Source organism: Salvia splendens, chromosome 13 (genome assembly GCF_004379255.2).
Source record: "Salvia splendens isolate huo1 chromosome 13, SspV2, whole genome shotgun sequence".
Lineage (NCBI taxonomy): Eukaryota > Viridiplantae > Streptophyta > Magnoliopsida > Lamiales > Lamiaceae > Salvia > Salvia splendens.
The window spans coordinates 6,301,832-6,446,010 of NC_056044.1; the positions used below are offsets into that span (position 1 = coordinate 6,301,832).

The following is a 144,179-nucleotide window of genomic DNA, read 5'->3' on the forward strand; positions in this document are numbered from 1 at the left end:
TTAGGTATTTGCATATCTTTTCATATATTTGTTTCTTGTTCATTAAGTTAGGGTAGTAGTTCTAGTATTATAAATAGGATAGATTGTTATCTTTTTATTCATTCAACCAATTAATGAAATCAGTATATCGCCCAACTTGGCTTGAATCATAAAATTCTATTTCTCTAACGCTGCCGACGAGAACCTCTCTCGCGCCCAGCACCCCCTCTGCCGGACGTCTTCGCCGACCCAAACCTCTTGGGCGCTCGACTACTACGGTCTCTGTTTCTTAATTTTTTGTGGAATTCGACGTTAAGGATTTAGGTCCTTAACAACTGGTGCTCTCATTGAGAGCTGACCCTCCCACCATCTCGAACCGAAGCTACACCGCTGCCCGACGGAAAACATTCTGCGCACAGAACTGCTTTGGTTGTCGAGTCCCGCCTGTCCGCTGAGCTCTAGCCGCAGGACAACACTACTTCTGCAACGCCCGACGGGAAGGATTCCCACGTGCCGCGTCGAAGTCAGACGATCATCATCCACCACAGCCACGCCTCAGTCCGTCAACATGTCATACGACTACGCCGGCTATCGCCGTCGTCAATATGACTTCCCTCAGGCCACACAGTCATTTCGTCCCTACCATCCGGCCCAACCTCTCCGTGTAACCAGTTGGGACCCTCCGAGCATCCGGGTGGAAGTACTCCGCCCGCCGTCGTGGCCTGATCCAGAATCACCCTACGTCTCACACCATTTGGATCAACTTGATCGTCGCCCACGGCCGAGATACCAGCCCATCAGGTACCGCGATCGCGCGCAAGACGCTTGGCCCCAACACCGCGGCGGCTACGTCGAGAGGGGCGGCCACCTATCTGATCGCGGAGAGCATCAGACCCAATTAGGGTTTGATCGCTACCCGACAACCGCAACGCAGCGGCACCGCCCAACGTGCTGGGACCCACCGGCGCAACAGCAGGACCGCGGCTACCCAACCGTTGACCGGCCCCGACGCTTGGAGACGTGCTGGGACCAACCTTGTCCTCGGGAGGAGATGAGAGCGCGAGTCCAGCGCACCTCCCATCAGCCCCGCTACTCTACCGAAAAGCCAACGCGGGACCTGTACAGTCAGCCCGCACGTGTGACCAGTCAAACTCCGGAGCAGCCACGCCTGCCGCTAATACGGGTCTCCCTGGCGGAGAAATCAGAACGGTCCAGGTTGGGTCTCTGCTGGCACTGTCCCGAGAAATGGGTGATGGGACATGTGTGTAAACAACGCATTCTCTGTTATGCGGATGATAGGGAGGAGTTTGAGGAGAACATTCAAGATGAGAATTTAGCCGAAGAGAAAACTGATAATACTACCACGATAGTGTTCGGTGATGATGTTCCCAATGACATTACCGATGTTCACAATGATGGCGCTCCTCTTGATGTTCCAAACAACGAGTCCCCTGGAGAGTTCGTCAAGAACAAAGGGATTGTCAAGAACGACAATGAGTCACCGCAAGTGCTCGTTGGGGTATATGATGAGAAGATTGGTGAAAAGGAGGAGACATTGCTAGAAGATAAAGAGGATGATGGTTCTATTGGTGAAGTGGAGAAGATAATCGCATCGTTCAATGTTGCTCAAATGTCATCGACGGAGGTTACGAATTGTTGGTTTAAGAGAGGAAGTGTTTGCACTGGTGTAAGGATAACTGCCTATTTCCACGTGGATTTCTTTGATGGCAATGTCCCAAGTATTGTTCATCGTTCGGCATCACTCGACGTCGATACACGATTCATCCCTCCGTGCAATGACACGCCATATTTGAGCATTCTTGGAGGTGATAAAGGGAGACATTCAGCTGTTCGATATGTGTTTGATCCAGGAGGAGACGTCTAGCTAAAGCTTTTGCTTTCAACTCTCGTCCTTGGTTCGTGGTTCCCACCTTGAGGACAAGGTGGATTTTAACCGTGGGGGAGTTGATACGATTACTTCTAATATTATTATTTTGTTTAGATATATTAATATTATTATTTTGTTTAGATATATTAGGTATTTGCATATCTTTTCATATATTTGTTTCTTGTTCATTAAGTTAGGGTAGTAGTTCTAGTATTATAAATAGGATAGATTGTTATCTTTTTATTCATTCAACCAATTAATGAAATCAGTATTTCGCCCAACTTGGCTTGAATCACAAAATTCTATTTCTCTATCGTTGCCGACGAGAACCTCTCTCGCGCCCAGCACCCCCTCTGCCGGACGTCTTCGCCGACCCAAACCTCTTGGGCGCTCGACGACTACGGTCTCTGTTTCTTAATTTTGTGTGGAATTCGACGTTAAGGATTTAGGTCCTTAACATACTGCAAATTACTTTTTCAACATAGTGCAACAAAAAAAAAACTTGAAAACAGTTGGAAATTGATAATTCATGTTAGACTTTGAAACTGAATGAACCATCTTTACTTGAAAAGACTATTGACAAGATGTAAACTAATAGTGATGGAGATTACACCTCGAGATTTTTTCTCCCATTTACTACGCTTGCCTAATGAAAGCCCCAAATATACAACAGTGTAAGAAATCATCGTGGATGTAATTTGGTGATGGAAACATCATTGTTAGATGTATGATCTGACTGGTCAGCTACAGAAGCTCGGCTTTGCACTCCGTTGAACTGTAGTATTGTTGGTTTCTGGGATTACAAAGATAACTACCGGGCGTAATACAACCCAAAAGAAAGAAAAGGAAGAACTGAACTTAAAATTACAACGTATAATCGAAACTACTAAACCAGTGTGATTAGCCGAGTCGAGGAGGCCTCTTCCCGCAAGACGAGATACGCCCCGGTAGTGCTCTTCGGTTTGGCGTGTCGTCCCCAAAGGTAAAACGGCTACGTCTCTATTGATGCAGCACCGCAATCAGTAGAGCTCCGGCGAACTGGATGAAGGAGAGGGCAGAGCTTCGACAGAAAAACTATGCAGGGAGAGGGAGAGAGCTTATGATGCAGAATGCTTTTTGAATTGTGTAGTGATGCATGGAATGGCTGGCCTATTTATAGGCTCAGTCCACTGCAGGGGGTCAACAGCCATGATGGCTGTCATCATGGCAATTCGTAACCGACGTCGGTTACAGACGTGTGGCAGGAGTGTGCCATCCGTGTGTGGAGCGTGTGGATTTCTCACGTGGCACCCGTGACTGTGCCTCGCTTGACGACGTGTCAAGCCACTTGGATTGCTGACTCGGCGGTGGTCCAAAAAGAATAGTTTGGGCCAAGCACCAAGCCCAAAGACCACCCAAAGACCAATTGCCAAGATCCAAGTCCAAGTCCAAGATCGAGATCGAGATCGAGATCGGGATCGGGATCGGGCCCGCGGCCCGCGGCCCGCGAGCACGAGCACGTGCACGGGCACAGGCACGGGCTCGGGCTCGGGCGGGCGGGCGGCGGCGGCGGCGCGCGCGTGTGCGCGCGTGTGGGCTCTTTCACCCATCTTGATCCACTATAATTATTAAGTAACATAAAGTCACTTAATTTATACACATTAAAGATGTGTTAATCCTCCAATGTGGGATAATTAACACTTAGTTAATTATTCCCTAAGCTCCAACTCTAAGCTTTAATTAAAAGCTAATTATGCCCAACTTTAATCCACTATTTCTCACTCACCGGAAATCGGATTTGAGAAAGTGAATATACTACATTTACCTACGTAAAATGTAGAACGACGCTATGTCATTTAATTTCACAAAATTAAATGTCTCGTCACATTTATTATTTGGTCAAAATCCATTGACCGGGCATATTTAATCCATGATTTTTACAATCCCCCACATGAGTGGAAATAGCCAAATGCATATGCATGCAGACACAAGCTCAACCCTCGAGAGGTATATAAGCATAAGGATAGGTAGTTGTTGACTTTGAACCCTCCATAGTCGACACCATCGGATACACAGGCGGCTTAGTAGCGCGATGCTTTGAACTAATCCCCCACGGCGTGCACCGAGACAATGGTGTTAACACTTAAACACCTCAACCTCATCCGTTCTCACGTTTTGTGTCCATTGCGGTCTTGGACACCACTTTGGATTCATAAGTGCATTTTTTTTTATGAAGCGACCACACTTCGCACTTACATAGGTGATTCTTAGTCAAGTACCTTGCCATACTTGGTCTCTTTGAGAATTCCATCTCTTTGAGATCCTTAAGAACCATTAAAAGTCATAGACTTAGCCTTTACCACGAGGCAAGTTCTCCAACACTCTATTGCTCTCTAGGGAATAGATATAGTTTGAGTGTTTTTCCATGAACTCTCATAGCTTAGTTGTCCCTTTGAACCAAGTTCTTGGGATCTCCAGTCATCATGGTTGGGTTACCACTATGACAATTCTTTAGTTTGTGGATTTCAAACCCATTCCCTCTAGCAACTTATTCATTTGATCACGGTTTAACCCTTTGGTTAGCGGATCCGCTAGATTATCTATTGACTTCACATAGTCAATTGTAATCACCCCTGTTGTGATCAAATGTCTCACGGTGTTATGTCGTCGACGTATATGTCGAGACTTACCGTTATAGAAACCATTGTTTGCCCTTCCAATAGCCGCTTGGCTATCGCAGTGAATCAGCACCGGTGGCACTGGCTTAGACCAACATGGAATGTCTTCAAGGAAGTTCTTAAGCCACTCGGCTTCCACACCAGCCTTATCCAAGGCAATGAACTCCGATTCCATTGTTGATCGGGCTATACATGTCTGTTTTGTGGATTTCCACGATACAGCACCACCCCCAATAGTGAAGACATATCCACTTGTTGAAAGTGAGTCTCTATTATCGGATATCCAATTGGCATCACAGTACCCTTCAAGTACCGGGGGGTATCTCGAGAAGTGTAGCCCAAGATTTTGAGTGTGTTTTAAATATCTCAAAACCCTCACAAGAGCTCTCCAATGCTCTTTGCTTGGATTGCTCGTGTAACGACTTAACTTGTTTACGGCACAAGCAATGTCAGGTCGAGTGCAATTAGTCAAGTACATAATGCACCCGATGACCCGTGCATACTCTTCTTGTGCAACGGGCTCGCCTTTGTTTTTGCTCAAGTGAACGTCGAGTTCAATTGGAGTCTTAACCGGCGCGCCATCATAGGCTTTGAATTTATTCAATATCTTCTCAACATAATGTGATTGTGTTAAGATGATTCCATCATTCGTTCTTAGAATCTTCATTCCAAGAATTACACCGGCTAGACCCATGTCTTTCATGTCAAAGTTTCTCTTTAACATGGCCTTTGTATCGTTAATTACTTGAGTGTTGCTACCCAAGATTAACATATCATCAACGTAGAGACACACTATAACATGACCGTTATTAGTGCTCTTGATGTAGACACATTTGTCGCACTCGTTGATTTTAAACCCATTTGATAACATCACATTATCAAACTTCAAGTGCCATTGCAATGGCGCTTGTTTCAATCCATATAGGGATTTCACGAGCTTGCATACCTTTTTCTCTTGTCCAGGTACTACAAACCCTTCGGGTTGTTCCATATAGATTTCATCTTCTAGTTCACCATTTAGAAACGCGGTCTTTACATAGATTTGATGAATCTCAAGATTGAGCAATGCAGCAATAGCGAGAAGCACTCGTATAGATGTAATCCTTGTTACAGGTGAATAGGTATCGAAGAAGTCATGTCCTTCTTTTTGTTTAAAACCCTTTACTACTAATCGGGCTTTATACTTATCAACTGTTCCATCGGCCTTAAACTTTCTTTTAAGAACCCATTTGCATCCTAAAGGTTTAGCACCTTCGGGCAAATCAACCAACACCCATGTGTGGTTTAGCAAAATTGAATCAATTTCGCTTTGAACAGCTTCTCTCCAATGCAGCCCGTCTGGGTCAGCAAAGGCTACTTTTATCGATGTTGGTTCTTCATCCAACATGAAAGCAATGTAGTCAGGACCAAAAGTTTTTGGTGTTCTGACTCTATTACCACGTCTTAGTACTGTATCTTTTGGATCGGGCCTTGCACGCTTGCGCGATTCAGGTTCCGCATCTGTTGATTTAGAACTAGTGGCTTCTTCTTCCACTTGTTTAGAACTAGTGGCTTCTTCAATTCTTGTCTCAGAATTGGTTGATACTTTTTCCTTATCTTTGCAAGGAAAGGTATTTTCGAGAAATACAGCATTCCTCGACTCAATTGTTGTTCCTACTGTGATAGTCGATATTTCAGACTTGTGAACAACAAATCGATATGCACTACTGTTAAGTGCATATCCAATGAAGATGCAATCAACCGTCTTAGGTCCGATTGTAACTTCTTTGGGCGGAGGAACCATCACCTTTGCCAAACACCCACACACTTTGAGGTATTTGTAGGATGGCTTCCTTCCCTTCCACAACTCATAAGGAGTAACATCTTTTCCTTTGAGATGGATTTTATTCAAGATATAGTTTGTTGTCAAAACAGCTTCCCCCCACATGTTATGTGGTAATCCTGAACTGAGTAGCAGTGCATTCATCATCTCTTTTAGAGTTCGATTCTTGCGTTCTGCAACACCATTAGATTGTGGTGAATATGGAGCAGTTGTTTGATGAATTATACCACTTGCGTTGCATAACTCCTCAAACGGGGCTACATATTCGCCTCCTCTATCGCTTCGAATCATTTTGATTTTACAACCAAGTTGATTCTCAACTTCGTTCTTATAATTTTTGAACGCCTCTATTGCTTTATCTTTGCTTCTTAAAAGATAAATGTAGCAATATCTTGTGCAATCATCTATGAAAGTGATAAAGTACTTTTTACCACCTCTAGTTTGCACCATCTTTAAATCACATACGTCCGTGTGAATTAATTCAAGGGGTTTTGTGCTTCGTTCAACCGAGTGAAACGGCAACTTAGTCATTTTTGCTTCAAGACAAATTTCACATTTATCTTGGGTATCCAATTCATTAGCCTTTAGTAAATCTAAATTCACTAATCTTTTAATAGCTTTTGAATTCACATGTCCCAATCTACAATGCCACAAATTTGAAGACTCAATCAAATAAGAGGAAGTAGATGCTTTATTCTTATTAGCCCATCGGTTACATAACCTTTTCCGATGGATTTTCCAAACTTATACAGGACAAACCTATCGGACTCAAATACAAGTTTAAACCCTTTATTAACTAGTATTGATCCTGACACTAGGTTCTTGCGGATGTCCGGGACATGCAGCACATCCTTCAAAGTGATAGTTAGGCCAGACGTCATCATGAGAATCACGTTGCCAACGCCGAGGACTTCGGACGATGCTTGATTCCCCATGTTGATCTTCCTCCCTTCAACAGCAGTGTAGGAAGCAAACTTGCTCCTGTCGGAGCAAACATGAGCAGTAGCGCCGGTGTCGATGTACCAGCCTCCCTTGTTATCAACAAGGTTAACCTCTTCAGTAACCACTGCAATGAGGTCGTTCTCATCCCAGTCCTTGAACTCCTTCTCAACGACGTGGGCTGCCGGCTTCTTCTTCTTGCTGCGGCAGTCTTTGGCAAAGTGGCCCGGTTTGCCACATTTGTAGCAGTCGCCTTCAAACTTCCTTGAAGGCTGCTTTCCCTTTCCTTTGTCGTTTGGACGGTTTGGGCGAGGGCGTTTGTTAGAGGGACCGCCCCGCTCCAACAGATTGGCTTTGGCTTCATTTGGGGTGAAGCCTTTAGCCTTCTGATCACTTTTGCGCACGTCGGCCTCAATGCGCAACTTCACGATCAAGTCTTCAAGGGTCATCTGCTTTCGCTTGTGCTTGAGATAACTCTTGAAGTCCTTCCAACTTGGAGGGAGCTTGTCAATGATCGTGCACCTTAGGAATTTATCGGGCAAGGTCATCCCTTCAGCCACTAATGAGTGGATGATCATTTGGAGCTCTTGGACTTGCTCCATGACGGGTCGAGAGTCGACCATTTTGTAGTCCATAAACTTGGATGCTACAACTTGTTCCGTCCCTGCAGCATTATCTATGCTATATTTCTTTTCTAGGTTTTCCCACATTTGTTTAGATGTGGTTACATTGGAGTATACATTGTACAAACTATCATCTAAAGCACTTAGAATGAAATTTTTACAAAGATAATCTCCTTTCCTCCAAGCTTCATAATCTGCCATGACTTCGAGCCTAGTCTCTTGGTCGCTTGGCACGGGCGGCTCGTTCTCCGTGAGGAAGTTGGCGACGCCCAATGTTGTCAAGTAGAACAACATCTTCTGGTACCACCGCTTGAAGTCAGATCCTCCAAACTTTGGTGGCTTCTCGGCAGGTGGCATCATTCTTGGTGCCAAAGGTGCCGCGCTTGGTCCTTGGAAGGAACCAATTCCGTTGCCCCCGAAGGAGCCAACAACATGGTTGGGCATAGAGCCCCCACCATTCATGTTGGGCATAGAGCCCGCCATGGTCGTACCAGCCCCGAAGGGACTAGCACCCGCATGAGACCCGAAGGCCCCAGCATTCGTGTTGATCCCGAAAGATCCAACACTAGTATTGAGCCCGAAGGCACCAACACTCGATCCATTAAAGGATCCGAAGGAACCACTAAAAGTGGAACCAACCGAACCACCAAAGGTGGAACCAGTGGACGCCCCGAAGGGGTTGTCCCAAACCCAAGGGACGGTGGATGAGGCGGCTGGGAAGCCGGGGGTTGGCATCATCGAGGGAGCCGATGAAGTGTTGACCGGTCCAGAGGTCGCCATGGTGGAGGGAATGGCGGCGGTGGCGTTGGCAGCAGCAGTGTTGGATTCCGTCGACATCTCCAGCAAAAGGTGTTAATGTTTCGGAAGTTTTAGTTCAGTTTAGAAGTCCAAATTCCTTCAAAGGCAAGTTATCTCGTCTTGCGATTGTTGGTTTCTGGGATTACAAAGATAACTACCGGGCGTAATACAACCCAAAAGAAAGAAAAGGAAGAACTGAACTTAAAATTACAACGTATAATCGAAACTACTAAACCAGTGTGATTAGCCGAGTCGAGGAGGCCTCTTCCCGCAAGACGAGATACGCCCCGGTAGTGCTCTTCGGTTTGGCGTGTCGTCCCCAAAGGTAAAACGGCTACGTCTCTATTGATGCAGCACCGCAATCAGTAGAGCTCCGGCGAACTGGATGAAGGAGAGGGCAGAGCTTCGACAGAAAAACTATGCAGGGAGAGGGAGAGAGCTTATGATGCAGAATGCTTTTTGAATTGTGTAGTGATGCATGGAATGGCTGGCCTATTTATAGGCTCAGTCCACTGCAGGGGGTCAACAGCCATGATGGCTGTCATCATGGCAATTCGTAACCGACGTCGGTTACAGACGTGTGGCAGGAGTGTGGATTTCTCACGTGGCACCCGTGACTGTGCCTCGCTTGACGACGTGTCAAGCCACTTGGATTGCTGACTCAGCGGTGGTCCAAAAAGAATAGTTTGGGCCAAGCACCAAGCCCAAAGACCACCCAAAGACCAATTGCCAAGATCGGGATCGGGATCGGGATCGGGATCGGGCTCGGGCGGGCGGCGGCGGCGGCGCGCGCGTGTGCGCGCGTGTGGGCTCTTTCACCCATCTTGGTCCACTATAATTATTAAGTAACATAAAGTCACTTAATTTATACACATTAAAGATGTGTTAATCCTCCAATGTGGGATAATTAACACTTAGTTAATTATTCCCTAAGCTCCAACTCTAAGCTTTAATTAAAAGCTAATTATGCCCAACTTTAATCCACTATTTCTCACTCACCGGAAATCGGATTTGAGAAAGTGAATATACTACATTTACCTACGTAAAATGTAGAACGACGCTATGTCATTTAATTTCACAAAATTAAATGTCTCGTCACATTTATTATTTGGTCAAAATCCATTGACCGGGCATATTTAATCCATGATTTTTACAAGTATGAAGTAGGAACGAAAGTCGTGATGTATAGCCTCCCAAAGAAAAAAATGCAGGCTCGATAGACACAGCAATGCTTATGGAATCGGCCACTCTGCCTTATTTTACATGGGATTCAGCGCGGATGCAAGTCAGTAATGGAGGCATCATTTTGCGAGGAAGTCTTGTGGTGCGAATTTATGCAGTCGGAGTTGTGAATAATGAAATGAGCATGTACGTAGAATGCATGCATTGTTTTTAAGTTAATGTTTTCTTCAAGACTAATTAGAATGTTATTTATTTTATTGCAAAAGGGTTATCGCGAGCGAAGTAAGACCAAAAAGGAAAATCCAAGTAAAGGAACTAGCAAACGATGTGAGCTTTCTTTTTAAATATGTACAATGTCCTTACTATGTTTTGATGAGAAAAATGATGCTACGAATATTTGTCATGCATGTGTTTATCTCAACTTATCCTTTTCTTTTTTCCTTATTTGATCGAAATGATTTATCGACATGATTTTGAGCTGAAATTTTGACGATACGTTAGTTGAATCTCTAAATAATTTAAACTAAAAATTCCTTCGAAAACAATGTTGACATGATACGAAAACACAATACGAATACATAAAACTTTTTTGGGGCCGAATCAACACGGATATAAGTCGGCAATGGACATATCGTTTTGCGAGGAACGGTGAGACTGCTGAGTCTGTCGAGAAGAAGTATTGTGGTGAGAATATGAGGAGTCGGAATTGTGAATCAGTGATGCATCCGAACCATATCCAGTGGCCGCGTAAAATGCTGGCTCTGAAGGCACCACTGAGGCCATGGTTGGCCGATCCGCGGGATCTTCCTGAACACACAACAAACCAATATGGATGCATCTCATTAACTGAACCCGAACCACTCCTCAAAATTGGATCCACCACTTCTCCGCCTCTTCCTACTATCAATCTCCCATTTTCAGTGACTAACTATAATTAATGGGTAAAAGAAAGGTTACATGTTTAATACTACTTACGAAGGTTACATGTCACCCCCACTTCGAAAGCCATTATTTTTCCGGCCGCTGATGATTTCAAGGACTAATACTCCAAAGCTATAGACGTCAGACTTGATTGAGAACTGGCCGCGTCTAAGGTATTCTGGTGGCATGTATCCGCTGCAATTTATAAATTTTAGTATTCTTGTTACTCAGTTAAAACTGTTTAACATATAACTTACGATGTTCCCACAATTCGGCTTGTATTTCCATGCGTTTCATCTTGTCTAAACAATCTCGCCATACCAAAGTCGGCAATCTTGGGTCTCATCTCATTGTCTAGAAGTATATTACTAGCTTTTAAATCACGGTGAATGTTCCTGAGACGAGAATCTTCGTGCAAGTAGAGGATTCCCCTTGCAATACCCCCTATGATCTTGTATCGTTTCTCCCAATCCAAAACTAAATGCTTCACTGAGTTTACATGTTTAATTAATTGCAATGGAATTAGCATATTTGTTCTCATAGGAAACAATGAACAACTTCATTATAATATAACATTGGAGATCATTATAATGAACTAATAACACTTATAATAGAGTTCTGATTTTTAAATTATGCTTGATGATGTCATTGTTTTTAAATTTCTGAATTCTCTGTAATTAACTACAAATATTGAACTCTACATTATTTTATAATGATGTGTTTGGCGTTCATTTAAAACTAGTTTGGTATATAATACAAGCATGTTCTTATATCATTAACTAATATGTGAATTAAGGATGAATGTTACCGAATATGAAGTTATCCAAGCTTGCATTTTGAACAAATTCATAAACTAACACCTTCTCCATTCCTTCTAAGACGAAACCCAATAATCTAACCAAATACTTGTGTTGAAGCTTAGCCAATAACAGAACCTCATTCTTGAATTCCATATCGCCCTGTCCAGAATCTCTCGACAATCTTTTCACTGCAATTTCTAGACCATTTGGAAGTTTCCCCTGAAAATATCACATCAAACAATATTAATCTTTAGTTCTTTAATTCGTTACGCAGTCATCCTTAGTAGTATTGTTTATATATGTACCTTGTAAACAGTCCCAAATCCACCATGGCCTAATTTATTATTATTAGAGAAATTATTTGTTGCAGCTTTGATTGTGTTGAAAGCACACTGTAGATATTCTATTGTGCTAATTTCATCGACGGCTTCAAGAAATATATATATCCGGAAGGTAGAGTAAGCGTAAAAAAAGGGTATGGGTTAGTTCGTCGCACCCAATAGTCATAGTAAATTTTTCATGTGGAACTTTAACATCTCAACAGTTAGTATAAAATAATATATATGTCCCAAAAAGGAATGGACGTTCTCTCGTTGATGCGTAAGGAGCGTATAACAATATGTCATAGTTCATTTTTATTATTTCATAACTCATTAAAATTAGGGATTTACCCTAACTTACGTGTTTTCATTGATTTCATCGCCCTTGAAAGTGGTAACAGAATTGTCGTTCCACAAGTACTCGTTCATATGTGTCCCATCCTAATGTACTTCCTTAGGCGCTCTAGGTTCGCATACATAGTCTCACATATCATTCATAATTTTTCTTTCAAAATTTCCAAAAATCACGTAATTGATCATATACTATACATAACATCAAATATCACATTGCATCACCTAAAAATTCACAACACGTCTTAAATCCTCATAAGGGACCATGAAGAACACATCCCTTTTTTTATGTCCTTTCATAAAATACATTTCTCCTTTCATAAAAAGGAGACTTCGTCTTTTTCTTAAAATCCTTTTTGAAACGTGGCATCCATCTCCTTTGTTGCGGTTGAACATGACGAGTCGAGGTGTTGGGATCCTTGTAACTTAACATTTTATTCTTTTTCTAGCTTAGTATTACTCCCCCCGTCCCCGATTAAGAGTCACTCTTTTCCATTTCGGTCTGTCCCCGATTAAGAGTCATTCTTCCTACTTACTATATTTGGACATCAAAAATACCCTAAAAGTCAAAGAGGTCCCACATTCCACTACCTAAATTCATTTATTACACCACACATTCAAACACTTTCTTAAAACCCATGCCCGGTCAAAGAGTGACTCCTAATTGGAGACGGAGAGAGTATTATTCTAGACTGAGGCTTGAAGGAAGGTTCTTGGGTCCAGAGCGAAAGAACTTTTCTTATTTCGCCTTCACATGTAGCAAATATTAAGTCCTCTCTAGAGGCAATTTTCCTTACACTTATGAATACATGTGATGTTGCACGAACATGTGTCTCTCTGCTCGTTTTACCTATATACATATATATGAAAACAAAGGTGATGCATGAAATGAATCCCAAAGATGCACAGACGTGACGTGATGAAGAGTATGAATAATTTTCATTAACTTTATTTTGTAATCAGAATGCCACCCAGAAGACGCGCAGGACGACCGAGGAGGTACGCAGACATACCGGAGGATGTACCCCAGGAGAACAGAGCAGGGGGAGAAAGACCACAACAATCACCTCCTCCACCACAAGAGCGGCATGTTGAAGAACTGTTCCTAAAGCAGAACCCTCCTGTATTCAATGGCCTAGGGGACCCAACCACTGCTGAAAATTGGGTGCGCGCTACACAAGTTTTAAGAAATATAATAGAAAGTGTGTTGCAAAAGTTAATGGAATGTAGGGTCGACTACCAAAAATGATAAAAGTGAAAGGTGACAAATTTTAGGAACGAAAGAAAATGGAAATAAGTGACAAATTTTAGGGACGGAAGGAGTAACATTTCTCGTAATGTCAAATATCTCTATTACATTGTGTTTAGGGATAATAGCTACGTACTTCTAGACAGAGGCAATATCGTGAAAAATGATATTAGTACAAAGTCAACAAATGAACTTATACATTTTTATTTATGTTTAAATTTAGTGAAAATGAGACATAACTACAAGTTACAAGTTATATGTTTTATTTAAAAAACAAAAAGTTATAAGTATATTTTATTTTTGCATATAATATTTTTAGAATCTCTTTGATATATAAATAAATAAAAAATCAAACAAAGTTTGGCCCAGCCCACTTGACAACTCTAACTCCGTCCACCAAATGTTGTCCGCTTTGTCATTTCAGTTCGTCCAAAGATGTGAACAATAAATGGAAATATTAGAATTGAAGTTTCTTTAAAACAATTATCGTTGTACTCCTCCTACATTTATTTGATCTTTCACATACATAAGCAAAACGAGGCTCAATATTAGTACAAAGAAGTTCCTTGAGCTGACAAGATAGTCTACATACATAAATTTAAACATATTTAGTGTGCGACTTATTTGGAGGAAAACTGAAGTTGTAATTTCAGATGTACACACAGTCTAGAAAAATGATACACAATGTAGCACAGCATACCTGCCTTGATAGGTGATAAGGATACATCATCCGTAGCCATCAACAAGACTTGCTCACCATCGTCAACATCGTCCAAGCTCGTGGGATTGTGAAAGTGAGGACGTCATTCGGCATACATACTCCACCAAAAGAAAAACACGCAATTGGACAAACACTAACCTTGATCTCTTTCCAGTGCAGGTGCTGACTTGTACACCACAAGTCGGCTTATATGGTTGGAGAATTGAATTGGAATTGGAATTGGAATTGGAATTGTTTCAAGAGATTTAGAACATGGACTTGTTTGACATTGGCATTTCCATTTGTAAGAGTCAGTTTGCCATTATTTCCATGTGTGCGCCTTCGCCTTTTTAACCAAACAATGGTTTATATTTTTTCATTCCTAAAATAACATCTACCAAACACTCAAAAGATGGCAAAAACAAATTATCCATACAACTCTGAAAAGCCCCAATGCATGTTTACAGTTTTTCTGTTAACTGTCGGTTAGGTTCTAGTAGAAATTGTTGCAACAGACTCGGAACATTTCGAAAATGCTTTTGAAATGGCAAAACAGACCAAAACTAATGATTATGTAACAATCAACTCTTAAAAATAACCTCTTCATATAAATCATAAAAGATGAATGATAGGCAAATTACATCCAGTGTAGTTCCACTACAAATATCATGCACAACTAGCGTGGATATCAATAAAGTAGACTCCCAACTTTCAAAATATAAAAGATAAAGAGATAAAACAAAAAAGAAAATAGAGTGCACAGTGGTATATCGTTCAAGGAGAGTCCAGTATATCAGATGTCAAAAGTATCAACAAACCCAATATCAATCATGTTTTAAGTAATCCAACTTAGAAGGAGATTAGATCGTCTTTGGGTGGCTGTTGTTTCTTTGCATCTTGCGCCCCGGCCTCCGACGTGCCACCAGACTTCTTGCCGAAGATCATCTCATCTAGATCGTCCATCATATCGTCGTTGTTCCCTCCGTTGCTGCCCGAACGAGGCTTTCTGACGAGGGATTCTTCTTTGCCAGCTGCAGGTGAATCATCGGGCTCAGCAGCGACTGGGATCATGGCAGGCTCCGGCCCCTTTGGCGATCCTGACGGCGTCTTCATCTCTTCAAATTTGGATAGAACTTTTTGAATCTCGTCGTTAACATTCAGAGCTTCGAAGAGCACTGCCTCGTTGTCGCCACCTGTTTCGATGATTTTCTGAACGGTGTACCGGGACTCGCGGCATTGGTGTAAAAGGGTGGTGGTCAATTCATCCTACACAGAGTTTGTACATTTGAAAATGAAGTAGCCATTAAAACTCAACGATAGAAGAATATTAGAGACGAAATACAGCCAACCCCATCTTTCTATAAGCTCATGCGCCTCTTTCAGCATTGTGATCTACTCATTTTTGTATTTTATCAAGCAAATCATGCCGAAATTGCCAAAACTATGATATGATGCACTGATAAACAGCTTGAAGTTGGCTTTACGGATTAAACTAATCTTTGAACAAAATTGTAAGAAGATAATGCCATCACTAATTAAGTCTCCAAACAGTGAAATGATGTAAATTTAAGCCCCAAAACATTTTACAGATGGTCCAATAGAATGGAGAACGCGAGGAAGGCTATTAATAAATTCTGCACTTATATCCAAAAATTTCTAGAGAATCTATAGACATGATGATTATGACCCGAAAAAAGAATTAAGATAATGGTAATTGGAATGAATGGAAGCTAAAACAGAAGCAAATGCACTCCTGTACATGGCATCAAGAGTGAGGCACAATCGAAATGACAAATATGATATGCAAATATAAAAGAGGTATGATACCTCAAGAACATCTTGCTGTGGGGAAGAGGATAAAACGGTGCTTAGAAGCTCAATACTGTTTCGTGCAACATCAAATGCTTCCTTTATCTGTTCAGCAGAAAAGCTCTGCACAGGGATATCATAATGAGGTGCTGTTGCTTCCACAGATCTTGCAGGAGTAAATATTGGAGCCAGACTCTCTTCATCACGAGCAGGAAATCGAACTCCTCTTGATTTCAAACTCTAAAAGAGAGTACGAACACAAATAGGAGGTTGGTTAACGATTTAAAGGAGATAATAATAAAACACAAAAAGCTAATCCTGTTCGTAATTTCAACAACAACAAAAAGCTAATCCTGTTCGGACCTATTCAGAACAGCAATTGTACCTTGTATGTTTCTTCAAAAACAGGCAGGTAACGAAGTTCATTACTGGACTCTCCCCACGATTCAATCAATATAAGAGCCTTATTCCGATTGTTGACCACAGTCTGCGGGTCATCAATCAGCTTCACCATCTCATCCAGCACCCTCTCCGCCGCAATCTCCGAGAACGCCTTCTCACAATTCTTCGCAACAGTTTCAAGCAACACAAGGGCCAAATACTGAATCCTAGGGCTTTTCAGCACAATCCTTTTCTTTATTCCCCTGATCAACTCAACACTGCTGACCCTCTCATGATTGATCATATCACAAAGTTCGAGATTTGTCGCCCAATCAGGCTCATCAAGAGTTTCAGCAGTCGCTTCCTCGACAAGCTTATCAGCCTGATTCGGACCGTTGAAGAACTCCTTCATCTTGAAACTAACAGAGCTCACGCCAGCAGTAATCTTCTGCCCCACCTCAGATCCCCCAATTTTCAAGCGCTCACCAAAGGCGCTGACTTTCTCCATCAAATTGTCACTCATATTTTCACAGAATGATCTAGAAAACCCTGAAACGGTTTTGATATTCTCAAGCAATGGCAATTTGGATCTAAAATGAAGTCTAGTTTGCCAAATCTTTTCAATGAAATGCTCAAAAATATCAGATAAACCCAAACCCTAGTCAAACAAACTGTTTGATCGAATAATTCAGTTCAAATTCAAAATCCAATACTATCCAGCCACATACCACATAACAAAACCCAAATCCTTTACAGCTTAAAATTCAAACTCCAATATTCAAAAGAAAATAACACACGAACCCCAAATTCAACATGCCATAGAAATGATGCAAATTAACAGCAAAAAAGACGATACAAATTTCAACAGATCATGAATCAAAGCATAAGTGGTAGATCGAGAAAAAAGGGGCTAAACAGGATACCTTAGAATTGAAGGCGAAAAATCTTGGAGAAGAAGGCTTGGTTAAAGTGAAGGTTATTTCGTTTGAAGTGTGACGACTCTTTCGGTTTTAATATATAGACTTTCTTGGAGGCTTATTTCAACAGCGGAATCTTCTGAGCTGCAGGCTACCATCAAAGTTATATACTACTCTATAATCTATTTAATCAGAATTAATTAATAATTGTAAATTCATTAATATTAGTTTTATCAAAATAGATTAATATAGCTCAATAGCTCAGGTAGTTGAGTTTATCCTTATCTCAAGTTAATTGAAAATGGAAATTTTAGTATTATGTTGCACGTGTACCGACGCTCCAATCAGATAGTAAAAAGAATTATGTTTTCACAAAAACAAATTAGTCATCATTTTAATAAGTCTTTTAATTTCATTTTAACGCCCACATTTCAATATATTATTATCTAAAACTAAAACAGAAATTTTAAACTTTTTTGTTTTTATTCTAAAATAGAAGTTTAGTACTCATGATCCCCTAAAAATAATACTCTTTCACATTTTAATCCATATAATACATTATTCAAATAGTAATATAATTTATATTTACATTATTTAAGTTTATTTTTAACTAACCTATAATCATTTTATAATACTGATCTATAACATTAAACTTCCAATATCTAAAAAAGAATAGCAGTAATTTATTTTTCGTTTATGGATTTAAAGAAACTTTTTCATCACTTCTCATTCGTTCTTTAACTATATTATCATACTTCATCAATTGTGCATTAAAATGCACGAGATGCACAAATAAGACTATTTTTATTGGCGGAGTGAGTATTTGATAGCTTCAGATCCTAAGTACGAATTAATACCTTTTGTCTCTAAATTGATAGTGTCGTTAAATGCGTTAAAATTAGGTTTGTCAAAACGGATATCGGGTATCGAATACCCGATATTCACCCGAAAAATTAAGTAATTGGATACCCATAACTCGATTTTTCAGATTTCTAATCAGGATCGGGTAGTGAGATTTTTGGATTATTGGATATCGGCTATCGGGTTACCTGATACTTAATCGGGTATACCCGAATTATTTGATTTTTTTAAAATTAAATATAACCCGATACACAATCGGATATGCCTGAATTATCCAATTTTTTAAATTGAGAAATTATAACTATTTATTAAGATTTTTAAATTTTTAAGTACTTAAATAGTATAATTTCTTTCTTTATGAGACTAACTCAGTAAGTCACATTTAGTTGGGTAACCCCAGAAATCAAGCGCTCATGCGTAATTAAATGTAATTTCTTAATTGAAACTTATGAATTATGATGGTTATTGACTTATTTTGAATGGATGAAAAATGTTACTAATATTTTAGTACTATAACTTATACACTTTGTACTTCTAATTTCTCTTAAATTCGAACTACTTATTTTTAAAAGTTTGCAGTAATTTTCTCTTAAATACTACTCCCTCCGTCCCGGCTAAGATGACACATTTCTTAGCCGGCACGGGATTTTATGAGTTATTGGTTAAAGTATTTAATTGAATAGAGAAAAGGTGAATGTAAGTATTAAAATAGAGAAAAAAAGAAAGATAAATATTTTAATAGGAGTGAGAAAAAGTGGTTGAGTGTATTAATTGGAGTGAGAAAGTTTCCAAAAAAGGAAATGTGTCATCTTAGTTGAGACAAACTAAAAAGGAAAACGTGTCATCTTAAGTGGGACAGAGAGAGTAGTACTTCAAGTTTGTATTAAATTCAAATTACATGTTTGTATTTCTAAAAGTTTAAAGTTAATTTTCTATAAAAAAATAAAGAAATTAAAATCAAAATCGGGACTAGATACCCGATTTTTTGAGACAGGATACCCGAATTGGGTAATTGGGTACCCAAAATCAAATTCGGATCGGCTATCGGGTATTAGTTTTTGGGAAATTCAGAATTTGGTACCGGAAATTTTCTGATCGGGTATCCGCAGGTACCCAATTTCACAGGCCTAGTTAAAATGATTTTGACTCAATGAGTAATTTTTTTGTCATTTTGGTACATTCCATAAAATTAGTCCACTTATATTTTTTGACAAGTTTTGTCTACTTTACTAATTTCGCACACTAAGAGTGAAGTCTATTTTTGTTCCTAAACATAATACTTACTTCCTCCATCCGTCATTAGGAGTCCCGGTCATTCGTTTTATAAAAATGATAATAATAGTTAAAGTGGAGATATGGTAAAATAAGAGTGAGAATAATTTTGAGAAGAGTTTTCCTCTCACACATCGCGCACACACAATAGACGTCTAAGCGTATTCAAGTTCTAATGCAATGGCCATATAGTATTTCATCTGCATTTTTTTTGGTCTCTTCAAAAATTTCAGCAATTGAACTGAACACATGATGTTACCTCTTATATGTATTTACCCAACCCGACAAGCATTTTATCTCTCTGTCGACACAAGGCAAGAGTTGCAAAATACTACTCCTTCTATCCCATAAAAATATGGTCAAAGAAGTAAAGTAAGAGAGAGAAAAATAATGGTAAAGTAAAGTAAGAGAGAGGAAGAGAATGATAGCTAAAATAATATTACTGGATAATGTGACCTACATTATTAAATTGATACTATAACTTTTCAAAAATGAAATGCATATATTTTTGTAGGATGGACGAAAATGAAAAATGCACGTATTTTTATGGCATGAGAGCCAGAGGAGTATTAAGGGCACCCGCAATGGGGCGCCCTATGGCGTCCATCGTCCTCGGGCGCGGACGATGCCCCCATTGTGGGTGTCCGCCATCGTCCGTCCCTTTCGTCCGCGGTCGATCCATAGGGCGCGCCATATGGCGTGGACGATGGCCTATCATCCGCGCCATTGTGGGATCGTTGGACGATGGCGCGGACGATAGGCCATCATCCGCGCCATCGGGCAACCCATTGCGGGATCGGCGGACGATGGTCGGGGACGATGACACGCGTTTTTTATGGCTATTTAAACCTCGTTTCTCATTCACTTGTTCGTACGAACATCTCACCTCTCTCATTTCGCTCATCTCTCACATTTCTACCTCGCTCAAATACCAAAATGAACAACGACGATGACGCCACTAGTTCTAGCTCCTCGGAGTCGGGTAGTTCGACCTCGTCCACCTCGGAAGCCTTAGATGCAGCCGTTGAAGAGGCCATGGCGGAATGCTTAGCCCAAATGAAATTTTGTGTTATTTTGTGTGTTACTTAGATTTTCTATAAATGAAATGAAATGAAAATTCATAGGGCGCACCTTAGGGCGCCCCATTACAAGTGGAGGTAGGAGGATAAAACTGATGACGTGGCGCGCCATAGGGCGCGCCTTAGGGCCCCCATTGCTAATGGCCTAAGATTAAGCGAGAAATACACCATCGCAACAACTACTCCCAGTTTTCGGAGTGGAAGATTACAGCAAATTCAAAATACTGTACATAGCTAAATAGAAATACTATTTCTCATTTAGTTATGCGCCTGAGAATGTGCCACCTCAACTACTAATTTAAAAATATTACTCACTCCGTCCGCCATTAGGAATCTCATTCCTTGGCAGCACGGGTTTTAAGAAATGTTAAGAAAAGTGGATTAAAAAAAGTTAGTGGAATATGAGTCATACTTGTAGTATTAGTTTTAAATAAAATATAAGTGAAATGAGTTAGTGGAATGTGAAACCTATTATGGTAGAAGTGATCCGGGACTCCTATTCGCGGACACGGAACTCCTATTCACAACCAATTAAAAAAGCAAACTTCGAATGGAAGAATCTGCTGTAGTTTGGTAATTACAATTATAATTTAAAATATTCTTAAAATTTCTTGTCTTAGATGATGAGTGAAAATAAAATAAGGACTAAAACTTTTCTTATAATCGATACGTAAATCAGACTAGCAATACGTAATTAGAAATAAATACCTATATATGTTAATCCAACCACAAGTCCTTTAACTTTGCAAATCTATGGGGTATAAAAATGAGATTGGTCAAGTGCACCCTAAATACAAACATTACCATAGTATAAAGCTATAATGCTACATAAACGTATACTCTATTGATCTACTGTTAAGCAAAAGATGTTAAATGCACGTCAACGGCTCAATATATGAAAAATTTCGGAATATGGGTTTAAATTCGCTGACCTTTCGAGATAAGAGATTCAATTTGCTTACCTTTCGAAATATGGGTACGAGACATGCGAATTTTTCGGAATAAGGGTTTTACACCTTTTTTATATTTATTCTCTTCATTTTTCTTATTATTTCTCTTCCAATAATTATATATTTACTAAACTATCCTTTAACCCATCTCTCAAAAATTTCATTTTACCTCCCTCCAACTAGATTGATGTCAGATCATGTTAGTACTCTAAGATCAGGGACTCGTCAGTTATTGAAGGTTCTCAGTTACCACTTAAGTGGTCTGTTTGCATTACCACTTAAGTTTGCATTCTGCTGTATCATTACCACTTAAGTTTTACGGTAAATGATGAGGCTGATTGAGCTCTACTGCTCCTTTTTTTTCCGGACTGTTGATATTGCTAAAGTTTGATTTAAAGAAATTTTGTGCTATCTGCTTTGTTAAATATTTCAACTCCGTGACAGATGGAAGAAGGAAATGTATCGAGCAGTTTGACTTCTGCTGCAGCTTTTGTGGAAGGGGGAATTCAGGAAGCATGCGATGATGGTTGCAGTATATGTCTTGAAGCCTTTTGTGATAGTGACCCTTCTACGGTTTGTACAAACTACTATCTATTAACGACTGAGGATTGAAACTGACCTATACTTAATTGATTATTTTTCTCTGCTTCAGCTGACTACTTGCAAGCACGAGTTTCATCTTCAGTGCATTCTTGAGCTCTACTGTATCATAATGGAGTGGTCTGTTTGCATTCTCGGTTCTTGTCACATGGATTAAGGAATTGAGATAAATGATAGTTTAGTAAATCTATAATTATTGGAAGGGAAATAATAAGAAAAATGAAGAGAATAAATATAAAAAGGTGTAAAACCCTTATTCCGAAAAATTCACATGTCTCGGACCCATATGTCGAAAAGTAAGCGAATTGAATCCATTATCTCGAAAGATCAGCGAATTTAAACCCATATTCCGAAATTTCTCCTCAATGTATATATAAAGCTATAATTACACATCTTATTCAAAAGGCAAGCACCAAATATTCAAACAGAGAGCTAGTATTTAGCTAAACGATTTAAGCCTCGCAAACCATGGAGTATAATATATACACAAATTACTCTCACCTCATATAATTTAGAGAATCAAACCCTTTGGAGAGTCTGGTTTTTTGTCGCTTGGAGTCGGAGTCGGCGTTGTAGTTGGAGCATCTTTTGGTGAATCAAATGAGTGAAGCTGAGTGTAACCTTGAGCTTCATTTCTTCCCTGCTCTTCCTCAGCAACTTTCTCCATTGTTTTCTGTCCAACATCCCCGGCTGCCTTTTGAACCCGGCTGAAAGCACCGGCAACCCATGAAGTGCCAGTTAGGATGTATCGGTTTTTCATGATGGCAGTTCCTGCGCTACTCACAGTCTGTTCAGCAGCAGCAAAAGCTGTCTTAGTCTTCTCAGAAACCTGAAACTTCTGGTCTACTTCCTTCACTTTGTCGTTGACTATGGTCGCTCCAACAGTGATTTTCTCACTCAGTCCAATCTTTTGATCCAGCGATGCTACTTTGGCTGAAGCAGTTGATATGAGTTGGTGTCTCTCATCGAAAGACTTTGCTCTGTTAAGTGCGTCCTTCCCTAATATAAAACCCTTGGCTAACATGCCGCTAACAACATCCTCTGCCTTCTGTGCAGCAGCAGTAACACTACCGCCCGCATTATCACTTTGTGATGCCTGTAAAAGAAAGCTGTTAAATAACTCCCCACAAGAGGTTGTATTTCAAAAATGAAAAAACAAAAGTTTCCATACGGTAGCTGCTGCTGCTGCTGTTGCTGGCAGTGTATAGTTTGGTTCAAGAGCAATGGTTACTGACTGGTCCACTATTGTAGCTCCCTGCAAAATATCAGAATCCTTAAAATTCTGCCTTCTACAACAAACCAAGAGTTTATTCCTTTATTTCGCCTTTCTATAGTTCAACCAGAATAACAAATAAACAGAAATAAACCAACATTCAATTGGAAAACAGACCTCAGTAACAAGTAGAAAGAAAGGAAAGCAACAAAAGGTGGAATTATGATGCACTTTCCTATGGCAAGCACTTAATCGACCTAAACATTTAAGGATCAAGGAAAGGAAAGATATTCAACTGTAAGAAGAAAAAGATACTAAAAATTTTTACGGCATAAAAAATGATCAACTCCTTGCTCAGCCAAAACCATATGTCAATTATCATGGCAAAACATAAAAGTATGGTCCCAGCAGTTAGTCCAAAGTTTGGATTTGTGAGCAGTTACAAACTGAATGGTATGGATTTGACAGAAATATAACACACACATCTCATTTCCAAAAACTAAACAACACCCCACTCCCCAGTCTAACAGATGAGCAGAAAAAAGTCTTGTAGAGTTTCATATCATCTATGTCCTAAGATCAACAACAGATAGAGTGAGAGTATTGAGAAGGATACCGAAAGAAGAACAGCAGTTTCTGCACCCTGAGCATCGTTGAAAGTAACATACGCAGATTGAGATCTCTCATTTTCACTGAAAACAAGCAAGCAATAGATGAGTCCAAATAGCATTGCTAACCACCATAGAGCAATCATCGAAGACTCGAACCATAAAGGAGAAACAATCTAAGGGTCAGTGACCGAACCTTTTCATTTCAACATATTGGATCGCCCCAGAGAAGGAAAAGAACTCCTGGATATTCCGTTCTGTTGCACTGAGTGAGACATTGCTCACTTTCACAGTCCTGGTCTGCCATGAACAAAGAGTGAGAGGATTTTCAAATATACAATTTCAGCTCAAAGTTAGACAGATTTATCCTTGATAAATAATCTCATCCAACTTAAATAACTGAATAGAATAACATCCAAATATTGGTTCAAACCCCCTAAAGGTTATATGGAGAGAGAGAGAGAGGTATAGAATCATTCTTATACAAAAACAACAAATTGAATCTTAGCTCGAACCATCATGTTACTTTCCATAATTGTCAATAATCCAGGAGGAAAAAAAATGAACTCTAGGTCTTGAGCCACAGTACAAATTCAGATTAGTAGCTCTTGTTCCAGATATAGTCATCAGCTCATCTATTACGTTTATTGTCGATCAAACGTTTAATATTATATCCATGAGAATTAATAGACATATAAATTCCTCGATTCAGTTTAATTATTGATATCCTCATTTGAAAAAACCAAAAAAAGCTCAACAAATCGAAAATCAATCAGGAAAAACTAACTATATCACAAAATCGAAACCAAACTTATTCACGGAAACCTAAATTTTTATTAAATCTTGTTCAAGGTAAAATACTTACTATTAAAAACCCACAGGGGAGAAGAAAACTGAAAAAATATCTAACGCTACTCAATAAATTTGTGTCTAATAACAACACTGAAAATGAAAAAAAAAACAAAACAGTGAATTAAACCATGGATATACTTACAGTCATTGCCTACGAGTGTGTGTGATTACAGGAGAGATGCGAGAGAAATTTGAATCTGTGAATAAACTGGAGTAAACTGTGCGAAGAGAGTAGTTTGTGTGAGATAGAGAATTGGATATTTGATGATCAATTTATGAGTCTTGGAAATTAAGGAAGAAGTGTGTGCAGTTTGCGGTTACAGTAAAATTGCAGATGCGACTCTCAAAAAGTTGATTTTGCAGGGTAATTTTAGGCGGATCACAGTGAATTGGACTGAACCGCACTGGAGAGTACCCGCGTTTTTAGGCGTCACACGATTCGCATAGGCGTGGAATATCAACTTTTCAGGTGACGGTTTATTAAAATCTGCACAAACAAGGCAAATTATTTTTGGAAAATAAGGCAATTTAAATGTGAACGCTTCGATTTTATATTTAACCATTTTCACAACAATTAAACATACTTACACAAATAGATAGTTAAAATAATATTTAAAAACTAATATTATGTGAAATAGCTTGGTATAAACAATAGTAGTAAGTAATAACTTGTACTAGTTTGTAACTAAGATGTATGGTGTTTTTTAAATAATTATTTATTTTTAAAATATCTTGAACTTAATACTGCTTCAGTCTAAATTTAAACGATAGTACTAGTTGAGTATTATTTTCTTTTTGAGTCATACCAAGTTAGTTAAGTCATTTTTTTATATAAAAAAATTATTCTATCTTTTACTTTCGTCGTTCTGTTTTTTAATATTTTACTATTATATTTTCTAATTTATTTTATTTTATTTTTATTACAACTTTTAAATATACTAATTCTTTTAAATTCTGTAAGCATAAGAAATGCCCCAATATAAAATTAGTTTTATTTTATGAAATCAGACTCCCAAAAAAATTAACCCTACAAATTCATCATGCTCCACTTCAATTCACTTTGCGTGGTTATGATTTATGAATTAATTAAATCTTGAGTTTTCATTTAAGACTCCTAAGTTTTACCAATACTAGTATCACGCATGTGCAATGCACATATTAATATATTTTTAAAACATTAATTTTTTATTTTAAATTAATAAAAAAAATAGAATCAATATTAACAATGAACAATATGAGTAACAATTTTAGTTATATGAGAATAAAAAATCTATACAAATCAACATTGAAACATAATAAATAAATCACATAATATAATGTTTAAACATGAAATCATGGAGTAGGAAGATAAAAATCTATCATAATAAAAAATTAAATACAATGGATAATTACTCATCATTTTAAAAAGGGATAACTGCCTTAAAAGTCACCAACTTTCACCAAATTTCGGTTTTTCCCACAACCTATAAAATTCGCGTGTAAAGTCACCAACTTTGCATTTAGTCTCCGATTTCCCATGATGATTTTTCCGGCCAACGATCGAGCTGACGTGTTTATTTTAATTGACGTGGCGGCTCACATGGTCAACAATTATTGACTGTGCACCGAAAATTATATAATAAAATTACAAAATATAATTAAATTTTACCCTAAACCCTTAAACTAAAATTCACCCCCAAATTAACCCCCAAATTAACCTAACCTCCTGCTCCTCACCTCCTCCTGCTCATCACTTCAACGTCACCTTCCCACTCCTCACCGTCGGAATAACTCTCCTGTTCCCCCGGCAAGAACCACTCATACTGCTCCTCATACGCCGCCTTCGTGAAATAAACCGGCACCGACCCGGCCACCAGGCACTCGAACACCGCCTTGCTCGTGAAGCTGTCCCCCTTCGGCTGCAGGCAGAACTCCGATTCCAGAAGTGGCAGCAGCGTCACCGAAGAATTCCTTGCGCAATCGCTCACCCCGTAGTCCAAGACGAGGCAAGAGCTCGATTCACGGCGGCACTGGTCCATCAGGAGGCAGCGGAGGTCAACTCCCCCCAATTCCGATCCGTACCGGTGAAGGTGAAGAGCGTCACGCGCTTGTGATCGCGCACGAAGCTCTGCCACCCGGCTAATTCATCGCTGGTTTTGGGGTGGAATCCAGTGGGGTAGGGCACGCTGACGTCCATTTCGTCGCTGGGGTATTTCTCGATGATGAATCGGATGACTCTCTGCATCGACGGCATGTTGAGGAAGCTCGATCCTAATTGCAGATTTTTGGGAATTTAAACCTAATTACAGAACCTAATTGCAAATTTTTGGATTTTTGATGATTTTTGGAAGCTCGATCCATGTTGAGGATTTTTGATTTTGGGAATTTAAACCTAATTGCAGATTTTTGGATGAAACCGTGTCGTTTTAGGTGTTAGAAACGACGTCGTTTTACGATTTTCCGATGACATCCATGTCAATTTTCAGGCATGCCACATAGGACACTTAGTTACCGGAAAACACAGGGTTGGGTCATTTTGGGAGATACCAACAACCCGACAAAGTTGGTGACTTTACACACCAATTTTATAGGTTGTGGGAAAAATCGGAATTTGGTAAAAGTTTGTGACTTTTAAGGCAGTTATCCCTTTTAAAAACTTCTTTATACACTACATTAACTTTAAAATTAAAATTAACCTCGTCATTATAAACTAAAACCTTCAATTTTTCACAAGTCACTCTTCAACATAACTCATAGGTAAAATAACTCGTTTGTCATCTTTAAAGCCGTCTGCCTCACCTAAAACTACAATAAAATAAGGTACAAACTCAATTTACAATGCACAAAATCAATAATCAATATGTATAGCTACTTTCGCCTAACAATTTGTATAGTTTTCAATAAAATTAAAAACAAATTAAATTATACATTAAATTTACCAATAGAATAATCCTTTCATATGACTCAACTTACTTATAAATATGTATAAAAAAAATTAGCCAATTATAATTTTAACATAAAATTTTTAACATGGATCAACTATAAAATAACATAGATGGACTAAAAATCTAATCATTACTATTGAAAAGATATTATAATTATTAAAAACAAAAAGAAAGAAAATGGTGGTAACATCAATCTAAAAAAGAAGATATAGTAATGGATAAAAATGGATGGAAAGAAACGAAAAATATAACTAAAAAAAAATACCAATAAGTCAAATAATATTAAAAACAAATACGATGTTGTATCAAAATTGATATATAAAAATGACTGAAAAAAAAACAAAAAATATAATTAAGAAAATGTTAAGAAAAGAAAAATATAATTAATAAAATGAAAAAGGAACGAAAACATAATTAAAAAGAACAAAATTAGACATCCAAAGAAATTGAGGAAGTTTTGAGCTCACTGAGCATGGTGTGGAATGGTTCTATGACATCAAACTTTCTTCCTATTGTAAGACCAAAAATGATATGCTTGAGTTCTATAAGGTAAGTAGGTATGTGTGGATATCCAACCTTTAAATGACATATTTATAGGCTAAAATATTATGCACTTAACCCCTGATGTAACTGCAAAATTTAGAATCACAGACCCATAAAAATAAGATCAACAAAAAAGGAATGCAAAGCCTCTAAATCTACACAAATTCAACCGAAATTCAAGGCAAACACTCACTTGCAATTGTAGTTCATCCTTTCCCCGTTCTCCAACTCAATCGCTCTGCAAATCGAGAAGAAAAACGAAAATGGCGCAACTGAAACCAATAACTTTGAATAAAGTTTTATAATCCATAGATAACTTTCTAGTCAAATGGCATTAGTGGAGTATGACCGTAAATTAACTTTGAATAAAGTTTTATAACCAATAGATAACTTTCTAGTCAAATGGCATTAGTGGAGTATAACCGTAAATTTACTCCAATTTCAGATAAAGAAAATTGGAATGGCCGTAAATCACGTCTATAACATAGAAACTAATTTTAAAAAATTGTTTTAATTAAATTGTAAGTATTTTTTATTTAAGATGGCATTTTTATAAATCTCCAAAACTCCCTTTTAGTATAGATTTCAACTTAATCCTAATTCCTAACCAAATAGGAGAGGGAGAGTCGTCGGAAGCATGGCGGCGCCAAATATCTCACTCATTAATTTCCCAACCGTCAATACCGACCGCCACTTGGCAAACCACCCCACCATCGCCCTCATCGAAAAATGCTCAAATCCGGACCACCTGAAGCAGCTCCACGCCCAAATGCTCCGCGCCGGCCTCTTCTTCGACCCCTTCTCTGCCAGCAAGCTCATCCAGTCCTGCGCCTTCTCCCGATTCTCCAGCATCGACTACGCCCACAAGGTGTTCGACCAAATTCCCCAACCAAATCTCTACTCTTGGAACGCCCTCATCCGCGCCTACGCCACCCGCTCTCAGCTCCTCACCTGCCTCTCCATGTTCTCCCGTTTGCTCCGAGACTGCGCCGAGAAACCCAACAAATTTACCTACCCCTTCGTCAACAAGGCTTTGGCTAAGCTCAGGGACTTGGAGCTCGGGAAAGGGATCCATGGAATGGCGATTAAAGAGGGCTTCTCCTCCGATTTGTACGTGGCCAACTGCTTGATCCATTTCTACGCCGAATGCGGCTGCTTGGACTTGGCGTCGCGTGTCTTCTCTAAAAGGCCTGAGAGGGATGTCATTTCTTGGAACTCGATCATTGATGGGCTCGCTAATGGTGGACGCGAGGATGAGGCAATGGAGATTTTCCGCACTATGGATGAGGAAGGCGTGAGGCCAAACGATGTCACAATGGTGGGGGTCCTGACTGCTTGCAGGAGAATGAAGGTGGATGTGAAGTTTGGGAAGATGGTTCATTCCTACATAGAGAAGAATGGGATAAAACAGAGCTTAATCCTCTGCAACGCGATTCTTGATATGTACACAAGGTGTGGAGGCGTGGACGAGGCCAAGATGTTCTTCGACAAGATGGTGGAGAAGGATATCATCTCATGGACAACGATACTTGTAGGGTATGGCAGTTTGGGGGATTTCGATGCGGCCAGAGGACTCTTCGACTCATTGTCTAACAAAGATATTGCAGCTTGAAATGCTTTGATCTCGGCCTATGAGCAGAACGGTAGCCCTAAGGAGGCCGTGGCCGTTTTCAACGAGTTGCAGCGGAGCAAGACAGCGAGTCAATCTTGTTAGCACTTTATCAGCCTGTTCTGAGCTTGGGGCAATAGGGTTAGGTGGTTGGATCCATGTGTATATAAAAAAGGAAAGTATGAGGTTGAATTGCCACCTTGCAACTGCCTTGATCGACATGTACTCCAAGTGCGGCGATTTGGAGAAGGCTCTCGACGTCTTCCACTCAGTTGAGTGCGCCAAGGATGTCTTCGTGTGGAGCGCGATGATTGCAGGGTTAGGGATGCACGGGTGTGGATTATACGCAATGGAGATGTTTGAGAAGATGTTGGAGGATGGTGTGAAACCCACAGCTATTACCTTCACTAACTTGCTATCCGCCTGCAGCCACTCGGGCCTGGTCGAGGAGGGGAGGGCGTTCCTCGAGCAGATGGAGCGAGTGTACAACATTCCGCCCAGGGTGGAGCACTACGCATGCATGATCGACATCCTGGGCCGGGCGGGGCTGCTGGAGGAGGCGATGGCACTGATCAAGGCCATGCCAGTGGCGCCCGGGGCCTCGGTGTGGGGGGCTCTCCTCAGGGCGTGCAGGCTCCACAAGAACGTAGAGCTGGCGGAGGAGGTGTGGGCGCGGCTCCACGAGATCGAGCCACGGAACCACGGGGCTTACGTGCTGCTGTCGAACGTGTATGCGAATTCGGGGCTGTGGGAGAAGGTTTCGGAGGTGAAGAAGCGGATGAGAGAGGTCGGGCTGAGGAAGGAGCCAGGGTGTAGCTCTGTTGAGGTGAATGGCAGTGTTCATGAGTTTCTAGTGGGAGATAACACACATCCTATGTCGAAGAAGATATACTCGAAATTGGGGGAAATCGCGGAGAGAGTGAAGAGTGAAGGGTATGAAACGAAGAAATCGGAGGTGCTGCAAATGGTGGAGGAAGAAGAGATGCAGGAGAAGGCGCTGAGTCTTCACAGTGAGAGGCTGGCTCTTGCGTACGGGCTCATTGCGCTCGAGCAGCGGATTCGGATCGTGAAGAACCTTCGTGTCTGCGAGGATTGTCACTGTGTGTTCAAGGTTGTGTCGAAGGTTTATGGGAGGGAGATTGTGTTGAGGGATAGGTATAGGTTTCACCTCTTGCTCTTTTAATGACTATTGGTGAAGACCTATTATGCCTCAGGTTCGTTTTGTTATACTACATGATAAAGACGTGATAGATATTTATTTGTTTTGAACACTAAACAAGAGTCTGGTATTTAGTATAAACGTGATTCTGTAGCTCAATGCCTAGTTGAGACATGATTTACAAAAGTAGTATAAGCCACAATTCATCCATACATTCCTTCACTACACTAATGAAAGTTCTACTTCACTTTTTACCCTATTCTTTACTTTAGAAACAACACCACACCACGACTCTATATTCTATAACTATTTTTGGATTCCACTTCTTTTCTCTTTTTTCTATTTCTTTTACCAATTCATAATTTTTTACTCCAAAATACAAAATTCATTAAAATCCTATAACTACATTGTATAAAACATCAAAATTACATAATTGAAATCTTAGAAATAGAATTACAAAGTATTAAAATACATCACCAAAATTTGAATCACTAATTGTTGTGACCAAACAAAATCTATTTGATTTGATAGAGTTTTTGAGTGAAAAATTTGTGGATAAAATGAAGTATTTATAGATGAATTTGTAAAGCATTGGAGGATAAAAAAACAAATCCACTGGATAACGGACATATTTTGAATAATGAGATGAATTTTCAATTTAATACTCCCTACGTTCCACGGTAGTTGAGTCGTTTCATTTTCTGCACTCATTTTGTAATAATGAAAGTAATAAATAGTTAAAGTGGAGAGAAAGTAAAGTAAAAGTGTCCACAATAGGGGAGCCGCAGCTCCTTATTGCTAGGGTTGCGGCGGGGGGGAGGGGGGAGCGCGACCATGAGAGAGCCACGACGGCGGCTCTGCCACGCCTCTTGGGCGAGAGCCGCGGCTCAGCCCTATTTCAATTTTTTTTTAATATTTTCAAAAATATTTTATATATACCTCATTCCTCACATTTTTTTCCTCACACACCTCTTGCACCCTTAATTTTCATTCTCTACAATTTTTATAATCTTAATTTTAATTTTTTTTTATTATATTATGCATTTTTTTATAATTATTATAGTCCGATAATTTTTATTCTAGTTAAATTAAAATATACAAAAAATAAAAAAAATAATTAATTTGTGGCTTGGGCTTGTCCATTATTAGGGTGGACAAGTTTTTTTGTGGTCTGGTCAAGTTTTTGTGGCTTGGGCACCATGGCCTATTCTATTGTGGACACCCTAAGGAGGTGTTCGGTTTGCAAGATTGTATCCGGGATTAAATTTGTTGTGTGTTTAGTTATTGATTTTACCCCACAACTCAATCATAGATGGATAATCATGGGATAATTAGTCATAGCTAACCCTCTATGACTAAAATAATCTCACGACTCAATCCTAGATTGTATCTTGGTATTATTTTATCTTGCAAACCGAACACCACCTAAGAGACAGAATAATAAAGATAAGACTCTTATCTACATTATTCTCTATCTTACTTTACTTTATCTCCACTTTAACTATTTATTACTCCCTCTGTCCGGCATTAGGAGTCCCAGTTGAGTTGGGTGCGGGTTTTAAGAAATGTTTTAGTGTATAATAATTGGAGTGTGTGATAATGGAAGGTGGGACCCATTTGCATTATTATTTGCTTTATTCTTTGGATGTGTTTTTACTTGTTTTTTTTAGTGTTAAATTTTATATATTTTTATTTCACTTTTTATGGAAATGTCTAACCGGGACTCCTAATGTCGGGCGGATGAAAATGGTCAACCAGGGCTCCTATTGCCGGACGGAGGAAGTATCATTTTTCTAAAACTAGTGTAGAAAATGAAATGACTCAACTACCGCGGAATGGAATGAGTAATAAAATTTCATATTTTTAAAATAAAAAAATCTCAAACACATGTGTTGTGGATGCCCTAACATACGTCAGTTATCATGATTTGATTAAACTACCACTATTCTCATCCTCCCAACTTGTAAGACAATGTTTACTTTGGACTGCAATTTAGTAAGAGCATCCACAGTGGGGCGGACGATAGTCTGCCCGATACGTCGGGCAGGCTATCGTCCGCCATTATAGTCATGCGGACGATGCATTGGGCATCGTCCGCGCCCTATGCTTCGTCCGCAGATGATAGGTCTTCGAGCACGCATCAAGCGTGCTATCGTCCGCCCCATTGTGGGCGACGCGGACGATAGCGCGCCCGATACAACGCGTTTTTTTTTATTCTTCAAAATTTATATATATATAAACCACAATTCTATTTCTTCCTTTCACTCTTCCATTCACTCTCATCTCGTTCTCTCTATTTCAATTTATAAAATGAATCCCGGTGATTTACCAAGTCCGAATAGTCCCAACGGATTTCCGATGTCCGGTGGTGGTGCACGGTGGCCGGGTACAGAACCCGACGATTACCGCCCCTTCGACTCCAACACCCAGTACGATCCGAATTTCAGCATGGATTCGTACGGGCTGTCAGGCATGTAGCCGTCTCCCACCCGCGGCCGCGGCTCTGCCTCGGACGCCGCCACCGCCGCCGCCTCGGGCTCCGCCACCAAGGAGAGGAAGAAGATAACCAAATACAGAGCCCATAAGTTGTCGCCTCTGGAGAAGAATAAAGAATTCTCCCCAGGGAGGACGAACTACAACCTCGATGAAACCCTGGTATTGACGAAGTGTTGGGTTGATATTTCAGAGGACCCGGTGTTTGCCAACAACCAAAAGCAAATCGCGTACTGGGAGCGCATCGTTGATCGCTACAACGAGTCCAAGCCGTCAACCGCCTACAAGTTGAGAATGATGTAGACTATGCTTTTATCTGTAGTGCACTTGTTTTTTTATCTCCACTCTTGTAACTTTTTTTTAATGAAGTAAATGTAGGATTTGCCTTATTTGTGGTGCTTTTTTTATTTATTTTGCTTGATATATTTTCAAACATAAATTAAATACAAAATAAAAGTATAAAAATTATAGGGCGGACTTTAGGGCGTCCCACTGCAGGTGGAAGGGTAGGAGAATAAAATGGTGATGTGGAGGAGGATAGGGCGCCCCACTGTGGATGCTCTAAGAAGATTTTGATGCATCAAATCAAATAGTTCTAGTAACGTTGCAAATACATTCAAATTCAAACAGATATGAAATCATACGGTATATAAAATATTTCTTTGATAGTCTTTGGGTCCTCTTCTGATGCTTATAACATTACATCATAATCCAAAACTAAGACTAAATCTACACCCTTAGATTTTGAAATAAGTGGATGAGATTAAAGCTCACAAATTTCAATAAATAGCATACAGAATATCAACAAAAGTGTAATATCGTCATTATGTTATCATATGATAATTTTCGTGGGTGTTTTTTAATATCAACATAGTATATTACAAATATCAACAATATGACATGAGAATATCAACACAAGTATAAGAAAATATCAACACAATTTTATTGATATTTTACATAAAATGTATTGAGATTTTGCATACACTATTGAGATTTTTTTTGTATTTGTTGATAAAATCTGCTTATCAACATGTACGAAAATTGAAATATAATTTATCAAATTTCATCACCCGAACATCATCAGAACATATGCAATTGGGATCTCATTGGAATCCTTATAAAATTATCTTTAGTTTGATATATTTTTTCCCAAAAAATAATTTAAATCGAGAGAATTACGTAAATTTAAAGTTTTGAGATGATTTTGATGAGAGAGAATTGACATTAATATCCTTTAAATTTATTTAATAAATTTTTTAATTTAAAATATAATCCATGTGGCATTATTTCAACCACTAAATCTCCTAATCTAATGGTTAAGATTTAGTCTTAATTTGTGATTGCTAATTAGTTAGCTATTGATCACTCCCCTTCTTTTATATGCCTAATATTTTCTACTTCTCGGGTGCACATTATAACTCAACTCACCTTGATTCAACTCAGTCAACAAGGTAGACTCTATTTACCATAGGGAATGCAGTTAGTATAGAGAAATTAAAAGATGAAGTACATGCATAATCAATGATGCTGCAGAAAGAGCATAATCAATTTGCAAGTACACGAATTATTAAGATGAAGAAAGAGCATAACCAAGTTTCGAAGACATTGTTTCGAGACTCAATGATGCTGCAGGCTTGGTATAGCAGCAGTTCACACATTTCGCATCGAAACATATTCTCTATATAAAAGTTTCAAAAAACAGTACTCAGACGAGTGCAGCAGAAAAGGCTTCTCACCGCAACAAATCGTCCACACATCTTTGTATCCAAGCCTGATGGTACACCCACCTGAAGAAATGCAAAAACTTCAATTTTCCACATCCTATTTTACAATCCGACATAGGAAGTTCTTATATACATGTACTGCACCGATCCTTTGATTTTCAAACATGTGACAATTGGACCTGTCATAATCTTCACCTTATCCCATCTTCCATAAAAAATGATGGGTCCAATTTTGCCACATGTACAATAATCAACTGACTAGTTCCGCAAAAACACTGGTGTTGTGTATGTTTGCAGTCATGCAGTTACATTAAGCATATATAATATACACACTAAAGAAGATGGTAAAATGGGCTATGATTTATCTCTAGTAAACTGAAGATAAATTATACCTCTGAAAGGGGTGGTTTCTATGGACTGATGCTTTGTTAACCGATCTTCGCAGATGATGTAAGAAGCCCCATCTGTTCAGTAAGATTATTCAAATTCTTCAGCCTGTCCCATTCGCTTTCTAGTTCAACCAATTGATCCGTGTTCATTTCATATCCAAGATCAACAGTATTTATCTCGTCTGTTTTCTCAATAAGGGGGGTCTCAGGAAGAAACTGTTCCCAGAATACATCGTTTATACTCGGAAGCTTATGAATATTGTCACTAATACCCGGCAACTTATGGATATCATCACTTATACCCAGCCGCTTATGAGTATCATCATCATCCATACCTACCAGCTTATGAATGTCATCTAGTAAGATGTCAACGTCATAATCTTCCAAGGGCTCATCTGACGGAGGAGGTATAGGGGCATCAACAAACCCCGGAAGTGCATCAACAGAACTGAAATTTGTAGGCTCCGGCCCGAACGGTCTATTAGGAAGGTCGGCACTATTTCCTGGACTTATTACTTGTGTCGGAATAAAATCAGGTACCCCTGTGCTTGCCTCCGGAAAGAGGGTATTACAAGCACTAGCATGCGTCAGACAAGAGGAAGATTGGACCTCAGACAGGGATGAGTTATTGGGTACAACCTCTGAAAGAGTCACACCTGATATTCTACTGGATGAACTACTGCTATCAAACAAATCAGGGGGGGAATGTGCACTATCAATCAAGAGACCATTAGGACTGCTCAGTTTAGACTCGGACCTATTTGATGTATCCATTTTCATGATTTGTCTTAGCATTGCCTTCGCAGCTTCATTCATCAAAGGCTGGTATTTGACCATCTGTCCATCGGGCGATGTAATACTCAACTTGCGAGCTAAAATTTCTTCATCCTGATTCGGTAGCCTCCTTTTCTTGTTAGCACCAGAAATATGTCTACCGTTGTCGTTCTGCTGATGCACCAGCTGTGAAACAAAGCCAGGACTTTGCATAGCTTTTGCAAGGAAGGACATCATTTGTGTCTGTCGTTGCTCCATTACATGAACACGCTGACCAACAGTCTGCAATTGACTGTCGGTTGTTTGTTGCTGCTGCCTCAACCTAACAAGTTCCTGCATGAGAAGATTCTTATCTCTCTTCAACCTCTCAACCTCTTCCTCCATCCCAAAGTTACCGACCTCAATGCAAGACGGGACAGGGGGATTCTGAACTTGAACATTTTGTTGCTGGCTTTGTGCATGGGATGTTTTACGCCTGTTTATGGTTTTCAGTAAATGCTTGTGACCTTTAAGAAAACCCTCATTAGCAAACTCCCAACGATCAGAATCCACTTTCCTGAAGCCCTGTTTGACAACAGAAGAGGGCAAACTATAAAAGAATTACTGAGGCTCGACATATACAAAAAAGCATGATGGTAGGAGCCTAAATCATTAAGCACCCAATCCTGTGGCTTTATTTAAATGCTTCCACAGCAGTTTAAAAACATTTCGCGAACTGGAATCTAAAATAGCCACTAAAATTCTTTGTTCGACTATACATGAAGCAACCTTAACAAACATGTAAGTTAGTGCTTCTACAGACTACAACAAACCGCCAAAAAGGGGGATCTGCTTGATCACAAAGTCGAAGCAGAGCTAACAATCTGATATGATATTCTAATCACTGTGCTTAAACACAAAATATCATTATCAATTTCCAACATCTTCAATTGTCTTTTCTATTCCAAATTTTTTTATTCGTTGCAATTCTAGAAGATGCTTATCTAAATAAGTTTTGCAAAAGCAAGCCTAATCATCCCTATCTCGCAATCTAGCAAGAAGTAGTAAATAGTCACTTTTTGTTTATACATCAGGCAACTTCAATCAACATAAAAATACTAGCTCAACACTGAACCGCAAAAAACACAGCAGAAAGCAGAACTCACACTCTAATGTCTTGAACACAGTGAGCTCAAACACCCAAAATCATCACCAATTTCCAAAACCTCAATCAAATTTCAGAATTCTCGTAATTATAAATGCAAAATATGCATTTTCTACGCATCTAACTTTAATCTAAAACACTAGAAGCAAGGAAAAACAGTAGAGAAAGAAACTAACATAAGTATTGAGCTGGCGAACGAAGCTGGAGAAATTATTGTGCTTGAAATACTTAGGCAAAAGGTCTCTGGCGAACTCCGGCACATTCCAGACGACGAAGCAGTTGTTGTTCTTGCTCCACGATACCACCGCATCCGTCGCCGGATCATCCACCATGTCGTAAGTCTTACTCAGAAACGGCGGCGGAGACGCCGCCGCCGTTGAAATTCCTCCGCCTCCAGCCTCCATTTCTACCGAATCACAGAGTAGAGAGAAGGGGGGAGGGATTGTACGGGATAGAAGAAAGAAGAAAGAAGAAAGAAGAAAGCGCTAGAGATGTGTGAATTCTTGTAACTTGGGAAATAAGATAAATAAACCTATTGTTAAAAACTAGAAACGCCAGTGTTTAGATTAGCTGATCTTATTATTAATAAATCAAATTAAATCTTGTTAATAATAAATCAAATTACAATGACGAGCACCAATAATTAATAATATCGTGAATGGATACAGTTTCAAGTGAATTAGCTATCAGAATTCATAGATACTCCAATTTTCAGACAATATTTTTAAATGATATACGTAATAAAAAATAGTATCCGGTGTACATTTTAAGAATGGTCAGAAATTGTATTATCGATATGTCAGTATTTTCGATTATTAACCCAGAAAAGAAAACAAAAGGCAAGATTAATCTTCCATGCATTAAAATATTTTCAAAAGGCACTGGATCAAGATAGTGATAAACTTTTGAGTTCTACCTGAAGATGCTAAAATAAAATCAGAGCATTGAATTTTATATTAGTTGAAGACTAGAAGGCCAACAAGTAATCAATAGATCGATAATTTCAATAAATTAATCATTTTTAGCAACTTAGATGAGCTATCAATCATTTTAGCAACTTGAGATAGAATTATTTAGCACTGCATCTATATTCAACAATTCCTCATTTTCTTTTCTTTCAATCAAATTTTTACCAAATTAGTAATACTTTTTTATTGGGAGACCAACTACTCGGAGTATAACGTTAATACATATCACCGTTAGAGGTGTGATATAGGGCAAGTGACCATTAAGCACATAACTAGAGAACAAATCACAGCCACAAGATCAAGAAAATCAAGGGCTAGTATTAATACATGTGATTTTCAAATTTAAAGGAGAAATTAGTTCCATCTATCACAAATTTACTTCACAATAACAAGACGGGGGTATAATGGTCATTGCACAGAAAAAAATAGGTTACGTAAATTTTTATCTCATTTGAAAGTTAAGCTCGATCTCTTCTGCAAATTCCCTCATATTCCCGCTTCATACTACTCTTGGGGTTGAGATCGCGCGGCGGCGCTTCCATGAGCGCGGAGAAGAAAGCGTCTGATTCATCGCCGCTGCTGCTGTTATTATCGGTGTTGGAATCGAGAAGCGCCGCGAGGAAGGAGCTCGGCGCCGACCGGTATCGAGCTAATCCGGAGCTCTGCTGGTGCTGGTGTTGATGTTGATCATGATTGGGGAAGAAATCGGCGTCATGCTTGAAATTGGTGGTGTGAGAGGGATTGGAGTGGAGGAAGTCTCTGGAAATGGTGTCTGAGCTGAACATAGTTGGAGAGAAGAGGTTTTAATTGGAAAACATTAATGGAAACTTGTATAGAATTTTAATTGGAAAAGGTAATGGGATTGAATGGTGGTGGAAAGCGGTGGGTGGATAGATTCGATCGATCGAATTCTTTTTGGTGCAAAACAAATGTAGGTAGAGAGAGAGAGAGAGGAGGAGGAGGTTGTGCGTTAAATTGAGGGAATTGCAAACTGGTTAAGGAGATTAGCGGAGAAAATAAAGTCATGTGGCAGAGAATTAGGATGTATTTTGTTATAGTGATGCATTTTGTTATAGTGATGTATTTTGTTAACATCAGTGAAGTAAAAACATGGTTATAGTGATCTGTTCCAGGGTCAGAGTGATGTATCTTTGATATTTTGCTAGAGTGATGTATTTTGTTAACACCAGTGAAGTAAAAACAAGGTTATAGTGATGTGTTCCAGGGTTATAGTGATGTTTCTTTGATTTGTTGTAATAGTGATGTATTTTGTTAACACCAGTGAAGTAAAACATGGTTACAGTGATGTGTTTTAGGGTCATAGTGATGTTTCTTTGATTTTTTTATTGTAATGTATTTTGTTAACATCAGTGAAGCAGACAATTACCAATTACCCAATCGAAAACTATACACAAACAAGCTCCCACTGCTTTAATTTGGATCACACCACAAAATCATCTCATCATCCACTCCACAATCAGTCTCTGTTCCACACATCACTCTAAGCATGTACTTACTTCACTGATGTTAACAAAATAGATCAATATAAGAAAATATCACATACACCACTCTAACCGTGGAACACATCACTCTAACCATGTATTTACTTCACTGATGTTAACAAAATAGATCACTATAAGAAAATATCACTGATTTTGTATTCTCCATACACAAATTTCTTTTGAGTGAAAAGAATAGAGCTGCAATATAAACAATCACCATCTATTTCCCCAATCAAATCAATTCCTATAAAATTCCTATAACAATTCCTATAACATTTCTCTTGAATAACATATCGACAAAATTGATGCTCGATACGAGAGCATCAATTCATGGGACCTCATGCCCGGCCTCGACGCCGATCGTATTGCCCAGTCCCTGGCGATTTAAAGTAATCTTCGTCGCAGTTGCTGAACGACGAGAGTGATTCCGCGGGCGTTGCGGCGGCGGAGTGGACATTTCCATCTCAGTGAACTAAATCCTTCTTCCACTGCACAGCTGCGAAGCTAAATCTACAGAATCTAAATTCATGAATCCATTCGCAAAATTAGAACATGAAATCCGATGGAATAAAATTAGGCGAATGACATGTAACCAGAAGTTGAAACAGGAGTAGAATTAAAAGATATGCAGCACTGCTCATTTCCGTAGATAGAAGAAGACATGATGCGAAAGATCATCGATTCATCAATCCAGCGTCTTCACAAAGGATTTTCAGCCAAATCTGCAGCCTCCCGTGATCTCGACGGAGAAAAGAGGTGATATTTGGGCACTCCGACGATTGATTTCAGCTGCATACACTGCTTAGATGATGTTGTCCGCTTGTTTCGCGAGATGATTTAGTATAAAAAACATCTGAACAAATTTCAATCGATTTAGTATAGATCTTATAATCCTTAGATCGATTTTCCTACCCGCCTATTTTACTTCGATTTATTGAGCATCAAAATGTGAAGAAACGTCGAAATTGAGGGGAATTAGTGATCCTCTTTCGTGAGAGAAGGAAAGAGTGTGTGTTTGTGTGTGAGGGTGAATGGTGTGTGTATGTGAAAATATGATAATAAAGTTGATTTCCTAAAATACCCTCATGCAGTTTTTATTAACTAAAAATGTTTACTTATTTTAGTCATTGAATTAAGATAATTTGTGGCTGAGATTTGTTCTCTAGTTATACACTTAATATTAGTTATACACTTAATATTAGTTATACTTTCATCATCTCCAATCTCTTTATCATTTCAAAATAATTAATTTTTGTGTATTACTATTTTTAAAGCTCTTTTATTTTTAGATAGCATGAATTGAACTGCTTATTTGTTAAAAAAAATCTAAAATTTTCACTATATACCTATACTAGGAACTGATAAATAAGCCATAAGTTTTTTAATCAATCCTAACTAAATTGACAATCAAACAAATCGACCAAACGCATAGGATTAAGCTCATTGTTCATTAATTCCATGAATTTGTTTGAAATAGGATTATTAACAATTTCGGCACAATCTATAATATTTATACTCTAATTATTTATCAATAGATCTATAATAAACATTGTACTTATTTTATACTCCATAAAATGACGAATTTAAGTAGGAACAGTATACACTAAAATAATTTCTAAACAATATAATCAATTAATATTTATATTTAAATTTAAATTTTATTTAAGCTCGATATTCTATTTCAGCTTAGATAAAACGAATGCTTAAATTGAACAATACTGAAATCAGCTCAACTCAGATTCGATTACGCAATTCTTGAATTAAGAAGATCCCTCACCTGATTACATAGTTGATTGACTGTTCACTCAAATTGTGAAGAATACGAAAAAAATCAAATTCTCAAGAATAATTACGAAAAGGCGAGTCTTGATTACGCTTAAAAAGTTCGAAATCCAAAGAGGAAGGAAAGAGGGATTTATTCCTTTTTTGCAATCGGTGAAGGAAAAGTCGAATAATCGTTTCTTTTTGGTCCCGTTTCCGCTTCTATTTTTCTCCCATCTGCGCGGCCCAGATTAAAGGTTGGAACTTTGATATTTGTTGATTTATCAGCTGCGATATTGTTCTTATATTGGCGGATTTGATATGCAATTCTGAAGAGCGTTTGGTGATATGGTAGTGGTGACTTGTAATTTTATCTTCTTTTTTTTTGTGTAGAGCTGCTCAACTGGTCTGCCTTTAGTTGATTGTAGAATGATTAGCTTATTTCGTGATTGATGCTTTTTATCATTGTATATAATTCTTGTTTGATGAGTTTCAATAAGCTTTGTTGGATGAGTATACCTTGAATTGGTTGGATTTGGAGGAGTTTATGTGTTAAAAATCCTTTTGGGCTATTGATATGATCCTGTTTTTATTCATTGAAAGGAAATTTGTATTTCTAGAGGTGGCTGAAAGGGAAATGGTCAATGTGAAGGAGTTTGCTTCCTACCTATTAGAGAATGTGCTGTTGTATATCGTCGTCTAGCTTTTATTTTGCTTTGGATCCGATTAGGTAGTACTACCATAATATCAACATTTATGGATAGCTCAGCCCTTAAGAGTGTTATACAAAATAGCTATGCAAGAAATCAAGATTGATTATTAACTAATCTGAAGTGCATTTTAACTTATTCTGTTTGTCCTGTTCCACTTTTGAAGTTGTTTGATGATCTAGTTCAAATGGCCAGTAGCTTCAAAAGGCATTTGATTTGCTCTATTGTTTGTGTTTGGGTTCTTATAGATGTTAAGAATCCCATGAGTATTGAACTTCTTATTGGATTTGGACCAAAATAAGTTTTCAAAATCTACTTTTTGGGGACAAAATAGCCTTTTGAATCAATGGAATGGCTTTTGATTGGTTTGTAATCAAGACTTGCATAATTATCTTTGAGGGTGGGTCATGGTTAAGTGATGATTGCTAGGGGATAAACTTTTTTTCAGGAACATGGACATGGGTATAGACTTCTGCATTTCAAGTCAGCACATAATTTCCACTAATTTTATTTTACTTAATTCACTCCTTTTTTTCAGTTTTCTGCATGCATATCATTGTGAATAAATTAATGTTTAAACATCTTTGGTAGGATTCTCAAAGTTGCATGGCTGATGTAATTAATGTTGCATAAATGGAAGAGATCATTGGCTTGTGGAGTTTCTGCATACATAAAATCTTCTCTGGGGATTGATGCTACATCCTTCAATGGTAAACATCAAAGTTCACCGCCGTCCAGTTATAGTTTATAGGCCAATACAGCCATCTGACTTGGAGATTCTTGAGAGAACTCATGGCGAACTATTTCCCATAAGGTTAAAATAATTTCTGAAGAATAGCTCAGTTTTAATTTCTTTCTTTGTCCCCCTTATACTAAGTTAATATGTCTCCTTTTTTATCTTTTCTGAAAACCATTTGATGCTCCTCTAGGTATGAATCCAAGTTCTTTCAGAATGTTGTCAATGGGCAAGATATTGTGTCATGGGGAGCTGTTGATCAAAGTCGTCCGAATGAACAGAGTGACGAACTTATTGGATTTGTTACTGTAAGGATTATTCCATCCAAAGACAGTGAGGTGAGCCTTGGTGAATTCGATTATCATTAGATACTTAATTAGCAATCCACTTTACTTAGAAAATGTAGGTTTTGCTGCAAATTGATTCATATTTTTACCTAAACAATGCTGCGTATGAGAAGTCATTTCTCTTTCAAAATTTCTTGCAGGTGGAAGATTTATTGAGCTTTGAAGCATCAAGAACAGATCAAACATTAGTATACATCCTAACATTGGGAGTCGTCGATTCCTACAGAAATCTGGGAATTGGTAATTATTGTTTTTCCCTGTTTTGTCAAGCGGTGTGTAAGCTTCTTTTACTGAACTCTATGATATCGGATTTTCAGCCAGTTCACTAATCCATGAGGTCATAAAGTATGCCTTGAGTCTTTCAAGTTGCCGTGCTGTTTATCTCCACGTGATCTCATACAATAACCCAGCCATACATCTGTACAAGAAAATGTCATTTCAGTGTGTAAGGCGGCTGTACAATTTTTATTACATCAACGGGCAATATTATGATTCCTATCTGTTTGTCTACTACGTGAATGGCGGTCGGTCTCCCTGCTCTCCGCTGTAAGTGAAACATTCCGTCTGTAACAGTAATTTGCAAAAAAATGTTTCAAACTCTTCTGTTTATGCTTCATATTTAGAGTTTATCATCTGTTTACGGCTGAGGCTTCTTAGTAGTATAATGTAACTCTTGGAGAAGGTCTTCACAGCCATCCTTAGCTATCAGTGGTTATTGAAAAGGAATCGTGCCTAATCTCATAGTTACATTTAGTTTCTTTTTTGGTCTGAGGGCTAGAAAAATGAAACCCTCTTTCTTTTCTGTAGAGATAAATGACATAATTTTGTAAGTCAGTTAGTCAGGTTCTATTTAGTTAAGTTTCTTCGATGGTATATACTGTTTCCTAACTTAGTAATCCTGATTTGAACGATTAGGCTGTACGCATTGCAAGTAACTTTGCCTTGCATCCTGCAGAGAACTTGTCACGTTGTTTGTCACTTATGCACGGAGTGGATTCAAATTAATGGCTGCTAAGCTGTGGAAAAACAAGGAGAGGATGATCTCCAAGTGGCCCAAGTATAAAGAATCGAGCTATCTTCTTCCTACAGTTCCGACGAAAAGAATCCTCACGAACGAGGGTTCTAGGCGCCAGTTTGTCTAAGTCCATCGACTCAGGCAACGGGTATCTAAGAACTCAACCCATATTCATTTGTCCACTTAATGACAAGCATCGTGGCTGTTGGCGTGCGTGCTTGGTGAATCTTGATGAGTATAGATGGGTATATTTCTAACTAGATATGGCTTCTCTACATGCATCTGTTGTAACATAGTTCTTGCATTTCTGCTAAATGTGTTTTATGCATGCTAGAAAATGGTTAAGTTTCAATTTACTTGTATTTGAATGTTAGAAATTGGTAGCTTGGCTTCTACTGTAAAATTTGTTTGTTATTCTTAGTCAAACACTCAAAACTCTTGCCCTCCTAACTAAAAACAATTCAATTTTGTCAAGATAAAATGGAAAACTTGTCTTAAATAAGAAAAATCAATAGACCAACAATACTTTCAAATGCCGCCTTACAATTTGGATAAGAAAATGTATACACATATTCTACTCTATAATAATAGCAACTGAAGCTTTTCAAAGAAGATTTTGCTTTCGTCGTAAGATTATTTAATACAACATACTGCAATGAGCCTGGGTTCGAATCTCACTGCTGTCGTATAGTTGCTTCCATCTCTCAGACACAAGTGTGAGGCCTTGGGAGATGGGCTTCTGGCAGCCGCCAGTGGGTTAAAGCCTCCCCCTTAACGGGCTACTGCGTACCCTGATTGAACCCCCTCACATGATGTTGGGCTGGAGTGTGGGGGCCGCCAAGGCGACAGAATCGCCTTTTTTTGCTGCAATTTACTACAACACACTGCAATGTTGTAACTTATTTGGAAGATCTTTAGGACCCATGCAATTTCAAATTAAGCTATTACCCATTTTAGAAATTGCATTCAAAATTCAGTGCATTTCATTTTTTGTCCTATTCTTTTGTTGCTGGTTGGTGGGGTTTGGTATTTAGTATTAACCACTTAAGTCGTTCAAAATTGTTCTGATTAACAAATTGTATACGTAATTAGCAAAAATAGAATCTCAAATGTACCCAAAAAGGATTGCACCAATTGTAAGTTCATAGATATGATCGAAAATCAAAACAAAATAAAAGCAATCAAAATCTATAGTTATACTAATGGATTCCTTATTTGGATTTTTGAAAAATCAACTGAAAAATTGTCTTAAAAATTACTAAGTTGCATTTCATCATCACTTAATTATTGTATCTCGGTGTTGATGCCATTGGATAGAAGAGGTTAATTAGTCGATATTTTGAGACCTCTAAGGCTCTAACTGGAGAAGGAAGGAAGAAAAACATATCAAGAAAGCCAAAAAATAAAAGAGTCGATGACTCTCCACAGCACGCCACTGTCAAGTTTTTCAAACACTTCCACACTATAAAACCTATGCTATAAGCAAACAAATCCCACACAACACTATCTCATGTTCATCTAAAATCACTCAACACACACACACATAAGGAGAGAGATAAACAACGTGATGGAAACGACGGCAGAAGAAAATGGCCTAAAGAAAGGGCCATGGACACCTGAAGAAGACCAGAAGCTCGTTGACTGCATTCAGAAATACGGCCATGGCAGCTGGAAAGAGCTTCCAAAGCTTGCTGGGCTCAACAGGTGCGGCAAGAGTTGCCGCCTGCGTTGGACAAATTATCTACGCCCTGACATCAAGAGAGGAGCCTTTACTGACGAGGAAGAAAGGGTCATTATCGATCTTCATGCAGAGCTAGGCAACAAGTAATGAGCTAACTTCAGATATCTAACTCGTACACTTGATTTTCTGTGCTGTTGAAGACGGGGTTTCTAATGCATTTGATGTATCTTGCATGTTTTATGTTTTTTCAGGTGGTCGGCTATAGCTAGTTACCTGCCAGGGAGAACCGATAACGAGATCAAGAACTTCTGGAATACTCGCCTCAAGAAAAAGCTGCTACGAAATGGGATAGACCCCGACACCCATATGCCAAGGACTCATCTTGATACCTTGTTACCTGTATTACCTCAGCTTCTCAGCTGTAATAGTTCAAGAACTCATACCTGGGAAAGTGTTGTGAGATCTCAAGAGAATGCTGCTCGTCTCGCAAAAATTTTACTGGTAGGTAACATTTTACAGTTGTTGAACTCTGGTACTACAGTTTCGCCTCATATCCCAATGGAAACTATTAGTCCTAGCCTGGGATCTGCTCGAGTCATGAGCAGAACACCATGGGATTCCCTTATGATGGGATTGCAGTCGGAAAGATTCACTCCAAAAGCCGAGTCTGACACTCTGACATGCCAACAGAGCTTCAAAGATGCACTTCAACCTGTCTTCCAGAACACAACGGAAACCGACAATATGATGGATATAAATAGCAACAAATTTGGGGAATCATCTAACATGTACACAGATTTTGACATACCCGATCTCGTCTCAGCATCTCCTGTGTGTTTAAGTAAAGATCAAGAACCAAACAATTTCATTAGCCCGGATGAATTTTCCAACCCTCCAACTACTAATACAATGGAAGATATTCTTATGGATGATGAAGCAAGCAACTACTACTGGAAACAAGTCCTTGAGTAAGTAAAAATGTAAAATCACGCTTCCCTTCATTGTATAAAAGGTGCCCCTTTTTATTCAAATATTGCTAACAGTGTGTTTTACATTGCAGTCAAGCCAGACTGTCGCCATGAATCATGATCAATATCGTTTCTGGACAGGCTGCTAACAGATGGTGCCAAGAGCTATGTTGCATCTCAAGGAAAATACCAAACATTTAGCAATGAAAATTACCAGATTTCATGTAATACTATTTATTTGTTATGGTACAGAGCCTGTGATCATATCCGTCAGCAGTGTGATTCATGTTATCCACAAATTTTTCCCTAAATTTTCCATGTATGATTGCCAAATAAGTTCTATTTCCTTATTATGTAACAATCCATTTTGAACACAGAGTAAAGAGAAGACATTCAGACTGGCTTGTGCAATATTCAGTCTCTTCCTGAATTTATTTTTTCTTCTGCCTGGTTTATTCTGATTGCTGGGCTCACCGTAGCACTCTCCCCCCCCCCCCCCAAAGACTGACACATCTAATCATATATTTGTTCTTTTCACTTGGTTTTCGCAAACAAGGGGGTGTGAAAAATAACACGAAGAAGTCATACTATTAGGTAAACGAAACCGTTCATATGAAAGAGTAGAACTAAAATGTCAAACCACCTTATGTGGAGTGTCACAATCCAGGCATTGATCTTACATGAGTTTTGGTCTAGGTAAAATATGCCTGTGAATAATAATTTTCCAGTATTGGCCAATAGTATTAGGTTAAGTGAGCTTTTAAAGTTTAAACTGATAAAAAAGTCAATATCAAAATATTAGGTAGGGTAGAAATCACATAGATACATTAAGAGAAACTTTTAACAGACATACAATGTTGAAATAAAATGTTATTTTAATTTTGCCAGAAATAGCATAAGATCATAAGGATAGTCAACAAAAGAATCCATAATTTCAGAAATCATGTTTCTTCCGCAGATATCTGAAAATAACAATATGTGAGTATAAGAGTAGGTTCTTACCTGATACAAAAAGTAATTGGGTATAAGACTTCCCAATGTACAAGTAAGCAAAAAACCTTCTGTAACAAGCGATGATCTCATAAACAAACTAACCCACCAACCTTTACCAATATTTTGATAAATTGAACCTAAGTTTTTGCCTCCATCTCGTCAGCCTTTAGAGCATATAAGAATAGTATAAATGATACTTGCACTCAGTAATCACCAAGAAAGTAAATTAAAAATACAGGAATATAATTCAATTTCTTGATAGCCAATCTACACATGCCAAACTTCATCAACCCCATGCATACCAGACTTAGCCTAGAACCAGTGTGGTATCTATTAGTACAAGACAAGGAAACACCATACCATAGCAAGGTTTGGCATAAAAAAAGAAGCATTAGTTTAAAATCAGAAATGAATAGCTTTACCATCATCAATGTTATATAAAACTACGATTGATCTAAAGAAGATCTCTACTTAGAGGTGAGACATTGGCGTAGCTATCTATCAGGGGCTTTTTTTCCTCGGTATCTATGTAATTGCAGACATGGAAATGCTTTTCGCCATGTACAAAATAGAAAAATATGATACAGTAAACCAATTTTCAAGTGATCTGCGTATTCATAGTAGATAGTTTCAAAAATTTCCTGCAAAAACCAACATTCCTCTTACAGGTCAAACAGCTTTAGAGGTTGTAGCAACCCGAGCTGGATGGTGCTAAGCTTTGCTGTGATTACTAGATTCGTCTATGTAACCTTAGAAGACACAGTATCATGACTAACCAGAAACTAAATGCCTTTGTAAATTATAACAGGGGTCCAAATGTTTAGCTTAGAAGTTTCAATTGCTTAGTTAACTTGTCTTGCAACTCATGTTCCCTCTAACATTGCTATTATTTTTGACAAACTGGAACCTGTCTCTGGAATATGACTGGTAAAAGCATTCATCCCAGATTAAGAACAACTCTAGAAATAAAATCAGCCTTATTGCTAGATGGAACATTGAAAAGATTAAGTTGTCACCATTCTGGACATTCTATAACCACAATCAAAATTGACAGCCAATGCAGAATGAATAATCTACTGACGAACAAAGTCATACAAAATGGAAGAATCAGAGTCAGCATTGATACGAAAATTTTCTGTAAATAATATCGATATAACAAAATGGGGGAAAGTGTGTTGGAAGTCCAAATCATTAGCTGCCAACAATTCTGGCAATTAGCTTTATGCAAGCAAGAAATAGGTTCCTTTTATTGCAGTCGCGAATTCCAAAACAGTAAAATAAGACTGAAAACACATAATTAGCTTCCCGCAGCATATTGTCCACGCAAGTCTGGCTCAAGTTCACACCGCTCATCTCTTATCCTAGGAATTTCCACACAAATTATCTATGCGTTTCATCAATCAAGATGAACCCAGTGCTGGTTTATCACCACAAAAGGCTAGAATATCGGCTCGGAGTGACAGAACTACTCAGCTATATTCAGCTAACAATCCTTAGAAACCACGCTTGGTTTATTATGCACAATGTCAAGAAAAAAATCAGTCAGAATTGTCTCGTAGCGAGGCATCTTCGCATACCCTGGAAAGTAATTGATATCAATAACGAGATGCCGTCCTTCAACTCTACTGTCCCTTATCATATCAAAATTGAAAAGGTTCAATTTCAAAGCTTCCCTTAACTGACTAGCTACTTCCGTCACAAAACTAGATAGAGGAAGCTCAGCCGCCTCAATCAGCTCCACGCCGTCATCGCTCTGATCCTGAGCAGTCACATTCGAAATCTGTGAAAACGACACCGAATTCTCCGAAACGCTCAATTTCTCCTCCGAGATATCCGGCAACGATTTCCTCTTCACACACTGAATGTGCTGGCCCGCCACGTATACCTTGAAAATGACCCCTCCATGATTCACGAACTCCTGCAGTACAAACGGCTGGCTCAAATTCAGCCCTCGCAAGCCCTCCTCGTTGAAAACCAGCGACATCTGATGAGAGCCCGCGGTCCCATTCGCCACCAGAGGTTTGGCAATCACCGGAAACCTTAAACCACTCGACGCGACGCAGTCAATCAGCGATTGGGGATTTTCCACAGACACCTGCTTTGGAACCCCAATCGAAAATCCGTTGGCGATTTCCAGCTGGTTCACCGCCTGCAACATGGTTACACGATTGTGGAGGCGCTCGATCGCCTCCGGCCGGTCAATTACGACGACGCTGGGATTTTGCACGAGGAGCTGCTCGAGCTGGTTCCGCCATTCCGAGTCGGATGATTTGTGGATGATGCAATCGAAGGGTAATTGATCGATCAGGGGTTTGGTGGTTTGGACGGGAAATAGATCGATTCCTCTCTCCTTGGCGAGATTGAGGAGCGACGGTTGAATGAAACTCTTCACTTTCTTAGGCGCCAGAGCATAACCTATGCGGTACCTTGTCTTAGATTCCTCCGACATCGTATCGTAGTTTGGAATTCTTCGCTGCGTAAGAGAAGAAGATGAAGAATTAGGGCAAACGATTTTGGGTTTTTCCCTTCAGTTTTTTTGCCGGTAATTTCAAATTTTATCTTTAACATCGCAGAATCAAAAGAACAAAAAAATTTATTTTTGCCACAAGACTACTAAAACAATGAATGGAAATAAAAATATTGAAGATAAAATTCAAGAAATAACACATGGATGCTCGATCTGGAGCCCGATCGTGCGAGATCGGGCTCGGTCGTCCTCAGGCATCCATTGCCGGCGCCCGATCGAGTGGCATCCATTGCAACGCTGAGCCCGAGCCCGATCGCGACGGTTTTTGCAATTTATTTTTTTATTCTTTATTAAACCACTATAAATACCCTAACCCTCATTCACTTTTCACACACCAACACTCTCTACTCTACTCTTTTTCTCTTCTCTTTTCTCATTTTCACACTTTCAATAATGGATTCGAGTCAATTCCCAAACCCCGTTGGTGTCGACGACGATATGCCGAAGTTTGGCGGCGACGGGCAAACGATTTTGGGTTTTTCCCTTCAGTTTTTTTGCCGGTAATTTCAAATTTTATCTTTAACATCGCAGAATCAAAAGAACAAAAAAATTTATTTTTGCCACAAGACTACTAAAACAATGAATGGAAATAAAAATATTGAAGATAAAATTCAAGAAATAACACATGGATGCTCGATCTGGAGCCCGATCGTGCGAGATCAGGCTCGGTCGTCCTCAGGCATCCATTGCCGGCGCCCGATCGAGTGGCATCCATTGCAACGCTGAGCCCAAGCCCGATCGCGACGGTTTTTGCAATTTATTTTTTTATTCTTTATTAAACCACTATAAATACCCTAACCCTCATTCACTTTTCACACACCAACACTCTCTACTCTACTCTTTTTTTCTTCTCTTTTCTCATTTTCACACTTTCAATAATGGATTCGAGTCAATTCCCAAACCCCGTTGGTGTCGACGACGATATGCCGAAGTTTGGCGGCGGCGGCAGCGGCGCCCGTTGGCCCGGCCACGAAGACTACCGGGTCGAGACACCTGGATCTGTAGGATCCACTTTCATTTTTTACTCTGAGTTCGATCCGTTCTTCAACACCGACGTGTATCGGGTTGAGGACATGGAGCCCAGTTGTGGGTAACCTCCTGCCCCTAAGCCACCAAGGAGGAAGAAGAAGATGGCACGAAAGGAAAAGGCGCCATCTGTCCTAGTCCCACTCTCATCCAACGAGCCCAACGAATAGTACGCAATGGGGCGCACTGACTACGAGTTGGAGGAGTACATGAAGGTGGCTCAGTGTTGGGTCGATATAACGGAGGATTCGATAAGCTCCAACAACCAGACTTCGGCCAGGATGTGGGATCGCATTGAGGCCGGATACAACTCGGTGAAACCGGGTTGGGCATACAAGCGGACCAAGGTTCAGCTGCGCAAGTGTTGGGATCGGATCAAGATCCACATCAACAACTTCGCCTATATCTACACGAAGAATAGGGACAGAAGGGGAAGTGATGAGAGAATGGAGGATGCCATCCATAAGTTGATTGCCGAGTACCAGTCGGAGTACGAGCAGTTCAAGTTGTACAACATTTGGCTGATCTTGAAGGACAAGGCGAAGTTCAACAGAGGGATACCGGTTGGATCCTCGCTGCGAAGCGGACGAAGAACGCCGCCACTGGCGGTTACACGAGCAGCGACCCATCTCTTGTGGATCTGAACGCTGAGCCAGAGGGAGTTCCCATTGGCACCAAGGCTGCCAAAGCCCAGGCCAATGGGAAGCCGAAGGCGGCTCTGTCTGGATCGACTCTCCTGCAGGCTGCACCTCTTCCGTCTACTCAGCTCGTGGCCTTAGCGATCGAGGAGTTCGGTGGTTTTCGCTAGGTGTGCGAGTATAGGTTTATACTTGACGCACAAAACGACCTTCATACGGAAACCGATCCGGAAGCCCGACGGATGACTGAGAGAATAATCGAGAATATGAGCCAGAGGTTAAACTTAGATGACTAATTAGGTTTTTATTAATTTAGTGATGTAGTTTTTTTTAAAGTTTTTTTAAAGTAATCTAGTAATTTAGTTTAGTAATTTAGTTTTTTTTTAGTTAAGTTTGATGTAGTCTTTTTTTAATTAAGTAATGTAGTTGTTTTTTAAAATTTGTGGTGTTTAATATAATATATTTTAGTATTTTTGTAATTAAAAATATAAATAATAAATAATAATATTAAAAATTAAATGCAAATTGAGTTTAATAGATATAACGAACACTAGAGCGAAACCATTGCAGAAGGGGCATACTGGTGTGGCAACCATCAGGACCTCCATTGTGGATGCCCTAAACTCACAAAAAATATTATTGATAAAGCATCTAAATTTCATCTATCGTAATGAAACTTTTATACATACGCTAATTCTAAGTTATAGAAAAATAAAACGTGAAGAAAATATATATTAAAAACATCTAAATTAAAAAAAACCTCAATTTAAAAGAAAAAATATCAAAGCCAATTAATATTGATCAATAACTTTTCATCTACTTATTTTGATTACCTAGAAAAATAAATAAATATCAAAACAATTTATGAAATCTAGGAAAACCTAATTTACAAAAAGAAAGAAAATCAAAACTAATTAATGCCCAACCATATCTGCATCATTCTCAGTTCTTCAACTAAAATGATTTGTCCTCAAATCTTGAATAAATCTTCACTATCACGATCAAAATATTCTTCATGATCCAACTTAGTAGTTTGTTTTGTTTAGACCCTCTAACATTGGAAGTTAAGTATATGTGGTTTTTATTGTTGAAAGCCATTTTTAAAAATTGCTTGAACATTTTGGGCAACTAACAAGTCATTCTTCTTTACATGTTCTGTCAATAACATATTAACATATCGTGGTGTCTTTGTTGGCTCCATAAAAATGGATATCAAAACATATGAGTAGAATTGGATGAATCATTGTACATTTTGCAATAAGAACCGGATGTAATACCTACGACGAAGAGATTGATTCTAAATTTGAGATTGCATATGGAGTGTCTTCTTCTTTTTCTTACGTGTTCTTTGTTCTTACACACCGCTCCACCATATACTTTACGATGGAGCCGTACATAATATTACATTTAAAAAATATATTGCATACTTTTCACTTATTATCTATTCATATGTTCATTGTATTATTTCACTTATATTTGAATTTTAGAAATATCAACAAAATTTAGATAAAAGTATGTTATAAAAGAGTTCGGGCTAAAATAAAAAAAATTAGTAAAGAGTATCAAATAAGGGAGTAATTAATAATTTGCATGGGACTTTTAAAATGTGCAAATCTCAGTACCAATTTTGAAGTTCATTCTAGAACAAAATTCGGTTCAATTTATTTTTAAGTACTTTGAAAAACGGTTTTGTTACAGCCACAGCTGCCAAATTCGAGTGTGGGAGGTCTCCACGCTCAAATGCATTCGCTCGTGGAAGGTCCGGTGCCATTTCATTATGTTGTTTGTTGATTTTTTTGTATGATGATCAGATGATGTTTTTGGTATTGAAGAATTGAAGCTTGTTTTGAATAGGTTATTGATCTCTTAAATGTATAAACTGATTCCGGAATTAGTGTCAGGAGTTCAGCTCATTACTAGTTTTATAGTTATTGTTTCAAAGAAAAGTTGAGGACATGTCAAAGAAATTTGGTAAAAGTACTATAAATAGCTCCTTCTAAAGTGCCTTAACATACATTATTTTCTCTTGCACCACAAGTCACTACCTAATAAATTTTGATGTTTTCACTGAACTTCAGTAATTTCTCTGCAATAGGGCAGTGTGCCTCTTTGAGCAGACGTCTTCAGATTTAGCAGTCAGTTCAGAGAAAGAAGAAGTTAAGAGAGGTTTTACCTCTGCAATGATGCTTCCATTAGGGCAAGGATTGCTCTGCGCTACAGCTGATCAACAGTTTCTTATTTATGATTTGGATAAAACTGTCAATGATGGTTTGAACTTGTCCCTGAAGAAACGACTCATTGGATACAATGAAGAGATTGCAGATATGAAGTTTCTGGGTGACGAAGAACAATATCTTGCGGTTGCTACAAGTGTTGAACAGGTAACCAAATCTTGTCAAGATTCATGTTACTCTTAAAAAAAGTTCTGATTTAGCTTGTTGGCCTTGGCTTTCAGTTCCATAACATTCATCATTAATTTTTCTTTGTATCACTGTCACATGTAGATAAGAGTGTATGATCTGGCATCGATGTCATGTTCCTACATATTGACTGGGCATACCGACGTAGTTCCATGCATTGACACCTGTGTGTCAGCGTCTGGAAAAACCCTTATCGTGTCAGGAAGCAAAGACAACACTGTATGTTATATCACAATGTCATGTACTCTCTTGTTAGATTGGATCGCAAGCTCATACCTCATTGTATCACTTGTTACATAGTGGTCTCTTTTCCAATTATTTCCATAGGTTAGATTGTGGGAAGCCCAAAGACAATGCTGCATTGGGGTTGGCGTAGGTCACATTTGGTGCTGTTACTTTCTCGAAGAAAAACAGGAACTTTTGCATCAGCGGTAGTAAGTAAATATCTTACAAATTTTAGGAATTTTAAATTTTCTTCTTTTTAAAATACTTATCATTCGCATATTTGTAGAAGAATCTGATTTTGGAATAAGTATTGCACCTAGTTGCTCATAATCTTGAGATGAATAAACTGACATGTTGATCTTTTCAAATGTTTTCTCTGTGTTAACCCATGTATCTCAGAGATTTACCTCCTGCATTTGCTTGGTTCAGTGACCGGACATTTGAAGGTTTGGAGCTTTGATGGAGTATCAGATAATGTTGGAGAAATTTCCAGTTTGAAAGCAAAAGCAGTAGTGGCAGCCCATGACAAAGATATAAACTCGTTATCAGTTTCACCTGATGATAGCCTTGTTTGCAGTGGTTCCCAGGTTAGTAAATTAAACAAAACTAGAAGCACGCTCGATGTGCCCCCACTTAACACATATCAAATGGTGAAGTATACTGAGAGAAGCCACAGAAGTGAAATCATCAAATAAATCACTTTGCCTTGTTTCTTCCAAATATTCAGGACCGTACAGCAGCCGTATGGAGACTTCTGGGCCTGGTTTCTGTTGTTGTACTTAAAGGTCATAAGAGAGGTATTTGGTCAGTGGAGTTCTCTCCAGTTGATCACTGTGTCATAACAGCATCGGGTGATAAGACAATAAAATTATGGGCCATCTCTGATGGTTCATGTCTAAAAACATTTGAAGGACATACATCAAGTGTCATGAGAGCATCATTTATTACACGGGGGACACAATTTGTTTCTTGTGGTAAGCTCACTTGCTGATCTCTGGTTTACATAATGTTGCTATTGTGTTCCCTAGTTACGTTTCTGAATGTGTTTGAATCGGTTATTAGGAGCTGATGGCTTGGTGAAGTTATGGACAGTCAAAACTCAAGAATGCTTGTCCACTTATGATCAACATGAAGACAAGGTAATGGTTCGTTCTATGGGTTTTTTTATGAGACAGATTAGCGACGGCTTCTTGTTTGAGAGATTAAATACAAAAACACTGATACTAATGATCCAGACATAGCAAAACGTTCGCCCTTCACATCATAGGGCTGCCTAGGCACGATAAGTACTGAATGTCCCTGGCCTAAATGTGCCTTAATATTTAGATGTGATGGTTCCTAGAATTGTTAATTATGTGGAGATGAAACAACTTCTCATTCTACAGTCAGAACAATAAATTGTCAGGTGCTCACCTAAATTCTGCAGATATGGGCATTGGCTATTGGTAAGAAGACAGAGATGCTTGCTACAGGTGGTGTTGATGCGGTTGCTAATTTGTGGCACGACTCTACAGCTGCAGAAAAGGAGGAGGCCTTCCGTAAAGAAGTGGGTCATCTGATTATTACTGAGAACAGTTTTCTTTGTTAAGATTGAACATACGCCATAACGTATACATATTATATCGCAGGAGGAAGATGTTTTGAGAGGGCAAGATCTAGAAAATGCTGTATTAGATTGTGACTACACTAGAGGCATCCGGCTTGCATTTGAACTTCGCAGACCTCACAAACTTTTCGAATTATTTAGTGAAGTCAGCAGGTGAAATGATCATTTTTACAGCAGTATTCTACTTGCTATCTTCTTATCTTAACTCCAGTTGTTACAGGAAGCCAAACGCAGACGTTCAGATTGAGAAGGCTCTTTGTCCCTTTGAGAAGGAAGAGATTTGTTTACTCTTGGAATACGTAAGAGAATGGAATACAAAACCAAAACTCTGCCATATAGCGCAGTTTGTTCTGCATCAACTATTTCGGATCCTCCCTCCAACAGATTTAGTCGAGGTACTGTGTGTCATCACTGGCATTTTTTCGTTTCTGTTTTGAGATATTGTGAGTTTACATCTCATTGCTTTGGTGTCTGCAAAAGATGAAGGGCATTGGTGAACTGCTTGAAGGCCTTATTCCGTATTCACAGAGACACTACACCAGAATCCACAGGTTGCAAAGGAGCACATACCTCTTCGACTATACCCTAACTGGAATGTCCGTCATCGATTCGAGCCCCAAGGCAACACCACAGAACCAAGAAACGACGAGGATGCAACGCGTCCCTCCACTGCAGAGAATGGTAATGCAGGAGAAGCGGCCCGGGAGGAAGACGATGACTATCTGGAGACCAAAGATGCATCAACAAAGAAGCGAAAAACACAAAAATCGCAAGATAAAAAGCAGAAAAGGCCGAAGGTGGCGTACGTACGTGAGTGCGGTGGCGATATCCTCACCAGCGTAATCGTTTAATCGACAAAATATTGCTGCCTGCTTGTTTGCAAATGTTGAAACCTATGTGCACATAGAGCTGGCAAATCGAATCCGGGTCGGGCTAGTGGGTCACACCGTTTGATGTGAATGCTTAAACGAGACGACCCGAGTGGTCTAGCGGGTCAAAATCCGTCCGCTGGGTATGGGGCCTGTTTGTGCGAAGTCCAGAAACAAACAGCCTGTTGTAACTTTATCTCATTAATGAGACGCGTTCTATAACAAATTCATAAGTCTACTCTTTCTACATTGACGAATTTTGACATGAGGTTTTGAATTGTAGTAATATAAAGTTTTATACGTGAATTTATTGTACTCCTATTTTCTTTTGATGTTTGTGGTAATAATTTTGACTAGTGCTTGGTTTGTGTTCATTTAATTCATCAACATTTGTCCAAAGAGGGCTCTTTGGAGTTGTGGTAAATTAAAATTCAAAGCTTCCTGCACATTGAGATTTTGATTCATTTTGCTAGTGGTTTAGGCAATTCATGAAATCCCCCATTCACAAAGGAATTTTTGCAATAATTAACTAATTTGGTAGGATTTCCCTTTCACCTTAAGTGGAGAAATTAGAAGGCCTCGCCATCAAGAAACTCCAATAGACAATGTCGCTTATAGCCAATCAAAAGACTAAAGGCTTTAGTAATGTATAGGTCTGACCGAAATTTACAATATAGATAAGACTGAAAATCTCGGGTTCAAATTTCGTTGAATAAATCTGAATAATAGTATCTCGTGTTAACTGCAAATTGCTTATTAACTGCATCAGGATAAGAGTCTTATCTGGATATAAATAGATCATCTTTAAATTAAATTAGTATGGTTGCAATTTGATTTACTTTGTCATTTTTTCCCGAATATGTGACGATGCTATTTGTGAAAAGAGCCAAATACACATGCCCCAAAAGCCAAACCAAACATCTACAGTTGAGAAACCGCACGTTTTTTTCCTACCAAACTTTTTCATTTTCTTCTGAATTCTCATCATTCATCATAAGTTCATCGTATTATCTTATTGCATTCTGCAAGTGGAATCAATCATTAACAATACTATATTTTTAAATTTTGAACTGCTCTTTTTATAGGCCAATCTTTTGATACAAATCCTAAAAATATGAATTTTCTTCAATATTAAATCTTATTTAATCTGACATGCTACATCTATGATTAAAAGCTTCTAGACCACTATCTTGGCGACTATTATAAGAAGAAAAATAATATAATTCATATAAAATTGGAATGCTTCAATCTTAGTCAACTTTATTCAATAATTCAACTGTGCTCTCTGTTCTGTAAAATTGATATTGGACTGACTACAAGCAGAAAGATTTAATGTCATTTAAAAAATTAAAAAGTCAAATTTTGTTTTACAAATGGTTCAAATTTTACATTTCAATGCAAATCGTGAGCAGTAAAATTAGGCGATTAAATATTATTTCATTCTTAAAATAAGATAATTGCACACCAAACTTTAATGAAACAACTGTTTTAGCATCTTGACTAACTTTAATTATTTCAATAGCGTAGAGAAGACTAATTTATAGTCATTGTCGAGGCTTCTTTCTAGATATTATCTACACTAATTGCTGCTACTATTTGTAGAGCTGGCTCTTCATAACTAAGGGCACCCGCAACGCGTGCCGTTCCGCCGGAACGGTTTCGCCGCGTAACGCGTTGCGGCGCACCGTTCCGCTCCCATTCCGTTTCCATTGCGTTCCGCGTGCCGACGGCACGGAACGCGGCACGGCTTGTGCCGTCACGCGCTCGGGCGACGTGGCGCTCCCCGCTTCGTGCGTGCTTCCCACTCGCCGGCCCGCGAGTGGGACACGTCAGCGATGACGCAATAATTAAATTTTTTTAAACGGTCATATTACCGTTTTTTTAACTTTTTTTTTAATTTTTTTATTTTTATTTTTATTTTTATTTTCTTATTCTATAAATACACCTAATTTATTACATTTCACACACAACTACACATCTACTCTTCCTAAACCAACATCAATTCCTCTCCAATTTTCTATTTCAATCTCCTTCACAAAATGTCCGGCGACGGGAATTACGGCGGTGGCGGCTCCGGTGGGTGGGATCTCAACGCGTTCGGCGATTGGGAGACCATGTACAACACACTAGGTGGTTCCGGGTCGTCGACGCCGGGCACCCAGGGGTCGGCGACGCCGGGTGGGTACCAACCACCCACTTTCGATGTGGATGCCTACGCTCGACCACCCGGCTCGCGGCTTTCTCAGGGTTTGTCCCAGATTCGGGAGGATATCCCCGTAGAACCCACCCAGGGAGGAAGCCGAGGCGGTGGAAGCTCTAGGGCTGCGTCTGAGGCACCCGAGATGGAGGAGGAGGAGGAACTGGAGGATCTGGGCCGGCATCCGTACAACAACGAAGAAACTAAGGCGGTGTACACCGCCTGGCTCACCGTCTCGTACGATCCCATCGTCGGGAACCAACAAGCCGCCAAGTGCTTCTGGGAAAAGGTCCGTGATGTCTACCACCAGACTAAGCCGAAAGGGGCCCGGAAGCGCAAATATACAATGCTCCGTGCTCACTTTGGCCGAGTCGACGCACAGGTCAAAAAATTTTGCGGCATCTACGCGGCCGAAGCGGCGAACTACCAAAGCGGAGCTTCGGGCGCCGACATTCTGAGGGCGGCTTTGCGCGTCTTCTACCAGGACACCGGCCTACAGTTCAAATATGTTGATATTTGGCAGCTCGTCAAGGACGAGGAAAGGTGGGCCGGCGGTGTCCGCTCGAGCTCGGGCTCAACCTCAAAGCGCACGAAGCACACGGCGAGCGGCCGCTACTCGTCTGGTGACACCGGTGAGGCCAGCGAGGGTACACCGCAGGTGTTTGGGGGTACGGGGGATCCAATGCCCGACGAATACGGGGGATCCAGCCGTGGGCGCCGTCGGCCGCAAGGGACGAAGGCGGCGAAGACGGCTAGAGCGAGGAAGGGCCGAGGCGAATCAAGCCAGTCGGCCTCGGGATCGGGCTCGCGGGGAGGCTCGGACACACTTATGGTGGCGTACATGACCGCCACAATGGCGGACACTTCCCGCTTCTCGTACGCCCAATTCACGGCCTGGTGGAACGGAATTGTGTATATGGCATCACAACTTGGCCTTCCGACTCCCCCTCAACCTCGACCGCCTCCGGAGGATGATTCGCCGGCGGAGTAGTTTTTTTATTTTCCCACGTTTAATTGTGTGTTTTTTATGTTTTTAGGATTTTAATTGTGTGCTTTTTTTTATTTTTTTTAAGTTTAAGTTGTATTTTTTTTTAATGTTGTGTGTTTTTTAATAAAGTGTGTTTGTTTTTTATTAAAGTGTGTTTATTTAAATTGAATTGGGTTGGAAATAAAAAAATGAAATTGAATGAATAGTAATTTAAGGAACGAAGGGTTGCAGGTTCCGTTCCTTAGTTAAGGAATGGAGTAAAAAAGTACAGTGGGGCCCTCAAATAGTGGTTTAAGGAAAGGTATATGAACGGTATAGGAACAGCGTTGTGGATGGCCTAATAACGCAATTTAGTTGGTAAAACGTTTTTCCTACTTTTAATAAGAATAATAGCAGCTGGCCTCTTCATAAATCATACTACTAATAACAATTATGAATCTCATTTTAATTGGGAAAACATTTTTCCTACATTCAATAGGAATAGTAGCAGCTAGCCTCTTCATAACTCATAATAATGACTATGAATCACAATTTAGTTGGTAAAAAAAAACTCATTATTGATTTTTTTTTTTAAAAAAAAAACTCAGAATTATTTGTGGAGTACTATTATTTTCTGGTATAGAAAATAGAGGACTAAAATAATTGTTGTTGTTTTACCTGTGACTAACTACCACCTTCCCAACCATCTGCTAACGACACACTCTTTCAATGCACCAAATTTTCTTTCATTTCCCCTCTTTCCCTCTCTCTCTCTTTCTTTAAATAATAATCCCTCAACTTCCTTCCAAAACTCACTCTCTCTCTCTCTCTCTCTCTCTCTCTCTAAAACCCCTCTACATTGTTGACATCCCTCCCACTCTGTACACAGCTCCGCAATGGCGCCAGCTTCTTTCTGGAACTCATCCAAAACCGTCTGCGTCATGGACGCCTCCGGCCGCCTCGGCTCCGCTCTCGTCCACCGCCTCCTCCGCCGCGGCTACACCGTTCACGCCGCCGTCCATAGCCACGGTATGTTTATTCACCTCTCTAATCTATCTACCTCTCTATTCTCAGTCGCTTTGATCCATCGTATTTAGGTTTCCGATTTTCAATTTGTGATGTGAAATTGGTTGGATTTTTAGAGGAGATGCATCGTTACAAGAGGCAATCCATGGAGAAGAAGGAGCTGAGAGTATTTCATTCGGATCCATTGGATTATCACAGCATTTTGGATGCTCTCAAAGGCTGCTGCGCCTTGTTCTACTCCTTCGAGCTCCCCTCCGATCACCCTACCTACGATGTAAGCTCGTCTCCGATTTTTCCCCCTTTCACCTAAATTCGCTAAAAATTGTAGAGAGAGATAAATTAGGCCGATTGTTTTTGTAGCTTATTAAATTCATGAATTTCCTTTGATAGCTCATAAACCAGTTTCCAATAAACCAGTTTCCAATGACTGCTTCTAGATGGATATTGATCGAGTCTTATTTTTCTCAAGCTTTTAGGGACAGCTTAAATGAGAAAACCAACAAAACCACGTGTGCACGTAAAATCCAAATGATATTTCAATCCGATATGTTTTCATTAATTCATCCACGTTACTCTGTATTTTTCTACCTCAACTTTATTTTGTATGCATAAATATAACGATTTAAAATTATCAAAGGAAATTCAACTTTAACTGATTTTTAATCATCGGCTTCATTTTTGTTAAGTTCACATCTCTTCAATCTTTTATCTTTGAATTGTAGTTAGGGATTCGCCCACACGAAATCTAGAATTCGACATAAATCGAAATTAAATGTCGTTTGGAATTCAAATGGAGACACCCTTTGAAAACGACCCGACAGCTTTAGCTGTAAACTCATTGTCTTCGTCAAAGTTACAAGAAAGCGCAATTGATCACTTTAGTGTGATTGTATTTGTGCAGGAAATTATGGGTGAGTTGGAAGTAAGAGCGGCCCACAACGTGTTGGAGGCGTGTGCTCAGACGGACACCATCGAGAAGGTTGTCTTTACTTCGTCCGCAACGGCTGTTGTCTGGAGGGAACATGGCGATAGCCGGACGTCCGATGTCGATGAAAGAAACTGGAGCGATGTCAACTTTTGCAAGAAGTTTAAGGTATTTGGTTAGCTAGATAATGTTTCTTTTATTTCAGATTTGACTGTCTTGTTATAGTATTTCATCTCGTATTCTCCTATGCAGTTATGGCACGGCCTGTCGAAAACCATAGCCGAGAAGACAGCATGGGCGTTGGCAATGGACCGGGAGGTGAACATGGTGTCGATAAACGCGGGGCTGTTGATGTACCCTGACTTGAGCATCAAGGACCCCTACTTGCTTGGGGCCGCTGAGATGTTCAAGGACGGTGTTCTTGTCACTGTCGATCTCGACTTCCTTGTTGATGCACACATTTGCGTCTTTGAGGATGTCTCCTCGTATGGCCGGTACCTGTGCTTCAATGGCATCATAAACTGCAACGACGATGTGGTGAAGCTGGCAAAGATGCTCCTACCGTCATCGCCGTCACAAGACATGTAAGTCGGTAGCTTGGTGGCAGAGCTAGAAATACTTTTTAAACCATGAAAGAATCGATAAATTCTTTCTCTGTGTATGCTAAAATTTGTGAATTTTGTTGCGATCACAGGTTCGACGACGACAGTGTGCACCAACAGAGGATAAGCAACGGCAAATTGCGCAAGTTGATGGTGGATTTTGAGAGTAGATTACAAATGACAAGCGAGGATGAATGAATCAATCGTTGAAGGGGATAAAAGGATACAAAAGTACGAACAGTTTGCACGCAAGGAGACGATGCATTTTGGCAATGTACACTGCATATGTTGAGTGAAAATGAAGAAAAGTAAAGGCTTAGATATATTAGAATATTTCTAGCCCACGTAAAATAGTGTAGCATATTCCCTATATATATGCGATTCTTTGAACTTCAAAGAAAAATAAAAGTGTAAAGTGGCTGATGTCATGAGATTATTCCCCACACTGAACTTGGCCACTTCAAACCTAAGCTTGTAACATTGTACTGTATAATCCAAATCCAAATCCAAATCCCAATCCCAGCAACAAATTTGGACAGGGCAAACTTATATACTCAATTGATACATCTAACTAAGTAGAAAGTGCACCATGTATGTAAAAAAGGATCATTATGCTACTATTTAAGTAATAATCTATGCTCATAAATTTACAAACCACAATCCATGGATTAGATACATGCATTCAAGCAGAGGAAGAGAGAAGAGTAAAGTACTACCATTTAAACTGCTACCTCATATATGTGGTGGATATTATACGCAGTGCTCAAACACTCAGTGAGATCGAAGTAATTGTAGAAAGCTTATACTTGCATAATCTAGTAGAGTTCTGCGGCCTAAAAAGTACCTCCGTGCTCGATCTAACAACAACTTCTTTCCATTGTGACGACCAAGAAGGTCCTTCAACACGATAATCACGCAAAGCGTACAAGACTTGGACTTCCGAATGAACTGCAAAGAACAAACCCGGCAGCAAAACATGTGAAAAAGTGCAGTGAATGCAATGCAGTTTTTTGTGGCAAAATCCAACAGAGGTGACGAAAGAATTTACCAAAAGAAAACATGCTAGTCTTCTGAAAGGTCATATGACTGACTTTCGATCGTTTGATCTTTCTTAACGCCTGAAGATCGTCTTGTTTGCCTTTGAATTCGAGAAACTCTCCCAAAATAGACTTGTTCCCTTTGACCTCCAACCTGCATTACATTACGCCAATGTCCATATTCGTTAAGTTGTTGGCCAAGCTCCTTTAAAAAGTGAAAAGTCGAGCTAGTCTAAAGGGTCCAACACAACAGCAACAAATCTCCGATGTTCACATGATCTTTTCTAAATCAATGTGGTGTTAATTTATTGAGTCTATTTTGAAGGGATCGTCATGCTTGCAGCACAGCCCTTAAGTTTTGACAAACAGATTAGAAAGCCAGTAAGACACAATCGTAAAAGTGACTCTGAAACAAACCTATCACATGCTGGAGCAGTGCAGAGAACAGAGTTGAGCTTCTCGGAAAATGACTCCTGCGATTTCTTCCCACGAAAAAGCGCACCTTTGATCCATCCAGAATATGAACTATTTTGGTCGGGTTTTAGTTGTGTCCACTGACCATAAGTAATGACCTCAGGTGGAAAGGGTACCGATTGGCTGATAGAAAAGCAGCAAGGTCAGAAAAATGAACGACTACATACAGTTTACAATTTACATAATCTGCATACACAATCACACACACCTCAATCACACTCCCACGGAACAAGTATGCATACTCCACACACATACATACACACGTAACACCCTGGAGGAATCCTAAGAAACTTGCAAAGGTTAGTTTTCACTAAACACACAACTCATGTAAGAATCAAATAAAATCAAAGGGAAATAAAGTATTATCTCAATAGCAGGCAACATCAGTCCCTCAGTATGAAACCAATACAGATCAGTGGATCACCCAACTCTCAAGTCATAAACAAAGAAAAAGCAGGAAAAAAAATCAATCAAACATATCCAATAAGAACATAGAAAACGAAAATCATACCAAAAATTCGGATCAGGGCATATGACTTTATAAGATAAATATCCTTCTGGAAGAGCAGCTCCCCTCTGTTCAAGGTACCCTTCAACAATGGAAACCAAGTGCTCGATTTCAGCTACCTGAATCGTAAAAATTTAGATTACTTGTGCAAGGCATGAGTTCTTGCAAGAGAAAGAAAATCACTAGTTATTGAGCTAGAGACGATGACAACTCTGAGGATCAGACAATACTTAACCACCAAGAGTTTTTGAAAATCTTATAAGATATCTTATCCTTATCTGTTCTAGACCATAGTACTCTACAACTACAAAATAATCTGTTATCCCACTAAATGGAATTGGCTCATTTTTAGATGAAATACAAGTCAGGTCAGCATGCTCTAAGTGCCATAGTACTCAGTAACTTTAAGTCCTTAATCTTATCACACAAAAAGCTACGATTATTTACAGAAAGCACACAACGCCGTCGAGGTTAATAGAAGAGTCAAATTGTTCACCTAGCAGTGGTTTCCAAATCCACCTCTAACTAAGTCATAGTACCCTATAGAAAATGTGGTGAAGTATGCAAAGTGTATGCAAACCAAGGTGGAATGGATGGAAGAAGGTACTCCATAAAGAACGAGATACAATTAGTAGCTTACGGGATTGGGAAGGCGCTCAGTTCTTCGATGCTCTTTGTCAGTGCACACCCAATCACCATCCTTATCGACCGAAACAAACCCCGATACATTCTTTACAGAAATCACTATTGCCTCACTGCACAAGAGGAACACAACATTCATCCAACCATAACAATTCAAATTCCTCTGTAAACTTCATGAATTACAAAACGAGCTGACGATTCACCAGGCAAAAACATCAGTAGCTTAAACACACTAAACAATGGCGTAGGAAACAAGACTACAGAATCAGTAAGCACATGAAATTTATAAAAGAGGGAGACTTACTGATTAGTGACGAGAATAAGATCAATGTTTTTGCGAGAAGCAGAATCAGGGTCTGGAATTTGGAGCCCCACGTAAACTTTGCTCCCTGCATACAGCTTCTCCAATCTAATCCCACACAATTACAATTAAAACATCAATAGAAATGAGGATAGTTCAATTCATAAAATTAATGAATGTAACCTTTTAGCGACGGCAGTAAGGGCATTGAAACGCGAGGAATCGAGATCGAATTCGGAATCGTCGTCGAAGAAAAATCGCTTAATTATCCAGTAGAAAACCAAACCGCATATCAATTCGGCGAACATCGTTAGCTTTATTGATTAATCTGTAAACTTTGGCGAGAATCCTACAGAAATATAGATTATTTTTGGGGTTTTGAATCTTAATGTTTAAGAGCATCCGCAATGCTGCCCTTCCCGGCGGACGTCGGATAGGCTTCGGGGAGGGGCGGACACGCCCGTGGCTTGCGGACACGGGAGGGGCGCGGTCGTCATGGGACGTCCGTGCCGACGTCCGCCATTGCGGCAACGCGCAGACTTCCCATTTTTTAATTTAATTTTTTTTTATAAATTTATATATACGGCATGTTGCACTGGCGACGGGGACGACGATGAGTTAGACGGGGGTTGCATTTATCGAAGCTAGTGGGTTGTATTTTTCTTATTTCAAAATTATGTATTTTTTAAGATAATTATGTATGTTTTTTTTATTTTTAATGAAGTTGTTGCATTTTCCATGTATTCGTGTCGAAATTTTAATTATGTATATTGCATATTTGTGAATTTGTGATTTTTTTTGTGGGGAGTCCTTGGGGATGTCCGTCATTGTGCAGTGGGAGGTCCTTATGACATGACAGGAGAGATTTTTGGGAAGTCCGCCGGGAAGGGCGGAGGGACATCCGCAGCATTGCGGATGCCCTAAGGATAGGTGATATTATGAGCATTCACAGGAGGACGGATGTCCCGACGAACTTCCCAAAAACGCCCCCTGCCACGTCATAAGGACATCCCACTGCACAATGACGAACATACCCAAGGACATCCCGACGGACATCCACAATAATAAAAATTCACAAATTCACCAAATTAAACAATTTACGGAATTAAAATTTCGACACGGATATGAAGAAAATGCAACCACTTTATTTAAAAAAAACATACATAATTATTTAAAAAATATATATAGTTAAAAAAAACAACCTCAAGCTTCGACAAATGCTGCCCCCGTCTCACTCCTCGTTGTCCCCGTCGCCAGTCCCGGCGCCACTCCCGGGCAGGGGGGCCATCCCCAAATCGCGCCTCATAGTGTCGATGGCATCCTTCAACATCATCTTGTATAACGGATTAGTTGTTGCATGCCACTTGTCCATGGTGTCGAGCATGCTCTGCGTTAGCTGCATGCGGGTGAGATGGTTGAGCTCGGGAGTGACCAGGGAAGGAGCTTCCGATTGGATCTCGTGGGACCCGCTAGCGCTTCCCCTAGCCGTCCACATCGCGGTCTTTTGCCCAACCGGGCGATAGCGGTGGGAAGACGATTGAGGTGTCGGGAACTCTGCCTCGGCGTCGGGGAGTTCGTGGGAACCGGCACTGCTGCTGTACTCGCCGGAGGCGTTGATCTTCGTCCGCTTCGGCCAGCCATCTTCAACACCTAAACTTGGCGGAAGTCTGCACCACAAGATACACCTCCCAATATTTGAATTCCCCGAAACCCAATTCACTGTCGGGGTACTGCTAGTGAGACAGAAGTTTCACATCATCGGCGAACATGTCGTTGGTTGCCATGCGGAGGTTGTTTTGGTAGATGCCGGCAAATCGGCTAAGCTGCCTCCTCAGCCGCTCCCACTGTTTCCGACATTACTCTCTATCGTGAGGCTTCCTACCTGGCGGTTTGAATTCGATGTAGCTTTGGCTAATGCGGCACCACATTCTGCCGATATGTTGGTTAGCCCCGACGTAGGGATCCTCGACTACACTGATGTAGGCCTTCGCCAGCGCGACGCACTCCCCTACGATCCAGATGGTCCTCTTTCTCCCGCCGGCTTCCTCCCCCCCTCCATGGCCCCAGCCCCACCCTCGTTCCCCGCACGCGAGGACGAGGTAGTGCCCTTGCCCTTGCTCTTCCCTTTCCACTGCTTCCTCGTCCTCCCTACCGCCAGTGGCATCTTAGTGGGAGACTCCCTGATCGGAGATAGCCCCAACTCCTCAAAAGAGAAAGTCTCAATGCCGGTGAACTGAGTCTCCAGAGAAGTACTCTGCAGGGAATCACTAGACAATAAATCCATGTAGGGGCGATAGACATTGTCCCCAAGTGATTGGGGTACCCCCTGCCTACTCCCCCCGCAGCGGCAGACATGCCATGCATCATCCCGGGCGTTTGGGGTATCATCCCCTTCATCGCGGCACTCATCTCGGACATTTGGGGCATCATCCCACCCATCCTTGCACACCAAGGGGGGTACATATTGTAGTACACGGGCATCATCCTCGCCATTTGGGTTTGGGGCATCATCGGCGCCATTCCAGGCATCATCCCAGACATTGGTGCACTTCCGTCGGCATTTCCCCCAACTCTAACGGAAAAGGTCGGCGTTTATGACTCGCTCGTGGCGGGAGAATCACTATCGTGGTACTCCATTTATCTTCAAAAGAAATGAAAGTAGAGAGAGAGAAACTCGTTAAAACAAGTGGTGCGAATGATATGAAGTTCAACTAGCCGTATATATAAAGTTATTTTTTTTTAAATTAAAAATTAAAAATTGGGACGTCCGCTGGGACGTCCGTCGTGGCACTGCAATGGTGGACGTCCCGACGGACGTCATTGAAAAGCCGCGGAACTCCGGTGTCCGCAAGCGACGTCCACGTCCGCCGGTCGCACGCCTAATGGCGGACGTCCGGCACGCCGGTCCGACGTCCGTCGGGACGCCCGCCGCTGCGGATGCTCTAATTATTGACAGAAATCAGAAACCTCACCGGTGTTTCACTCTACTTTTGTATTTTTTTTCCTAATAGTAAGTCGCTGTGATTAAAAATCTCAAATAAATCACTATTCACCACTTCTTTCGTCCACCGTTAAATAGTACTAACTTCTAAAAAAATATTTGATTTTGTGAAGAAATTAAATTACTAATGGTGGATGAAAAGAGTACTACTAGAAATGCAAAATGAATTTTACTAGAGCATTTTAAGACCATCTTCAATCACTAAAATTCATTTTTAGTGTAGACAATTTCTCCAATCATACACCAAAATCAAACAGAATTTTTCAATGGAATAACATTAAATATGGTGTTACTGCAAAATTTTTATGAGGCAAATATTAAAAATGGTGTAAAACTTAAATATTGAATAAAATCCAAAAAATAGGGGAAGATAGAAAAGTAAAAAGAAATAATTAGCAAATTTATTTTTATCTCTTCTCAACAAAAAAAATAAATGCGATAGTTATTTGTATATACTACTAGTAATTTTTCAATTTATCTTCTTCCCTTGCCATCACCATTTTTAAGAAGTATATTTACCTTTTAAAATATTATTATTTATATAATTTAAAATGAACTTCCATCTCCATGAAATTAATAGCCATATCAGATTTGCTATTTAATAAAGCGTTTTTTGTTTCTAAAACAATAGGAGTATATTACTAATACTCAAAGAATAAAAAGATATTGGTCCCTAAAAGCTAAAACAATAAAAATGGACTTTAAAGTTGGTCTAAATATCATAAATTTTGTATTTTCTTTATTATTTTTCAATTCAGTCCAATTAAGATATCTTCGGCAAAACATTTATTCTACATGGACAACCATGAAATATTTATAATATTATAGTTCACTTTTTAAGTTTATGATAAGTATGATAAAAAGGCCTCATTGATTTAGTATGACCAAGTAGGATAAAAAATTGTACGTAAGTTAGTAAGATATAATCATTGACTTGCCATGAAAAATAACAAACAAAATGTAAAATTTGTACTAATAATTTAGACCGATTTTAAAGTTTGTTGGAAATTACCAATCTTTGTCCAAATATAAATGTTGACATTGATTCTTATATACTTCATCCGTTCCAAGGTAGTTGGGACATTTCTTTTGGACACAAGATTTAAGAAATTAATGTGTAAAGGTTAAAGTGGAGAAAGTAAAGTAAGAGAGATGAAGAGGGAGTAAAGACACACTCAACTGCCTTAAGACAACCCAAAAAGGAAGACGACTCAACTACCTTGAGACGGAGAAAGTATAAAGCAACATATCATCGCGTAGCTTAGTTAGTATGATACGCGTGATGTCGTATTTACGGGGTTCAACGAAGGTTTCCAAAGCCAGTGCATGGGTGTTGGTCCGGCCGTCAATTTCGTCGCCAACGGCAACCAGCACAATATGAGCTATTATTTGGCGGATGAGATATACCCTATGTGGCCCGTCTTTGTGAAGACGATCAGATGCCCAACAGATGAAAATAAGATATATTTTGCGGGTCGTTAGGAGGCAGCGCGTAAGGATGTGGAGCGGGCATTTGGTGTGCTCCAGGCTCGATGGGCGACAGTGAAGGGTCCAGCATGGCTGTGGTATGTTGACAGCATCGCCGACATCATGTACGCATGTATTATCATGCACAACATGATTGTCGAAGATGAAGGTCCAGCACTGACTGATTGGACTAATGATGATGCTGAAGATGCGGGTCCAAGCCACGGCGTGGCCACTAGCTATGTACGCATGGGGATACCCCACGAGTAAGTCGATCGAGTCGGTGCATTTGCCGACATGCGCCAAAAACAAGCCCATGTTCGACTCCAGAACGATATTATTGAAGAAGTATGGCAGCAAAGGGGTCGTTGTTGATGTAGTTTTTAATTATTGAAATGTATTTTTTTTAATTTGGTGAAATGTACTTTTCTTTTTTTATTTAATGGAATTTTTTCCCTATTTGTGTCGAAATTTTAATTCCGTAAATTGTTTAATTTCGGAAATTATTTAATTTGTGAATTTGTGAATTTTTATTATTGTGGGAAGTCCGTCGGGATGTCCTTGGGGATGTCCGCCATTGTGCAGTGGGATGTCCGTATGAGGTGGCATCCGCAGTGGAATGTCTGTATGACGTGGCAGGAGGTGTTTTTGGGATGTCTGCACCACTGCTAATGCTCTAAGGACCCTAGGTTTGATTCGACTCGATCATTCCGGAAAAAGTACCAACAAGAAAACCCAAAATAGAGCTTATAATTCTGCTCGATTCTAATTGTTTAAAAATAAAATAGTTTGTGGCAAAATAGATAATAAATAAACCGCCGGTTCCGGTTTATAGGAATTCGGAACCGGAACCGGACCGTGAGGCTATTTCACGGTTCCAGTTCCGGTTCGAAAACCGACGATTCCGGTTCGGAACCGCCGGTTTTCGGACGGTTTACACGGTCCGGTTCAAAAACCGGCGGTTTCACGGTTCGGTTTTTTTTTTCTATGTAATTTGAAATTTGGACTTATACAATAAATTGGAACAAGACAACGGATAATTTAAATCGAAATAAGACGAATAAGGTGAAAATTATATCAATTTTATTAAATTTGAGTTGTAACGGACAACTATACATTACAATTTACAATACATATACAAGTATACTATACAACAATGTAATATAATTTACAAGTGTCGTCGGAACGTAAATAAAAACACATGAAATGGGGGATAATGGATGAATTTGAATTCAAAATCAAAGTTAAAAAAATTTGAATTTCGGAAAACCGACGGTTTTGGCGGAAAACCGTCGGAACCGCCGGTTTCACCGCCAAAACTGTCGGTTCGGTCAACAAACCGTCTACCTCGTGTTCCGCACCGGAACCGAAAACCACCGGTTTCGCGGTTAACCGCCGGTTTCCGGTCCAAAAACCGCCAGTTTGGGCCGACAAAACCGGCTGAAAAAGCTGCCGCCTCGGTTTTCTCACCGGAACCGTGAAACCGACGGTTCGGTGACGGTTCCGGTTCGAAAAATCTTGAACCGGAACCGGACCGCGGTTCTAAATGCGACGGTTCCGGTTTGAAAAAATTAACACGGTTCCGGTTCGGAACCGGTGGGCATCTCTAATCCAAATAACTAAATAATAAGACACTATGTCACAACATACATCGCCATATGCCTTGGTACTTTGAACTCATATCTGTAAGATCTCAGAGGTGCACGATGACATAGTCATGCATAACATCCCCAATTCCCCATGCACGATGACATAACCGTGTATATTTCATTTCATTTCATCTCAATACAAGATCCCGTGATGAGTAAATCACAACACGACATAGAATAAAAGATCAGACCTAATAAAAAAACAAGGGCAAGTCCACAACATAATTCACATTACATTGTCAGACAAGTAATATGCTAAACCATGATGATACAAATCTCCACTTTCAACTTTTCCAAACAAACCTAAGAGGGCTGAAATTGGAACAAAAAATGAACCAAATCACCAAAACCAAATTCCATTGCAAATATGGAAAAATATTCACTTTACCTCCCTAAACACAAATATATGTCTGCTATCACTTGTGATTGCTACTGCCCTTCTTCTTCAACAGGCTTCCAAACTTCTGCAGCAAAGCCTTTTTCTTCTTCTGACTGCCTGACTTCGACTGGGGGCTCCCGTTGTTCCCAGCACTATCACCCGACAACGCCCCGTTCGCTTGATCATACATATCAGCACCTTCACCTTTTGACTCCAGCTCATCCTCAAATGATTCTTGCTCCGTTTCTCTCCCAGGAGAGAAGTCCTTCGCATCGATCTTGCAGCTTTCCCACATCTTGAGGTCGACCTCTGTGGATTCTGCGTTTCTTTCACCATCTTTTAGTGTTCCATTTGAGTTCTCAACTTTATCACCAGATGCATTCGCTTCGGCTTGCCCCTCATTGATAGGTAGCTCGTTCGGCTGAGATAGGGGTTCGGCTGCATGCCTCACATCTCCCCTGCCATTCTGTTCGGAGAATTCTACCACTTTCGGAAGCATATCATAGTCTCTCTCGCAGTCCATTAGGTTGCCACTTTCTTCCTCCTGCTTGGCCAGTGCATCTTCGAGTGACTTAGATAGCTCCTCGATTTTTTCCTGAGACGCTGCCTCCCTTTTGTGCAGATCCTCATTCTCTGCAAGAATCCTATGCAATCGGTTTTCCATCTCGTTCACACACTCTTTGAGCCTCGCGCTCTCCTCATTCGCTTCACCAAGTACTTGCTTTAGGTGAATCGCCTCTGAATCAGCCTCGCTGAAGGACTTATTCAACTGATCCCTCTCCTCCTTCGCTGCAGACGACTCTTCCTCCGCCAGTTTTAGCAAGCTCACCAGCCGTCTTACTTCGTTTTCCATGCTATCATTCTCTTCTTCAGACTGCTTCACCAAATTCGCCATATCTACCTCCTTCTGCTGGTACTCAGCCTTTAAACTATCATAATTGAGCTTCGATTGTTCAAGCGATTCAATCAGCCTGCTTAGTTCATTTTTCATATGGCATTTCTCTTCTTCAGACTCTCTCACAGACTTCATCAAATCTTGATCTTTCTGCTCCAACCGAGCCTTTAAGTTACCATAATCAATCTTTGACATTTCAACTGAATCAATCAGCCTGCTTATTTTGTTTTCCATATCGGATTTCTCATCTTCAGACTTTTTCACAGAATTCGCCAAATCTAGCTCCCTCTGCTCCAAATCAGCCTTCAAGTTACCACATTTATGCCTTGACTCCTCAGCCGAATCGGTAAGAGTATTGATCTGTTTTCTTGCATCATCAAGCATGCTTTCATACTTCTCATTTGTTGATTTCAGAGACAGTCTCAGATCCTCGATACGTGTTTCGTGACTTTCATTTTCAGCTTGACTTGAGATTAGCTTTTCTTTAACGTCTCTTGCTTCTGAGGAGACTTCGTGCAACGCTGATGCCAAACTCTCCAATGCCTTCTTGCTTTTCTCCTCTTCGTCTCTGGAAGTTTCCAGCTCGTTCGTGAGCTTGTTCTTCTCTTCCAACAGCTTTTCTACACTAGCAGCTGCAATCTTTTCATTGTTCAACGCCATGCTTCTCATTTCTCTCGTCGTTTCAAGTTCAGACTCGAGCACTTCAACCTTCCTCACCAGTTCAGAAGATTCTGCTCTAGCTCGCTCTAGACAATGCTCTGACTCCACCAAATCACCTTTTTGTCTCTCATTCGAGATCTCCAATAAATCGAGCTTCTCCTTGAGCAGCTCGATTTCAGACTTTGCATCATGCAGCAGATCATTACTGTCTTCCAGTTTCTTCACGACCGTTCCAAGAGTTTCTGAAGCCGACTTCTCTGATTCACATGCTTGCTCAGCCTGAGACGTTAGCTCCACGACTTGTTGATGAAGCTCCCTCACTAGATTATGCGCATAACATTCAGATAACTTTGAAGCCTCTAGATCAACATTGAGTTTCTCCATCGCATCATCTTTTCCGGCCAATTTCTCCTCAACAAACTTCACTCGTTCAAGTTCTTGTCGAAGAGAATGTATATCTAACTCCAAACCTGACACCAATTTGTTGTTCTCAACGGCCTGCATCTCCACCCTCGACTCAAGCGCAGATTTCAAGTGAATCACTTCAGCAGACAGTACCTCAACCTTCTCTGCATGAATCTCGGCTATTTTTGTGGCATCATCAGCATGGTTCAGCGCCTGGTTCTTAGCAGCAGACGTCATCAGCAGTTCTTGCTTCACGTTCTGAAGCTCCTGAGTTGTGGACAGCAGCGCAGCCACATCCATGGCATGCTGACTCCTCACATCCTCCAGCTCCTTCCTCCATTCGTCTTCCTTCATGTGATTCTCCCCAAACCCCACCTGCTCCATCTCAAGCGCCCGAAACTTCTCAATCTCAGTATTCTCCTCCGCACGTCTCTGAGCCTGCAGAGCTTCCTTAAGCTTCTCGTTCGCCTCAGCACACAATCTCTGGGCTTCCTTCACTTCATCAAGAGCCCTTTCCTTCTCCTTCTCGACTGAAACCAACTTCTCATTCGTTTTCTTCAGATCCTCCTGCGTTTGACTCAGCTCCGCCTGAAGCTCTGAAGAGGGCCTCACCAAACGCGTTGGCTTCCTCTGACACAAAGCACAAGATCAGCACAATGCAACTACGCATTAAAAAACAGAGTTACTTTGACTTACATCAGTTGGCGTGCTGGGCCTGGGAGACACCCTCTCCAATTTAGACTTGGGCGTGACAGATCCCGGGGATCGATCCATGGAGAGGCGGCCGTTTTGTAACGAGGAAATCGAATCACCACTAGGCCTAGCAAGTCCCCTACTGATTCGAGGAGTTGCCGGTGATGCTTTAGCATTTGGAGTTCCAGATAAACTAGATCTACACAAAGCAGAAATTCTTCAACTCTCAACTCAAAAATCCAAGATCCACAAACGCACATTTCAGGAATGAAGTTCAATTCCACAAAAATGGAGAATAATCCAAACATGGAATATTTTCTGCCAATTCCACTTCTACAGCAAGGCATTTTCACAACACATGCGAAATCCAAAAAAAAAATTAAACATAAAACCTAATTGAATTAAACACTAAAATACACAACAATTCAACCAAGATAACTATGCAGGTTCAACAAACAAGCAATTTTGCGGCAACCCAAAGAAATTAAAGTGACAATCTCTAACTTCGTTACGTTCTTATCTTCGCAATAAACACACATCTGATCATCAAACACCAAAATGGCAGATTCAATTTAGAAGAAAAAAAACAAAATTCAAACACACACAAAAAAAAATTATAGCGAATTAGAAAGCAAAACCGCACCAGATCCACAACAAAAGTAGATAGAGCTACACTTACTTCGATTTAGCAGACATTGCGCAAAATCAAGAACCTCCTGCTTCAATTTCTTCAACAACGAAGTAAAAAAAGAAAAGAAAATGGGGGTTTATCTATAATGTCGACATCGTGAAAAGAGAAAGGGAAAGGGAAATTATCACTCCCAACTCTGAGAATAAACCTGAATCTAAAATCTTTGGTTTCAACAGAGATATAGGAAACAGAAAAAATTGAAAAAGAAAAAGAAATGGAAATATTTAGGGTGGTGGAGTTGAGTGGGGTGTTCTTGTCGCAGATTCTAACAAACCACCGCTGCTCTTTCTCTGTCTCTCCCTACCACCTTTACCAGTCCAGAAATTACCAAATTGCCCCTACTGCCCCTCCATTGCAAAGGCGGTCTCTTGTATAAAAACTGTCACAGACAAAAAGAAGGAGAGCGAGAGCGAGAGAGAGAGGAGAGAATGTGAATCTACTGCTTTTTTCAGGTAAAATGGTGGATAAAGAGCTCTCTACAAAGTGAGAAACTTTAATCAAGCTTCAGAGCCATTTGCTTTTCTATTTTGTTTATATGGAAACATATTGCATTGTGTAATTGAGATTCATTTGTGGATTTGGTTTTAATTTTGAAAATTTCGTTGGGAAGAATAAAGCTTAATTAATTGTTTTTTTTAATCGATGCAGCTCTGTTTATCCAGATAATAAGCATCATTAATTTCTTGGAATAAAATTGGAGGAAAATAAAAGGAATGTTACATATGCTTCAACCATCAACGATTCAGTTTTTAGCCATTTTTACCCATTATGTCATATCTCGAAATCATGAGAAAGTGGGTAAAATTATGTCATAGCAAAGGATTAGTTAATATTTTTATTATATTAAATGATTTTATTATTTAATGTTGGGACCTTAATTATTTTTTTCTATAGTGCTCTCTCTGTCCTTTATTAATTAATTACATTTGTCTCAATATAAAGAGTGAGTCATAAAATATTGTGAAACACTACTAGTCATACTTTTATATTATAAGACAATAAAATATTAATAAAATGAGATACTAGTATTCTTTATTAAAGGTGGTAAAAAAAATGTGACAATTATTTAGGATTGGGTGAAAAAGAGACAATTAATCGCAGATACTATGAACTATAATGTGCGGTGAAATTGAACATATTAAACATTTTATAGTTATTAATTTGATCGAAGAAATGGAAACAGAAGATAGATTTGTGTATCATAAGATGAGAGTTCAAAATGGTCCGCAGTTTGTATGAATTTAGCAGGCATCTATACATTATTGTAAAATTATTAGATTCAGTTTACATATAAAACTGATATTGGAACAAATTACTCTTATTTATCCATTGCCAAAATTAAGACGCTCATACAAATTTATTGCTTAAGGGCTCATTTGGAAGTAATTTTGCTAGATGAAGCTGCAAAGATAGTATACTATAAGTGAGTCTAATAATATCGGTTGTATAGTGGCGGATTCTGAACTTTTTGTTTAGGGTACGATAAATAATCTTAGTGATTTGAAGTTTCAAAATTCGACGAATTTTTTATCTTCTTTCTAATAGATTTTTTTCAATCATATTCTATATAGAGTATAATTTTTTTATTAAAAATATTTATCATATGTAAAGTGAGTTACTTATTGATATTATTACCTTCCCCTATTTAAAATAGATTTTCTTACATTTAAGTATTAGGAATTGAAAGCACTTTCTATTGTTCTAAAAAAATAATAAGATTAATTTTAGAAGTTGCTAACTCAAAAGATAAGAAACTAAATGTGTTAGATGATAATTATATTAATTCATAAGAACTTGAGAAATGAAAAAAAAATGAATTGTACTAGAAGAAAATTAAAAAATAGTTTATAAGAATGAAATATATTAGATTTAGAAGAGCTAAATAAATAATGTACTCCAGAAATGAAAAAATATATATATAATGATATTAGAGGAATGAAATATATTAGACGTAGAAGAGCTAAATGAATAAATGTACTCCAGAAATGAAAAAAATAAATATAATGATATTAGAGGGAGATAACATGATTTAGAGGCCATAAATGCTGAGATTCGAACTCACATCTCTACTGAATATAGCAGAGCTTTCTACCACTGCACCACTTGCCAAGATACGTTTTGGGTACACTCATACCCTTTGTTCTCACGTGGATCCGCCACTGCTGGTGTATATAACTAGTTGTGTGTATGTATTTTATTTATGGAGTATTAAATTTCCATTTAAGCAATGGGGCGTCCAAAAATAAAATAAATCATTGGCCAACACGAAATATAATTTAGGTCACGTCATTTTCTGGCCGTCAAAAATATTTTGGCTTGCCTCTTTTCTACAATCGAAAAATAATGTTATTATTATACAAATTTTACAGAATAAGCCAAAATTAAATATGATCAAAGTCGTGTAATTAACCCTCGAAAATATGATAATGACACTATCCAATATGTAAACATTCAATTGAATCAACTGTTTCGACTAAATGCAAAATCGATCGTGCAAAGTTTTTGTATTGTTAGGGAATCTGCTAACCTAATTTGATCTAACAAAATAGGGGGAACTTAGTGGGAAACATGATGCATTCACGTGTTAAACACTTAAATTTTAATTTAACAAGTTTGCAAAAAAAATCAATATGCGTATTTTTAATAAAATTATTTATATTTAAAAAAATATTTGACATTTTCAACAACAATAGATTACTAATAGTACTTATGGTTTAGGTAAGTGACAGAGGGAGAGAGTTTAACGCCATTTAGTAATATATAGTGCAAATCTTAATTGAACTTAAATATCATCTTATACACATAATTTAAATACATAAAAAATAATTTTAAAACTTATAAATTTAATGTCAATAATATAGTACATAAAATCTGGAAAACATCTTTATAGACTACACTAGCGATAGAACACATGTATCATCATTATCGTAACAAATAATAATAAATTTTATTATATAAATGATATTTTGATAGATGTTCATAATAACAATTAAATTATGTAATAATAAATTTTAATTATTAATGATATATTATACATTTAAAGTTTAAATTAAGTATATTACACTTATTAGTATTGGATATAGATATTCTCACCAATAAAGATGGAGCACCGAACTATTTACTGCAGCGTGCCAACTTTTCTACCAAAATGAATATGAAAATGAAAGGTAAAATAACTTTGAATTCCATGCCTCCTTTTTACCTTTTCACTTTCATATTTATTCAACGTGGTTATTATTAATTAATGTGGTAAGGTATATCATTAAATCCGTCAATAGAAGTTGGTACATGAAGATTTAACAATTATGATTAGGAAAAGGAAAAAAAAAAGAAGATTGCTAAAAAAAATTAAAGTCAAATTATTTATATAATTTCATAATAACCATTAGGTACGGTGGCATAGTCATTTAGTACTACTACTTATTTAAAGGTGTGCATAGTTTATTTTACATTAATACTACTAATATTAATTTATTAAACAAAAATCATATTCTTATCCATACGTTGAAGAGTGTGGCAATGAAATCGATCATTTTATTGGAGGGTATAACGTATGCCGCTTTCTTGTGTTGGCCTAACAAATGATTGGGTATAGATGCGTCAGTCTAAATGCAAACGGTTCAAACTATGATCTGAACGGTAAAAAAAATATCAACATTTGATAAAATAACAACAACAGAAAATGTCAATACAGTATCAACGCAATATCAACACAGCATCAACCGTTGACATTGTGTTGGTATTTTCTGTTGCTATTATTTTATCATCGGTTGACATTTTCCAATGGTTCAGATCATAGTTTGGAGTTTGTACAATATTTACGGTTTCTATTTGATTACATTCCAACATGGATATATGTAATATTCGGTTAAGTACTTTAGAATATGAAATACTGGTACTTCATAATTTTATTTAGGTAATAAATACATGTTGGGCTTGTAGATTGAGAGTTGGGCCGAATATAATGTTTTTGGGCATCCAATAATTCGTAAAAAACTCAATGTTAATGTCTCCCAGTTTTTCTGGACTTGATAGGTCTGCCATCAGCCCAATCGATGGATAAGATCTAGAGACGACATAAAAAGATGTCAAAAAATGTGCTACTAATAAACAAAAAATGACTAATACCAGAAAGGAATTACTATTATTCCTAATCAAGTGTATATGATAATTAATATCGAATGATGATTTTAAATAAATATCATATCAAACATATGGAATGATGATTTTAAATAAATATTATATCAAACATATACATTACGGGCTCGTTTGGTTGCACTGACATGGTTATATGAGATAGCCTCCTCACATTGATTTTACATGATAGTGTGGTAAGATATGTATCTCACTTTGATGTTTGGTTGTACCGACAGCAACCACATGATAACTTATATTATGTTTGGTTTGGACTGCAGAAACTGCTGATACAAAAATACATGGACAAATTTGTCCTTCTAAGATTATTGTAGTGACTTTTTTATCCTTGCAAACCCTATTTCTAATTTTGGCACAGCAGAATCGCCCGCCTGCTATCTATTGATTTCGCGCTTCTCTCCAACATTCCACTTCGCCGATTGCAGCTACTGTGTCGGGCAAGATTGAGGGGATGATAAAATGATACTTTTGCATCATAAAATGATAGTTTGAGGGGAAAAAAATGATAGTTTCAAATGATAAAATGATACTTTTGTTTAATAATGATAGTTTTAAATTTTTGGATGATAAAATGATACTTTTGCATCATAAAATGATAGTTTGAGGGGATAAAATGATAGTTTCAAATGATAAAATGATACTTTTGTTTAATAATGATAGTTTTAGATTTTTGGATGATAAAATGATACTTTGCATCATAAAATGATAGTTTGAGGGGATAAAATGATAGTTTCAAATGATAAAATGATACTTTTGTTTAATAATGATAGTTTTAGATTTTTGGATGATAAAATGATACTTTTGCATCATAAAATGATACTTTGACGGGATAAAATGATAGTTTCAAATGATAAAATGATACTTTTGTTTAATAATGATAGTTTTAGATTTTTGGATGATAAAATAATACTTTTGCATCATAAAATGATACTTTGACGGGATAAAATGATAGTTTCAAATGATAAAATGATACTTTTGTTTAATAATGATAGATTTTTGGGTAATCGCTTCAAAATCGAGCCCATGTTATGATATCACCAAATGTGGTCGACGAATCTGCAAATCATTCACAGATTACCTAAAACGATGATTACCAAACGGGCTAACAAAATTTCATACAAAATTGAATGCAAACCCTAAAATCGATGGCCGACCTCTCTTTGAGGACCTGGGGCTTGAAACGGTGGAGTGAAGGGGTATAATTGTGACTTGGCCGAATTTCACCAAACGGGCTTCGCAAGATTGAGCAATATCGGAGGGGAGGACCTGGACAGTGTTATAGGTGAAATGCAGGTAGCAATCTTAAATTTCATCCGGATCTTGATTGGTTAACCGGGTCGCGGGATAGTATATCAGTACAACCAAACGACTGATATACCTCCGATAGGCGGCCCTATCAAGGCCTATCAGTACAACCAAACGACCCCTAAGAGTTTGTTTGGTACACGGGATTAGAATTGAATTAAAATGAAATTAGAATTAGAAGTAATTCAATTCTAAATTCCATGTTTGATAAAAATAAAGTAGTAATTGAAATTGAATTTGAAAAATTTTTACGCTCATAATACACATTGCATACACACAGTGACACACAATGTGTGTAATATATATAGCGTGTGTATAGTAGAATTGAATGCTCTAATTCCAATTCCACGCCTCCAATTCCACGGCACAAATATAGCCCAGGTATTTCTGCCAAATCTTCATTACTTACGAGTTAAGCTAATTTGTCTATATTTTTTAGGTGCACCAATTCAACAATGCGAAGTGATGAGATTACTTATTTGTAGATCATTAATTTCAACCAAACAGGAAATAACGGTGTGAAGCCTGTCAACATCCTTCCGCCGTCACCGGCCACCTCTTAACCACCTCTATACAAACAAAACATACAAATAACGAATTTTCTATTCATAATATTATTGAATTAATAAGTACATAACAACTGCCACGATATTTTGACAAAATCTACCGTGAGTGAGGACCTGTATTTTTTTTTTATCACAACTGAAATTATGAATCGTCGCCGACGCGGCTTTGTTCAGACATTTTCCTACTTTATTCTAATATTCAACTTCATATATAACACTTTACAAATCCTCACAAAATATAATTTAGTATGAACTAAAATATGTGATAGCTTTGAAGTTTTTCGTGAGGAGCACACATTAATTACTTTATTCTGACAATATTATACTAATACAAAATTTATTGACATGGATCTCCGACTCTCCGTAGAATTTATGAAGTTTCCGGATCATATTTTTTAGGGATATTGACACCTAATATCATGGAACTTTAAAAAAGTTGGGTTTTTCCCACGAACTTTGAAATTGACAAATAATATCACAAACTTTACCCCAAGTTTGTTATTTTCCACCAATAAAAAAACTCCGGCAATATTAATAGATCGAAGAACAAATTTGGAGGATGTGCTTCGAGAAAAACTATTATCAAAGAATAAAAATCTTGAAACTCTCGAAGTTATTGTCGAGAAATTACGAAAAAAAAATCCGTATCATGATATTATTTGTCGGAATTTTTTCATTGGTGGAAAATAGTTACAAACTTGGGGTAAAATTCGTGATATTATTTGCCAATTTCGAAGTTCGTGATAAAAACTCAACTTTTTTAAAATTCCATGATTTTAGGTGCCAATATCCATATTTTTTATCACGTATGTATGTAGTATCAATTATCATAACACCAATGTGAACTAATAGAATTTTATGTGAACAAATTTTAGGTAAGCGATTGTTAAAAATTATCAAAAACCTGACTTTTTTTTGTCTAGCGTTTTTCATAAAATGTCCAACTATGTAAAACAGTAAATTGCATGGGGTGACGAAAAGCCGATCTACTTAGTCGTAGTCTAATGTGAAATTTTTTCTCCTCAACCCATACAACGACATCGTTATAGCAAAAAAAAAGTTTAAAAACATTTTATGCTCTCATCTTTTAGAACATTTTAGAAAAGTCTCAAACTTTTAGTGTATTTCGTAAAATGTCCCCTACTTTTAGCATATTCTAGAAAATCTCCATAACATTTTTAAAAAATAAGTTGAGGACATAAAACACTATTAACCCTTCTCGATTTTTTTTGCTAAAATGATGTTATTTCATGTGTTGATGACTTGATGGGAATTTTTGCATAGCGGAATATTTTGTGAAATACGATGAAAGTTATAAACATTAAGTTGGGGACATTGTATATAGAATTTGCTGAAAGTACTAGTATTAATTTATAGTATATAATTACACACAACGTAATTATGATTTTTGGATTTTTTAATTTAAATACAATCTGAATCAAACCGAATGCCCAAATTTTGAAGAAAAAGATATCCTAAATCTAATCCAATCTTATGAAAAATCCAAATAAATATGGATGTCAGTTTCAAATGAGTTGAAACAAGATTTGTAGTAGTACTTTCCAAAGCAAAATTAATTACTGTATTGGGTGCTTCTATCGATACAGAAATGAATATTTGAAGCATGATACAACTCATATTGACCAGTATATCTAACTGAAGCCAATAATTTGAAAGCCCCTGATTTCAAATAAGTATTATACTAGTATTAATTTTATTTTGAACAAATACATATTTTTACTTTCTAACTGATATTTTATTTAAAATAACAAATTTATATTCATTTAACGAATTTTTACTGATTGGACAAATGTAAACATTTAAGTATTCATAAATTTTTAAAGGTGACACAAATATATAAGAAAAAAGCATATGAATCAATATGAAGCCGTAATATATTTAACCGCGTATTTGAAATTTGTTACAGATGATTTCGAATTAGATACGTCAACATATATGTCAGTTTCAACAAACAACAATAATACTGGTCAAAATGCGTAAAACCCTATTTCTTAGTTGCGCGTTAAATTTACTTCCACGAAACTCCTCTATATATACATGTATAAATATACCAATTCTGCGTAGTTTGAAGGAAATTCAATCATTCCATTCCTACTTATACTAAATCTCCTTTCTCATAGTTTGGGTTGGGGGTTTTAATTAGGGATTCAAATCTCCATGGAAAAATACGCGCGAGTTTTCAACCGATTCGATTCGAATGGCGACGGCAAGGTGTGCCCGGCGGAGCTGCAGCGGTGCGTGGCGGCGACAGTCGGGGATATGACGGAGGAGGAGGCGGCGGCGGCGGTGGCGCTGATGGATTCGGACGGAGACGGATTGCTGAGCATGGAGGATCTGGTGAGAGTGGTGGAGGATGCTGCGGAGGAGGAGAAGGCGAGCGACCTGAGGGAGGTGTTTAAGATGTACGAGATGGAAGGGAGAGGCTGCATTACGCCGTCGAGCCTGCGCCGGATGCTCAGCCGATTGGGGGAGCGGAGGAGCGTCGATCAGTGCGGCGACATGATTGCCACCTACGATCTCAACGCCGATGGCGTTCTCACGTTTGACGAGTTCAAGGTCATGATGGCATCGTCGCCCTCGGCGGCAGCGTGATATGGCGGCGTGTTTGGTTTGGTGGCATGTAAATGATTAGTTGTGAATTATTCAATTTATGATTTGTGTAGAGCTAGGGATTCATTCTTTTAGTATTCCAGATGATTCTATATTCTTTGTTATGGATTTATTCTTCTTTTTTTCTTTTTGGCATTAATATTCGAGACTATTTATTTTCCTTGAGATGGATTTATTCATCGACATACTAAAGCGCACTCAAATTTCTTCAATTAGAAGCACCCTCTTACTCAAATTTCACGATTGCAAAATATGATTGGAGAACGGTGAATGGTCGTTATTGTTGAGAAAACCGGTTAATTTTCTCTCAAATAGTGAAATGAACCGATTCAGTAATTTCAGAGTTAACCCAATGGGGTCTACTCGATAAAATTACTTCTCCAAATAACCCTCTTAAATACCAGATTCCTAACAGAATTTTTCAGTCGGTGTATATATCACAATATAAAAACACCCAACAGAACCGTACAAAACACTACTACCAAACCCGCAAATAATATTGAATACAATATCCCAACAGAAAATAAAGCCAGAAATAAATGCGGAACAAAATAAATAATAAAGAAAGAACACACCCGAAACTTTGATAACGGAGTTCGGCCAAATTGCCTACGTCTCCGAGCACCCTCTGCAGAGCCCGCTTATATATAGACGGAGAAGAGATTACAAATTTGGGATGTTTTACAAAATGGGGGGGGGGGGGTGAGCTCCTTTTATAGGCAGTCACACCCCCAAACATTTGGTAGCCCACCGATGTGGGATTGGAAATATTGGAAAATTTCAACAAATCTCCACCTTGACAAAATTTCAAATCCCACCGGACACAAATCTTCTCCACCCAAACAGACGACTCGCGGTGCTTTCATATTGGCGCAGTCAAGCGCCAGCTCCAAATCGCAGAATATTAACCAAGTCTAAACAATGTTCAAACTTGGCTCTTGTCACTACCTTGGTCAACATATCTGCAGGATTCTCCAAAGTCGGAACCTTTCTGATGACAATTTCCTCTTCTTCGAGAATTTCCCGCATAAAATGATAGCGAACATCAATGTGCTTCGTCCTTGCATGAAAGACCTGATTCTTTGCTAAATGAATAGCACTCTGGCTATCAGAATATACTTCAAGTTGTTTCTGACAAACACCTAATTCTTTCAGCAACCCATGAAGCCAAATTGCCTCCTTCACAGCTTCAGTAATGGCCATGTACTCTGCCTCTGTCGTAGACAAAGTTACCGTTGACTGCAAGGTAGACTTCCAACTAACTGTCGCACTCGCTAAAGTGAACAAATAGCCCGTAGTAGATCTTCGCTTATCCAAATCACCAGCATAGTCGGAATCACAATATCCAACTGCAAAATGACCAAGTGATTTATCCTGCTCAAACAACAAACCAATATCTACAGTACCTTTGATATACCACAGAATCCATTTCACATCTTGCCAATGACCCTTTCCTGGATCATGCATGTATCTGCTCACAGTACCAACGGCCTGTGAAATGTCTGGTCTTGTACACACCATTGCATACATCAAGCTTCCAACTGCGTTAGCATAGGGAACCTTCGCCATATATTCTCGCTCATCTTCCGTATTTGGAGATAACTGAGAACTAAGTTTCAAATGAGGAGCAAGTGGGGTACTTACAGGTTTGGAATCATCATTTATACCAAAACGTTGTAGTACTTTGGTCAAATACTGCTTCTGTGTCAGCCAAAGCTTGCCTCCTTCTCTATCTCTTGTTATCTCCATGCCGAGAATCTTCTTGGCTTCCCCCAAATCCTTCATCTCGAACTCTTTACTCAATTGAGCCTTCAATTTGTCCACTGCAACTTGGCTCTTTGATGCTATCAGCATATCATCAACGTACAAGAGTAGGTAGATGTAGGAACCATCTTGAAGTCTGCGCAAATACACACAGTGGTCGTATTTGCTTCTTGTGTACATCTGATCCTTCATAAATTTGTCAAACCGTTTGTACCACTGTCTTGAAGATTGCTTCAATCCGTACAACGATTTGTACAATTTGCAAACCCAATTTTCTTTACCAGCAACCTTGAATCCCTCCGGTTGGGTCATATAGATTTCCTCCTTCAGATCACCGTGTAAAAACGCGGTCTTCACATCAAGTTGAGGTAGCTCCAAATTCAACTGCGCTACCAAAGCCAACAAAATTCTAATGGAGGAATGTTTAACAACAGGAGAAAATACCTCATTGTAATCAATTCCCTCATTCTGGGCGTAGCCTTTAGCTACCAATCTTGCTTTGTAGCGAACATCATCTCTGTCAGGAAATCCATCTTTCTTTGCAAAACCCATTTACATCCAATTGTCTTCCTGCCTTTCGGCAATGGCATCAGCTTCCACGTCTTGTTCTTCTGAAGAGATTGCATCTCTTCTTCCAAAGCACCTTTCCAACCATTGCTTTCTGAACTTTCAATAGCTTTCGAAAATATACATGGAACATCATCAACAACTGGAAGCGCATATGCTACCATATCCGCAAATCGAGCAGGTTTCTTATTTTCCCGCCTCGTTCGCCTAACTGCAATTGGCTCTGATTGCTGCGAAGGTTCTTGGGGTGGAACCTCTTCATCATCTGACTCTTCTTCTTCCGTAGGAGAGTCATTTGTGGTGTTCGTAGTTGGGATCACAACTGTTTCTTCGAACTCCACCTGCTTCGGTGTATACTCCACCTGCTGCAAAGTATCACTACTATTTGGATTTACCTTATTCAACATGGAAGATTCATCAAAGGTAACATCCCTACTTACAATCGTCTTCTTAGACTCCAAACACGATAACCGATATCCTTTAACACCAGCACTGAAACCCATAAACAAAGCCGCCTTCTTTGCACGTGGATCCAACTTTGATTCAGTCACATGATAATATGCAATAGAACCAAAAATATGCAAAGAATCATAATCAGTTCCAGGTTTACCGGACCATACCTCTAAAGGAGTCTTGCCATCAATGGCAGAACATGGCAAACGATTGACAATGTGTTGAGCGTATGTGATGGCCTCAGCCCAAAATTTTCTGTCTAGCCCAGCATTAGACAGCATACAACGAACTTTCTCCACTAGTGTTCGATTCATACGCTCTGACACTCCATTCTGCTGTGGTGTATTTCTCACTGTGAAGTGCCGAACTATGCCACACTCCTGGCATACATCTTGGAAAGGATCACTCTTGTATTCTCCACCGTTGTCAGATCGGAGAACCTTGATCTTCCTCCCCATCTGATTTTCAACTTGAGTTTTCCATTTCAGAAAAATCCCAAGGACTTCATTTTTGCTCTTCATAGTGTACACCCAAACTCTCCTGGAAAAATCATCAACAAAAGTGACAAAATAGTGTCTACCTCCAAGTGACGGAGTCTTGGCAGGTCCCCACACATCTGAGTGCACGTAATCCAGAATTCCCTTCGTATTATGGATTGCAGTGCCAAATTTCACTCTTCGATGTTTTCCGAGAACACAATGCTCGCAAAACTCTAATTTGCAAGACTTCGTACCTTTCAATAATCCTTGCTTGGCGAGAATTTGCAATGATCTCTCACCAGCATGTCCAAATCGCAAATGCCAAAGATTCGTCGCCTCTGCATCCTTCTTATTACTCGAAGTCGCAGTTGCTACTGTCCCAACAAATGTACTTACCTTGATAGTAATACAAATTGTTCTTCCTCACACCTTTCAGCATCACCAATGCTCCTGAAGTTGCTTTAAGAATTCCATCTCGCATCATCACAACTAGGCCTTTAGATTCTAAGGCCCCCAATGAGATGAGATTCTTCTTCAACTGGGGCACGTACCGCACATCCTTCAAAATTCTGGTAGATCCATCCTGATTCTGTAGCTTGATTGAGCCTATCCCGGCTGTCTTACATGGACTGTCGTTTCCCATGTAAACAAGTCCGCCATTGAGTTCTTCGAAATCAAAGAACCTCTCCCTGATGGGACACATATGATAGGTGCAACCTGAATCCAATATCCACTCGTCTGGATGTGATGTTGAAGGTGAAACCGTCAAAGAACAATCTGACTTCGCATCATTTTTGCATTCAGCAACATTTGCATCTTGCGAAGCCTTTTCTTTCTTCTTCAACTTTGGGCAGTCTTTCTTCCAATGTCCTTTCTCATAACAGAAAGCACACTCATCTTTGGCAACTCGTCTTTTCGATTTGGACCTTCCTCTTCTCTCCTTTGATCGGCCTTGTTGACGACCTCTTGCCACTAATGCTTCATCTGTAACTGCTTTGACTTTCATTTTATCTGCCTTTCGCAATTCATGACTATACAAAGCAGAACATACAGTATCTAAAGACACATTCTCTTTACCGTGGAGTAATGTGGTCTCCAGATGTTCAAATTCATCAGGTAGAGACGACAACAACATCAATGCCAGATCCTCATCCTCAAATTTCACATCTAAATTTAGCAGGTCTGCTACTAATTGGTTAAACAAAGTAATGTGTTCATTCATAGTGGTACCTGGTCGGTATTCAAATCGGAACAACCTTTTCTTCATAAGGAGCTTATTCTGACCACTCTTCTTCAGAAATTTGTCCTCCAGTGTCTTCCACAATCTATGTGCAGAAGTCTCATTTTTGACAGCATACTTCTGCTCTCTGGACAGACATGACCGAATTGTTCCACAAGCTAACCGATTTATTGTACTCCAATCTTTATCATCTATATCTTCTGGTTTCTTTTCTTCAATGGCAATGTCAAGACCCTGCTGGAAAAGAGAGTCTAGAACCCCCCCTGCCACATACCAAAATGGCCAGTACCGTCAAATATCTCCACCGTCAATTTCATATTTGACAGTGGAAACCTCGACCACGATGACGAAGAACTAGCCTTGTTTTCTTGATCATTACCCGCCATTACAGACTCAAAATAAAGTATTCAATATTACAAACAAATAGAACCAAGGACGAACCTTGGCTCTGATACCACTTGTTGAGAAAACCGGGTAATTTTCTCTCAAATAGTGAAATGAACCGATTCAGTAATTTCAGAGTTAACCCAATGGGGTCTACTCGATAAAATTACTTCTCCAAATAAATTCTTTGGAAAGACTGGCGGGGACACTGTCCCTCTTAAATACCAGATTCCTAACAGAATTTATCAGTCGGTGTATATATCACAATATAAAAACACCCAACAGAACCATACAAAACACTACTACCAAACCCGCAAATAATATTGAATACAATATCCCAACAGAAAATAAAGCCAGAAATAAATGCGGAACAAAATAAATAATAAAGAAAGAACACACCCGAAACTTTGATAACGGAGTTCGGCCAAATTGCCTACGTCTCCAAGCACCCTCTGCAGAGCCCGCTTATATATAGACGGAGAAGAGATTACAAATTTGGGATGTTTTACAAAATGGGGGGGGGGGGGGGGGGGGGTGAGCTCCTTTTATAGGCAGTCACACCCCCAAACATTTGGTAGCCCACCGATGTGGGATTGGAAATATTGGAAAATTTCAACAGTTATGTGTCCTTCCATGATGACTCGTCTCTATGCAAAAACAAGCTCTTTTTTAGCCTTAATAGGGCACAAAATGATCTTGACTAACGTGTGTCATTTTGAATAGATACTGTCACTAAAATAGTAGTTCATGTTTTAGGAATGTTCATTAGCCATGAATCATATAAATGAGGCGAATTTCAGAGATAAAATGATTGAACTATTAAGATTTTAATTAGACATTTCTTTTCCAACCAATAAGCTAAAGATTCAAGCAAATAAAACAACAATAATAATAGAATATATTAGATCCTCTATAATAATTCAATAAAAGCACACCACTCAATTTCCAATATAAGAAAAGCTAATTACGCGTCTTTTGTGAAATTTATTATTTTTATTATTTAACTGTCATCTTTTCATTTTACGTATACTCGGTTGGAAAATAAACTTGATTTTAAAATCAAGACTCCTTAATGAATCATCTGGAGAAGTTGAGAAAAATTAGTTTATTAGCTAAGTTAGTTGAAGTTTCTAGATATGAATAGTATTACATGTATTAATAATTTAGTCAGCTACTAGAATGAACTAGGTGCACTATGTCGGTGAAGATGACCGACTTTAGCATCTATAAATAGGCATTATGGCATTTTGTATTGTGTACAACAAAAATAAGAGTGTGTGGTATTAAAGTGAGTGTACACAACAAGAAAGTGTGTAGTGTGTATTTCTCATATATTTCACCAAAATTATCCTCTCAAATATTTTCTCCAAATTAAATTAATCCTCCAATATATTTCCTATATTCCAACAAAGTGGTATCAGAGCCACAAGTTCCCACCTATAGCATGGCTAACTTGTCGTCGTTTCAAGTCCCCATGCTCAATAAGCGCAGTTTCGATAGTTGGAGTATTAAGATGAAAGCGTTATTGGGAGCCCATGACGTTTGGGAGATCGTGGAGAGTGGCTACGAGGAGCCGCAAGATGAGACCGCTCTATCCCAACAACAAAGGGAAAGATTGCAAGATGCGAGAAAGAGAGACAAGAAGGCTCTCTATCTCATCTATCAAGCTCTAGGGGACGACGATTTTGAGAAGATTTCGAGTGCAAGCACCGCCAAAGAAGCGTGGGGAAAGCTCCAAATCTCATGTACTGGAGTAGAGAGAGTAAAGAAGGTATACGTCTCCAAACTTTAAGAGGAGAATTTGAATCTTTGCATATGAAAGAGTCCGAGTCAATATCCGATTATTTTTCAAAAGTCTTGGCGGTGTCAAATCAAATGAAAAGAAATGGTGAAAAATTGGAGGATGTTAGAATTATGGAAAAAATATTGCGTTCTCCAACTCCTAACTCCTAATTTTGAGCATATAGTAGTTACAATTGAAGAAACAAAAGATTTAGAGGAAATGAGTATCGATCACTTATTGGGATCGCTACAAGCATATGAGGAGAAACAAAAGAAGAAACATGAAATTGTGGTGCAACTTTTAAAGTTGCAAGTGAGCCCAAAGGAGAAAGAAGAAAGTTCGGGCAATGGTGGTGGTCGACAAGGAAGAGGTCGCGGACAAAAGATCGTGGTCGTGGACGAGGATATGCTCGTGGACGTGGACGAGGATATGCTCGTGGATGAGGACAAGGATATTTTCCGAACAATGAAGAAAGAAAGGAGTTCCCAAATAAGGGACGAGGAAGGAGTTCCCCACAGTCGAGGTACGATAAATCTTTAATAAAGTGTTACAATTGTCATAGATATGGGCACTATGCTTCCGAGTGCAGAGATGCAAAATCAAAAGTTGAAGAGAAGGCTAATTACGTGGAGAATACGAATGAAGAAAATGGTTGTGTCCTTCTAGCTTATAAAGGAGAAGCTGGGAGAAAAGATGATACGTGGTACCTCGACACTGGAGCGAGCAATCATATGTGCAGGAACAGAAGCATGTTCATGGAGCTTGATGAATCAGTAAGTGGTAACGTCTCCTTTGGTGATGAATCTAAAATTTCAGTTAAAGGGAAAGGCAAGATACTAATTCGTTTGAAGAATGGAGTTCATGATTTTATTTCTAACATATATTATGTGCCCAATATGAAAAATAATATTTTGAGTCTTGGACAACTCTTAGAGAAAGGTTATAATATTCATATGAAAGATTATAGTTTTTCAATAAGAGATGACAAAAATAATTTGATTGCCAAAGTGCCGATGTCCAAGAATAGAATGTTTTTATGAAATGTGCAAAATGATGTGGTGAAGTGTCTTCAAGCATGATACAAAGATAAGTCTTGGTTGTGGCATCTTCGATTTGGGCACCTGAATTTTGGTAGCTTAAAATTGCTATCAAATAAAGAAATGGTACGCGGATTACCGCCCATCAAGCATCCCGATCAACTCTGAGAAGGATGCTTACTTGGGAAGCACTTCAGAAAGCCATTCCCGAATGAGTCGAGTTCGAGAGCTCAGAAACCATTGGAGTTAATCCATGCAGACGTGTGTGGACCAATCAAGCCAAGCTCCCTCGGTAAAAATAATTATTTCCTACTATTTATCGATGATTTTTCAAGAAAAACGTGGGTATATTTCTTGAAGCAGAAATAAGAAGCATTTGATGCTTTCAAGAGGTTCAAGGCTGCCGTAGAAAAGGAAAGCGGTCTAGAGATCAAAGCAATGAGGACCGACCGAGGTGGAGAATTCACATCCGGGGAGTTTCAAGAATTTTGCAAAGAAAGAAGAATTCAGCGGCAATTAACGGTTCCAAGATCCCCCCCAGCAGAATGGAGTGGCTGAACGAAAGAACAGGACTATCGTTGAGATGACTCGGAGTATGCTAAAGACGAAGAATTTGCCCAAGGAGCTATGGGCAGAAGCAGTGGCGTGCGCTGTATACCTGTCTAATCGGTCTCCAACCAGAAGTGTGTGGGGAATGACTCCTCAAAAAGCTTGGAGCGGAAGAAAACCAGGGATCGCACACTTGAGAGTGTTCGGGAGCAAAGCCTATGCACATGTACCGGATCAAACGAGGAGTACACTCGATGACAAAAGTAATCCATTCATCTTCATCGGGTACGACTCTAACACTAAAGGCTATAAGCTATATGATCCAACTTCGCAGAAAACAATGATTAGCCGAGACGTGGAGTTCGATGAAGAAGGAGTATGGGATTTCGGCTCGGACAATGACACCACTTCCATACCTCCATTTGGAGATCCAAGAATAGACGAGCAAATAAGAGAGGAGCAACAAGAACAAACAACTCCACCTGCATCTCCTGCTACATCTGTTGGAGGCTCGCCGCTATCTTTCTTGAACGAAAGAGCCACACAACGCGCACGAAATATGGCTGAAGTGTATGACGACACTGAAAGGTTAGAAGATCTTACCTTATTCTGCTTATTTGCTGATTGTGAACCAGTCAACTATGAAGAAGCTGCAGCAAGTGAAAATTGGCGAGTCGCAATAGAAGAATGATACGTGGGAGTTGGTGACACTACCAAAGGGACACAAGGCCATTGGAGTTAAGTGGGTGTATAAAATTAAGAAGAATTTCAATGGTGAAGTTGAATGATATAAAGCAAGACTCGTCGCAAAAGGATATAGTCAAAGAGCCGGAATCGACTATGATGAGGTATTTGCTCCCGTTGCTCGCTTGGAAACTATTAGACTAATACTCTCTCTTGCAGCCCAAAATAGATGGAAGATTTATCAAATGGATGTAAAGTCGGCTTTCTTGAATGGATTTCTTGATAAAGAAGTCTACATCAAACAACCTGATGCTTACGTGGTGAATAACCAAGAAGACAAAGTTTTGAAGTTGAAGAAAGCCTTGTACGGGCTAAAGCAAGCACCAAGGGCATGGAATAGCAGGATCGACAATTATCTTGAAGATAACGGCTTCACCAAATGCCCACATGAACATGCGCTCTATGTGAAAAGTAAACGAAATGATGTCTTAATAGTGTGCTTGTATGTGGACGATCTCATTTTCACATGAAACAATCCAAGCATGTTCGAGGAATTCAAGAAAGCCATGACTGACGAATTCGAGATGACGGACATTGGGCTGATGGCATACTGCCTCGGTGTGGAAGTGAAGCAACTTGAAGATGGATTATTCATCACACAAGAACACTATGCAAAGGAGATTCTGAATAAATTCAAAATGGAGGATTGCAAGCCAATCAACACGCCGGTGGAGAGCGAGGTCAAGCTATCTAAGAACGAAAAAGGAGAAAAGGTGGATCCGACACTATACAAAAGCTTGGTTGGAAGCCTACGGTACTTAACTTGCACAAGGCCAGATATATATACGCTACTGGGCTCGTAAGTCGCTACATGGAAAATCCAACTACTTCCCACTTCAAGGCAGCAAAGAGGATACTCCGCTATCTCGGAGGTACGATCGACTGTGGCCTATTTTATTCACACACTAATGATTACAAGCTTGTTGGCTATAGCAATAGTGATTGGGCTGGAGACAATGATGACCGAAAGAGTACTAGTGGATATGTGTTCTACATGGGAGACACTGCCTTCACTTGGATGTCTAAGAAACAGCCAATTGTCACACTATCAACATGCGAAGCCGAATATGTGGCCGCCACCTTCAGTGTTTGTCATGAGGTTTGGCTCAGAAGTTTATTGGCGGAGCTCGGGTGGTCACAAAAGGAGCCAACAACTATTTGTGTGGACAACAAGTCGGCGATTGCGCTATCCAAAAATCTAGTATTTCACAACCGGAGCAAGCACATCGACACTCGCTTCCACTACATCAGAGAATGTGTTGCGAATCGGGAGATTCAAGTTGAGTATGTGAAATCACAAGACCAAGTTGCTGATATTTTCACAAAGTCCCTCAAATTCGAAGACTTTATCAAGATCAGGACGTTGCTCGGAATGACAAATCAAGTTTAAGGGGGGTGTTGAAAAATAAACTTGATTTTAAAATCAAGACTCCACCGACTTAATGAATCATCTGGAGAAGTTGAGAAAAATTAGTTTATTAGCTAAGTTAGTTGAAGTTTCTAGATATGACTAGTATTACATGTTGTATTAATAATTTAGTCAGCTACTAGAATGAACTAGGTGCACTATGTCGGTGAAGATGACCGACTTTAGCATCTATAAATAGGCATTATGGCATTTTGTATTGTGTACAACAAAAATAAGAGTGTGCGGTATTAAAGTGAGTGTACACAACAAGAAAGTGTGTAGTGTGTATAAAAGAGAGTATTCCCCACATAATCATATTTCTCATATATTCCACCAAAATTATCCTCTCAAATATTTCCTCAAATCAAATTAATCCTCCAATATATTTCCTATATTCCAACATACTCTTCCAGACTTCCAGTCTTCCATATGTTTAGTTGTAAACTACACAAAATAAGGAGTATATATAAAAACACTTTGAAAAACGTTTATAAGTAACAGAATTTATTCAATTAAAATTTTCAATACAAAATATAATTATTTACTCCCTCTGTCCACAATCCACGGTTAATAATATGGACCCTACAATCCACTAATGTTACTGAACTCTTACTTTTTTCCTCTTCTCTCTTACTTTATCAATTTAACATTAAAACACATGTCATATACAACTATGTCTGTTTTTGGTGGACGGAAGGAGTATAATTTTATCTAGTCAAATTATAGATACATAACTATACTTGATTTCCTTTACAAATGAAAGAATATAAATACCCGATTTTCTAATACTGTACTAAAGTTTTATACAATATGGACGCGGGATTGGAACTGTTATTGGAGAGTCAAGATATATCCCAAAAGAGAGAGGGAGAAAAAAGTGGATGCCACAAAGGCAAAATGATGATGTGGCGTAAATTTTTTGTATAGAATCTAGAATCATAGAGTAAAATTTGTGACATAGTTTTACATGTAAAAATTGCTAAGAGCATCTCTAATGGCGGACGTCCGGTCGGACGTCGCGACGGGCGACCGGGACGTCCGCCATTGTGGCGTTTAGGTCGGATACGGACGTCCCGTGAGGACGTCGGGTGTCCTCGGACGTCTCGGTGATGGGCGGGCGGACGTCCGCCACTGTGGCAAGGGTCGGACGTCCCGGTCGGACGTCCGGAAATTATTATTTTAAAAAAAAAAAACTCTATATATACGGCTCATTGAATATCATTTCAACGCGGAATGGGCCGGGGATGTTGGATTATGTAGAGGTTTAGGATGAAGCGTTGCATCCCTTCATTTCACAACCGAAAATAACTGATTGTTGGCGGGTTATAAAATTGTAATTTGGTCCTTCAATTATCGAAAATTCCATTTCCGGATGAAGATTTCTACACAGTTCGACCCCAGCCAGAACAGATTATGTATTTTTCTTTTTTCGAATGACTATGTATTTTGCTTTTTTCTAACTATGTTTTTTTATGTTTTATGAATATGTATTTTTGCCCGTATTTTGCTTTCCCGTATTCCGTGTCAAAATTATATTTCCGTTTTTACGTAATTAAATTATTGTGATTTTTTTTATTGCCGGATGTCCTAGTGGGAAGGGCGATGGGAAGGGCGGATTGTGCAGGGGATGTCCTAGTGACGTGGCAGTGGGATGGGAAGTCCTAGTGACATGGCATGAGGTGTTTTTGGGATGTCCTAGTGAATGTTCTAGTGAGATGTCCGCCCACTGGAGATGCTCTAAGATGTACTATCATGATTTATATTCAAAGACATCAAACATAAATAAAATTATAAAACTATGATTATACGGCGATCTCACATAAGTTAAAATATAGAGATTACAAATTTCACATGATACTTAATTTTTGGGATATAAAAATAATTTCGACATAATACGTCCTGGATGACGAAGTCAACCTTGACCAGAAATATTATTGCTAGGTTTATATCTTGACCATGACCAACTTCTAAAATCTAACCCATTCGTGGGAACTGGGAATGAATCAACCAGGTCTACATTCGAATTAGCTGCGTGTATGGTAATCTAATTGGTTATTTACAAGTCCCATTTATACTATACTACTAGTATTTATTTATTTGTTGATGTCGAAAAGGAAATTTCTAGTAGTAGCATTTGTTATTAAGAAGAAACGTCATTAAACTGATAAGGAGTATAATTATACAATATACAACGTGTACAAAAAATATTAGTTTAATAAAAGTATAGAACTATATTAAAAGAATAAAAATTAAACTTATTAACATTTATTCCAAAAAGATACTACCCCCGTCCCATATTAAGTGTCACATTTAGTATGAGCACGAGTTTTAAGAAATGTAAAGAAAAATGGGTTGAATAAGTTAGTGGATTATGAGTCTCATTTATATATATTAGTTTTATAATAAAATGTGAGTATAATTGGTTGGGGGAATGTGAGGTCTACTTACCATTTATGGTAAAAGTGAAATGTGACTCTTATTGTGGGACGGACCGACGGATGAGCCTTCATGACCGCATACGACCTCTCATCCGTCTAGGACGTCCGTCCGCTATTGTGGATGCTCTTATTGTGGGACAGAGGTAGACATGCCCACGGTTCGTAAACTGACGGTTCCGGTTTCGAGAAATGTGGAACCGGAACCGAACAGTGAGGCTATCTCACGGTTCCAGTTTCGGTTCGAAAACCGATGGTTCCGGTTCCGATTCCGAACCGCCGGTTTTCCGGTGGTTTTTTAATGGTTTTTCACGGTTCCGAACCGCCGGTTTCCGGTGGTTTTTTCGCGGTTCCGGCTAGATTTCACGGTTTTCCAACGGTTTTCACTGTTCCGGTTTGGAACAGTCCAGAACCGGCGGTTCCGGCACGGTTTCGGTTCGTAAAATTTGGAACCGGAACCGGCCCGCGGTTCAAAATATGGCGGTTCCGGTTCAAGAAAAAAGTCACGGTTCCGGTTCGGAAACGGAACCGGCGGTTACAGTTCCACGATTAACTACCGGAACCGAAAACCTTAGGCATCTCTAGACGGAGGTGGCAGAAGTTTAAAATTTATATTTCGTGATTATATGCGGAGTACTACAAATTAAATCTACAATAATAGCAATACACAGATCAATTTCTATTCTTTTCTCCGTCATCAATATTTAAATAAAATTTGACCCGCCAATTTGGACAATGAAAAATTTTCCTTTCCCTCCCAATTCATCACTCCGTCAACTCTTGCAGCAGTCTCGCGGCAATTTCGCCCGCACAGCTGCACATAAATCCTCGCGATCATCGCTGATGAATCCGCGAATTTCTGATGTTTGTAAATGCTGGTAGAAGGTAAAGACTACGACACAAAGAATTTACGTGGTTCGATTTACTGAAGTAAATCTACGTCCACGGGAAGAAGGGAGGGCAAGATTGTATAGCTTGATCTGGGATTACAGCTTACAACACAGACTTGCTATATGATCTTTTATCTCTAGAGTTAGTAAATCCTGGTCTATCAGATCTAAGTTCTATTTATATATTGAACTGAGATCGTGGCTTGCATCACCACCCTAAGTCGTGGAGGTCATGGAGGTCATGAGATCCTGCATGGCCACTAACTAGGCAGTGGCTTACATCATCAGTAATTATGTCGTGGATGTCGTGGAGGTCATGAGAGCCTGCATGGGTCCACCACTAGATAGATCGTGTAGTGGAGGTCGTGGCTCCCAGTTCGGTATTGCCGAGCAGCTTTTGCCGATGCTGAGACCGAACTGCTGAACTATTGCCGAGCAGCTTTGTAGAGCTTGATTGGTCGGCTTTTACCGAGCTATAGGCTGGGGCCGAACTCTTTGGTAACGCCGAACTGATACTCTTTCTTGGGCTTTAGGCTGATGGGCTTGTTTAGTACATACTCCATCACTACCCCCCCCGAAAAGCGAAGTGAATTACTTCGGCATTCTGGATAAAGGTACGGGGTAAGTTGATGTTTGTCCTCGGTCTTATGAAGTGAACTCTTCTTTGACCGGACTCGTCTTTGGTCTGATGAAATAAACATCTTTGACCGGACTCGTCTTTGGTCTGATGAAATAAACATCTTTGACCGGACTCGTCTTGTGTCCTAATTTGGCGAGTTTTATCGCTCGGATCGGACTTTCCGTTGTCCTAATTTGGGGATCGGACTTTCCCTTGTCCTAATTCGGCGAGTTTTATCGCGTGGATCGGACTTTCCCTTGTCCTAATTCAGGCAAGTTTTATCGCGAGAATCGGACTTTCGTTGCAGTTCGTTTCAGACGAAGTGCTTGATTCTTAAGCTGAATTGCGGTCTTGTATCCTCTTTAGAAGCTTGGACTTCACAATCGTTGGCTTATTGCAGCTCGTTTCAGACGAACTGCTTGTTTAAGCTGAATTGTGGTCTTGTATCCTCTTTAGAAGCTTTGACTCACAATCGTTAGCTTATATATGTTCTAAAAAGGGGATCAGCCTTCGAAGAACAAGATACCTCAGCAACATTTGTAAGAGACGACACGCACATAGACAGACAAAACGCACATAGACAAAACGCACATAGACAAAAAGACCAAGCAAACCAAAGAAAGCACATTGACCGAACAGGACTCAAGACTGACTGACTGACCGGACTGTCTCTTACAAATGGAACTTTTTGAGGTTGGAAACGTGCCATGTTCGGGGTACCTGTTCTCCTGACATGTGAGCCAATTTGTAAGACCCTTTGCCGAGGACTTCTGATACCCGATACGGACCTTCCCATGTGGGTTCGAGTTTGCCCAGCTTTTCTGCTCGGCTTACTTCGTTGTTTCTCAAGACGAGATCTCCCACTTGAAATTGCAGCTTTTTCACCCTTTGGTTATAATACCGGGCTACTTGCTCCTTGTACTTGGCTGCTTTTATGCATGCCAATTCTCTTCTTTCTTCGGCAAGATCTAGCTCGGCTCTCAGTCCGTCGTCATTCATTTCTGCTGAGAAATTTAGAGTTCGGGGACTGGGTATGCCGATCTCCACCGGAATCACGGCTTCAGTGCCGTACACAAGACTGTACGGAGTTTCACCGTTGGAGGTTGTGGGTGTAGTTCGGTAGGACCATAGGACTTGAGGGAGATTTTCTACCCATTGTCCTTTGGCTTGTTCTAACCGAGCTTTTAATCCTTTCACCAGGATACGATTTGCTACCTCCGTTTGTCCGTTTGCTTGTGGATGAGAGACCGAAGTGAACCGCTGTTGAATATTCAGCTCTTGGCACCAATTCTTGAACGTCTTGTAGGTGAATTGAGTCCCGTTATCCGAGATGAGGATGTGGGGTATGCCAAATCGGCACACTATGTTCTTCCAGACGAAATCCAATGCCTTCGAGCTCGTTATCGTAGCTAATGGTTCAGCTTCCACCCACTTCGTAAAGTAGTCCACGGCAACGATTAGGAATTTTATTTGCCGAGGAGCTTGTGGTAGTGGTCCTACTATGTCTATACCCCATTGCATAAAAGGCCAAGGGCTTTGCATAGTGGATAAATCGGTCTGCGGCATCCTTGGGATATTTGCATGGACTTGGCACTTCGGGCATGTCTTGACGAGCTGCACTGCTTCTTGTACCAAGGTTGGCCAATAATATCCCCATCTTAGAACTTTTTTAGCTAAAGCTCTAGCTCCGATGTGGCTGCCGCACGATCCTTCATGAACTTCTCTGAGGATGTAGTCCGTCTCTTCTGGCCCTATACATCGTAATAACGGCTGAAGGTAGGACTTTCTGTATAAGACTCCTCCATGAAGTTCGTACCGAAGTGCTCGGCATGTGATTTTCCGAGCTTCTCTCTTATCCTCGGGCAGTTGTCCTTGATCTAGATACTGTAAGATCGGCGTCATCCAGTTCGGCGAGCTGGTTACTGAATGTACCTCAGCTTCATCAATGCTTCGATGCATCAATTCCTCCACCTTTGAGCTTGGACATGCGGCTAACTTACTTAAAGTATCTGCTCGGCTATTTTCTGCTCTGGGAATGCGGATTATCCGAAAATAGGAGAAACTTCGGCTGATGCTTTGCGCTTTGTCCAAATACTTCTTCATTCTCTCGTCACGAGCTTCACTTGTACCCAACATGTGATTTACTATGACTTGTGAATCACAATGGACTTTGAGAGATTTGACGAGCAGACTTTGCGCTAACTGGAGTCCGGCAAGGAGGGCTTCGTATTCGGCTTCGTTATTAGTGGTTGGGAATGAGAACCGAAGTGAATAGGTTACCTCGTGTCCATCGGGAGCGATAAGCAGAATACCAGCTCCACTTCCCGTTTTATTCGAAGCTCCATCTACGAATCCGCTCCAGCAGTCCGGCGGCTCTTCTTCGGATTCCAAGGGCTGTGCTAGTTCGGCATTGGCAGAATTTTTCTGTTCGGCAATGACAGGGATTGCTTGATCGAACTTGGCCTCTGCAAGAAAATCTGCCAAGGCTTGTCCCTTGATGGCTTTCCGAGGTAGGTACTCGATTGAGTGTTCTCCCAGCTCTATGGCCCATTTGGCGATTCTGCCTGATGCTTCTGGCTTGGTCAAAACTTGCCGAAGAGGCAGATCGGTTAAGACGCATACCTTGTGAGCATAGAAGTATGGCCGCAGTCTCCTTGCTGCATTTACTAACGCCAGGGCAATTTTTTCCAGAGGTTGATATCTTGTTTCTGGACCTCTTAATGCTCGGCTTGTAAAGTAGATGGGAAACTGCTTTAGGCCTTCTTCTCGTACAAGCACCGCGCTAATGGTTTGATCGGATGCCGCTAAGTATAAGAAAATCACTTCGGCATCTGTTGGAGCAGAGAGAATTGGAAGCTCGGCTAAATAACTTTTGAGCTCGTCAAAAGCCTTTTTCTGCTCGGCTCCCCACTCAAACTTTGGTGCCTTTTTTAACACTTTGAAGAATGGCAGTTGCTTTTCGGCTGCTTGGGAAAGGAATCTATTCAATGCGGCTAGACATCCAGTTAGTCTTTGCACATCATGTATGGACTTCGGCATCGCCATGTTCTGAATAACCTGAACTTTTGAGGGATTTGCCTTGAGTCCGTCCTTTGAAACCCAACAACCCAGAAATTTTCCCGAATCTACCAAAAAGGTACATTTTTGGGGGTTGAGTTTGAGGTTGGCTTTTCGGAGCACGTCGAGAGTGGATTTGAGGTTGTCTTCGTACTCCGAAGTGCTTTTGCTTTTGACAACTATGTCGTCGACATACACTTCAACCTGTTTTCCGATTAGGTGCCGAAAAAGCTTGTCTACCATCCTTTGATAAGTGGCTCCGGCATTCTTTAAACCGAATGGCATCTTTTTATAAGCGAAAATGCCGAAATCGGTAATGAAAGCTGTTTTCGGAGCGTCACTCTCATCCATCAACACTTGGTGATATCCTTTGTATAAATCAAGAAAACAGAAAATTTCGAAGCCGATCAAAGCTTCTACTTTTTTATCTATATTCGGAAGGGGATAGCAATCTTTAGGACAGTGCTTGTTTAGATCGGTAAAATCTATGCACATCCGCCATCCTCCTCCTTTTTTCTTGATCATCACAGGATTGGCCACCCAAGAAGGATATTTCACCTCGAATAGTACATCCGCTTTTAGTAATTGGCGGACTTCGTCATGGATGACTTGGCTTCTTTCTGCCGCAAAGAGTCTTTGCTTCTGTTTTACTGGCCGGATTGAAGGATCAATATTTAACCGATGAGTGATTACCTCGGGGGGCACTCCGGTCATGTCCAACGAAGACCATGCAAAGACATCTTTGTACTCCTTGAGGAGCTGAATGGTCTTTTCCCGGAGTAGAGGCGTTCCTGTGAAGCCGATCTTGACCGTTCTGGATGGATCATCTTCGTATAACTGAACGGTCATTGAGTTCGGCTCTGAAGTGACTTCGGTCATCTCGCTTGCCTCTGACTCCGGTGGCTGTGATTGCTATGCTTGATGGTGCCGAACTGATTGCTCGGCACTTTTAAGCGCAATCTGCAGACATTCTTTTGCTCTCTTTTGATCACCTCGGATGACCGCTATCCCACCTTTAGTGGGGATCTTGATGGTGAGGTGATAAGTAGAGCAAACGGCCCGAACTGTGTTGAGCCAGTCTCTCCCCAGGATGATGTTGTACGGGGACCGAGCTTTCACCACAAAGAACTCGATCATCGTATTGGAGCTTGTAGGCGCTTTTCCCACCGTGATCGGAAGGCTGATAATACCTTCAGGGCGGGTGTCCTCCTGGGCGAAGCTCTTCAGGGGAAGTGGAGCCGGACTGAGCCGAGCTGGATCCACTTCCATTTTATCGAAACATTCTTTAAAAAGAACGCTGACTGACGCTCCTGTATCCACAAATACTCTGTGGATCAGTTTGTTTGCCACTCCGGCTTGAATGACAATAGCGTCTTGGTGAGGAGAGATGGTTGGGACGGGATCGGCATCTGAAAATGTAATCACTTCGTCTTTCTTCAGCCTTTTATGTGTCGGCTCCTTTTGATTGGAACCTCTGCGTTCTGCTTTTAGGGACGACTTAGTCTTCCCGGCAGGGAGAGCATCAATAGTCTGGATTACTCCATCATATTGCGGCTCGTCGTCGTCTTCGGGATCTTCATGCCTTTTCGGATCCTGAGGATTGCAGTTCGCACCTCTCTGCTTTTTGTTCTTTTTCGGCTGCTTGCTTTGGTATTTTTTTAACGTTCCTGTTTTCACAAGAACATCAATACCTGCAGCCAAATTTCGGCACTCCTCGGTATCGTGACCGTGGGCTTGATGGAAGGAGCAATATTGATCCTGAGGTCGCCGCGCGGCTGATTTCGTCATCCGCTTTGGTTTTTCGAACATATCGGAATGTAGTTCGAAAATTTCCGTTCTTGACTTGTTTAATGGTACGAACTGAGCGGGCGGCTTCTCAGGATTGAGACGTGGCCCCAATCTGCCTTGTACCGGTGCCCTTTGAATTCTTTCAAAAGGAGTTCGGCGAGGAAGCACCTGGCTGCTTTGATCGGGCCTCTTTTTCTCTTCTCGGGATGAGCTGTCTAAAGACCGTTTTCGACGGTCTGCCTCATCCGCACGGGAAAACTGGTCCGCAATGTCCCACATTTCTTGAGCTGTTTGCGGACCGCACTCCACGAGCTTTCTGTAGAGAGCTCCGGGCAGGATTCCATTTTGGAATGCCGAAATGACAAGTAGATCATTGAGATTATCCACTTGTAGGCATTCCTTATGGAATCTCGTCAGGAAGTCGCTGATCTTTTCGTCGCGACCTTGACGTATAGAAAGCAGCTGAGCCGAAGTAATTCGGGCTTCCGCTTTCTGAAAGAACCTCCTATGGAAAGCATCCATTAGATCTCGGTAGGATCTAATGCTGCCTTGAGGAAGGCTGTCGAACCACCTTCTGGCGTTCCCGATGAGCAGCTCGGGGAACAGCTTGCACATATGGACCTCATTGAGACCCTGGTTCGCCATATTATATTGATAGCATCCCAAGAAGTCATGAGGATCCACTAGCCCGTCATAAGTCATTGACGGTGTCCGGTAGTTCCGCGGCAAAGGAGTTCGGGTGATATCGTCCGAGAACGGAGTCTTTAATGCTCCGTACATGGCGAACCCGACATCTCTTCGGTACGGAGGAGATGGAGTTCTCCTGTGGTTCCGGTACCGAGGAGGAACAGGAACATGTCGGGGTTGAGGATTCTTTCTCCTGGAAGACACGTCACTACTGCGGTAGTGACTTTCATGTCTGGATGAGGAGGGAGAATCCGCCGTTGTCTTCTCCGGCTGTTGGCTCTTCTGCAGGAAGGTTAAGAACTCCTCCTGCTTCTCGGCCAAGAACAGCTTGACAGCTTCATTTAAATCGGGCTGCTGGGAAGACTCGGTGCGATCTCTCCTGGAGTGGCTTGTTCCTTCTTCGTGAGAACTGGAGACAGATTTCTCACGAGGCTGCTTTCCAGGCCTATGGGCTGCTGGATTAGCTTCCTCATGGTTATCACGGACGGAGGCACGGGTGTTATGTGATCTGGTATGCATTTTTTTTTTAGTGGTGGAAAAAGGATCAAAAATTCGCTTTATCACAGATTTGGTTCTCTGGTTTCCCACAGACGGCGCCAGTGATGAATCCGCGAATTTCTGATGTTTGTAAATGCTGGTAGAAGATAAAGACTACGACACAAAGAATTTACGTGGTTCGATTTACTGAAGTAAATCTACGTCCACGGGAAGAAGGGAGGGCAAGATTGTATTGCTTGATCTGGGATTACAGCTTACAACACAGACTTGCTATATGATCTTTTATCTCTAGAGTTAGTAAATCCTGGTCTATCAGATCTAAGTTCTATTTATATATTGAACTGAGATCGTGGCTTGCATCACCACCCTAAGTCGTGGAGGTCATGGAGGTCATGAGATCCTGCATGGCCACTAACTAGGCAGTGGCTTACATCATCAGTAATTATGTCGTGGATGTCGTGGAGGTCATGAGAGCCTGCATGGGTCCACCACTAGATAGATCGTGTAGTGGAGGTCGTGGCTCCCAGTTCGGTATTGCCGAGCAGCTTTTGCCGATGCTGAGACCGAACTGCTGAACTATTGCCGAGCAGCTTTGTAGAGCTTGATTGGTCGGCTTTTACCGAGCTATAGGCTGGGGCCGAACTCTTTGGTAACGCCGAACTGATACTCTTTCTTGGGCTTTAGGCTGATGGGCTTGTTTAGTACATACTCCATCAATCGCCACCGCCAAATCCCTCCCCCATGTTACAATCCATCCACCCCCTCTCTGTCTCATCGGAAATTCTCCCTCCACCACTGATTCCCCACCCCGAAATAACCTCAATACCACGTCAAATCAAACAGAAACATGATACAAGACCACCAAAGCAAACATCTTTCGTTAGTTGGTAACACAAAGACCTAGAACCTAATTAATCTCGAGAAGAATTGGTAGCTCAACATCTTTAGTTGCCTCCTTTATCTCTGACAAAGTATATAACCAGCTCTATTCAGTGGCAGATGCAGAAAAAAATCTTAGCAAGGGCTTAACTATACATGTGAAAAAATTATATTTTCCATGATCCACTTAAGATGACTTGTTATCTTTTTGGGTTACGTTTCCTTGATTAGAAACAACTCCGTCCCACCATATGTGTCACGTTTATTTTGGGCACAAATTTTAGGTAGTGGTCTTTAGTGATTAAACTAAAAGTGAATAAGAGAAAGAGTACGAGAGATGATAAAGTAAGAGAGATATAGAGTGTTGTTTTTTTGCCATAAATGAAAATATCTTTCTTAGAGTGGGACAACCCAATAAGGAATACATCCACTTACAGTGGGACAGAGTGTGTGTTTTTTTTCTTTTTTTACTTAGCCTCCAAAAACACCACATAAAATTTCATGTCTAAAAGAAAATTCCGCTTTAAACCTAACGGAGGGAGTGTATCAGGAGTAAAAAAAATCACAAATACGACAACTATAAAAATACATCAACTAGTTCAACGCATACCAAATGAAAAATTAACCAAGCATAAAAAAAATTAACCCCAACATTTTTAAAGTCAAGAAAAATAATGTACTCCCTCCATCCCATAGTAGATGGCATAGTTGAAGAATGACACAAGATTTTAGGAGATGTTGTTTTGTGTGTAGATGGAGAGAAAAAATAGTATATTTATATTAATGTGAGAGAGAACTTTTTCTAAAAAAGAAAATGTGACAACTTTTATGGGACAAACTAAAAAGGAAAGTGTGGCATCTACTATGGAACGGAGGGAGTACTTTTTAATAAATCACACAACTTTATATGAATTATACCAGTATTACACATCCAATGCATAGTTTTTTTTATATTTTATTCTCAAATTTTCATAATGAAGTAAATATAAAGAATTATCATAAAAAATAAATATTTATATAATTGAATTAAAAAATAGAGAAGAAAAAGCTGAACTTAAAAATTAAAATCGCCCCATGATAAATTTTACTGATTATGTGGGAATAAATTGAAGCCACTAAATTTACTAACTATTTGGTCTTCCTAAATTATTTTCTTCTTTTCAATTAATATTACTATTTTTTAATATTAAATTATAATTTTTTAGTGATTAACTACTACTCCAATAAAATAGGTAATGTATTTTTTAAGAAGTGAAATTATATTGGTAAAGTCAAAAGACGTAAAAGGCACAACATCTTAATATAATGTCATCTTCTTCCTTCAACCTTCACACATTGGTCGGCCATATTTCTCATTATTTTCTTTTGTAAATTTCGATTTCCAGGTTCAATTTCAGCCCTTTCGACCATTAAACTTTTGTTGATTTAGTCTTCAAAGACACTATCTAGGCAAGGGCTGAAGCTTGCTTTAGAAATTTAAAAAAAAATTGAAGTAGAAAAAAGGAAGAAACTTTTTTCTGTTGCATGTGCTTAAGCTCTCCCTTCCCTCTTACTGTGTCCGCCACTGGTTCTATTGCTTTAGCATGTGAATGAAGCACCGAATTTTATGTCAAAGAAAATCCGAGCATAAGAAGGACAATTTAGTACTCCAATAATGAAGCAAGAGTGTGATGCTTGCTTGAGACCATAAAACGCTTTACACATCATGCTCAGACGAGGTTGTTGCATATATATTTCTTCCTCTATTCCTCCATTTAAGATTGTGTTATTCATGATGACCAGATGTGTGAATTCAATTTTTTTATCCATTACTATCAACCTCAGGCAGAATCCACTCATAATGTAGAGGTAATTCCCAGTTACAAGTAAATTTGTTATCATCTAATTGTATAATGTAGAGGTAATTCCCAGTTACAAGTAAATTTGTTATCATCTAATTGTGTAAGGCTCTATTCTTCTAGACAATGAGCAACCAGAGCATGAGAAACAGAGAAAGTTAAGAGAGCGAATATTCACCTTTAGAGACTTCTATATGAAAATTAAAACCAGAAGCACCTGTAAGCCATATTTCAATGCTTTAATGATTTCGATAATGAAATCCAATTCTAGATTTGAATTAATTCAACCACAACATTTATACTATATATTGGAGATAAAATCACCAACCTTCATCCTTTCTTTGGCTGGATCCTCTAATTGATTTTATCCCCTCTTTAACCTCAAGGCTTTAGTAATTCTTTTAATGGATAAAGAATCAACCATTTTATTTATATATATACGAGAACCGAAAGTATATATACAGATATATCGTGACTATCTTTCTGTGTATATAGTTGTTGTATGTGTTATATTTTTTTTATCGTGGATGTGAGCACACATATATAGGCAATGCAAGTCTCTTCATGAAAGGTGGTGTCCCTTCATATATAAACTTCCATGCATCAACCGACGTCTATATATTATAATGTCTTGATTTATCAAATAAACCAATTTATATAATATATACTCAACCGCCGGTCGCCATGCATTATGCACATAACCGCCTATACATATATTTACATGCGGGTCAACCTTTTATTATTAACAGATGTGTCGGTTGGGAATTGTGGATTAGTTTAGTAGTATAAACTAGGGCTGGGGAAAAATATCGAAAGATTGATATATCGCTCGTATCGTATTGAAAAATATCGAAAAATTATCGGATTTTCGATATATCGTAATTTTCGATACGAAACGATACCGTATCGTAAGTTTTCGATACGATAACGATATGAATTTCCTTATATCGCGATATATCGTTTTATATCGAATATACGATACATATCGATATTTTCGATATATCGTTTTATATCGAATATACGATATATATCGAATATACGATATATATCGAATATACGATATATATCGATATTTTCGATATATCGAATTTCGGTACGATATATCGAATTTCGGTACGATATATCGTTTATATCGAACATACGATATATATCGAATATACGATATATATCGATATTTTCGATATATCGAATTTCGGTACGATATATCGAAATATCGATACGATAACGATATAGATATCCTCCATATCGAAAGTTCGATATATCGAAATTCGATATATCGAAATTCGATATATCGAAACTTTCGATATATCGAAACTTTCGATACGATAACGATATGAAATTCTTTCATATCGATATTTTCGATACGATATACGATACAACGTTTTCGATACGATATATCGTATCGACCCACCCCTAGTATAAACTAATTAACTCTTTCTCACAGTTCCACCGTAACACACATGCACACTTATATTATATACATATGTATAACAATTTTTTATCCATTAATATACATATGTACAATAATTCCACATCACATACATGCACATATTATATTATCATAATTAGAGGTAAGAAATAAGAGAGGAGTGTTATCAATACACCCGATTCTAATCCTTTAATCGAGACTAATCCTTAAAATTAAACCAATAGTTACATAGGTCACATAACAATATAAATATTCTTAGATTCTCCCACTTGACCTTTGTATCGTCTTGATGGTTTAGTTACCATAATGCGCACTTTTGTATCCAGTTCATAAATCCTTTAAATACCATATAAAATTAGAATCGATCGAATCATGACGGTCACACATCACAAACTAATTCTAACTTTATATTGTCCTTTCATTGAGTGATCCTTTATTCTCAATTTATCATATGTTATCTAAAAACCATAAAGTATACATACTATAATGATAACATATTTAATAAACAGAAACACAACTTTAATTGAATTCCAAGTGGCTTACACTTTATGAGCACAATATAATTCGCAAGCAAGGCTTTCTCTATAATACCCATATGCTTTTCATGGTCAATAAATATTTGGGTGATAATCCTTTATTTAACGGATCTGCTTCAATTATATTAGTCCTTATATGCTCAATGGACACTTTATGTTTATGTACTTCTTCATTTACCGACAAATACTTCAACATCATACATATCACCTTTCAAGCACTTATCTTTCCTTTAGAAGAAGATTTCTGCGAAATTATCACAATAAAATCTCAGCGGCTTAGCGATAATGTTACAGTTCCAAGTCCCGGGATTAAATTTCACATTCACTTTTCATGAACTTTGGCCTCAAAGCATGCCAAATTCAACTTTCATAGTAGAAATAGCAATGACAAACTATTTTCCACTTTTCCATAATATTGTTCCCACGACTTAAAGGAACAAATAGCCAAACGTCAATTTTCTACCATTGACGCATCCGACTGAATCTGAATATCCAATGACTTTTAAGTCATCGGATCCCCTTTATAGAAGTATGTGCTCTTTGGTGCCTTGCAAGTACCCGAGGACTTTCTTTGCAGCTTTCCAATGGTCCATTCTGGGATTACTTTAATATCGACTCAACATACCAACAATAAAAGTAATATTCGGTCGCCTCCATGTTTGAACATAGTTCAAACTCCCAACCACTGATGCATATGGAATTCTTTCCATTTCCTTATGCTCCAATTCACTTTTTAGGACATTGTCTTCCTTCTGAATTGAAGCTATCCTTATAGAGCAATTTTCCATTCTATATCTCTCTCAAATTTTATTGATATATCTCTTATGAAACCAATTCAACGATCCTTGTGATCTGACTCAAAATATTTCTATTTCGATCACTTTTATGACATATCTCACTCATATCTTTCTCAAATTTTATTGATATATCTCACTCATATCTTTCATTTCAAAATCCTTATGTTCCAATTCACTTTTAGGACATTTCATTTTACTGAACTTGTCTCCCTTCTGAATTGGAGCAATCCTTATAGAGAGATACTATTTATTAACATCATGTAACATACCCATATCATTTGCAACAAGCAAAATATCATCAACATATAAGACTCAATTTATAAACTTGCTCCCACTGATTTTTACATAGATACATCGATCAATAATGATCTCTACAAAATCAATGACACAATGGTATCATTAAACTTTTAAAATACCATTCCCAGGAAGCTTACTTTAGTCCATATATTGACTTACTCAGCTAACATACTAATTTTCCTTTTCATGTGGTCACGAATCCTTCAGGTTGGTCCATATATATTTCTCTTACAGTTTCTCCATTCAGAAAGGTGGTTTTTTCCATCCATTTGGTGCAGCTCGTGATCATAATAAGCCACCAAAGCCAAAATAATTCTTAAAGAATAGTCACTTTTCATGGCTCATTGGAATGAGTAAATATTTATCACGGTTTATGTCTGATACGCTCGGATTTTGCACGGTTTTAAGGCCATTATTTGACCCGTTTTGAATATCAAAGTTGCATTACATGTCCATTATTTGCATATTTTATCTATTTTGGTATGTTGACATGTTTTGTGAGAAATGTGCATATTTGAGCCTAAAAAGGGAGTCAAAAGGCGAAGTAAGAAATCTGGAGATTCTGGGAGCATCCAGCAACCACTGCAAGATCGCCGACGTCCGTCGGCGCCCAACGACTGCCAAGTCTGTAGCAGCCCACTCCGGGAAAGCTGTGCATGGAATGAAGACCGCCCAGTGACCGCTGGGCAACGTGCGACGACCGCTACAAAGGGTCCAGAAAGTTACGGGATGATAGCCGGCGACCGTTGAAACAAGCGCATCGATCGCCGCCCAAGAGTCAGAGGCCTCAGACCAACCCATACCGACCGCTGGGAAAAAGCGGTGAGCAGAATTTTCCCTACTTTCTCTCCAAGATTTACCTTATTTTGCAACCCTTTTTCCTTATTTGAAGGGGGCGATTTCTCCCCGATAAATAGCCCCTAAAGCTTCATCATTATCATCCTCTCTTTGCAACATATTTTTCAATGGTTAAAAGTTAGAGTACTTCATTGTGCAATGAGTTGAAAAAGGATTCAAGATCATCAAAGCGACAAGGATTCAACCTCTGGGTTTATTTGCTTCAGTTTGATGTTTTCATTGTCTTCCCTTCAATCTATGTTTTTAGATTATTCGATCATGTGTAACTAAATTCATAGGATTCTAGGGATGTGTTAGTAATGACTTTGGTTATACAATTCTTTTTTCTATTTAATATCCGTTTGTTCTTACTTTGTTTCTTCCCTAAGTTGTTGGATAATGCTTCACGTTTGAGTGACACATTCTGTGATGAATTAATATAACTTGCTACATAATCGTGAGAGGAGGTTGGCCTGTTAGGTCCACTTAATAGACACTATAATTAGCTTCCTTTAAAACGACACTTTTAATTGAGAGTGAGGACTTTTCAAGGGTCTTAGGAGCTTTTAGGAGTTACGTATTTAGGATTGAAAACCCTAATGTTTGTAACCAACGTTTGCATCGCATGAGCATAAACTAGTCGACTCGTTCTATCAAAGTAAGAACTGTGCTAGGATATTATCGTTGGAATTTGTATAACCATAACTGTGAATGCACATCCCTGGAATTCCCCTTATCTCTATACTTTTATCTCTGTGATCTATTTGCAATTAGTTGTTTATTGCTTTCAAATCGTTCTCTGTTTTCAAAAATTCAAAAATATTTCTGTTCTCCAAATAGTAATTGAGTTTTAGTAGAGGGTAGCAAGCCTGTGATTGTTTTCCCCGTGATCGATATCAGGTACTAACCTTTAGCTATACTATTCCTACTCTGTATACTTGCAGGTATTTATAGTGCTAATAAAAAGTGCATTTAGTTTTTGGCGTCGTTGCCAGGGAATACATTCACTTTGTGATTGATATCTTCAAACGGACAATTTTACTACTTTGGATTTTAATTGCTTTCTGTTTTATTTTTAGTTTAATTTGTTTTTGTTTTTGTTTCTTTCAGGTTGTGTAAGCGAACGCGTTCTGGAAAGAACATCTTAGAACCCTCGATCCCGAACTTGAAAAGACCCGAAGGAAAATAAGAAGTGAGCAAGGATCAATGGCAGACAGAACAGAGCTAGAAAGACTTCAAGCCATGGTCAAGACACTGATGGATGAGAGAGATACGGAAAAGGCTGCCCGCGAGGCGCAGGAAAAGAAGGATAATGAGATAGTGCCCGTGATGCACATGTTCAATCACGGGAATATGATTACTTTTCCCGAAGGCCCTCGTATTGATGCTAACAATTTTGAGCTGTGAATGCCCCTTATACAAAGGGTTGATCAGTTTCCTTTTGCAAGCAGGGCCACAGAAGATGCCAACCACCACCTATCGAAGTTCGTGGAAATCGCCAACACTCTGAAATTAAATGGTGTCGACAACGATGCCATAAGGGTAAGACTCTTTCCCTTTTCTTTAATTGATTCTACTAAAGAGTGGTTTGAGTGTGTTCCCACAGAACAAGTCTCCACATGGAAAGATATAGTGGTTGTCTTCCTAGACAAGTACTACCCGCCAGGCACTATCTTAAAGCTCAAGAGTGAGATCTTCCAGTTCATACAATGCCCCGACGAGCCCCTCTATGAGGCATTTGCTCGTTTCAAAGGCCTCCTTCGCAAGTGCCCCAACCACGGTTTCACCGTGGATCATCAGGTAGGAATCATTTATAATGGATTTAATGAAAAAGTATGTGCTATGTTGGATTCAGGGGCAAATGGAGGATTCTTGCGGAAGAGTGGACCGGATGCCATGGCAGTGATTGAGGAAATCGCCACCAACAGCAGAGGGTGGTCGAAAGAAATGCACAACTCAAGAAGAGTGGCGGCCATAGAGGAGGCCGAAGAGAGTTCTTTCGCTAAGGAATTGGCCGAGCTTAGAGTTCGGGTTGACCAAATGGACACGTCTAGAAGAGAGGATCCGGCTCCACCGACATTCGTCATTCCGGTCACCAAACCCGACGTTTCTCCCGCTCCTATGGAAGATGTAACATCCCTGACCAAAAGTGTGCATAAATTTATATATTTGCTTATTAATTGTATTGTACTAATTTTAGTATAATAGATAATAATGTTAAGTACAATTACTAGAGATTAACATAAGTAAACAAATATATGCAGATGTATATATAATATCTCTCGTATGTAAATACACGTAATACACGTAATATATGTAGTTTTGATTCTTGAAAGTTTGAAAAATAAATATTCCATATAAATGTGTATCAGTCAGTGTGTGTATCAGTCAGTGTATGTATCAAAAGAGAGTGTAATTACATATATGTGTGTGCATGGATCTATATGTACGAGTACAAGCTTATTTTATAGTATGAGATTTTATTACATGATGTATATGTTTACTACTCCTATTAATAAATATATATATAAAGTAAATAAAAGAAGGTTAGTCATCAATATTAAATACGTGGCCTAGTTGCAAGATTAACACCTGTCTATATTATATATCTTCTGAATCCCAACATATGAGTTATATTGGTGACTCCAATATTTAATGTCAGGGGGAGTTTTCCTAAAACGGACTACAAAGACTACTGAATTCATATACACATCATTATTCTTCTTAGAAAAAAAAGAGTAGAGAAAAAAAATAGAGAAGAGAGGAAGAAGGAGATATGCGAAGAGCCAAGTAAATATCCAGGAATGAAAATGGGAAATAAAAATAAGGAGCTCGGAAAAATTTTCATATCAAAGGTGGGTATAAATCACTCTTTAATTTTATATATATTACATAGTTGATTGTTATATGTTAGATTGGAGTGAATATTTGAATTGTATAATATGAATCTAATATAGTTATGTGTTATTTGAAATTATTTCGTGGAATATGATATGGACTGGGATTGTTGCAATGGATATGTTTTACATATGATATTAGAGTTAAATGAATTATTTGACTAAAAGAGGATTTGTGACTGTCTTGCCCTGAGTCTGATATCAATGGCAATGGACCTACAGGTCATTTACAATGGCAATGGACCTACGGGTCATATATACAATGACAATGGGCCTACGGGTTATATATACAATGGCAATGGACCTTCGGGTTATATATATATATGTACAAAGGCAATGGGACCTACGGGCCGTATACAATGGAAATCTCGGGCAGATACCAGACTTGATTTGTCACAAAATAATAAATTGAAAATAAAGGCATGTGCATATGGATATGAAACTGTTGATGAGATTTAATGTTTATGGTTATGTGTGTTAATGTAGAATATTTGTAAATAAGCTAATAAATGATGGATTTTGTAAATATGGTATGTGGATGGTGATGTAATTAGTATATGATTTCTTTACTTAAATTTGTAATTGTTTATTATAAGTATATATGCCCAAGAGAGGTTGGGGTTTGACAGAAGATGTCAACTATGTGCAACAAGGAGGCGGTCCCAACAAGGCAGCAACACGAGTGGCGGACATAAACAAGAAGTGGGTCGCCAAGCAAAAGAAGGACGAAGGCAGCACCTCCGGAGTGAAAACTGGGGACTGCTCGACTCCCAGCGGACCGCCGCACATCCCGTAGCGGCCCGCCACTGGATCACAGAATGGGATCTGCCTGACACCTAGCGGACCACCGCACACCCGCAGCGGCAAGCCACTGGAGAAGCAGAGGCGCCCGCCAAACAGGAACTCATGCGGCACAACGGGATTGTACTCCCTTTCAGCCGAGGAAGTACTTCAAGCTTGAAGAGCAATTCAAGCATTTTCTAAATATGTTTTGTAAGGTCCATACTAACATCCCTCTCGTTGAATCGTTGCAGGAAATATCTAGGTACACGAAGTTACTAAGGGAGACCGTGATGAGAAAGAAGAAGCCTACAAAAGCCGACCTTAAGTTGTCTCACCATTGCAGCGAGATCATCCAAAGGGGGAGGGCAGTGAAACAAAGAGATCCCGGTCAATTCATAATTAGGTGTTCAATTTGAAAAGGAAAAGTGGACAATGCCCTTTTGTGATTTAGGGGCTAGCATCAACCTTATGCCGCTGAAATACAACGAAAAGCTCAACATCGGACCTCTCAAGACGTCGGATGTGATCATAAGGTTGGCCGACAACACGACAATCAAAACAGTGGGCATGATTGAGGATGTCTTGGTAAAGGTAGACGATTTTATCTTCCCTGTTGACTTCATTATACTTGATATGAAATTAGACAAAAATGTATCTCCAATCTTAGGCAGAGATTTTCTAGCCAAATACAAAGCTCTTATCGATGTAGTTAGATGCGAGATCACGATTAGAGACAATTACAGCCGCTCCACCTACAAGATAGAGAGTGAAATGCTTAAGTATGAAGATGCGCAACAAGCCAAGATGGAGCGTGAATGCAGGGCGGTCATGATGATCGAAACGTCTAAGCCTTTTAGGCTATTAGAAGGGGAGGATTCTTCTAACCCTTCTATTTTTATTGTCCATACTATTCCTCAAGTTCCTAAAAAGAACAAACCTAAGCATGCTAAACCTCCCTTGCAGGAGAAGCCTAAGAAGAAGAAGAAGGACAAGAAGAAGCCACCAACTCTAGCTGATCCCGAAGTCTATGTGATCAAGAACTCGAACGGAAAATACAAATGGTGGAGAAAGATTTGCAACAAAATGGTTTCGTTCGCAGTTTTCAACACTAGAGTCGTTGATCCGCCCACTTAGTTGGGCCACTTCAAGTCGAGCCAACGACTTTAACAAAGGCGCTTGTTGGGAGGCAATCAAATTTGTTTTTTATTTCCTTCGGTTTTGTATATCTGGTTTTTCCTTTGATTTTCGTGCATTTTCTATGCACATAAAAAAATTTAACTCGTAGCAGCCGCTGCGCAATCCACAGCGGTCGCTACCGATTTTACACGTGTGCAGGATCAGGTCGGGCCCTAGGGCGGGCTGGAGGAACTGTTGTGCGGGCCACAGCGGCCCGTTGGAGGTGCGTTGTATTCGCAACACGCGCAGTGGTCGCTGCACGTCTCGCAGCGGTCGCCACGGAGATGTCAGTGACGCATTTTTGCCTATATAAGGTGAGTTTTCTCTCATTCTTTCCACCATCTTCTCTAATTCTCTCTTGCACACGACCCCAACTACAAATTATCACTAAATTCACACACCCACACTCTCATTCTCCCTTTCCATTACAAATTTCAAGCTTTCATCGTCCAATTCTCTCTAACTCAAGGTATGAATCCTACTTTTAATTTCTGAGTTTTGATTGAATCCTTCCATGGATTTTACTCTTTCTTGATGAATTGTTCGGTTGAAAAGCATGTTTTAGTATGGGGGATGAGTTTGATAATGTTTATAATTATTTTTCATGGTTAGATTTTGCATAGGGTGGTGAATTGTTGATTTTTGTTGGTGAATTCCCTCTTGTTCTTAGTGTTTATATTTTGCAATCATGTTCATAGCATTGTGAGGCTATTATTACTTCCATGAATTGCAATACATGTGTAGTTATAGAGATTGTTGATTTGTGTTGATTTTGTTGATACGTCTCTGCATGGATTCAGTTCGATCCAATTTATGTTAAGTTGTTATACTTTACCCTTTTAATTGTGGATTTATGCTTTAAAGACTACAACGTATATGCTTTAAGAACAATGCTTTGTACTCCGCTACAGGATGGTGTAGTGGAAAGGTGGAATCGTACATTAATGGAAATGGTTAGAAGTATGTTAAGATTTTTTTTTGCGACGCGATGCGTGACCATGTTTAACATGAGACGTATGAATTGTAGCACCAAAACTGCCCACTAAGTATTATTAGGCTATTCGATAAGATTTAATTTAAAGTAAACAAAACCGTTATGTTCAACTTTCTTATCGAACCAAGCCTTCCTTTTAGGACAATCTTTCCTGATGTGTTCTATTTTCTTGCAAATGAAACACTTCTTTTTCTTTATGGATACGCTTTTCCGGACCTTTCAGAAAAGATTTATCCTTCCTTTTGTCCTACTTAGTTTTCCTTTACTGGTGCTTACACCTCCAACACCTATGATATTCGCAACTTGATAATTTATCTTCTTTAATCTCCCTTCATTTTAAACCAACATAGCCTTTAATTATTTAAATGTCCCGTTTATCTTTAATGGTGTTATTATTCACTTGGAACTGGCTAAATTTAACATGTAGGGAGTTTAAGATAAATTTTTGGCCGACAATTGCTCATGAACCTCCATTCTCAAGGTCGTTAACTTTACTGTCGGTCAAGTTAGACATGTTTGTTACATGATCATGAATCGATTGAGACCAGTCAAACTTCTTTGTAGTAATTATGCTTCTACATTTTGACTTATCAGCCAAACTTGATCGAGAACGCTCTTTAATTTTCTTAATGAATTCTCTTGCATTTTCTGTCATGGGCAAAGATGACCTCAAATTTTCTGCCATTGTCATTCTCATAAGGCTCAACCTGTTTGATCACTCACAAGTCTCACATTGAGATTTTTAGTTACAGAGTGACATCTATAATGGTTGAGGATTCCTCTTCTGTTAGTATGACATGGTCCAATATCTTTACACCCAACGTAAGCCGAATCTATTCGGACCATTCTTCATAATTTTTGCCCATTAATTTAATGACAGAGTTAGCATATGCATACAAATTTTATAAAGATGCAACATTTATACATGCTTATCTATACGTGCTTGAGTTCTTTAACATAGATTCATAAACAGTAATAAAACTTTAAATAACATGCATTCAAGTAACCTTTGGGTAATACTTATGCTAAATATATACTTTAATAATTAATCAAACTAAACATATATCAAATAAGCATGTTGCCTTTGAGTGTACATATTAAATGACACATGAATAAATGATTAATCCACTTCGTATATATTAACTATATATAATGATCCACCTTTGGGTGATCTCCCAGTATATAGATAATAAAATAATTGATCAATCAAATTCTTATGTCATTTATATCATCTCTATAATCATGATTAATTAATTAACATTTATCATTTTCAATAAATAAATGCAATATAACAAGACCACTTTGGTGATAAACAAGTTATATATTATTTAAATATTGAAATCTTTAATGGTAGAATATCCTTATGTTATTTTAACATTTCATAAAATAATTACCCAACACACAAGCGGAAGCATATTAACCAAAATCGAAAAATACAAGACCATTCAAATTTCGATTTTGAAATCACATAAATGGTGAATTAACCAAATCTGGATTGGCTCTGTTACCAACTAATTCACCTGATTCTAATCCTTTAATCGAGACTAATCCATCATAGTATCATCTTTAATATTAGAATCCTTACCGCACCTGCTTTCGCCAACGGCTCAACATAATCCATATGATTTGTCACCGTCAAGTGGCAATCCAAATATGCCTTGCAAAGTAAGAATTTGCCAACGGTGTGTGCTCTCTATCACTGGAGCTCCAATTGTGAAGTTTGGCACGAAATGACCCGATATTAATGCAAATAATCCAATAGTTAAATTCCATTGAGGTAAAGACTTATAATCTTGAATTTTTTGCAAGTTTGGTATATGATGATCATCAGCAGAATGTGATATAGTGGATTCTCCAACCAAGTAACAATTAAAATTAAACCTACCCAACCCGTCCTGCAACAAACCTGAAATCAGGTAGCATGAGCCATGTGCCAAATTCACAACAACTAACTAAGTCAGCAGCAGAAGTTTTAATAGTTCACAAAAATATGTGAAACGGCAATCACAATGTCGATAGTATGATAGTTATCTCACTTTTCTATGCAACAAATTAGCAATGTGTAAATGACACGATATTCACAACAATCATTTCAAAATTTTGACAACATTTTATTAGGTTTAAATTGTACTCCGTATTACGTCTGATAAGATATCTTTGTTTCCAACATATTCCAAGTTAAAAACTCCATTACCAACATATATTGTCAAGTATTCTCCTAAACCTATCAAACTAGCAATTATATACTCCCAATTAATCAAAACATCCTCCATTCCCTTCCCTTAAAATCTCGGCCAACACTAACTTTTTTATTACTACTCTACTATTTATACCCTAACATAAATCTTAAGCTATTAAACTCAAATGCTTCAAGATACACCTAAATGAATTTCCATATGCAGACTAAACAAAAATCTCACATTTCGGCCATTTTTCAATTATTGATTCACAATCAGATTATTTTCGAATATCAAAATCCATCTTATCGGCCCATCTTAATTTTCCTCTATATGGGTCAATGCCAAAATAGTTCCATTTAAAATCAAAAGCTCAACCGGAAAATTATTACATCCTATTCGGAAAAGTATTTAAGATAATTCGGGAAATCTTATTAAATCCTTATCCGAAATTAGGAACACCAATTCCAGCCATGGCGACCTCATACTTGGCCAATCTCTTCTCTCTCCTCAACCCCTCCAAACCACCACCGTCGGCGGCGCCCTCTCGCGCTCCCAAACTCCCTCCGCTTCATCTCTCCTCGTCAAACTCGCATCCAGGGTGCGAGCCGCTGGTCCTGTCCAACGAGGCGCAGTCGCGGCCTTCGTACTCATCCGACGTCGCGGCGGTGGTGTGCCCTTCGCTGGCGTACGCGAACACGATGTTCTTCCGATCCGCGTACAATGTGCAGGTGATCGTGGACGACAACGAACCGGAGGAGAAGCTGCTCGGCCGGTTCAGGAGGGAAGTGATGCGCGCCGGAATCATTCAGGAGTGCAAGCGCCGCCGGTTCTTCGAGAACAAACAGGAAGAGAAGAAGCGGAGGGCTCGCGATGCTGCGAAGCGCAACCATCGGAGGTCTCTCTCTCACTCTAATGATTACTGTTGGCGCTCTGCAATTTGCTCTGTTTCTATTTCTCTTATTTTGCGCGAATTCATGAGTGGTGGATGAGGATTGGTTTAATATATTTGAATTTGAAGGATAATCCGTGATAATTGAATCAATTAGTGAATTTTATTAGCTAACTCGAAAAATTGTGAAATATATGTATACAATTGTAGTTGATGCTTTTTTATCTTTAAACAAAATTGAGATCGGATATGCATATAAGCCCACCCGCAACGCGTCACGCGGGTGGCCCGTAATCCGTTACTAAGGGACGAGACGGCGGCGTGACGCGTTGCAGCGCCCCGTCTCGTCCCCAGCCCGCCACAAGTTCCGTCCCGCCGTGACGGATGGCGAGACATCTCGCCACGCGCCAGGGCGACGTGGCGTGCTCCTGCGCCATGCGTGACGCCCACTCGCCGACCCGTGAGTGGCCATCGTCACGCTGACGCAATAAATAATTTTTTTTAAATCTGAATTTAAAAAAAAATTAAAAAACGAAAAACGGTAATATTACCGTTATATTACCGTTTTTTGTTTTTATTTTTATTTTTTTACTCTATAAATACTCCTAATTCATCCTCATTTCACACACAAATACACATCTATTCTTCCCAAATCATCTCCATTTTCTCTCCAATTTTCATCTAACCTCTCATCACAAAATGTCCGGCGACGGAAACTCTGGCGGTGGCGGCTCCGCCGGTTCGACATCAACGCGTTCGGTGACTGGGGGCATGTATAGTGTCCTGGGTGGTGGATCCGGTTCGTCGACGCCGGGCACCCAGGGTTCGTCGACGCCGGGGGTACCAACCACCCCATTTTGATGTGGATGCATACGCCCGTCCCTCCGCCCCGAGGTATTCGCAAGGATTATCCCAGATTCGAGAGGATTATTCCGTTGAACCCACTCCGGAAGAAGGCCGAGGCGGAGGAGGACGCCGAGTCGGTGGAGGAGGCCGAGGTGGGGGAGGAGTCCGAGGCGGTGGAAGCTCCAGGGCGGAGGTGGACGAGGAGGATCTAGGCCGACATCCGTACAGCCCCAAAGAAACGCTGGCGGTGTACAACGCCTGGATCAGCGTCTCGTACGATCCCATCGTCGGGAATCAACAACCCCGGAAGTGCTTCTGGGAAAAGGTCACCGAGGCCTACCACAAGATTAAGCCGAAGGGGTCCCACCGCCGCACATATAAGAGGCTCTGTGCTCACTTTGACCGAGTCGACAGAGAGGTCAAAAAATTCTGCGCCATCTACAAGAGTGAAGCGGCTCATTACCAAAGCGGAGCCACGGGAGCCGACATTCTGAGGTCGGCGTTGCGAGTCTACTACGACGACACCACCAAACAATTTAAATATGTCGATGTTTGGGAGGTCGTCAAAGACGAGGAAAGGTGGGCGGGCGGTGTTCGGTCCAGCTCTGGCTCGACCTGCACGAAGCACACGGCGGGTGGCCAATACTCGTCTAGTGAGGGCGGTTCGAGCAGCGCCGCACAAGAGTTTTTCTCGCAGGAGGCTGAGGGCACGGCAGACGATGCCGGGGGTCCTCCCTTGGGCGCCATCGGCCGTAAGGGAGAAATGCGGCGAAGGCGGCTAGAGGGAGGAGGGGCCGAGCCGAATTAAGCCAGGCGGGCTCGGGGGCACCCTCGAACTCCCTAATGTCCATGTACATGATCGCCATAATGGCGGACAATTCCCGCATGTCGCATCCCCAATACCAAGCCTATCTTGCCGGAATTGAGTTTATGGCAAGACAACTTGGTATTCCATCTCCAGGTGGCTTCAGTGCACCTCCACCGCCTTCGGGGGATGATTCGCCGGCGGAGTAGTTTTTTTATTTTCTATAAAATTGTATTTTAAATTATGTAATTTTGTATTTTTTTAGGATTTTAATTATGTGTTTTTTTTTATTTTTTTGAATTCTAAGTTGTATTTTTATTTTATGTTGTAATTTTATTTTATTTTTAATGAAGTGTGTTTTTATTAATTGAATTTGTTGGAAATAAAAATAATAAATGAAAATTGCATGAATAGTAATTTAAGGGACAGTTAAGGGACGGATAAGAGATTGAGGGTTGCAGGTTCTGTCCCTTAGTTAAGAGATGGAGAAAAAAGTACAGTGGGACCCATGAATAGTAATTTAAGGGACGGATAAGTGACAACGTTACGGATGACGTAAGATTGAATTGGTGTGTGCTGTTTTCCCCATAGTGTTTGTATGTAGTATAACATATAGTATGTAGTTGGGAAATTAAGTGCTACAGAGACAGGGAGAGGGATTTATTTGATTGATCATCCAAATAAGGTATTGATGTAGGCAGATTAAGTGCATGCTTCTTTAGACACTCATAATTTCATGCTTCTGGGAGAATCTTTTTACTGATAATCCAAATAATGTATTGCCAGTATTTCATTATGTGGGCAGATTATGTGCGTCTTACCTTTGAGATTGAGTTGTTTGTGGTTTTCTTACTAGTTTGTGGCTTCAAGCAAGTAATTTATTGAGATATGGCTTGAGTCTTTAATCGAGTACCTGACTTTCTTTCGAATTGAGTCCCTTTGCAATGTCCGTATCACTTATGGTGGAGCTGGGACTTGCTAATTTGTACACACAAAGCCACAATGGGTTTAGAAATTAGAAGTCTAAAGTTTCCCCCTAGCTTTATTGTTGTTCACTTGGACCGAGAGGTTGGAGACTGCCGACAGCCTCCTGTCAATTCAAAATCTTGGAATCATATTAGTCTCAGAAGCAGAACTTAGCTTTGGAGATTGAGTCTTATTAAACTACACCTTTGTTCAAATTGGCATGGCTTTAGATGCATATTTCTCAGTTTTCATTTTCGTCAGTGTGATAAAAATTGATGTAGGGTTTAGAGTTAGTACTCGGTTCTGTGCTAAAAGTGAGCCTGCTAGGTTTTCATGCATGCTTACAGCAATGCTCAAAGATAATGCAGTCCAGCCACTTTCCTTGGTCAAGTTCTTTTATGGATGATTTAAATAGATGACCTCACTCACGAAAGACATCATAGTACTTGTCAACGGCCCTCCTGTTGCTCAAAGCTCAGACCTATATAACTCTTACAACTAGAGTCTTTAGATATTTGCTTGTTTGGAGTTTTGAGGGTTTAAACTTTGATGAACTTTTTTGTCAAACTGGCATGTCTGTAGATGCATATTTGATGGTACGTCCTTGGACTTTTTCATAAATTGGTTAGATTGATGTGTTTTTTCATGCATCACTGCATTTTGTGGCACAATGATCTTACATCGGTTACATGATACTGCCATTCTCAAATATCCATGAATTTGAAGAGAATTCATTACAGACATGATGATTTTCCAGATATTTATAAACCATGTTCCTTGATCACATTCCTTTACATGAATAATCTACAGACGACCTCAAGCGAAATTCGCAACACAAGACAAGCCAGAGATCTCGAAGAGCAAGAAGGAAGACGATGATGACAACTGGGATATTCCTGAAGGAGTCCTTCCCAAGTGACCATATCAAATTGCAGCAGCATGTGAATTTTCGAGGTCTCATAGTCGCAGCTTTCCTCTGCTGATTTTGGCAATGGGAGATTTGGTTTGAATTCACTGGTTTCGGATGAGGTGGGTTCTGTATTCAATTCATCCGAATCATTTGTTACCATTGATCAAATTGAGATGGATGAAATTGGATTTATGTATATTGATTTACCAGATTGAATGGTTGGCAAATCTATGCAGTAAAATAGGTGTTAATATTATGGTACTGTGCTTTAAGTGTCTGAACTCTACCACTAGATTGCTTTTAAATTTACAATTGCAAATTTTTAAAGGAATTGTTTGCAATGAAATCTAACTGTGAATATGAAAATTGTAGTGCTGTCAATATGGAGTATTTGTGATTTGATTTAGGACTTGCTTAATATGGTATGCGATTTCTTGATTAATTTGATTTTTTTTGTAAATTACAGCTTGATAGGTAAATATGGTTGGAAATTGTGTGGGTAAAAATGAATCTTGTGCAGTAAAGTTTTTCACCCTGCAGTTTCTTTGAAAGTAGACTATTTAAATTCCAGTTGTGAATTAACTAACTTTTAATCGTAAATTAATAATTTAAATAAAAGTAATTAGATATAAATCGATATTTGTCGAGTGGGCTTGAGATTTTTGTGCAGTAATGGGCTTCAGTTTTTGTTTTGAACCCCACATATTGATGTAGTATGAGTTACTCTAGTATTTACAGGTTCAGTAGTAAGTCTTTATTTTGTAGACTAAAGGTTCATTTTGGTCCTTAACATATTGCGATTTTATGATTTTGGTCCAAAATACTATTTTTTAAATTATTCAGTCCCTCTCAAAAAGGAAAGTGAGTCATCTTTAATGGGATTGAGAGAATCTTATTTGGGATAAATCAAAAAGGAAAATGAGTCATTTTTAATGGTACGGATGGAGTAGGAAGGTATAAAATCCTATAGTAGTAGTAGTACAGTTTATATTATGAGTGATTTGGTTTGAGACTTGTAGGATGAGTGATTTGGGGCAAGCGTAGAGTGGTTGAATGTAGTGGGCTCTAATTAGTGAGACGCGACAACGTGTTACTTTCCCAACATCTATTAATTTTAGTGGTTGAATGTAGTGGGCTCTAATTAGTGAGACGCGACAACGTGTTACTTTCCCAACATCTATTAATTTTAAATGTACATATGCAACAATCAACATTACGACGTTCTTTCTTGTCAATTCTACTTGATTCTTTACTTATTAATTTATTAAATCTTACCATAAAATAACACTCACTAAATTCGTATAGGTGACTATGTTATGTGGTAATGTCATCATTAAATTTTTTGAATTTATATTCCTAAATCTATAACACCTTCATCCATTGCCATCTACCTCATATTCCGACCTACAATAACTTAAATCCCAATCCCAATCCCAATCACAATCCCAATACTCCCACTATATTAGTCAAACCACATTCTTAAGAGCCAAATGCAAAATAACAGAGTTATTGATGCTAGTTAGGGCTGGCAATTTTTGACACGACACGATAACACGACACGAACCGGCACGAAAATAATGGGTTTGGGTCAGAGCTTATTGGGTTCGTGTCCTTATCAGGTCGACCCGTTAAGGACACGAAAATTTCGTGTCGTGTTCGTGTCGTGTTCGTGTTATCCGTTAACAATACGTGTTCGTGTCGTGTTCGTGTTATCTGTTAACAAATAATATTTTAATATTATTAATTCTTATTATTTTCATTTTTAATAGGTTTAACCGTTATCAGGTCGTGTTGTTATCGAGTCGTTATCGTGTCATCTCGTGTACGTGTTGTTATCGTGTCGTGTTGACCCGAATTGGTTCGTGTCGTTAATGGGTTCGTGTCGTGTTCGTGTCTGAGGGTTTCGTGTCGTGTTCGTGTTCGTGTTTGAGGTTTTCTTAAGGGGTCGTGTTCGTGTTTATTGTTATCGTGTTCGTGTCGTTATCGTGTCGACACGATAACGACCCGACACGCACGATTTGCCACCCCTAATGCTAGTATTATCGAAAGTTATTTTTATTTGTTATACTATTATACTCCCTCCGTCCACTAATAGGGAACTTGGAATCAAAGCATTAAACTATAATTATATTAAAGTTATTGTTAAGCTAATTGTTCTAGTGAGTTAGGGGTAACTTCGTAATCTATACTTTAGAAAAAAAGGTAACAATCAGATGAAAGGCATGAGTGTCATGATGCAAAATTTCAACCGTAAGATGTTTTTTCTTATTCTATAAATTGATGATTAACATTATCATTACTACAAATGAAAATATTATTACTAATAATTAATAATCTCTTGAAGAAGAGAGGATCCATAGGAATCAATTCATCATAAAAAGTTAGTGTTAAAAGAGGATGAAAAGTAGAGGCCTAGCTATTGAAACATGGGATTATCGCCATTTGTTCATATCAATTCACGTGACACTCGTGTTTCTCTATGCCCACCACCCCATGAAGAATAGAGGAAGAAATAAAGATATAGTGTATGATTGGATGCACTGAATGCACACCTCATCTACCATAATTAAAATATAATTAAAAATTTTATCAATCAAAATTTAAAACTCTTATTTGAGAGTTACTCATTTTCATGTCTCGCAATATGTGTCCCATTTTAACGTCACATGAGTTTTAAGAGAAATATGAAAAAATAAATTGAAAGATTTAGTAAACTATGAATTCTATTTTTATAGTAAAATATTAGTATTGTAATAAAATATACGTAAAATAAGTTAGTAGAATGTAAAGTTTCACTATCAAAAATAACAAATATAAAATGGAATAATTAATATGGAATTGACTAAAATAGAAAACTGAGATAACTATCGATGACAAATGAAGTACTATATGACATACCAAAATGAAAATCCGATACATATGATGAGACGGAGGAAACACTAAATTTATCAAACCTCTTAATAATAAATCTCGTATTAGTTAATACTATTGTATACAAAATAAGTTAACTACCACCACTTTTGTCTTTCTATTTTTCATACTCATTATATGTGAGAGTCTTGTGTCAAATTATACCATGATCAAAATTTGTTAAACAAATCAATCTAAATAAAATTATTCCATGACCATTAGAAGAATGATTTAAATCCAAATATATTTTTAATTATAAATATGCTATTGGACGTGAATTCGCATCCAGATCTTGACTTGTCTTGCTCACCCAAACTTTGAATATTTTTGGTATATACGTACTTTCTGATTTTAAACCTTTCCCTTAATTGTCAATTTCGATAAAACAATAGTATATCTGATATAGCAATATAAGGTGTGGATAATCATTTTTATATAGACGTGTTTAAATTAGAGTACACATAACGTGCGCTATCTGGTTTGTGTGTGGATAATTGAAATATATTTTCTATTAAGAGAAAATCAAGGGTGATATCCTAAAAAAGATCATTATATTGGGAAAAGGCAATAATTATCATTTAATAAAGTGATTATTCGAATTCACTTGCAAACCAGTGCGCACTGATTAGTCCCATGAAATCGGAATTTAAACCTAGCTTATCATTAAATTACTTATCAATATACCTAAAAATGCCACTTGGTTGAGAATTGAGATTGAATATTATTCAAGGATGTTATGTTTTTGGATTTTGAAGATGGTTAAAGAATGTAGGATTGGATAATAGTGACTCATCGTCCATTGAAAAGGTCACTAAATTTCCACCGTTGGATCTGAAAATCTATCAACTTGATTTTTCCACATGTTGAGCTTATCTGTCATGACAGAACAAACAATAACTTCCAAAATGTTCTAATCCAATTCCCACATGGGTCAAAACTGTTCATTACACTAGAGACCATGGTACTAAATCTAAAATATAATCCCACTCCACCTATATATCCTACTTATTACCAAAATTCCAACATCAGACCAATGAATATAGTGACTTCAAATCAACATTTACAACAAAAAAAACACAGTTGGAGCAACCAATCAAGGATGAGAAATTATTATTTAAATCATAGTAGCTTTCATTTAACTTCTACTTAATTTCATAATTTTTATCCATGCGAATTAAATATTAACTATTAGTATTTGATTTTTCTAGTTAATTCCATAGTTGAACTATGCAAAGTAATTCGCTACTTTATTACAATCCATAGTTGCTCTGCGAGATTAATTTTCAGTGAAATTAGTGGTGTAGAAGTTGGAATTTTCGATGAGAGCATTGGCAATGGTGGCAGATCGCCACAGCCGAGCGATCAGTCACCTCATCGGCGCCCGTCGGCCTCCACTGCGGAGGGAGGGCCGATCGCCTTTCCCCAACGCCTCCGCCCCATGCCCGATCAATCGCCCAAGCCGATGGCATATCGGCTCCGCATCGACCCTGCGATGGGCCTCTATTGCGGAGGATCGGGCCAATGGCGGAGCCGATTTTGATTTTTTTTTAATTTAATTACTTCTATATATACCTCCTTCCTCCATTTCATACGTTCATCTCTATCCAATAATTTTTTACTTCTCTCTAGCAAAATGAATTTTAATGAGTCCGATAATTCTAGCAATAACCAGTTTACCAGCCAAGGAGGTCAGTTTTCGAACCTACTAGCGGGAAACCAATTTCCCGAAGGCGGCCAATTTCCTGCGGGAAACATGTTCGGGTTGGGAAACCAATCATCCCAGTTTGAGATGGGTTCAAACCAGATTCCTTCTCAAGGAAGTCTACCTTTTCTCTATAGGGCCCAATACGCCGGCTTCCCACAAAGCGACTACGTCGGTGTTGGTAGACCGATGAACACATCGAGTTCCGGCGATGATGTCTACCGCCAACGATGTGCCCAAGCGTGTTTGGTACTCCTGGGACTGATGAATCCACTGTTCCGTTAAGAGACTTGAACTTCAGCACCGACGAGTACGAGGTGTCCGATATGGAGCCATCTCCTACTAGGCCCAAGGCGAAGGCGGCGAAGGGGAAGAGGAAGGAGAAAGTGGGAGGACGTCTGAGGGCGGGCAGGGTGGGCGCACAAGGAGTACCTACTCCATTGAGGAGTCGATTGCTCTTGCTCGTTATTGGGCAGATATCTCTGAGGATCCGATTGTAGCCAACAATCAGGGCGAGGGGCGGTTTCTGGGGTCATATCACGCAATGATACGAACAAGTCAAGTCCAATGGAGCCCTGACACGCAAGCCCGAAGATCTACACATGTAACATCTCTACCCTGAAATATGCATAAAATTTTCTTTATCTTTTAAATATATATATATATATATATATAGGGAGATGATCAAAATAAAAATGCATTTAAATCCAGAAATGCAGCCCAAATCTTGGCCCTAGGATTAGATGATCTAATGGTCAATAATTAACCAAAAACACGGAAGGTCATAATTAAACAGTTTTAGGTCATATTATAATATTTGGGTTTAATGTCATGCTAAGATCATTTTAGGTCATGCTTTGTTAGCATGACCTACAAATTAACTAACTATGACCTATAAGTGCCCTACGTATGATATTGTTCTGCATTTCTGTATTTAAATCTAGTTTTGCATAGATCAAAACCCTATATATATGTATATATATATATATATATATGTATATATATATATATATATATATATATATATATATATATATATATATATATATGGTAGTGTTAAACTCCTTTTCTCCCCTTAGATTTAAGTTCCTTCTTAAATTGGACCGTTGGATTTGGAGGATGGACGATCCGGATTACATTCCAAATAATCATCCCGTAGTTCATTATTTAGTGTATTTCGTGCATTACGAGGGTGAATTAGTAATTTCGTGCATTATGAGGGTGAATTAGTTCATTATTTGGTATAATCTATTCATTATTAGCCGATGTGCTTACATTATTTGCCTATGTGCATGCATTATGTTCATCTCTGTTTTTAATTGTCGAATAACAAATGGAATAATTGTTTATTCATTACCTCATATAATCTATGCATTACGTTCATATGTTATTGCATTATTTTCCTACCTCCATGAATTATGTTTACTTCTGAATAAACAATTATTCCATTTGTTATTCGACAATTAAAAAAAGAGATGAACATAATGCATGCACATAGACAAATAATGTAAGTACATCGGCTAATAATGAAAAGATTATGCCAAATAATGAACTAATTCGCCCTCATAATGCACGAAATTACTAATTCACCCTCATAATGCACGAAATACACTAAATAATGAACTACGGGATGATTAGCTAGGAATGTAATCCGGATCGTCCATCCTCCAAATCTAACGGTCCAATTTAAGAAGGAACTTAAATCTAAGGGGAGAAAAGGATTTGAATACAATCCTATATATATATATAGGGTAGTGTTAAACTCCTATTTTCCCCTTATATTTAAGTTTCTACGCAATCTCGGTCGTTGGATTAGGAGGATGGACGTTCTAGATTATAATCTAATTTAACATCCCGCGTTTCATTATTTACCCAGTTTGATGCATCATGAGTGTGATTTAGTCATTTTGTGTACTAAAAAACGTTGAAAACCTATTGACCAAAATTTAAGCGGGCTACTCCACTACTTTCCATCGACTAAATACATCATTCATCACCAATCGCATTTACTCAAAAATCTCGCTCCAGATTCTCTCTCACGAACGATGCCACAAATTCCTTCCAGTGCCAAAAACCCTAGCCGCCGCTGTTCAAAAGCGCGGCGTTTTCTCGGAGATTCACCGCTGGCTGCCTTGCTTTCCATAATCCCCTCACGGTTTGAACTAGATTTCGCTGGACTACAACAGCAGGTAGGGTTTCTTCGTATATTGTTCGATTTTCAACAATCGTTTACCAAATAACCGACCGAAGTAAAACAACCACACCAAGATTCAATAGATTACCATCAAATCCGCGATTATTTGTTGTTAAATTCTGTAATTTTGTGATTGTTTACTGTTGCGCGCAGATTTCATCATGACTAAAAGAGGTAGACCTACGAAATCGCAACAAACACAAGAAGGGGGTGAGTTTCTGTTTGCACGCTGCTCTGTTTTTCTGCGTCTCATATTTGTCAATTTGATCCTACATGATTTAGTCCTTTTTTACATTATTTTCTTGATTCTGTGCATTAATTTATCTGATGTTTCATTTGTTTGTATGTCAGTGGTCATTAGTGTCAGCATATATGCTATATTAGTGTTTCATTACTCTTATAGATCAAAATATCATGAACTGAACCTTTTAAAAGTACATGTAATATGTGTGGGTGTGCATTGTTTGTTAAAAGATAAGCATTGTGTATAGTGGATACTGATGTGTATTTGTCATTAATGAAATTAGTTTGTTGGTTAAGAGTATATCTTGTATGATTCATCATGGTTAGGTTATAATTGCATTATTTGCTTTAGCGATTTCATTATTTGGAATGTTAATTTGTTACCTATATTGATATCTTGTATGATTCATCATGGTTGTGTTACTGGGTGAGCATTCTGATTTTTTGGTTCGTCTCCCAGATTTATCATGACGAAAAGAGGACGTCCTCCAACTTCACAACCATCCCAGTCTGAAGGTGAGCATTCTATTTCATTTGCATGTCCAATTCCTGGAATAATTGCCTGCTTCTGTACATGAAGTACTGGGTGAATGCAATATTCATGGCCGCATTATTTAACTGAATCTGTACATTATTTACCTATTTGTATGCATTAATTATCATGTTTTAGGCATTATAGACCTGCTGTTGTACATGGGTCAATGAGTGAATGCAGTAGTTGTCTGTTCATTAATTGATTGAATCTGTACATTATGTAGCTATTTCTATGCATTATTTATCATGATTTAGCCATTATGTGACTTGTGTTGTACATGGGTCAAAGAGTGAATGCAATATTTGTATGTTCATTACTTGATCGAATCTGTATATTATGTAACTATTTCTATGCATTATTTATCCTGTTTTATGCATCATTTGACTGATGTTGTACATGAGTCTAAGAGTGAATGCATTATTTATATGTTCATTATTTGAGTGATTCTGTACATTATTTGGCTATTTGAATGCATTATTTATCCTGTTTTATGCATCATGTGACTGCTGTTGTACATGAGTCAAAGAATGAATGGAATATTTGAATGTTCATTACTTGACCGGATCTGTACATTATTTAGTTATTTTAGTGCATTATTTATCATGGTTTATGCTTTATGTGACTGCTGTTAGACATGGGACAATGGGTGATTGCAATATTCTAGGTGCATTTTTTGATGTATTCTGAACATTATTTGATTATTAAAATGCATTATGTATCAGTTTTTAGGCATTATTTTGATGCTTCTGTACAAGGGTGTATAAGTGAATGCAGTATAACTGTCCACATTATTTTATTCAGTCTGTACATTATGTAACTAATTGTATGTTATTATTTTGTATGTTGTACAACATCAAAGCAGCTAAGATTGGACATCGACGAGGCGGTCGATGATATACTGCCAGTAGGAATTGCCCAAAAATTTCAGGAGCGATTATCAGAGGCCGGGACTAGTACAACTTCGGAAGAGACGGAGGATAGGAAACCAAGGGGTATGAACGTCGACCATCTGTATTGTCGACGAACCCCAACAGAGTTTCTGAATTATATTAAGAGTTTAACTCCACGGCAGAAGGAAGCCGTCACAGAACTTGTACATGAGTCTAAGAGTGAATGCAATATTTGTACATTATTTAGCTATTTCTATGCATTATATATCATGTTTTATGCATCATTAGACTGCTGCTGTACATGAGTCCAAGAATGAATGCAATATTTGTATGTTCATTACTTGAGTTATTCTGTACATTATTTGGCTATTTGAATGCATTATTTATCCTGTTTTATGCATCACGTGGTTGCTGTTGTACATGGGTCAAAGAGTTAATGGAATATTTGTATGTTCATTACTTGGCCGTATCTGTACATTATTTAGCTAATTTAGTGCATTATTTATCATGGTTTATGTTTTATGTGACTGCTGTTGGACATGGGACAATGGGTGATTGCAATATTCATGTGTGCATTTTTTGGATTTATTCTGCACCTTCCTCATCCCTTGTTTGCGCGTATCAAAATCAACAGCGCGAGCATATACATCGTATAACTCGAATGCGAAATCTAATGATTGGAACTTCTGACCAACGACGGGCTTCGATTCCGGAGAACATTCAGGCACAACCATAACTGTATACAAACACAAATACAATTTTTTTTTGGATACTAAGACATTATAAGATATAAAACGTTCATTACAGAGGCATAAAATAACCATTACAATGCCAAATGTGTACATTACGTGAATTAGGTATTTGGCTATTGTTTTGTTACATAATACATAATACACACTATACCCTAGGATAGCTAAACCCTAAAGGAATGACTCATAGTCGCAGTCCTTCGTAGAGGTTGTGTTTCTCAAACTATACTACACCCCTAGCCCCCAGAATTGGGCAACCCGAGGGGAATGAATGAACCCTAAGCCCCACATAATCACAATCTGGCAAACATGTTTAAACCATACTACACCCTAGCCCCAAGGATTTCTAAACCCTTGGGGAATGATTGAAACTAAACCCAAAAAATCAAACCGTTCCAATCCTGACATATTCATGAAATTGTATAACACAAACAAACAAACCGGCTCAGAAAACCTTTACATTGCAGTTCACATATCGTTCATTATATAGTCAATACCATCCATTATCTATTAACATTTGATGCATTATTTGTATCGGTTTAAACTACTACCCTAGCCCCTGGGCTTGTTAAACCCTTAGGAAAAACAAGAAATGTGCGCCAAACATCGAAACACGGCACAACTTAAATTAAACGGGGCAGGATAAATGTTCATTACATATCACAAATAATGCATTACAGAAACTAAAACTACACATTATAATACACAATATGTACATTATGTATATCTGTTTTAAAAAATGCCTACTCGTTATGCATGTGCAACCCCAGGCGAATTACTGTAGCTTGTGTATTTGGACAACGTTTGTTTGACTTAGAACATACTACACCCTAGCCCCTAGGCTTGTTAACCCCTTAGGGAAAACAAGAAACGTGAACCAAACATCGAAACACGGAACAACTTAAATTAAACGGGTCAGTATAATTGTTCATTACATATCACAAATAATGCATTACAGAAACTAAACTGCGCATTATACTATATAATATGTACATTATGTAAATCAGTAAAAAAAAACCTACGCACTATGAATGTGCAATCCCAGATGAATTACTGCAGCTCGTGTATTTGGACAACGTTATTTAGACTTAGAACATAAATGTGTGCATTATTTTAACTTATGTAGTCATTATTTGTATTTTGGTGGTCATTGTTGTAAACATTAATGCAATATTCGTGTGTTCATTATTGTAATGGTTCCGCACATTATATGAATATTTATATGCATAAGCATATCCTGGTGTATGCATCATGTAACTGGTGGTTTTTATTGTTGAAGAGTACATGGAATATGTTGATGTGCACTACTTGGTTTAATCTCTTCATTATTTGTTTGTACATTACCTTGTATGATCTGTGCATTATATGCCCATGTTTAATGCATTATTTTGCTGATCTACACAGATTATGTAATGCAACTGAGAACAGACGCACACCAACATGAAAAACGATCTCGAAGCTCTACACTGATTATGTATTACGACTGATATTCAATTACAAAATGAAATCGTCGAAACCACTAAACATGAGCGAGAAGCGGGTGAATAACCTTCTTCCATTGATTATCGACCAATCGTGCACAATCTACAATTGTCTGCGTTTGATTCACAAAGCACCGGCGTGCACAATCTACGATCTATAATCGTGAACTGCCAATTTCTCGAACTGAAATTATCAAAACTAAAAGCGGCGTGCTAGAGAAAGAAATCAGCGAGAAATTGGGAAGAAATCATTTGTTGAAACTGCATACAACCTAAAAGGTGTAATTCATGGACAATTCCATAACTAACAAATTTGGTTAATCCCTATTTCACCCCCAAGCGTTGAAAATTAAATTTTTTTGATAATTTCAGTTTAAAATTTAAGCCATTAGATGCATTGAAATCCATGGATGAGATTAAAAAGGAGAAAGGATATATAAGGTGAAAAGGATTTGAATACAATCCTATATATATATATATATATATATATATATATAGAGTCGTGATCATATGATAACCCCTAAATATCGTAATAACCCTATAACCAAATCTGGACCACACATATTTCTAATCATGCGGTTGAGATTCAAACTTAGATTTACTTCATAAAAAAAAGAGCGGGGGTAAAACTGTCATTTCCCTCATTTAATTTCTGAATTTCGTCAAATATCACGTAAAATGATAAAATGATATGTTTATTGCATAGAATGATAGTTTTGCCAGATAGAATGATACTCTGAGTTGATAAAATGATACTTTTGGCTGACTGATAAAATGATAGGTTTATTGCATAGAATGATAGTTTTGCCGGATAGAATGATACTCTGAGTTGATAAAATGATATTTTTGACTGACTGGTAAATGATAAAATGATAGGTTTATTGCATAGAATGATAGTTTTGTCTGAGTTGATAAAATGATATTTTTGACTGAGTGATAAAATGATAAAATGATATATGTTAGGTTTATTGCATAGAATGATAGTTTTTCCGGATAGAATGATACTCTGAGTTGATAAAATGATACTTTTAGCTTATAAATGTTAGGTTTACTGCATAAAATGATAGTTTTGCCGGATAGAATGATACTTTCAGCCGATAGAATGATAGTTTTGTCGGGTAGAATGATACTTTCAGCCGATAGAATGATAGGTATTTTTGGTGTATAAAATGACATTTTTGTTTAATAAAATGATACTTTTACCTGATAAAATGATAATCTAAGCGGATAAAATGATAGTAACCTTATAAAAATTATACTCTGAGTTGATAAAATGATACGTTTACTGCTTTGTAGGTTTGTATATTATGTATTGTGCCGATTATATTAGGTTTATTGCATAGAATGATAGTTTTGTCGGATAGAATGATACTCTGAGTTGATAAAATGATACTTTTGACTGACTGATAAAATGATAAAATGATAGGTTTATTGCATAGAATGATAGTTTTGCCGGATAGAATGATACTCTGAGTTGATAAAATGATACTTTTGACTGACTGATAAAATGATATATGTTAGGTTTATTGCATAGAATGATAGTTTTGCCGGATAGAATGATACTCTGAGTTGATAAAATGATACTTTTGACTGACTGATAAAATGATATATGTTAGGTTTATTGCATAGAATGATAGTTTTGTCGGATAGAATGATACTCTGAGTTGATAAAATGATACTTTTGACTGACTGTTAAAATGAGCGAAATTCAGAAATTAAATGAGCGAAATGACATATTTACCCCCGCGCTTTTTTTTATGAAGTAAATCTAAGTTTGAATCTAGACCACGTGATTTTAAAAATGTGTGGTCTAGATTTAATTATAGGGTTATTACAGAAATTGGGGTTATCATTATATATAATCATATTATTTACAAATGACATACGTACAAGATTAGAAATTGATTGAACTAATATAATATTTTAAACATAATATACATATATTTAAATATATTTTGACACATTTTTTATTACTTTATTTTAAGTTGTCAATATTTATCATGCATGATTCTTTTATAATGTGGTAAAGGAATAAAAGTGCTCTTTTACATCTAATCCACGTGTAATGAAAGTGAAGCATGTCCTAGGCTTAGTGGATTAATAAAAATACGCCACTTTAGTTAAATGGTTTCATCAGTATAGTTTATCTATTGATATAACCAATATTATATATATAGTGGAGGGGGGAGGAAACGAAGAGGAGGGGAAAGGGCTTAGGAAGTAGTACTGCTGCTCATATAAGAAACATCAGAGATAGAATTTTGAGAGAAATTAAATCTTCACGACCATACTCCCTGATGGAGTACGTACTAAACAAGCCCAACAGCAGTAAAGCCCATCAGCCTAAAGCCCAAGAAAGAGTATCAGTTCGGCATGACTAAAGAGTATCAGTCCGGCATGACTAAAGAGTTCAGTTCGGCACAACCAAAGAGTTCGGCCCCAGCCTACAGCTCGGTAAAAGCCAACCAATCAAACTCTGCTCTCAGGTCGGCATCAAGCTCTACTCTCAGATCGGCAAAAGCTGCTCGGCAATAATTCAGCAGTTCGGTCTCAGTATTCGACCGAACTAGGAGATAGTGGACTCATGCAGGATTTCCACCTCCACTACACCCACGATCTATTTAGTGGTGTCAAGCAGTCATTAACTCATGCAGGATAGTGGACCCATGCAAGATCGCCACGATCTCCACGACATCCACTACCTAGTAAATGGCTGCATGCCACGATCTAGGTTCAATGTATAAATAGAACCTAGATCAGATAGATAGGTGAAGTTCTAAAGTAGACTCTCTCTCTCACTCTCTAGAGATAAAATATCAAATAGCAAGTCTGTATTTGTAAGCTGTAGAAAACAGATCAAGCAATACAACTCTGCCCTCTTTTCTTCCCGTGGACGTAGATTTACCTCAGTAAATCGAACCACGTAAAATCTCTGTGTCGTGATCTGCATCTTCCTGCATTCATCACCATCAGAAATTCGCGGATTCATCACTGGCGCCGTCTGTGGGAAACGAAGAACAAAATTTGTGATAAAGCGAATTTTTGACCCTTTTTCCACCCCAAAAAAAAATGCATACCAGATCACATACCACCCGTAATACCGTTCGTGATCACCGTGAGGAAGCTAGTCCAGCTCGCAGGTCTGAAAAACGGCCTCGGGAGACATCTACCTCCGGTTCTCACGAAGGAGGAACAAGCCACTCCAGGAGTCATCGCACCGAGTCTTCCCAGCAGCCCGATTTAAATGAAGCTGTCAAGCTGTTCTTGGCCGAGAAGCAGGAGGAGTTCTTAACCTTCCTGCAGAAGAGCCAACAGCCGGAGAAGACAACGGCGGATTCTCCCTCCTCATCCAGACATGAAAGTCACTACCGCAGTAGTGACGTGTCTTCCAGGAGAAAGAATCCTCAACCCCGACATGTTCCTGTTCCTCCTCGGTACCGGAACCACAGGAGAACTCCATCTCCTCCGTACCGAAGAAATATCGGGTTCGCCATGTACGGAGCATTAAAGACTCCGTTCTCGGACGATATCACCCGAACTCCTTTGCCGCGGAACTACCGGACACCGTCAATGACTTATGACGGGCTAGTGGATCCTCATGACTTCTTGGGACGCTATCAGTATAATATGGCGAACCAGGGTCTCAATGAGGTCCATATGTGCAAGCTGTTCCCCGAGCTGCTCATCGGGAACGCCAGAAGGTGGTTCGACAGCCTTCCTCAAGGCAGCATTAGATCCTACCGAGATCTAATGGATGCTTTCCACAGGAGGTTCTTTCAGAAAGCGGAAGCCCGGATCACTTCGGCTCAGCTGCTTTCTATACGTCAAGGTCGCGACGAAAAGATCAGCGACTTTTTGACGAGATTCCACAAGGAATGCCTACAAGTAGATGATCTCAATGATCTACTTGTCATTTCAGCATTCCAAAATGGAATCCTGCCCGGAGCTCTCTACAGAAAGCTCGTGGAATGCAGTCCGCAAACAGCTCAAGAGATGTGGGACATTGCGGACCAGTTCTCCCGTGCCGATGAGGCAGACCGTCGAAAACGGTCTTTAGACAGCTCATCTAGAGGAGACGAAAAGAAGCCCGATCATAGCGATCAGAGGTTTCCTCGCCGAACTCCTTTTGAAAGAATTCAAAGGGCACCGGTACAAGGCAGATTGGGACCACGTCTCAATCCTGAGAAGCCGCCCGCTCAGTTCGTACCCTTAAACAAGTCAAGAGCGGAAATTTTCGAACTACATTCCGATATGTTCGAAAAACCAAGGCGGATGACGAAATCGGCCGCGCGGCGACCTCAGGATCAATATTGCTCCTTCCATCAAGCCCACGGACACGATACCGAGGAGTGCCGAGATTTGGCTGCAGGTATTGATGTTCTTGTGAAAACAGGAACGTTAAAAAAATACCAAAGCAAGCAGCCGAAAAAGAACAAAAGGCAGAGAGGTGCGAACTGCAATCCTCAGGATCCGAAAAAGCATGAGGATCCCGAAGACGACGACGAGCCGCAATATGATGGAGTAATCCAGACTATTGATGCTCTCCCTGCCGGAAAGACTAAGTCGTCCCTAAAAGCAGAACGCAGAGGTTCCAATCAAGAGGAGCCAACACATAAAAGGCTGAAGAAAGACGAAGTGATTACATTTTCAGATGCCGATCCCGTCCCAGCCATCTCTCCTCACCAAGACGCTATTGTCATTCAAGCCGGAGTGGCAAACAAACTGATCCACAGTATTTGTGGATACAGGAGCGTCAGTCAGCATTCTTTTTAAAGAATGTTTCGATAAAATGGAAGTGGATCCAGCTCGGCTCAGTCCGGCTCCACTTCCTCTGAAAAGTTTCGCCCAGGAGGACACCCGCCCTGAAGGTATTATCAGCCTTCCGATCACGGTGGGAAAAGCGCCTACAAGCTCCAATACGATGATCGAGTTCTTTGTGGTGAAAGCTCGGTCCCCGTACAACATCATCCTGGGGAGAGACTGGCTCAACACAGTTCGGGCCGTTTGCTCTACTTATCACCTCACCATCAAGATCCCCACTAAAGGTGGGATAGCGGTCATCCGAGGTGATCAAAAGAGAGCAAAAGAATGTCTGCAGATTGCGCTTAAAAGTGCCGAGCAATCAGTTCGGCACCATCAAGCATAGCAATCACAGCAACCGGAGTCAGAGGCAAGCGAGATGACCGAAGTCACTTCAGAGCCGAACTCAATGACCGTTCAGTTATACGAAGATGATCCATCCAGAGCGGTCAAGATCGGCTTCGCAGGAACGCCTCTACTCCGGGAAAAGACCATTCAGCTCCTCAAGGAGTACAAAGATGTCTTTGCATGGTCTCCGTTGGACATGACCGGAGTGCCCCCCGAGGTAATCACTCATCGGTTAAATATTGATCCTTCAATCCGGCCAGTAAAACAGAAGCAAAGACTCTTTGCGGCAGAAAGAAGCCAAGTCATCCATGACGAAGTCCGCCAATTACTAAAAGCGGATGTACTATTCGAGGTGAAATATCCTTCTTGGGTGGCCAATCCTGTGATGATCAAGAAAAAAGGAGGAGGATGGCGGATGTGCATAGATTTTACCGATCTAAACAAGCACTGTCCTAAAGATTGCTATCCCCTTCCGAATATAGATAAAAAAGTAGAAGCTTTGATCGGCTTCGAAATTTTCTGTTTTCTTGATTTATACAAAGGATATCACCAAGTGTTGATGGATGAGAGTGACGCTCCGAAAACAGCTTTCATTACCGATTTCGGCATTTTCGCTTATAAAAAGATGCCATTCGGTTTAAAGAATGCCGGAGCCACTTATCAAAGGATGGTAGACAAGCTTTTTCGGCACCTAATCGGAAAACAGGTTGAAGTGTATGTCGACGACATAGTTGTCAAAAGCAAAAGCACTTCGGAGTACGAAGACAACCTCAAATCCACTCTCAACGTGCTCCGAAAAGCCAACCTCAAACTCAACCCCCAAAAATGTACCTTTTTGGTAGATTCGGGAAAGTTTCTGGGTTGTTTGGTTTCAAAGGACGGACTCAAGGCAAACCCCTCAAAAGTTCAAGTCGTTCAGAACATGGCAATGCCGAAGTCCATACATGACGTGCAAAGGCTAACTGGATGTCTAGCCGCACTGAATCGATTCCTTTCCCAAGCAGCCGAAAAGCAACTGCCGTTCTTCAAGGTGTTGAAAAAGGCACCAAAGTTCGAGTGGGGAGCCGAGCAGAAAAAGGCCTTTGACGAGCTCAAAAGTTATCTAGCCGAGCTTCCTATTCTCCCTGCTCCAACCGAAGCCGAAGTAATTTTCTTATACTTAGCGGCATCCGATCAAACCATTAGCGCGGTGCTTGTACGAGAAGAAGGCCTAAAGCAGTTTCACATCTACTTTACAAGCCGAGCATTAAGAGATCCAGAAACAAGGTATCAACCTCTGGAGAAAATTGCTCTGGCGTTAGTAAATGCAGCAAGGAGACTGCGGCCGTACTTCTATGCTCACAAGGTATGCGTCTTAACCGATCTGCCTCTTCGGCAAGTTTTGACCAAGCCAGAAGCATCAGGCAGAATCGCCAAATGGGCCATAGAGCTGGGAGAACACTCAATCGAGTACCTACCTCGAAAAGCCATCAAGGGACAAGCCTTGGCAGATTTTCTTGCAGAGGCCAAGTTCGATCAAGCAATCCCTGTCATTGCCGAACAGAAAAATTCTGCCAGTGCCGAACTAGCACAGCCCTTGGAATCCGAAGAAGAGCCGCCGGACTGCTGGAGCGGATTCGTAGATGGAGCTTCAAACAAGATGGGAAGTGGAGCTGGTATTTTACTTGTCGCTCCCAACGGACACGAGGTAACCTACTCACTTCGGTTCCTATTCCCCACTACTAATAATGAAGCCGAGTACGAAGCCCTCCTGGCCGGACTCCAGTTAGCGCAAAGTCTGCTCGTCAAATCTCTCAAAGTCCATTGTGATTCACAAGTCATAGTAAATCACATGTTGGGTACAAGTGAAGCTCGTGACGAGAGAATGAAGAAGTATTTGGACAAAGCGCAAAGCATCAGCCAAAGTTTCTCCTATTTTCGGATAATCCGCATTCCCAGAGCGGAAAATAGCCGAGCAGATACCTTAAGTAAGTTGGCCTCAGATCCGAGCTCAAAGGCGGAAGAATTAATGCATCGAAGCATTGATGAAGCCGAGGTACGTTCAGTATCCAGCTCGCCGAACTGGATGACGCCAATCTTGCAGTATCTGGATCAAGGACAATTGCCCGAGGATAAGAGAGAAGCTCGGAAGATCACGTGCCGAGCACTTCGGTACGAACTTCATGAAGGAGTCCTCTTTAGAAAGTCTTACCTCCAGCCGTTATTGCGGTGCGTAGGACCAGAAGAGACGGACTACATCCTCAGAGAAGTTCATGAAGGATCGTGCGGCAGCCACATCGGAGCTAGAGCTTTAGCTAAAAAAGTTCTAAGATGGGGATATTATTGGCCAACCTTGGTACAAGAAGCAGTGCAGCTCGTCAAGACCTGCCCGAAGTGCCAAATCCATGCAAATATCCCAAGGATGCCGCAGACCGATCTATCCACTATGCAGAGCCCTTGGCCTTTCATGCAATGGGGCATAGACATAGTGGGACCACTTCCTCAAGCTCCTCGGCAAATGAAATTCCTAATCGTTGCCGTGGACTACTTCACGAAGTGGGTGGAAGCTGAACCATTAGCTGCGATAACGAGCTCGAAGGCATTGGATTTCGTCTGGAAGAACATAGTGTGCCGATTTGGCATACCCCACATCCTCATCTCGGATAACGGGACTCAGTTCACCGACAAGACGTTCAAGAATTGGTGCCAAGAGCTGAATATTCAACAGCGGTTCACTTCGGTCTCTCATCCACAAGCAAACGGACAAACGGAGGTAACAAATCGTATCCTGGTGAAAGGGTTAAAAGCTCGGTTAGAACAAGCCAAAGGACAATGGGTAGAAAATCTCCCTCAAGTCCTATGGTCCTACCGAACTACACCCACAACCTCCAACGGTGAAACTCCGTACAGTCTGGTGTACGGCACTGAAGCCGTAATTCCGGTGGAGATCGGCGTACCCAGTCCCCGAACTCTAAATTTCTCCTCAGAAATGAATGACGACGGACTGAGAGCCGAGCTAGATCTTGCCGAAGAAAGAAGAGAATTGGCATGCATAAAAGCAGCCAAGTACAAGGAGCAAGTAGCCCGGTATTACAACCAAAGGGTGAAGAAGCTGCAATTTCAAGTGGGAGATCTCGTCTTGAGAAACAACGAAGTAAGCCGAGCAGAAAAGCTGGGCAAGCTCGAACCCACATGGGAAGGTCCGTATCGGGTGTCAGAAGTCCTCGGCAAAGGGTCTTACAAATTGGCTCACATGTCAGGAGAACAGGTACCCCGAACATGGCACATTTCCAACCTCAAAAAGTTCCATTTGTAAGAGACAGTCCGGTCAGTCAGTCTTGCGTCCTGTTCAGTCAATGTGCTTTATTTGGTTTACTTGGTCTTTATTTGTCTCTGTGCGTTTTGTCTGTGCGTTTTGTCTGTCTATGTGCGTGTCGTCTCTTACAAATGTTACTGAGGTATCTTGTTCTTCGAAGGCTGATCCCCTTCTTAGAACATATACAAGCCAACGATTGTGAGTCAAAGCTTCTACAGAAGATACAAGACCACAATTCAGCTTAAACAAGCAGTTCGTCTGAAACGAGCTGCAACAAGTCAACGATTGTGAGTCAAAGCTTCTACAGAAGATACAAAACCACAATTCAGCTTAAACAAGCAGTTCGTCTGAAACGAGCTGCAATAAGCCAACGATTGTGAAGTCCAAGCTTCTAAAGAGGATACAAGACCACAATTCGGCTTAAAAATCAAGCACTTCGTCTGAAACGAACTGCAACGAAAGTCCGATTCTCGCGATAAAACTTGCCTGAATTAGGACAAGGGAAAGTCCGATCCACGCGATAAAACTCGCCGAATTAGGACAAGGGAAAGTCCGATCCCCAAATTAGGACAAGGGAAAGTCCGATCCCCAAATTAGGACAACGGAAAGTCCGATCCGAGCGATAAAACTCGCCAAATTAGGACACAAGCTTAGTCCGGTCAAAGATGTTTATTTCATCAGACCAAAAGACGAGTCCGGGCAAAGATGTTTATTTCATCAGACCAAAGACGAGTCCGGTCAAAGATGTTTATTTCATCAGACCAAAGACGAGTCCGGTCAAAGAAGAGTTCACTTCATAAGACCAAGGACAAACATCGACTTACCCCGTACCTTTATCCAGAATGCCGAAGTAATTCACTTCGCTTTCCGGGGGGGGTAGTGATGGAGTACGT

The 144,179-nt window shown here is 39.3% G+C and overlaps 11 protein-coding genes, 1 long non-coding RNA gene and 3 pseudogenes across 13 annotated transcripts; 8 read left to right on the top strand and 7 right to left on the bottom strand.

Annotated features, from left to right (window-relative positions):
- Positions 1–10,488: 10,488 nt before the first annotated feature.
- LOC121760395 lies at positions 10,489–14,269 on the bottom strand (annotated as a pseudogene).
- A 548-nt stretch (positions 14,270–14,817) lies between these two features.
- LOC121762150 (TOM1-like protein 1) lies at positions 14,818–17,493 on the bottom strand. Its single transcript, XM_042157949.1, has 4 exons — positions 17,343–17,493; positions 16,424–16,968; positions 16,057–16,278; positions 14,818–15,495 (listed from the first exon to the last, which is right to left on the bottom strand). The coding sequence occupies exons 2-4, from the start codon at positions 16,940–16,942 to the stop codon at positions 15,079–15,081; spliced, it is 1,158 nt and encodes a 385-aa protein (XP_042013883.1). The 5' UTR covers positions 16,943–16,968; positions 17,343–17,493; the 3' UTR covers positions 14,818–15,078.
- Positions 17,494–22,412: 4,919 nt separating this feature from the next.
- Positions 22,413–25,179, bottom strand: LOC121761023 (binding partner of ACD11 1-like). Its single transcript, XM_042156604.1, has 5 exons — positions 24,914–25,179; positions 24,116–24,219; positions 23,928–24,003; positions 23,270–23,353; positions 22,413–23,194 (listed from the first exon to the last, which is right to left on the bottom strand). The coding sequence occupies exons 1-5, from the start codon at positions 24,917–24,919 to the stop codon at positions 22,610–22,612; spliced, it is 855 nt and encodes a 284-aa protein (XP_042012538.1). The 5' UTR covers positions 24,920–25,179; the 3' UTR covers positions 22,413–22,609.
- Positions 25,180–28,852: 3,673 nt separating this feature from the next.
- On the top strand, positions 28,853–31,260 carry LOC121763064 (annotated as a pseudogene).
- A 3,807-nt stretch (positions 31,261–35,067) lies between these two features.
- Positions 35,068–38,043, bottom strand: LOC121762293 (heat stress transcription factor A-1-like). The gene is made up of 3 exons (XM_042158125.1): positions 37,707–38,043; positions 35,616–36,950; positions 35,068–35,286 (listed from the first exon to the last, which is right to left on the bottom strand). The coding sequence occupies exons 1-2, from the start codon at positions 37,932–37,934 to the stop codon at positions 35,652–35,654; spliced, it is 1,527 nt and encodes a 508-aa protein (XP_042014059.1). The 5' UTR covers positions 37,935–38,043; the 3' UTR covers positions 35,068–35,286; positions 35,616–35,651.
- A 3,661-nt stretch (positions 38,044–41,704) lies between these two features.
- Positions 41,705–44,989, top strand: LOC121762454 (histone acetyltransferase MCC1-like). Of its 2 annotated transcripts, none has more exons than XM_042158340.1 (6): positions 41,705–42,018; positions 43,063–43,285; positions 43,401–43,545; positions 43,695–43,794; positions 43,872–44,100; positions 44,470–44,989. In XM_042158340.1, the coding sequence occupies exons 2-6, from the start codon at positions 43,164–43,166 to the stop codon at positions 44,567–44,569; spliced, it is 696 nt and encodes a 231-aa protein (XP_042014274.1). In that variant the 5' UTR covers positions 41,705–42,018; positions 43,063–43,163; the 3' UTR covers positions 44,570–44,989. The 2 variants fall into 2 exon arrangements, with proteins under 2 accessions (XP_042014274.1, XP_042014273.1); XM_042158339.1 differs by having other exon boundaries at positions 41,707–42,018; positions 44,510–44,989.
- A 929-nt stretch (positions 44,990–45,918) lies between these two features.
- Positions 45,919–49,186, top strand: LOC121761942 (transcription factor MYB41-like). The gene is made up of 3 exons (XM_042157654.1): positions 45,919–46,393; positions 46,502–47,218; positions 47,311–49,186. Exons 1-3 carry the CDS (start codon positions 46,137–46,139, stop codon positions 47,330–47,332), a joined length of 996 nt encoding a protein of 331 aa, XP_042013588.1. The 5' UTR covers positions 45,919–46,136; the 3' UTR covers positions 47,333–49,186.
- Positions 49,187–49,402: 216 nt separating this feature from the next.
- On the bottom strand, positions 49,403–50,770 carry LOC121761943 (inositol-tetrakisphosphate 1-kinase 5-like). Its single transcript, XM_042157655.1, has one exon. The coding sequence runs from the start codon at positions 50,658–50,660 to the stop codon at positions 49,695–49,697; it is 966 nt and encodes a 321-aa protein (XP_042013589.1). The 5' UTR covers positions 50,661–50,770; the 3' UTR covers positions 49,403–49,694.
- A 1,170-nt stretch (positions 50,771–51,940) lies between these two features.
- On the top strand, positions 51,941–57,684 carry LOC121760396 (annotated as a pseudogene).
- Positions 57,685–61,473: 3,789 nt separating this feature from the next.
- Positions 61,474–63,689, top strand: LOC121760145 (cinnamoyl-CoA reductase-like SNL6). The gene is made up of 5 exons (XM_042155762.1): positions 61,474–61,715; positions 61,829–61,986; positions 62,614–62,805; positions 62,890–63,221; positions 63,332–63,689. The coding sequence occupies exons 1-5, from the start codon at positions 61,583–61,585 to the stop codon at positions 63,435–63,437; spliced, it is 921 nt and encodes a 306-aa protein (XP_042011696.1). The 5' UTR covers positions 61,474–61,582; the 3' UTR covers positions 63,438–63,689.
- Positions 63,690–63,829: 140 nt separating this feature from the next.
- Positions 63,830–66,565, bottom strand: LOC121760144. The gene is made up of 7 exons (XM_042155761.1): positions 66,385–66,565; positions 66,205–66,309; positions 65,899–66,013; positions 65,262–65,377; positions 64,694–64,873; positions 64,288–64,430; positions 63,830–64,187 (listed from the first exon to the last, which is right to left on the bottom strand). The coding sequence occupies exons 1-7, from the start codon at positions 66,507–66,509 to the stop codon at positions 64,003–64,005; spliced, it is 969 nt and encodes a 322-aa protein (XP_042011695.1). The 5' UTR covers positions 66,510–66,565; the 3' UTR covers positions 63,830–64,002.
- Positions 66,566–72,531: 5,966 nt separating this feature from the next.
- Positions 72,532–76,561, bottom strand: LOC121762403 (WEB family protein At5g16730, chloroplastic-like). Its single transcript, XM_042158281.1, has 3 exons — positions 76,030–76,561; positions 75,354–75,549; positions 72,532–75,287 (listed from the first exon to the last, which is right to left on the bottom strand). The coding sequence occupies exons 1-3, from the start codon at positions 76,044–76,046 to the stop codon at positions 72,735–72,737; spliced, it is 2,766 nt and encodes a 921-aa protein (XP_042014215.1). The 5' UTR covers positions 76,047–76,561; the 3' UTR covers positions 72,532–72,734.
- Positions 76,562–84,176: 7,615 nt separating this feature from the next.
- Positions 84,177–84,860, top strand: LOC121761508 (putative calcium-binding protein CML23). Its single transcript, XM_042157151.1, has one exon. It carries the CDS (start codon positions 84,246–84,248, stop codon positions 84,678–84,680), a length of 435 nt encoding a protein of 144 aa, XP_042013085.1. The 5' UTR covers positions 84,177–84,245; the 3' UTR covers positions 84,681–84,860.
- Positions 84,861–118,308: 33,448 nt separating this feature from the next.
- Positions 118,309–124,395, top strand: LOC121760397 (30S ribosomal protein S21, chloroplastic-like). The gene is made up of 3 exons (XM_042156074.1): positions 118,309–118,365; positions 120,074–120,618; positions 124,040–124,395. The coding sequence occupies exons 1-3, from the start codon at positions 118,309–118,311 to the stop codon at positions 124,146–124,148; spliced, it is 711 nt and encodes a 236-aa protein (XP_042012008.1). The 3' UTR covers positions 124,149–124,395.
- A 6,618-nt stretch (positions 124,396–131,013) lies between these two features.
- Positions 131,014–132,706, top strand: LOC121761914. The gene is made up of 3 exons (XR_006042128.1): positions 131,014–131,155; positions 131,649–131,704; positions 132,586–132,706. It is a non-coding gene; the product is annotated as an uncharacterized LOC121761914 (long non-coding RNA).
- The last annotated feature ends 11,473 nt before the right edge of the window (positions 132,707–144,179 follow it).

Bases quoted from the DNA above. Each gene is read 5' to 3' on its own strand.
- LOC121761508 (XM_042157151.1), top strand. From the start codon at position 84,246: ATGGAAAAATACGCGCGAGTTTTCAACCGATTCGATTCGAATGGCGAC.
- LOC121760145 (XM_042155762.1), top strand. From the start codon at position 61,583: ATGGCGCCAGCTTCTTTCTGGAACTCATCCAAAACCGTCTGCGTCATG. The intron at 61,716-61,828 runs GTATGTTTATTC...TTGGATTTTTAG, and splicing joins CGCCGCCGTCCATAGCCACG to AGGAGATGCATCGTTACAAG. The intron at 61,987-62,613 runs GTAAGCTCGTCT...GTATTTGTGCAG, and splicing joins CCGATCACCCTACCTACGAT to GAAATTATGGGTGAGTTGGA.
- LOC121760144 (XM_042155761.1), bottom strand. From the start codon at position 66,509: ATGTTCGCCGAATTGATATGCGGTTTGGTTTTCTACTGGATAATTAAG. The intron at 65,378-65,898 runs GTAAGCTACTAA...TTTACGATTCAG, and splicing joins CTGAGCGCCTTCCCAATCCC to GTAGCTGAAATCGAGCACTT. The intron at 64,431-64,693 runs GTTTGTTTCAGA...AATGTAATGCAG, and splicing joins ACTGCTCCAGCATGTGATAG to GTTGGAGGTCAAAGGGAACA.
- LOC121761943 (XM_042157655.1), bottom strand. From the start codon at position 50,660: ATGTCGGAGGAATCTAAGACAAGGTACCGCATAGGTTATGCTCTGGCG.
- LOC121761023 (XM_042156604.1), bottom strand. The intron at 23,354-23,927 runs GTATCCTTCTCA...GATATTTTGCAG, and splicing joins AAACTGCTGTTCTTCTTTCG to GGAGCTACAATAGTGGACCA. The intron at 23,195-23,269 runs GTATGGAAACTT...TTTCTTTTACAG, and splicing joins CAGCAGCAGCAGCAGCTACC to GCATCACAAAGTGATAATGC.
- LOC121761942 (XM_042157654.1), top strand. From the start codon at position 46,137: ATGGAAACGACGGCAGAAGAAAATGGCCTAAAGAAAGGGCCATGGACA. The intron at 46,394-46,501 runs GTAATGAGCTAA...ATGTTTTTTCAG, and splicing joins CATGCAGAGCTAGGCAACAA to GTGGTCGGCTATAGCTAGTT. The intron at 47,219-47,310 runs GTAAGTAAAAAT...TTTACATTGCAG, and splicing joins TACTGGAAACAAGTCCTTGA to TCAAGCCAGACTGTCGCCAT.
- LOC121760397 (XM_042156074.1), top strand. From the start codon at position 118,309: ATGGTTGAGGATTCCTCTTCTGTTAGTATGACATGGTCCAATATCTTT. The intron at 118,366-120,073 runs GTAAGCCGAATC...ATGCCAAAATAG, and splicing joins CCAATATCTTTACACCCAAC to TTCCATTTAAAATCAAAAGC. The intron at 120,619-124,039 runs GTCTCTCTCTCA...AATAATCTACAG, and splicing joins GCGAAGCGCAACCATCGGAG to ACGACCTCAAGCGAAATTCG.
- LOC121762150 (XM_042157949.1), bottom strand. From the start codon at position 16,942: ATGAGTGACAATTTGATGGAGAAAGTCAGCGCCTTTGGTGAGCGCTTG. The intron at 16,279-16,423 runs GTACAATTGCTG...ACTCTCTTTTAG, and splicing joins TTTTTGAAGAAACATACAAG to AGTTTGAAATCAAGAGGAGT. The intron at 15,496-16,056 runs GTATCATACCTC...AACTCTGTGTAG, and splicing joins CACAGCAAGATGTTCTTGAG to GATGAATTGACCACCACCCT.
- LOC121762403 (XM_042158281.1), bottom strand. The intron at 75,288-75,353 runs GTAAGTCAAAGT...GCTTTGTGTCAG, and splicing joins GGCCCAGCACGCCAACTGAT to AGGAAGCCAACGCGTTTGGT.
- LOC121762454 (XM_042158339.1), top strand. From the start codon at position 43,164: ATGCTACATCCTTCAATGGTAAACATCAAAGTTCACCGCCGTCCAGTT. The intron at 43,795-43,871 runs GTAATTATTGTT...TCGGATTTTCAG, and splicing joins CTACAGAAATCTGGGAATTG to CCAGTTCACTAATCCATGAG. The intron at 44,101-44,509 runs GTAAGTGAAACA...TGCATCCTGCAG, and splicing joins CGGTCTCCCTGCTCTCCGCT to AGAACTTGTCACGTTGTTTG.
- LOC121762293 (XM_042158125.1), bottom strand. From the start codon at position 37,934: ATGGAGGCTGGAGGCGGAGGAATTTCAACGGCGGCGGCGTCTCCGCCG. The intron at 36,951-37,706 runs GTTAGTTTCTTT...GTTGTCAAACAG, and splicing joins TTCGCCAGCTCAATACTTAT to GGCTTCAGGAAAGTGGATTC.